General features: G+C 39.7%; 2 protein-coding genes, 1 non-coding gene and 1 pseudogene across 4 annotated transcripts; 2 read left to right on the top strand and 2 right to left on the bottom strand.

Moving 5' to 3' along the window:
- Positions 1–4,205: 4,205 nt before the first annotated feature.
- On the top strand, positions 4,206–4,311 carry LOC140858950 (small nucleolar RNA R71). The gene has a single exon (XR_012142354.1). It is a non-coding gene; the product is annotated as a small nucleolar RNA R71 (small nucleolar RNA).
- A 59,251-nt stretch (positions 4,312–63,562) lies between these two features.
- LOC105035482 (uncharacterized) lies at positions 63,563–65,685 on the bottom strand. Its single transcript, XM_073259513.1, has one exon. It carries the CDS (start codon positions 64,654–64,656, stop codon positions 63,703–63,705), a length of 954 nt encoding a protein of 317 aa, XP_073115614.1. The 5' UTR covers positions 64,657–65,685; the 3' UTR covers positions 63,563–63,702.
- A 130-nt stretch (positions 65,686–65,815) lies between these two features.
- LOC105035480 (protein CHLOROPLAST ENHANCING STRESS TOLERANCE, chloroplastic) lies at positions 65,816–105,368 on the bottom strand. 2 transcript variants are annotated; one of them, XM_073259515.1, is made up of 6 exons: positions 105,001–105,321; positions 104,874–104,918; positions 70,285–70,398; positions 67,817–67,897; positions 66,383–66,550; positions 65,816–66,133 (listed from the first exon to the last, which is right to left on the bottom strand). In XM_073259515.1, exons 1-6 carry the CDS (start codon positions 105,262–105,264, stop codon positions 66,044–66,046), a joined length of 762 nt encoding a protein of 253 aa, XP_073115616.1. In that variant the 5' UTR covers positions 105,265–105,321; the 3' UTR covers positions 65,816–66,043. The 2 variants fall into 2 exon arrangements, with proteins under 2 accessions (XP_073115616.1, XP_073115617.1); XM_073259516.1 differs by lacking the exon at positions 65,816–66,133 and adding an exon at positions 67,597–67,724 and having other exon boundaries at positions 66,417–66,550; positions 105,001–105,368.
- Positions 95,112–97,273, top strand: LOC140858859 (uncharacterized; annotated as a pseudogene).
- Positions 105,369–144,179: the final 38,811 nt, after the last annotated feature.

Here is a 144,179-nt window from a genome sequence, read left to right as displayed (position 1 = left end):
TCATATTTTTTCATTAAACTTTTAAAGTGCCTATTCGTGAAGTATGTACCTCCATCACTAATAATGGCTCTTGGGCAATCGAATCGACTTAAGATATTCTATTGGATGAATTTGATTACCACCTTGTAATCATTCGTTCTGGTTGCCATAGCCTCAACCCATCTAGATACGTAATCTACCGCGATCAAAATATATTCATATCCATAGGATGAAGGAAAGGGGCCCATAAAATCGATTCTCCAAACATCAAAAACTTCCACGACTAAGATGGGAGATAGGGGCATCATGTTTTTTCTAGAAATATTTTTCGTTTGTTGACAGCGCAAGCACTCAAGGCAAAATTTATGTGCATCCTTAAATAATATCGGTCAGTAAAACCCACTTTGTAACACTTTTGTGGTCATTTTCTTCACACTGAAATGTCCCCCGCATGCATAAGAGTGACAAAAGATAAGTATACTTTGATACTCACCCTTAGGGACACAGCATCGAATCACTTGGTTAGGGCAATGTTTGAACAATTCAGATTCCTCCCAATAATAATGTTTGACCGGTGAGAAGAATCGATCCTTCTCCTATTTTATCCAATGGAGAGGAACTTGTCCTATTGCCAAGTAGTTAATGATGTGGGCAAACCATGGGATTTGGTCAGAGGATGTTGCAAAAAGTTATTTGTCAGAAAATTTTTCCTTGACTTCATCTGTACCCATCGTATGATCAACTAAGATTCTAGAAATGTAATCAGTGACCATATTTTTGGAATCCTTTTTGTCTCAGATTTTTAGATCAAATTCTTGAAGCAGAAGGATCCATCTGATCAATCATGATTTAGTATCTTTCTTTGAGAGCAGATGTTTCAAAGCCGTGTGATCAGAATACACTAGAATCTTAGACCCTAACAGATATGAATGAAATTTATCAAGGGCAAATACCACTGCAAGTAGCTCTTTTTCTATCGTAGTGTAGTTCAATTGAGCATCGGATAGTGTTTTGCTAGCATAATAGATCACATGTGGCTCCTTATTGATTCTTTGACCTAAGATGGCTCCTATTGCAAAATCGAAAGCATCACACATGATTTCAAATGGAAAGGACCAATCAGGAGGTTTTATTATGGGTGCTATTGTTAGGACTGTTCGTAATGTGTAGAAGGCTTGTAGACATTCTTCATTAAAGACAAATGGTGTATCCTTAGCCAGCAGATTGCACAAGAGTCTCGATATTTTACTAAAATTTTTAATGAAGCGTCTGTAAAATCCAGCATGACCTAAGAAAGATCATATTTGTTGAACCGAAGTGGAGGGTGGTAGTTTTGAGATGACCTTAATTTTTGCTTTATCTACCTCAATCCTCCTTTCGAAAATAATATGTCCCAATACGATTCCTTCCCGAACCATGAAATGGCTCTTTTCTCAACTTAAAATCAAATTTATCTCCGTGCAGTACTCAAAGACTTTGGAGAGGTTATGAGGACAATCCTCAAAAGTGATTCCAAATATAGAAAAATTATCCATAAATACTTCAAGATATTTATCCACCATATCCGAAAAATGGTCAAAATGCACCGTTGAAATGTAGCGGGTGCATTACAGAGTCCGAACGACATACGTCGAAAAGTGAAAGTGCCGTAGGGGCAAGTGAAGGTGGTCTTCTCTTGGTCATTCAGAAATACATGTATCTGATTGTATCCCGAATAACTATCTAGGAAACAAAAAAAATATTGACCTACTAGCCGTTCTAGGATTTGATCGATGAAGGATAATGAAAAATGATCCTTTCTAGTAACGGCATTGAGTTTCCTATAGTCAATGCACACTCACCAACCAGATGGTGTGTGAGTGGGAAGCAATTCATCTTCTTCATTCTTCACCACAGTAATACCTGCATTTTTAGGTACTACTTGAGTAGAGATGACCCATTTACTATCGGATATGGGGTAGATGATTCCAGCGTCTAACCATTTTACCACCTCTTTCTTCACTACTTCCCGCATATTTAGGTTCAGTCTCCTCTGCATGTTTCGATGGGGTTTGACATCTGCCTCACAATAAATATGGTACATATAGATGGAGGGGTCAATTTTTTTTAAATCGATAATGGACCAGCCGATAGCCTTTTTATTTTCCTTCAGAATACCAACGAATTGTGCTTCTTGATCCGGGGTCAAGTCTGATGCAATGATCACCGAAAGGATATCATTAGGTCCTAGGAATGCATACTTGAGTGTGGCCGGAAGTGGCTTTAATTCTAGTGCAGGTGGTGATTCTAATGATGGGGCTATGGGTGTATTAGCTAATGCAGGCAATGGCTCATACTTGATTGTCCAATGGGGAGTAGTTTCATCATTTGATGTATCAACTAAAATATTTACTTCTTCACTACCTCCCTCCATATCACAGTCGTCCACTCCAAAGTACGTCAAATGGGTGTCTCAAAAGTCATATGAAAAAATCATTGATGTTTCTTCCTCTATAATATCCTCGAATGTATCTATCTCGAAGCAACTATCCATTGATGGTCTCTAGGATGCACTAAACACATTTAATCTCAGTTTCTTATTCCCAAATGATATGTCCATGACTCCTGTCCTACAATTGATGCACGCATTTGCCGTAGCTAGGAAGGATCTACCTAAGATAATGGGAATTTGCCTTGGATTGCCACTCAATTCCATGTCAAGGACTAAAAAATCAACTAAAAAATAGAACTCATCTACCTTGACCAAAACATCCTTGATCATCACACATGGTGTCTTAATTGATCTATCAGCTAACTGTAGAGTGACCGATGTGGGCTTCAATTCTTCAAATCCAAAAAGTTTATAAACCGAGCTAGGTAAAAGGTTCACACTCGCCCCTAGATCTAGGAGAGCTTGTTCGATGTGAAGGTCTCCTATAATGCAAGAAATGGTAGGGGTACCTGGATCTTTAAGCTTTGGAAGGGTAGCGTGCTGGAATACAAAGCTAGCTTGTTCGGTGAGGCATACTTTCTTTGAGAGTTATGATCGAGATTTACGTTTCTGGGTGCACAATTCTTTCAAAAATTTTGCGTAAGCTGGGACCTATTTGAGTGCATCTAGAAGGAGGAGATTAATTTGGACTTGCTTAAATAATTCCAACATCTCATCAAGTCTTCTTCCTTTCTTATCCACAAGAGTGGGGGCTTTTAGGGCACTCGAAAATAGGGCTTTAGGCAAGTAAGGTGATTCTAGTGCAGTTGGTCCCTTTTCTACTTTTGTGTCCTCCTTGCTCTTAGGTGATTTGGGCTTAGTCAGAGGTCTAGGGTCGGTCTTATTGATTTTACTCGTGTGTTCAATGATCTTCCCACTTTTGAGAGTCATGATTGATTTGGCATGTTCAGAAAAGGTATCTGGAGTATTGGAGCTCTCAACCATGAATTGTCCTCTCAGCTTGCTCTCAGATTGGCTAGGTAATTTTTCTCCTTCTCTCCTACTGACTGCGGTTGCTAGTTGACCTATTTGGGTCTCTAGCTTAGCAATGGATTACGTGTGGGAGTTAAGGGTCTGGGTGTTGACTTCTAATCGTTCTAGTACTTTTAGAACCTTATTTTCAAAAGTTGAGCTGTGACCAGTGATAGATGGTTGAGGAGTATTTTGAAACTGGTGGTATGGTCCATGCCTATATGTCGGATTCTGATAATTTGATCTAGGTACAGTAGGGCCAACCACTAGCTATGATCTCTAAGAAAATTTTGAGTGGTTTCTCCAGTCGGGATTATAAGTGTTTGAATATGGATCATTTCTTGATCTACGAGCTTGTTGGGCTTGAGTTTGCTGGACCTGCTCATGCATAAATTCAAAAAATTAAGGTGCGGTTGGACATTCACTAACAAAATGAGTCGGGTTTGCACATAATGCACAAACATCTTGCACTAGATTAGGTAGAATCGAAGAGTGTCCGGTATTCAGAAGATGGTCTAATTTTTGGGATAACTCATCTACCTTACTGTGGATATCCATAACATTTTCAATCTGATAGATTCCACCTCTTTTCTGTTGAGACATAGGTTGTTCTCTAGAGGTGGCAAACATGTGATGTAGGGAGTTCTAACTAAGTGTTTCAAAGAGCTGCCAAGCCTCGTCCTCACTCTTTAGCATGAATGTCCCACCACATGATGCATCGATCATTTATCGGTGTTTCTTCGATAGACCATCATAGAAACACTGAACAAGTTTCCATTTGGGGATAGCATGGTGGGGGCATTTACGAATAAGATTTCTTAACCTTTCATATGTCTCATGAAAAAGTTCACCATCCAATTGGGAAAAACTAGTGATGGCTTTTCTAATTTGATTTATTTTTCTAATTGAAAAGTATTTCTTGAGGAATTCTCTCTGAAGATGGTTCCAAGTTGAAATGATTATGGAATCTAGGGAGTTTAACCAATGCTTGGCTTTGTCTTTAAGTGAAAAAGGGAACAGATTCAACCTGAGGGCATCATTGGAGAAGTTTTGGATTTTTACTATGGAGCATATCTCAAAAAATTTGTCCAAGTGTTTATACGGATCCTCATTCGTCAGTCCATAGAATGATGGAAGTATTTGAATAATGCTGAACTTGATTTCATATTGTCCCACCTCCACAGGAGGAGGCTAGATACATGATGAGTAAGTGTAAGATGAGGGAGTAAAATACTCTCTCAATTGTCGTGGTGGGTCAGTCTCTTATTTTGGTTCCATGGTTTTGATTTGGTTTATTCGAATCATTTTTTCTAGCTCTAGGTCTAATGGGTGTAAATCAGGTTGTAATGATCGGCGTCCTAGCATGCACCCAAAAGATCTCATCGAGTTTTAATTTCAATAATTTTTTTTTTTGAAAGAGAAGAGGAGAGTAGGAGGAGGGAAAAGAATTCTAAAGAAGAGAACCTAAAGAGTTCTAATGCTAAGAAGATAGAGAAGAATTAATTAGATTTGATATTTTTAGTCAATAATCAAGTGGTTCAATCAATCTTATCTATCGGTTATCCTAGATCTAGACAGCTCCTAACTGCCAAGGTCACCTTCAAGCACTTCAAGTAGCAGACTAGCCACTCAACTGGTCAGATAAGTGTAAGGTTGGTGGGGGTCCCCCCGTTGCTTTTCTTAGACATCAACTGTGTTAGCCAAATTAGCGAACGGAATCAATTAATGGACCACCTTCCTTCAAGACGTAATCCCTGAACCACTTTTTTAGACACCAGTTAAACTGACTAACCTGAACCTGATCTAACTTTTAGGGTTTCTTATCCTATTGAGCTCGAGGATCCTTAAGGGTCAACGTCAAATCGATTTTAAATTAGAAGTTTAGGTCAATGTAATTGCAAGGTGGTGATTTATGGGCCAAGAAAGGGTGATGAAATCTCCACCTTATGTTGATTAGGGTTTTGCCCTTAAGATTTTTTTTTTTATGAAAATATGCAATGCAAAAGAAAAAGATGTCCAAACATGTTAAGTGGATTTTAAAATTTAATTGATTTATTTATATTAGTCAAGCGTTATGTATTATCATTGTATTCCTTTTATATTATGTTATCTTTTAGTAAGAAGAAATAAAAGGTAAGTTTTTAAATTAGGTTAATTAGATATTAGAAGATCAAGTGAATCTAACTAAATGAAAAGTAAATCATACTAAGATTAAAAGGCAAGTAGGTATTCTACAAATAAAGTAATAAATCAAATCTACTTTTAGGGTAATAAATTATTTTAAGCTATAGAAAGCAGTAAATCACTAAGAATAATAGGCAATAATAAATAAGGTAACTACTTAACTATGCAAATAAGGTAATCTCACAGTTAAAAATAAAAGGTAACTATGTAATCCAAATAAAAGGCTAAGAATCTAATCTACTTATGAAGTAAGAAATTACTAATTATATAAAATAGTAAATTATTCTAATCTATAGAAAGCAGTAAATTATTAGGTTATAGGAAGTAAAAAATAATTTTATGAATGTAAATAAAGAAATCTAAATATAAAATAGTAAATCTACCATATACGAAGAGTAATATGAGGCAAAAATTTTGAAAAAGAATACATAAAAGGCAATCAAGCAATCTAAAGTAAGAAATAAAAATCTAAAAAGTAATAAAATTTTTTTTTTATTTTATAGAATTTTTTTGTTTGATTTTGAAAAATTTTTTCAAAACAAGCGCACCAAAATCTCTGACAACGGCATTAAAATTTGATGCATAATGTAGCACACCAAAATTAATCCTACTCACTACTATGTAGATAGGGTGAGTCAGAATCATATCCGCAAGGACCTTAGTTGATTATTTTGAAAATATAAAAGAAAAAAATAATAAATTATAAAAAAAATTAAGAAAGAAAAGAAGCATGAAAAATAAAATTACTTTTCATTAATCTAATAAAGAAGCATACATAAAGAAAAAAAATAAAATTATGATACAAGATAACTAAACCAAGTTGATCTTCTTCCTGCGCCCGATGGTGGATGTGTCTCTTTGAATCCTTCGTCTTCCTCCATGCAGACAGCAACAGGATGGCTGAAAGGCTGGGTACAGAAACTCCAAGGAAGAAAGATTGATAGAAGTGGATATGTAACAGAGAAAAGATAGTGGCACTAGGATTAGAACCTCTCCTAGATTTGATGGGATGTGGAAAAGGGATCTATAGAGGAATATGTTATGCTAAGGTTAGTATCTCCCCTAGATTTATGAAGAAGAGGAAGAAGGAGAGAGAAAGAGAGAAGTTTGAAGAGAACTTAGGCATTGGCTTGATTCAAAAAGAGGGAGGCCTTGGACTTCTATTTATAGAGTGAGGAAGCTAGGGTTTCATGAAAAGAGAGATGGGAGTGTGAATAAGGATCCTTGGATCTTCATATTGATTCTCCCCAATTGATCAATAAGTCACGTTCACATTTAGTTCCATTTATCTTTTAATCTGGGCCTTTGATTGGAGAGGTTGCTTCTTGACCCTTGATCTTTAAGTTACATTCACACTGAAATAAGAGCTGATTGCTTGGTTCACTCAAATCTGAACCAATTTGAGTCCAAATTGAATCGTATGAACCCAAACTCCCAATTACCTGCAAAATAGACTAGATAGCATTAAATTCTTAATAAAATAACATTAATGATTACAATATTTAGTACCTCTAGCATCCTAAATTAAGTATTCATCAATATACCTTTAGAAGACCCATCCTTCTTTCTGTTCTTCATAGTCGTCAAGTAGGTCAGACAGTTTCTTCTCCAATAGCCTTCGACATTGCAATGAAAATACTTTCTGTTGTTGTCGATCTTCTTTGAAATCTGTTTCTTGGGCTTGGTCTCATTCTTTTGCTTCTTCATAGGCTTCCTTTTTTTGAAAGAAGACTTTCTCTAAGAGGAAGCCCGCTCCACAGTCAGAATAGTACCTCTTGAACTTTTCAAAGTACCCTCAACTATCACCAACATGTTTAGCAATTCAAACAAAATGCTATCAATTTTATTCATATGGTTGTTTATAATGAACTGCCCATATGAATGAAGAAAAGACTGAAGGATCAAATCCACCTACAATTCTTTATCTATGTTCATCCCGATAATCTGAAGCTCTTCGATGTTCTTGATTATTGTCAAACAATGATCATTGACGGACTGTCCATCACACATTTTTACTCTGAATAGTCTCTAAGAGATCTCCAAACAAGCTGTGTGATTTTGCTACCCATACAACTCTTGCAAGTGAGTCAGCATATTTTTGGCAGTCCTTATATCTTCATGCTGTCGCTGAAGATCATTGGACATGGATGCTAGAATGTAACACTTCGCCTTATTGTCCTCATCCATCCACTTCTCAAATATGGCTCATTGATCAAGGATGGATGAGCTGGTAACATAAGCACATCCTGGTCTAGGACATGAGTTAGCTTTTTGGAACTGAGAATGATTCTCAAATTCTGGAGCCAATCTTTATAGTTTGTCCTAATCTACCTATTTGTGTCAAGAATATGGGCTAAAAGATTTAAACTTGACATAGTTATCTGTAAAGAGAATAGTTTCTAGTTAGATGTTTGTACTTATTAAATATTTATTCTAAAAACTTTTAAAATCAAACAAGGCTCCCACTATTTTCTCGAATCTCTCACACTCCTCGGGTGGAGAAACAAAAATCTATATGCGATCGATTTTTAGTGGGTACTATGGTCTCACTAATCTATACTCACCTCATCTAACAGTTATTGATGAGCAAAGACTATTGGAGCATGATCCCAGCTCCTCCCACAGACCTTGGGTGTAGTGGAACTAGCAACGAACAGATCTGGAGACTCCTGGATTCGATCTAAGGCCCTTGACGAAATCAGCCTGGTTGCTGTCTTCTTCATCAGCCTTTCGTTCCAGATGAAGAATGCCTCTGAAATCACCTCTAAAAAATCCAAGATCTGGTACCCAACTAGATCAGGCCTGGACTGAGGTCTTTCAATTTGTAGATCTTGAATCAGGATATTTTAGATAGGGAAGAAGGTAGATGGAGACAAACCTTACAGATCTGTCCTGCTGTAGCCTTTCTTGTAGATCTGTTGATGGAGATCTCACCCGCACCTCAAACGACCTCAGATCAACTCCAGATCTGAGAGAAACTTGTATCAACCTCTTCTCAAGGGATTCTAGGTCTTGGACCTGATGCTTGGGTGGCTGCAAGAGAGGAAGAAGAGAGAGAGTCGGCGGCTGCAAGGGGGAAGGGGCTAGCGCCTCCTTGCTTTTCTTTCCTTTTTAGGACCTGGCGGCAAGAAACCCTAAGATTTCTTGCTCTTGGGGCATGGAGAATGGCTGGAGAGAGAGGGAGAAGAGAGAGAGAGACTTGGGAGAAAGAGTTGTCTATTACTTGGCTTGATCAAACCTATACAAGTACATGTATATATAAACACCGGATCAAATGACCCAAACCCAAAACTCCCTTGACCAACTCTATGGGAGATTAGGTTAACCCAAGCCCATATACACCTATGACTCGACCTAATCTCACCTATCCTGGGTCCAGACCTGATCCATAAAGAGTTGGTCCCTTGAGGCCCACATAACCTAGACCTCAAGAACCCGAAAGGCCCACAGCCTTTCAACCTAGGGCCCAACTAGCCCTAAAGCCTCCATGAAGCCCTCATGAATGATGGACCTTGGCCTTAGCCTTGGTCCCCTGGGCCTTGGGCACACCATCTGGATCATAACAATCTCCACCTTGGTGTCTCAAGGCCTCAACCAGCTCCACTCTGTCCTTGCGACTGTAGACCCATTTGCAGCCAATGGGCCTCTTCCCCTGTGGCAACTGCACCAATCGCCACGTCTGATTCTGATGGTGAGACTGCATCTCTTCAGACATCTCTTGGACCCACCACTCTCTGTCCTGGCTCTCAGTAGCCTCCTGATACGTATATGGGTCTCCATTCGCTATCACCAGGACATATGACAGCATCTCCTCAAAGCCATATCGGTCCGATTGCCTGATGGTTCTCTTGGGCTTGTGTAGGGCAACACCGATATCAGTCCTCGATCCAGCTCGCTCCTGCTGGACCTCTCCACCTCGATCATCCATCCGAGTCCTCTCCACCTGTGGAAAAACCTTAGGTAGGTTCTCCACCTGAATATCATGTCCTCTCGTAGTACCTGCAAGAGGCAAAATAAAAGAGGTAAGCTGTCCAGCAGCGCCCTGCTGGACCTCCTCCTGCTCCTGCTGCTCCTCCATGCCTGCTCACCTCTGTAGGACTGACTCCTCATCAAAAGTCACATCCCAACTAATGATGACCTTCTTTTCCAAGGGATCCCACAGCTTGTATCCCTTGACTCCTCGCAGATAGCCTAGAAACACCATCTTGCATGATCTGGCATCTAGCTTGCTCCGCTCACCAGCTCCAATGTGCACATAGGCCGTGCACCCAAATATCCGTAGATGGCCCAGCCCAACTGTCCTCCCAGACCACACCTCCTCTGGAAGCCTGCCATCCAACCTGGTGTGAGGTGACCGATTGACCAAGTAACCCGTTGCGTCTACTGTGTCAACCCAGAACTCCTTTGGAAGCCCTGCCTGCAGCCTCATGCATCATACCTTTTCCAGAAGTGTTCTGTTCATCCTCTCGGTCACCCCATTCTGTTGTGGAGTCTCCTTAACTGAGAAGTGTCTCCTGATCCCACACTTCTCATAGTAGTCCTAGAACTCTCTGTTGGTGTACTCTCCGCCATTGTCTGACCTCAGACACTTCACACTCCTCCCCTGCTCCTTCTCCACCTTAGCTCTCCAGATCTTGAACTTGGTGAAGACCTCTGACTTCGCTCTCATGAAGTAAATCCAAAGTTTTCTTGAGAAATCATCAATCAGGGTCATGAAGTATCTGGCCCCATTCCTAGCTAAAACTGGAGCTGGTCCCCACACATCCATGTGTACTAACTCCAGAGGGGCTGCACTGCGGGCTGTACTGATGTTGAACTGAACTCTCCTCTGCTTTCCCATCTGGTAAGGCTCACAGATTTCCCCTGTAGCACCATCCTCCAGATCAGAGATGAGTCCTCTCCTGTTCAACTCCCTCAGCCCCCTGTCATCCATGTGGCCTAGGCGGTAGTGCCACATCCTGTAAGTCCCCTGCTGGTCCTGTGCTACAGCTGCTGCATCAGACTCTCCGGTCACCACAGATCCCTCCATGCGATAGAGGTTATTGTCCAACCTCCTACCTCTCATCACTACCATAGCTCCATTGGAGATGTTCAGTATTCCGCTTCTAGCCCTACTGCTGAAGCTGTATCCACTGCACTCCAAGTAGCCTAGTGACACCAGATTCTTTTCCAGCTCTAGGATGTGCTTTACATTTGTCAATGTCCTCACAATCTCATCAAACATCCTCACCCTGACTGTCCCTATCCCAGCCACCTTGCAAGGATGATTGTCGCCTAGAGTCACTGATCCCTCATCTGTCTTGGTGTATGTCACAAATCAAGACCTGTGTGGTGTGTAGTGATGTGAGCACGCAGAGTCTAGTGTCCACTCCTCTGTGTAATGCCTGTGACCATCTGATACCACAAGTAGATCATCCTCCACCTGCTGCCCAGCAACTGCACTCACTGATTCTGAGCCACTTCTTTCTCCCTTCTTGCTCTTCCATAGTGGACATTCTCGCTTGAAGTACCCGAACTCTTTGCACTTGAAGCATTTCACCTCTTTCTTTCCCTTCCTGGACTTGGACCGCCCCCTGGACTTGCTTCTGCCTCTACCTCTACCTGTCCTCTCCCCTACTGCCAAACCCTCCTGGGGAGCCCGATCCCTGGTCAACTTTTTCCTCTGCTCATTAGACCTCAGCACCGAGACCATGTCCTCATATTCCAGAGTCTCCTTGTTGTAGAGCAGTGTAGTCACTAAAGAGTCATACGATCCTGGTAATGAACACAAAAGCAACAGGGACTTATCCTCCTCATCCAGCTTCACCCTGATATTCATCAACTCCGTGCACAACTGGTCGAACCTCTGAATGTGGTCAATCACATCAGATCCCTCCTGCATTCGAAGACTGTACAACCTCTTCTTCAGCATCAGCTTGTTGCACATATTCTTCCCCATATACATAGTGTGCAACTTCGACCAAAGGCCCTTCGGGGTCTTTTCTTCCAGCATCGAATACAACGCTGCATCCGCCAAACATCCTCTGATCACCGAGCATGCTTTCTTCTCCAACGATGCCCATTGTCTATCCGTCATTCCCTCAGGCTTCTCATCCAAAGCCTGATCCAGATCTGCTTGCACCAGAAGATCCTCTATCTGGATTTTCCACATGAAAAAATTTTTTTTGCCATCAAACTTCTCGACATCAACCTTCATATTACTGCCCATGACTGGATCCAAGCCAAACAAGCAATATAAAATCAAGAAGTGTAGAATATACCTTGATGGTACCTTGCTGAAAATTTTTAGTACTTGGGATTTTCAACTTCTCGCACTTGAAACTGCTTCCTCACCATCGTGGCTCTGATACCAACTATTGGAGTACGATCCTGGCTCCTCCCACGGATCTTGGGTGTAGTAAAACTAGCAACGAACAAATCTGGAGACTTCTGGACTCGATCAAAGGCCCTTGACGAAATCAGCCTGGTTGTTGTCTTCTTCGTCAGCCTTTCATTCCAGATGAAGAATGCCTCTAAAGTCACCTCTAAAAAATCCAAGATCTGGTACCCAACCAGATCAGACCTGGACCAAGGTTTTTCAATCTATAGATCTTGGATCAGAATATTCTAGATAGGGAAGAAGATAGAGGGAGACAAACCTTGCAGATCTATCCTGCTGCAGCCTTTCCTGTAGATCTGTCGATGGAGATCTCACCCGTGCCTCAAACAATCTCAGATCAACTCCAGATCTGAGAGGAACTTGTATCAACCTCTTCTTAAGGGATTTCAGGTCCTAGACCTAATTCTTGGGTGGCTGCAAGAGAGAAAGAAGAGAGAGAGTCGACGGCTGCAAGGGGGAAGGGGCTAGCACCTCCTTGCTTTTCTTTCCTTTTTAGGACCTGGCGGCAAGAAACCCTAGGGTTTCTTGCTCTTAGGGCATGGAGAATGGCTGGAGAGAGAGGGAGAAGTGAGAGAGAGTCTTGGGAGAAAGAGTTATCTATTACTTGGCTTGATGAAACCTATACAAGTACATGTATATATAAACACCGGATCAAGTGACCCAAACCCAAAACTCCCTTGACCAACTCTATGGGAGATTAGGTTAACCCAAGCCCATGTACACCCATGACTCAACCTAATCTCATCTATCCTAAGCCCAGACCTGGTCCATAAAGAGTTGGTCCTTTGAGGCCCACATAACCTAGACCTCAAGAACCCAAAAGGCCCACAGCCTTTCAACCTAGGGCCCAACTAGCCCTAGAGCCTCTATGAAGCCCTCATGAATGATGGACCTTGGCCTTAGCCTTTGTCCCCTGGGCCTTGGGCACACCACCTGGATCATAACACAGACAAATAAGTAGATAACACCTTATCCATTGCTTCACTAAGTAAGATGTAGTGGGTTTGGTCTTTAAGTTCTGTGGCCTCACCTAACAGTTATTGACATATTTCTTAGTTAAGTCAGATCCATTGTTCACTAGTGGGTGTAAAGTCATAATTGGGTTCCTCACCTAATAGTTATTAGGCCCAACCCCATTTTTATCCTAGGGCATCTAATGCCAATAAAGTGATTATACCTTCCCGATACAATCAAACCACTGTAACCAGTCGACAACGATCAACGTTAGAAAGGCACCCGTATCTCTACAATGGTGAAAGATTGCTAGATTTAATATTTAGTCAGAAGATTTAGATTTAGATCTCTTCTAAGTTATCAAATTTAATATCTGACTGATCAAGTTCAGATCAGCAAATTCACATCTGACCAATCTAGCCAGTATGGGTGAACTCGAATCAATAAGTAACCTAATTCAAAACTTAATCTTCCAAAATAGCCAGATAAGTTAGAATGAGTGGGGGTCCCCCTGTTGCTTTTCTTAAATACTAACAAATTGATCAGGTCAGACAACGGAATCAATTAAACAACCACCATCTAGATACTTGCCTTGGATACTAAATTGATCGATTAGAATCAATCAAGTTAACCTATTAACCCGGGCCTGAACAACTAAGCCAAATTAGGTCTTGAGTCAATCAATTCACATCAAAATATAAATCAATGCAATCAACTATAACTAATCTCGACTTTGAGCCCCTTTGACCTAATCCTAACCAATCATTGATTAGGTTCAATCAACTGCTCAGAATCGACAATGGGTTCTAGCCTGATCTAATCAATTGATCTAATTGTAGTTTGATCACTAGATCTAATTTATTCAACCCATACCTTCATGCAATAACATAATTTTTAGATTTCAAAAATTTTAGATTATATTTCATTGCATTCATTAGTGGCTTATGATCTTGAAACAGTTTCAGATCTAAACCTAATGTCATATATCACATATATAAAATTTTAGATCTAAACTATAAATAAATATCATATATATATTAAATTTTAGATCTAAAATTAAAATTACATATATCAAATATATATAAAATTAGATCTAAAATAATGATTAATTATATTTTAAAAATATTTTTCAAAAAATTGATTCGCATCAAAATAGGACAACCTTTTTAATATAGGGGATAAACCCTATATCAGGACAACCTTATACCAGTTCAATGTGAACCTTTAATCATTTTAATTTTAGATCTAACATGGATAAAAATATATCATATACATTATTTTTAGATCTAAAATATTGATTTAAAAATTTTAAAAATAGATCTCAAAATCGATCAATCTTATACTAGGACAATCTTTTCAATATAGGAGATAAATCCTATATCAGGATAATCTTATAACAGCACAAGATCAATATTAAATCATTCAAACTTTTAGATCTTTCATAAAAATCAGATTATACATGTCTTAAAAATTAGTAGCTCTAATACCACTATTAAAAAATCAAATATGGTTGCATGCATAGATTTTAAAATCTTTTTGAAATAGCAGTGGAAACGATCTAAGTTAAATCTTTTAATCTCACATACAATAGATCAAATCTATATCTACCCATACCTTGGATTAAAGATATACATATAATCTAAAAATAAAATAGATAAATTAAGATTGGATCTAAATACCTTGCGTGGGTTGAAATACACTACAATCGATGATCCTAGATCTGAAAGTTCTAGAGCCGCACACGTGTTTGACCTGTTAGATGTATGTCTTAGAAGTCAATATGACTGACACATTGTAATAAATCTAGGATATAATTTTATACTTAATTTATTGATTTGATCAATAAAAGGATAAGTTTGTTTTCATTCAAGTGTGATGTGTCTTTGAATCATCTATGAAATTAATATTTCGATACATATTCTCAAGATATTGAGAATTAAAGATATGTATATAATTCTTAAATACTTTCGATTATAGTATCATCATGAGAATGTTGATCGATCTAGATAGATCGGTGCATAGATCGCTTCCTTTGGGGTAGATGAGTCTCTGACTACAGTGTAAAGATACTAAGGGATGAGTGCGGGTAGTTGTTAGAGAACAACTAGTACTGAGCATGACCATATGAGAGATCATTTAGATTTCTACTCAATCATCAGTGATTATCTCAATGCTGTAGTTGTGTGAATGATCCTTTGACCTATGATAATACGACTGCTCACAGTGAGGCTGGTGGAGTTTGACTGACACATAAATATGATCTCAATGAGTTCTTCTAGTAGATGTTGATGACAGTTGATCTACTATAGGAGTAGGATATACATTTAGATGAAATCTATCGATCTTGATAGAGAGGAGTAGTTCGATGAGATTTGAGAGGCTAACTCGAGAGTCTGTGGTCACAACAGTATGATTGATAGAAAAAAATTTTAATTAGGATCGTAATTGAACTTGAGCAGATCGAATCTATCATATGACTGATGATGAGGTTTGAATCTATCCATGACCTGCTATAAAATCGAGACTCATGATAGAGAGATTGAATCATATGTTAACTACACCTTGAGGTTCTTTTTTGGTTCTATTGGATTGTCACTGCATACTGCTAGATGTTACTGATGGATGGTGAGAGCTCATTAGGGTTGCTCAAGATCAACAATCTTTGATGAGTTAAAGTGAAACTGTTCCGACCCAATGAAAGAAGTTTTAATGATACTATGATAAAAATTATTGTATATATCACTACCAGATGAATTGAACTTATGCGGTCATATAATAAAAGGATTAGATCTGAAATAAGTAATTGAGCTTATAAAGTCTCAATTAGGTTTAAAGAAACACTATTGGGTTCAGCGTAACCTTGCTAGCACATAATTGAACCCAATTTTCTCTTTATATTTAAATTCTTTATTTGATAAGATTAATTTAAATTAATTATCTACTAATAATCTAAATAAATTAGATTTATTGGGCTCCAATTATTGGATGCCTCGAGTTTTGGATCATATGAATTAAGGGTTTAAACCCTTAATCAATTTTCTTGATAGTTTTAATTGGACGCCACTTGATTTGATCAAGTTGAGTGTGCCCACCCATTAGAAGGCATGTTGGACCAGCAGGGGTGTCTCCTAGGCCCTATGTGGCATGTGTATTTGTGGGTGCAAGGGCTCCAATAGTTGGCACCAATAGGATCTCCTAAAAGGGATCAAATAACTAAAGAAATAAGGATTCCTAATATAAGTAGGACTTGTATTAAGTGATTATTTTGAATAGGATTCAAACCTTATACCTATTTAAAGGGACCTTCCCTAAGGCTCCTAAGTATTGAATTCCAGCACCCCATGCCTCCCTAAGGAGCTCCCCATGCCCCCTCTTTCTTCTCCCTCTCTTCTCCCCTTAAGGTCCCAACGCCCAAAGGTGTTGAGCATCCCATATCTCCCCACCCAAGAGGAGCTTGGGTGTTCTCTTGCTTGCTGGTTTCAAGGCCTTGATTGCTTCATAATCAAGAAAAAAAAAGGTAAAAGAAGAAGAGAAAAAAAGATCAAGAAAAGGATCAAAGAGTTGATCGCGATCTAGGCTTCATTCAGATTTGCAGACTAATTTTTCTTAGAAAAAAAAATCAATACCAAAGATGGCTGTTCTAGACTGATCCTGAGTGGATACCTATAAAGATCAGATACTTACATAGCTAAGGGAGAATCTACTCTCTTCTAGATCTAGATTTGAAGAAAAGATTTGAGAAACAGGTGTGTGATCCAATCACATATTCAATTTCAGCATAAAATTCAGCATGTGTTCAATTTCAGCATATAAAGTAGATCTTAGTATTTTATATTTTATGTATGCATGACATAGATTAAAAGATATTTTAATCTTCTACTCCAATGTATTGTTTAGAAAAAAAATTTTAAAACATACATGCATGCCCCGACATAAAATTTCAATAATGGTATCAGAGCCATGGATTTTCATATGCATAAAATTGACATACATATTTTAAAAAGAGTTTTAAAATCTAATTTTTCTTGATACATGAGATGTATAGATGATTACTTTGAATCTAAAATTTATATTAAATTTAATTTTCAGATCATATAGTTGATATGTGAAAGCATGCATAGATCTGAATTTTATTCTAGAATAGTTTCTAGTTCATGTTTATGTGATATGAAGATGCATGCATAAATTTAAAAATTAATTTGATCTGATTTATGATTCATATATGAGATATATGATTGCATACTTAAGTTTGAAAATTATTATCGATATGATTCATGATTTGTATATGAGATATATGACATTATGTTGTGATCTAAATTTTTATTTAGATCTAAATTTTATATACATATATGAGATATATGCTTGTATGTTAAATCTGAAAATTAGTTTCATAATTTAAAACTTATCTTTCATACAAAAAAATTAGATCTAAAATTTAGTTTTAAAATCTGAAATTTATGTTTATGCATGAGGGTTTTGGTTATGAAAAAATTAAAAATTAGGTTATGTAATTAGATTGCATCTAAGACTTTTGATTTGAACACAATAGGTCTAATTCGATTAAGTAATTGATTAAACTAAGTCAAGTATTGATTAAGATTAGGTCAATTAAGTTATAAGATCATACAATTATTGTTGATCAAATCGATTAAATCTCATGTATAGAATCAATTAATCTAAGGACCTAATTTGGCTCAATGGTTTGAGCCTGATTCATCGAAGCTAATCTATTTAGGTCTATTGACCTATTGGTGTCTAAGGTAAGTAATCGGGAGGTGATTATTTAATTGATTCCATTCGCTAATCTGATCAATTTCTTGGTATCTAAGGAAAGCAACAAGGAGACCCCCATCGTTCTCCACTTATCTGATTAATTTGGAAGATTGAGTCTTGGATAAGGTTGCTTGACAGTTTGGTTTAGCCCATGCTAATTAGATTGATCATATGATGATTAATTAGATGAGAGCTAAATCTAAACCTTTCCATAAATATTAAGTCCATAGGTCTCCACCGTTGTAGATGTGTGAGCATGCTACTGGTATTGATTATTCTCGACTGGTCACAGTGGTTCAGTTGCATCGAGAACATGCAACTACTCTATTAGCAAAGAGTTGCTCCAAGGTAAGGATAGGGTTGGGCCCAATAACTATTAGGTGAGGGATCCGATGATGACTTTGCACCTACTTATGAACAATGGATCGGGCTTAACTAAGAAGTGTGGTTAATAACTGTTAGGTGAGCCCATATGACTTAGAGATCAAGTCACTATAACATACTTAGAGAAGTATCTGGATAAAGAATTATTCACACATCGGTGTGCGTATTATCAATAACTGTTAGGTGAGGTGCATGGCATTGGTGGGATGGCAGTACCTACTAGGAATCTAGTTATTGCATTAGGATTTTTATTTTCCTTTTGGAGAGTGGAGGGATCTAAAAAATTAATAGAAGATATTGTTTACATCTTAAAGTTCCTAGAGCAAATATAAATTTAAAGTATAAAAGTCTAACTTGAATCTCTACTCTCACAGTTAACAATATCAGCCTCAAATCCTCTAGCCTGCATCCTTGATCCAATCATTTGATCAAAATAAATTATAAAGACTAGCTAAGAAACCTCAGGATTGTCCTGACTTTTGAAAAACTAAATCATATACTCGATCAGGAACCCCTAGTGCTATCAAATCGTCCAACTGCAAAGCAAAGAACTGCTTATGAAAAATAGATGAATAAAGACAGTCGGATCAAGTGCTGTGTGCTGGCATCCATGACAATTGAGTTACAGAGCCAACATGAGCATATGCCCACTACCAGGGCTACGATCACTCACCTATAAAAGTTATATGGCGAGCAGAGCCATACAGCATGCTTTGAAGTATCCTAGAGATTCTTCAATCTGAAGATGCACAAAGGACGGTCAGTCTATGAGCTGTATCACAGTGATCAAGGATATTAAGGAGCTTGGAAAGCTCGGGCTTGATATGCAAAAAAAATTACAGATGGATTTGATCCTTCAATCCCTTACAAGTTTATATAGTCAATTCATTATAAATTTTCATATGAACAAACTTGATTGCACCATATCCAAACTAGTTAACATGTTGGTCACTACAGAGAAAACCTTAAAGAGTTCAAGGGGTACTGTTCTCATTGTGGAGCGAACTTCTTCAATCAAGAGAAAGTTTGGTTAGAAGAAAAAGAACAAATTCACTAAGAAGCAAGAGAAAGAGAGCAAGCCAAAGGAGGATGTTCCAAAAAAGACTAAAGCAAAGGAAAAGTATTTCCACTGTGATGCTGACGGTCACTGGAGGAGGAACTATCCACTCTACTTGGAGAGCATAAAGATAAAGAAGGGTGATAAACCTTCAGGAGGTATGCTCGTAATTGATTCTAACCTTACGATTTCTTCTACTTCTAGTTGGGTATTGGACTCTGGTTCGAGTACTCATATATGTACCTCAATGCATGATCTAATAAAAAATAAAAGGTTGAAGAAAAGTGACATGATCCTTTAGGTCGACAATGAAGTAAAAGTTACTGCAGAAGCCAATGACACTTATCCTCTTCGATTACCATCAAGATTTAGATTAGATTTAAAAGACTGTTATTTATTTCTGTAGCTAGTCGGATTTGATTTTCATATATGTGCTAGCACAGGATGATTTTGAATTTAATTTTAATAAAAACTTTTATTCTTTTTATTTACAAAATAAATTGATTGCATGTAATCTTTTAATTGACAGTCTATATCACTTGCATGTTGATACGAATGTAAATTTGAACGAGCAAATAGTGAGTACTATAGGTTAAAAAAGTTTTAGAGATTAAATTAACTAGAAGTACTTGTAGCATCACAGACTAGACTATATTGGAGAGGACAGGATAAACAAACTGAAAAAGAATGGGATCCTTGGCTCTCTTGATCTAGAGTCGTACTCGACTTATAAATCTTGCCTTCAAAAAAAAATAGCCAAATTACTCTTCGTAGGACATGGGGAAAGGGCCACCAAGTTACTTGCCCTGATACACACCGATATTTATGGATAATTTGATGTGCAGATCAAAGGTGGTTATAGCTACTTCATCACCTTTATCGATGATCTGTCACAGTACAGATATATATATTTGATGAAACACAAGTCTAAAGCCTTTGAAAGGTTCAAAAAATTTAGAAATAAAATAGAAAAATAAACAGGCAAACTCATTAAGGTTCTTTGATCTGATCGAAGAGGTGAATACCTTAGTCGCAAATTTTTGAGATATCATAAGAACAATGGCATAGTCTCTCAATGAACTCCTTCCGAAACACCTCAGCTCAATGGGATATTCGAAAGGAGGAATAGAATCCTATTAGATATGGTTAGGTCCATGATGAGCTTCACTAATTTACCTTTATATCTTTGGAGACATGCCTTAATAACCATAATTCACCTATTGAATAGGATTCCATCAAAATCCATTTCTACCATACCATATGAGATATGACATGGTAAGAAGCTGAGTCAAGATTATCTAAAAACCTGGGGATGTCAAACCTATGTCAAGAGATGATGGCTAATAAATTAGAGGATAGATCTGTATTAGCTTATTTTATAGGATATCCAAAAAAATCAATAGGATATTACTTCTACTTTTCATAAGATCATAATGTAATTGTGAGTCGAAATGCTATATTTCTATAAAAATAATTTATCTAAGATGATGGTAGTGGGAGGTTAGTTGAGGTTGAAGAGAAGAGCAAAGAGCTATGGATCCTCAAGAACCCATTATTCATAAGTCAATAGTTGATGTTTTTCTACCATCTTGTAGATCTAGCAGGATCTTCCGACCTTCTGAAAGGTACATGGATATGCTTACGGAGGAAGTTAAAAAAATATTTCTTACAAAAGATAAGAATCATGGTGATGATCCTAATACCTTTGATGAGGCAATGTCTAACATCGATTTTGAGAAATGATTAGATGCAATGAAGTCAGAGATTGACTCAATGTACTCAAACCAAGTATGGATCTTAGTAGATCCACCTGAGGGTATAGTACCCATTAGGTGTAAATAGATCTACAAAAGAAAAATAGATACCGATGGTGAGGTAAAAACCTATAAAGCTAGACTCATGGCAAAAGATTATAATCAGTACAAAGGCATTGACTATCAGAAAATCTTCTCGTTCGTAGTCACGCTGAAATCTATCTGCACTCTACTTGTTGTTACAGCTTATTATGATTATGAAATCTAGCAGATGAATGTAAAAACTACTTTTCTAAATGGATATCTTGAGGAAGATATCTATATGGAGCAACCTTTGGATTTCACATCTGGTGATGATGATCACAGAGTCTGCAAGCTGCAAAGGTCTATATATGGATTAAAGCAAGCTTCTCGAAGTTGAAATCTTTATTTTGATGATGCAATCAAATCATTTAGTTTCATCAAAAATAAAAAGAAACCTTGTATATACAAAGGATCAGTGGGAGCATAATAACATTTTTCATATTGTTCTGCTCATTGGGAATGATGTTCCTATGCTGACCATGATCAAAAGATGGTTGTCCAAAAAATTCTCCATAAAAGATCTAAGGAAAGCATCTTATATTTTTGGAATAAAGATCTATAGGGATAGATCTAAAATGATGCTAGACCTGTCATAAAAGCAGTACAAAGAGGAGATGCTGAAAAGGTTCTGTATAAAAACTCTAAAAGAGGACTTTTACCTCTTAGGCATGGTATTTATCTTTCCAAGATGATGTGTCTAACCACATCTAAGAAAGTTTAGCATATGAGTAAGATTCCTTATGCCTCAACTATAGGGAGCTTCATGTATGCCATGCTATGTACTCGATCTGATATAGCCATTACTGTGAGTGTCACGAGTAGATATCAGTCAAATCCAGGCTAGGAGTGCTGGATTGTTGTGAATACATCCTTAAGTACTTGAGAAGCAATAAGGATCTATTCCTAATCTTTGGAGAATAGATAAAGTTAGAAATGAGAGAATACATAGATGCTGATGATAGAATGTCTACATCAGAGTACATTCTTATGCAATGTTGGTTTAGTTGGAAAGATTCCAAACAACTGATCAATAGAAGCTGAGTATGCAATGGATGTGTTGGATGAAATCTAATTTTAATGTTAGTTATAGAACTAAATATCATATCATTAGATACTATAACAATGTACTGCAAAGACAACAGCATCATAGCCTTTGCTAAGGAGCCTAAGTCTCATAAAAAATTCAAACACATAGAGCAGCGATATACGTGACTACCTTAAAAAGAAATATATCAAGGTATGAAGAGTAGACTTCGTGGACAATATGGCAGACCTGCTGACAAAGTAATTGAGCCAGCCAAAGATGAAAGTCCACCTTGAGAAGATGAGACTTAGATTAGTGACTAATTGACTTTAGTCCAAGTGGGAGATTGTTAGATATATATCCTAGAAGCCAATATGGCTGACAAATTATAATAAATTTAGGATATAATTTTATACTTAATTCATTAATTTGATCAATAAAAAGATAAGTTTATTTTTATTCAGGTGTGATGTGTCCTAGAATCATCTATGAAATTAATATTTCGATACATATTCTCAAGATATTAAGAATTAGAGACATGTATATAATTTTTAAATGCTCTCCATCTTAGTATCATCATGAGAATGATGATCGATCTGGATAGATCGATGCATAGATTGCTTCCTTCAAAATAGATGAGTCTCTGATTTATAGTGTAGAGATATTGAGTGATGAGTGCAAATAGTTGTTAGAGAACAACTAGTACTGAGCATGACCATACGAGAAATTACTTGAATTTTTACTCAATCGTCAGTGATTGTCTCAATGCTGTAGTTATGTGAATGATCCTTTGACTTGTGATGGTACGACTACTCATAATGAGACTGTTAGAGTTTGACTGACATATAAACATGATCTCAATGAGTCTATGTAGTAGATGTTAATGACAGTTGGTCCACTATATGAGTAGGGTATGCATCTAGATGGAATCTATCGATCTTGATAGAGAGAAGTAGTCCTATGAGATTTGAGAGGTTAAGTTTAAGAGTCTGTGGCCACAGAAATATGATTGATGGAAAAGAGTTTTCATTAATATCGTAATTGGATTTGAACTGATCGAATCTGTCATATGACTGATGATGAGATTTGACGATTTATCCATGATCTGCCATCTAGTTGGGACTCACGATAGAGAGACTGAATCACATGTTAACTACACTTTGAGATTCTTTTTTGATTCTACTGGGTTGCCACTACATACTGCTAGGTGTCACTAGTGGATGGTGAGAGCTCACTAGGGTTGCTCAGGATCAACAATCCTTAATGAGTTAGAGTGAAACTGTTCTGACCCATTGAAAGGAGTTTCAATGATACTATGATAAAGGTCATTGCATATCTCACTACCAAATAGAATTGAACCTATGAGGTCAGACAATAAAGAGATTAGACATGGAATAAGTAATTGGATTTATAAAGTCTCAATTGGGTTTAGAGAAACCCTATTAGGTTCAGGATATTTTTACTAGCATATGGTTGAATCTAATTTTCTCTTTGCATTTAAATTTTTTATTTAATAAGATTAATTCAAGTTAATTACCTGCTAGTAACCTAAATGAGTAGATTCATTGAGATTCAATTGTTGGGTGCCTAAGGTTTTGGATCATATGAATTAAGGATTCAAACCCTTAATCAATTTTCTTGATAGTTTTAATTGGACACCACTTGATTTGATTAAGTTGGGTGTGTCCACCCATTAGAGGGCGTATTGGACCAGCATGGGGCATCCCCTAAGCCCCATGTGGAGTGTGTATTTGTGGGTGCAAGGGCTCCAATAGTTGGCACCAACAAGATCTCCTAAAGGAGATCAAATAACTAAAGGAATATGGATTCCTAATGCAAGTAGGACTTGTATTAAGTAGTTATTTGATTTTGAATAGGATTCAAACTTTATGCCTATTTAAAGAGAATTTCTCTAAGGCTCCTAAGCATTGAATTCTAGCACCCCATGCCTCCCTTAAAAACTCTCCACACTCCCTCTTTCTTCTCCCTCTCTTCTCCCCTTAAGGTCCCAATGCCCAAGGGTGTTGGGCGTCCCATATCTTCACACCCAAGAGGAGCTTGGGCATCCTTTTGCTTGTTGATTTTCAGGCCTTGATTGTTTCATAATTAAGAGAAGAAAGGCAAGAGAAGAAGAGAAGAAAAGATCAAAAAAAGATCAAAGAGTTGATCGTGATCCAGACTTCGTTCAAATTCGCAGATTAATTTTTCTTAAAGAAAAAAAATCAATACCAAAGAGGACCGTTCCAGACTGATCATAAGTGGATATCCATAAAGATTGGGTACTTGTGTAGCTAAGAAAGGACTTACTCTTTTCTAGATCTAGATTTGAATAAAGAATTTGTGAAATAGATATATGATCCGATCACATATTCAATTTCAGCATAAAATTCAGCATGTGTTTAATTTCAGTATATGAAGTAGATTCTAGTGTTCTATATTTTATACATGCATGATATAGATTAAAAGATATTTTAATCTTCTATTCCACTATGCTGTTTAGAAAAAAAATTTTAAAACATTCATGCATGCCCCGACACGAAATTCCAACACGACCTCTACAGGTATCTATCGGGATCAATCTTGAATCTTTGTTCTCATTATAGATCTATCTTCTTTAAGATGAATCTCAGTCTTTTGGACCTTTGATCAACTCTCGATCTTTAACCACAATCTTAATGCTTGAACTGTAGCCTTTCTTCCTATTCCTTGCTGTAAAACAAAATCACTCTTAACTCAGGCGTGTGGGAATATGGGACGCCCAACTCTTGGGCATTGGAAAGAGAGGGGGAAGAGGGATGGCATGGAGATGAAAAAAAGATGGAAATCTGAATTCACAATTCAATTAATTTTAAAATCCTAGGAGACCATCTCTTATATAGACCTTTTTTTGATTTCAATCAATCTAAAAAAGCTAGTCCTTATCTCATAAAGATTTTTAACTTTTAATCTAATTTTTTTTAAAAAAAATCAAATCCAATTGGAAAGATCCTCACCTCTTTTGGCAAATAAATGAGGTGCCCCACATCAAAATAAAAAAGTAGAGTGGGCGCCCTCATCAAATTAGGTAAATAGTTGGGGTGCCAACTCTTGGTGCCTCTCTAGAATTTTTGCACACAAGAGGAGGGCATATGTTGGGAAATGTGTCCCAAAGCCAATCATTAGATGATTGTGCTCATCTTGTAAACTATATATAAATTTTTATTAATAAAAATTATTTGATATTTTTATTACAAATTGACCATCTTGAAACTCCTGTATCGTAATGAAATCCTTAGGACTATATATATTAATCGACAAAGGAGGATTTGTCGTTAAGTTTTTAAAATTATTTGCAACCAAATGATACGCTATTATTAGGATGATAGCGATATCAAGTGTAGGTCGTTGTGTGCCATATGAGTTGGTTGTCCTCTTAATCAAAGAGTACGAAGATACTATTATGACATGCAGATAGAATACAGGAGTACATTCCATTGAACGTGACCATGTGCTAAGCACTCTGCTGTCAAGAGTAGCTTGTGAAGGATATGGGTATAAGTGTCCCTCCAATCTGAGACCACCACATTGACTTGTAAGCAACTCACTGTACTTCAGTATCAGACTATCTGAGTTTCTAATTTAGTGATGAAAGGATACTAGGTGCAATCAAATACTTATTAAGTCAGTGTGTGAGTCAAGATGGAATTGATCCCTCTGAATTGGTAGGAGATATGCATCAGTGTATTTCAATTTAGCAAAATCTTGACCAGAGTAATCCATGAGATAGATTTGAAAGGTTGAAATGCAATGTGATCAACTTAATTAGGGTTGATAGTTAAACCCTAAGTCACCTTGAGCATTTAAGTCAAAGGGATGAATTATACGGTAACCATACACCAATAGGTTCTAGAAGGTTGCTTTGCAACACTTCGACCCATCCGATCATCAGGTCATCATTGCTAGATAGTTACATTGATTGGTATAGAAAGTTATTCCTATACTAGTGACTTAAGTTCGAACCTATGGGATCGTACGTATTAAAAAATTTGATCAGATCTGATGGCTGAAGAGTCTAATTGGATTGTGACTCTAGTGAAGAGTCCTACTTTGATTAGGACTATGTGGGAGAGTCTCACTGGGACTGGGACTCTACCATTTATGAAGAATTAATTAGCAATTAAATTATTAATTGACTCAATTTGATTGAGTAAAGAGCTTTGGAATAAGTCTAATTGAATTAGATTCAATTCGACTTAGATTGGGATTGATATGATCAAATTCGATTATGAGAAAATTTTGATCCTGATTCGATCAGGGTTTGAACTTGGCTAATTTCTAATTGGATTAGAAATTTGATGAGATATTTAGATTTTAAATTGGATTAGATTCATTTCTATCAGTGGTTTCAATCCGAATTTGATTTGGATTAGAATTGAATTAGAAATAAAGAGTCTAAGTCAGACTAGGACTTTATCCTTATCTTTTGCACCACATCTAGATCCATCCCAATTTCTCCACATCTAATTGGATTTGGGTTGTAATTTTTGGCATCATGAGAGAGGATCCAATAAGGGTGGTCAGCTATAGCTAATGAGTCATAATATTATCTCTTGCCTAATTCGAATGCAATCCGAATTAGAGATAAGATGTAGACTAGGAAAGAGATTTTTCATATATGATATACTGTTGGAGCTATTTTTTTTATTTTTCTTAATAATTTTTTTAGTGTGTGGGACTCTAGATTTCTTCTCCACTTCTTAATAATTTTTCTAAAATTTTTGGAGATGCCAAAAAGAGGTTTTGGCATTGATTCATGGCATCCTTTCTTGGAAAGTCCTAATTCCTAGTCTATAAAAAGGAGACCCCTCTCTTGGACGTCCCATGATCAATTTCCTTATAGATTTTTTATTTCTAGAGCCTCTTCTTCTCCTCTCTTCCTCCTCTAAATTCTCTATTACTTTGGAGTGTCCAAGGTGCTTGAGAAGAAAGAAGAGGTCAGCTGTCGAAGTTGTTCGCAAACTAGCATCTCAGAGCCCCTGATCTGCGCCAGTCTTCATGTGAATTTTTCTATAAAGGCTAGATGACTTTGTGTGGTTATGAGTGACTTGAAGAATATCTTCTCCAATCATTGGATCAGAGGAGATCAAGATCAAAATTTATTTGATAATGATCTCTAACTTATTTTGATTCCTATGGTAGATCTAATAGTTAGATCTAGAATTTTAGCATCGATGAGATCGATGTGATTTTTATTTTTAGATTTAAAGTATATATTTTTTATATCAAAAATTTTGATATGGTAGTCTAAGATTAGTTCTTATACATGTGATTAGGATTAAATTATTTAATTTATTATTTTTATTATATAAAATTTTTTAATTACATGTACTGTGCTACCGTAAATTTTCTTCAACTGGTATCAGAGCCAGGTAGTTTTGATATAAATTAATATGACTTTAGATCTGATTTTTTGTTATTAGGTCTGATTACTTATAATTTAGATTAGATCTAAATTAGTTTATTTTCATATCTAATTATTATTTATTTAGATTAGATACTCTGAGTAGCAAAGTACTCAGACTGGATAATCACCAGGCCGTCCGATCATAGGAGTAAGTAAGGTATCATGACCCTCTCCTCCCATTCAATGGGATGCTTTTCATGACATGTAGAAGTGCCACTATGAGATCCCATGAAGAAAAAAGTGAAAAGAGAAAACTTACTTTCTTACAAAATTCTAGATCTTGAAACCCTATGTGTTGTTGTATGTGATGCAAGTTACGAGGATAGTTAGTTACATTTAATCTTATTTAGTCAAAATTATTTTGATCTAAAATCATAAAAAATTTAGATTTGATCCAAAAGATTTTATGACTTGATGTAAAATATTTACATGAAAAATTATTTTCGAAACCTTAACCATGTTGATGCAAAACTTAATTGAGAATTAAGTATCAAGCTGATTGGATCTAGAATTATAATTTAGATCTAATGACATTGCATAAAATATGGGGCATGAGTTAGCTTAAATCAGGTCCTTCTCTTTAATTGGGTTAGACCTAAGGTTAGAATCAAAAAATTGATTGACTATATAGAGAAATTGATTAAGTCTAACCAAATATTGAATTAGATTAATCAGGATTTTTCTAGTAGAATAGTTGTAGATGGTCAAGTCTATATCTTTGATTAGATCAATTGAACCTTGTGGCTCAGTGGTTGAACCTGAATCATTAGGTTGGTTAAATCAAAACTACTTAACCAATTGGTATCTAAGGTAAGTTTGGCATTTCGATCGGTGATTTTTAATTGGGAGCGGCTTATCTGGCCATTACGATGGTGTCTAAGGCAAGCTTAGTAGACCCTCCCATCGATCTCACTTACCTGACTAATTTGGTGAACTAGATTTTGATTATATTGCTAAGTGATTCAAGTTAGCCCATGCCATTAAGATTGATCAGTGTGACTGATCCGGATGCTCGTTCGATCAGCATGATCTAACCCGATTCAGTGACTTAGTGAAGCCAGTAGAAAGATTATGGTCTACTGCTTGATCTTTTCTTCTCTTCTCTCTTCTCTAAATTATTAGGTCCTTAAAAGGAGCTGGTTATAGTGATAACTAGATCATAGACTCCCATTAAGGTGAGTGATAATGGGTCCATTATTTCTGATTGACATTGCAGGTGCCATCCGTCTGATGTTCTCTCTGAATGATGGAATTATCATTCATCATATGATGACTCTGATGAACTATCTGATGATAGTTGGGTTGATCGAACCATCCTCGAGCCTGATCACTCATTAGGTAGAATCACTGAGTAGGTTCATGTTAATGGTTTGACCTAATCGAAACTTTCAATGGAGGCCCATCGCCTACTGAAATGAAATCTAGGGCTAAACTAAATACTAGAAGTTGTTTGGAGAAATAATTGATTGAGAACCAATCCATAGGTGCATATGGGTTGACCAAGCCATCCTCGGGCCTATATGTAGTTTGTGTGGATTCTAGTACCCACTAAGAAATTAAGATAATTTTTTGAATTGGAGGTAGAGGCTATCAATTCATATAAAATAGTGGGAGAATCTTTAGACTAAAGTCAAATCTTTAGGATTAATAAATCATATACTAATTAGGCTTTGTTCTTTCTTTGTGTATGCAGATATGGCCTCAAACTTGTCATTTCGATCACTGTTAGATAGTGAAAAGCTTACCAGACCAAATTTTAATAATTGGTATTAGAAATTAAAGATTATCCTGGAGCACGAGTGGATTCTTTATGTGATAACGGATCCGACACCTAAGGAGCCTACTCCTAACGCTTGAAGAGTGATCCGAGACACTTATTTGAAGTGGCTCAACGATCTCACCATGATTCATTGCATAATGCGGGCCTCTATGAATGACAAGTTCAGTCAGAAGTTTGAAGAAGCTCAGTCGGAGAAAATACTTCAAGTGTTGAGAGATTCCTTTGGTACTTCTGACGACATTGAGCGGCACAAGACTAGTTGCACTATTTTCAATGCCCGAATGAGAGAGGATACATCTGTTACCGATCATGTATTGTACATTATCGAGTAGATTAAAAAATTGAGCAAACTTGGCTTCCCTTTGCATGAATAGCTGGGGAAAGATACGATCCTGAACTCTCTTCCTAAGTTCTACCGGTCGTTCTTCAGTCATTTCAGAATGACGAAGCCTATAGTCAACTACCATGGTCTGTTGGGGTTGCTACAGACTTTTGAGAAAGATCACCAGCTCCATAAAGAGACAGTGAATCTAGTGGGAGGATCTTCTTCGAGTAGTCATCATCCTTTTAAGAAAGAGAAAAAAAAAGAAGAATATGAAGGTGCCTGATGCTGGGAGTCAGTCCCAGAAATCCAAGTTCAAGGTTGATCAAAATCAAGCAGAGTGCTTCTTTTGCAAGAAGCAGGGTCACAGGAAGAAAAATTATCCTCAGTATATCGCTTCTCTTGACCCGAACAGGCTAATGAAGAAGAAGCAATCAGTTGCTGGATAAGATACTTATGTGATAACACCTTGTAACTTCTCTCTTATAGATACAATGATCTGGGTATTGGATACTAGAAGCCCTATTCATATTTGCAATTCGTTGCAGGATCTTCAAATCACTAGGAGATTTGGAGAAGGCAAGAGATTCCTAAATGTTGGAGATGAAAGATCAGTTTTAGTTCTGTTGCTTTTTGAATTGATTTTGATGATTAAAAAGTATTTGAAGGGATTACTAATGATTTTGGCTTGAAAAAAGATTTATTGTATTTCAGAGATAAAATCATAATTTTATCAGACCTGATTCGGAAGCCTCAAGAGCAAGAACAAAAAATGTGTAATCTATTGGAGGCAATTTCAATATTTTTAGAAGTGTATTTTGTAAGAAAATCAGGTTTATATTTTTGAGTCGACCCCTTGAGTCGACTCATGGCTAAAAGGACTGACCGGCATGCAAAATTTTTGGCTGGCACACTCTGTGAGTCGACCCCATGAGTCAATCCCTTGGTATGAGTCGACCTCTGCTGCTCTACAGGCCAAAATTACAAAACAGTCATTTTCTGCTCTTTTCCATAGAGGTCGACCCCATGAGTCAACCCATGAGCATGAGTCGACCCTATGAGTCGACCCCTGCGATGGAAAAGTTCCGCAACGGCTAGTTTTTAGCTTATTTTGGCTGCATTTAATGTGCTCTAACGGCTCTATTTCAGCCCAGATTACTCTCCACCATTATTTGAAGTTATAAAAAGGCACTTAAAGGAGGGAATCAAAGAGAAGAAAGAGATTTGAAAAAGATTCTTCAAGCATTCATTTCAACCCTAAGCAAGAGCCCACTTAAAAAGGCCAAGAAGCTTTTATTTCAAGTTCACCAACTCCTCAAGAGCTCATTCAAGTCTTCAACCACCTTGAGAAAATCAGAAAGAGCTTCCTTCTAATTGTGTAAAGTATATTTAAAGTATTATTTGCTCATTAAGGAGCTACATCTGTACTTTTATGTGATTAACTCCTATACTCTATTTTTGAGTTGTTTAGTTTATTTTGGAAGGAATCCAAAATGTGAAAAGATTGATCTGAACCTTGAATCGGATTATATTGGGTTAGCTTGTACCCAAAGAATAAGTATTCTAGCTTAGGATAGTTAGAGTCGGAGGTTCCGACGTTGTATTCGGATTGAATACAATCTAGTAGATTTAAATTTTCAAGTAGGAGCTTGGGGAGTGGATGTAGGTGCAAGGTTGGCATCGAACCACTATAAATCTTCTTATTTGTGATGTGCTTTCTTGCTTTCCTTTTAAATTTCTTTATCTTCCTGCACTCTTGCATCCAACTTCTACTCCTTGCATAAATTACACTCTCCATACTTATTTAGCTCATTGCTAAATAATCTTCATAGGTGTAAGTTAAGTTTAAAATTTTTAGAAACCTAATTCACCCTCCTTCTTGGGTTGCATAGCTGGGTAACAAGTGGTATTAGAGCACGGTGCTCTAGCCCTACTTTGATTTAACCATCAAAGAGCTAAAGATCTATGGCAACTCAAGTTGGCACTTCTCTAGCCGAGGGGCAGTCCACAAATCGACCTCCACTTTTCAATGGGTCAAACTATACCTATTGAAAAGCTCGGATGAAAATCTTGATTCAAGCACTTGACTATGATATGTGGAGTATCATAGTAAACAGACCACACACACCCACTAAATTCATTGATGGTATGGAATCAATCAAATCTGAAAAAGAATGGGATGAGGTTAACAAGAAAATGGCTCAACTAAATGCTAAAGCCATGAATGTTTTGTATTGTGCTCTAGATGCTAATGAATTCAATCGTATTTCAACATGCATATCTACTAAGAAAATATAGGATAGATTAGAAGTAACTCATGAAGGAACTAATCAAGTGAAGGAATCTAAAATTAACATGCTCGTGCATAAATACAAACTTTTTAAAATAGAGCATGATGAATCTATAACTGAAATGTTTACTCATTTTACTGATATTATAAATGATCTAAAAAATCTTGGTAAGTCTTATTCTAACAGTGATCTCGTAAGAAAGATTCTTAGGTCCTTACCAAGAACTTGGGAGGCCAAAGTGATCGCTATCCAAGAAGCCAAAGATCTGAACATCCAACCCTTGGAAGAGCTTCTAGGATCACTGATGACACATGAGCTGAGCATAAAACAACATCAAGAAGAAAAAGTCAAAAAGAAGAGAACAATCGCCCTGAAATCCACGGCTCAACTTAATGAAGAAACTGATGATACGAAAAATGAAAAGCAGGATGAAGAAATGACTCTCATTACTAAAAGGTTTAAGAAGTTTTTGAAAAAAAGGAAACAAGGAATGAGGAAGAAGCCACCCACAAAAAGAGAACATAGCAAAAAAAAAGATAAAGACCAACCCCTTATTTGCTACAAATGCAAGAAATCGAGACACTTTAAGTCTGAATGCCCACAACTGAAGAAGGGTCCCAAGAAGTACAAGAAGAAGGTCATGATGGCTACTTGGAGTGGAAGTGATGAGTCAAGCTCCGAAGAAGAAGACTCAAATGAACAAGCCAACTTATGCCTTATGGTACATGAAAATGAGGTAAATTCTGCAACTCCTATTTACTTTACCTTTGAAGAACTTCATGAAGCTTTTTATGATTTAATTGATGAACTAAAGAAGCTAGGGGTAAAGAACAAAGAGTTAAAATCAAAGAATCAATCTTTACTAAAATAAAATGAGAGCATTTCAAATGAAAAATCTATCCTGTTTCAAGAAAATCTAAATTTAAAGAATAAAATTATCAAGCTAAAACCAATAGTTGAAAATTTTATCTTAAGTTCTAATAAACTTAATATGATTCTTAAAAATCAAAAGACCGTTTATGATGAGGCTGGTCTTGGCTACAACCCCTTAAAGAAATAAAAGTTTCTAAAAAATATCTATGTAAACTCTTCAAACAACAAGTTCTCAAACATTACTTGCTTCAAATGTGGTAGAATAGGTCACAAGTGATACACTTGTCTCTCTAACAAATCCATAAATTCTAATGCAAAGAAAATATGGGTTTCAAAAGGAACCATTGTGACTAACCAAAAAGGACCCAAGAAAGCTTGGGTACCTAAAGTAAAAACTTGACTTTTGCCTACAGGTGTGTCTAGCATCCCAAGGAGCAAATCGAAAATGATATCTTGATAGCGGATGCTCAAGACACATGACTGGTGATGAATCCCAATTCATCACACTTGATGCTAAAAATGGAGGGATGGTCACCTTTGGAGACAATGGCAAAGAAAAGATCATCGGTATAGGTAACATTGGTATCACTCCCTCCAAGTATATTGAAAAGATTTTATTAGTAGACGGTTTAAAATATAATTTATTAAGTATCAGTCAATTTTGTGATAAAGGATATAAAGTAATTTTTGAATCTTCTGTTTGCATTATAACTAGTCCTATTAATGAAGGCATTAAATTTGTTGGACATAAACATGATAATATTTATATGGTAGATTTGAATGATCTATCCAAAATAAACATGCAATACCTAGTATCCTTGAATGCCAAGATTAATGAGACTAGCTGGCTTTGGTATCGTAGGCTTGCACATATTAGCATGCATTCACTTTCAAAACTCATTAAGAAGGAATTGATTATTGGTTTACCCAAATTGAACTTTGAAAAGGATAAAATTTGTGATGCATGCCAACTAGGTAAACAAACAAGAGTTTCATTCAAATCTAAAAATATTGCTTCAACTTCTAGGCCATTAGAACTATTGCACATGGATTTATTTGGACTTACTAGAACTACTAGTCTAGGAGGAAAACGATATGGTTTTATAATTATTGATGATTTCTCTCATTTTACATGGATTTTCTTTTTGGCACATAAGGATGAAACCTTTCATGTTTTCTCTAAATTTTATCGAAAAGTCACAAATGAAAAAAGTTTTTCAATTCAAAATATTCGAAGTGATCATGGAACCGAATTTAAAAATCAAGATTTTAAAAAGTTTTGTGATGAAAAAGAAATTGGCCACAACTTTTCGGCACCTAGAACATCCCAACAAAATGGGGTAGTAGAAAGAAAAAATAGAACTCTTGAAGAAATGGCCCATACCATGCTTTGTGAAAGCAACCTTCCAAAATACTTTTGGGCGGAAGCAATTAACACGGTATGTTATATATTAAACGGTGCTTTAATTAGACAAATTCTAAAGAAAACTCCCTATGAGCTTTGGAAAAGAAGAAAATCAAATATTGCATATTTTTATATTTTTGGTTGCCGATGTTTTATGCTAAATAATGGTAAAGAAAGACTAGAAAAATTTGATGCAAAATCTGATGAAGTGATTTTTCTTGGTTACTCCTCTTCTAGTAAAGTCTTTAGAGTTTTCAATAAAAGAACCTTAGTAGTAGAGGAGTCAATACATGTTATTTTTGATAAAACTAACGATCTTCCATCAAGGAAGAATGAAGGTATTGATGATGCAGATCTTCTTATAGAAGGGATAAAAGAGATCACTCTAAAAGACTCAACCATTCAAGATGATGAAGAACATGAAGACAAACAGGATGAGGAAGGTGAAGAACAACAAGGACAACCTCAAGGTACAAATGATCTATCCAAAGAATGGAGGTATGATCACAATCACCTCAAGAAACTAATCATTGATGATCCTACACATGGTGTAAGAACTCATTCCTCACTTAGAGATGCATTCAATCATTTTGCTTTTGTCTCTCATCTTGAACCTAAAATCATAGATGAAGCTGAAAAAGATCATAATTAGATTAATGCAATGCAAGAAGAACTTAATCAATTTGAAAGAAATAATGTATGGACTTTAGTATCAAGACCTAAAAATTATTCAATAATTGGTACAAAATGGGTATATAGGAATAAATTGGATGAACATGAAAATGTAATAAGAAATAAAGCAAGATTGATTGCAAAAGATTATAATCAAGAAGAAAGAATTGATTTTAATGAGACCTTTGCACTTGTTGCTAGATTAGAAGCAATTAGACTTCTACTTGTATATACTTGCTTTATGAATTTTAAGTTATTTCAAATGGATGTTAAAAGTATTTTTCTAAATGAATATATTGCTGAAAAAATTTATGTAGAACAACCCTCAGGTTTTAAAAATCATACTTTTCCTAATCATATTTTTAAATTAAATAAAGCTCTATATGGTTTAAAACAAGTACCCAGGACTTGGTATGAAAGGCTAAGCGAATTTTTACTTAATAATGATTTTTCAAGAGAAAATATAGACACAACCCTTTTCATTAAAAGAAATCAAGATGATATATTAGTTATACAAATATATGTTGATGACATTATTTTTGGGTCTACTAATGAAACTCTTTGTCAAAATTTTGTAAAGCTCATGCAGGGAGAGTTCGAGATGAGCATAATGGGAGAACTTGCATTCTTCCTCGGACTCCAAATCAAACAAACAAAGGAAGGAATCTCCATCATCCAAAGCAAGTATACAAGAGAATTACTCAAAAGATTTGGAATGGAGAACTCCAAAGCAATTGGCACATTCATGAGCCCATCATGTAAGCTTGACAAGGACGAAGAAGGTAAAAGTATAGACTTAAAATTTTATAGAGGCATGATTGGTTCTCTACTATATTTAACTGCTAGTAGACCTAATATTATGTTTAGTGTTTATCTATGTGCTCGCTTTCAATCAAATCCAAAAGAATCACACTTGAATGCAGTTAAAAGAATTCTTAGATATTTAAATGGTATACAAACTCTAGGATTATGGTATTCTAAGGACTCATTAATTGACTTAATAGGATATTCAGATGTCGATTTTGCTGGATGTAGATTAGATAGAAAAAGTACCAGTGAAACTTGTCAATTTCTTGAAGTTAACCTAATCTCTTGGTTTAGCAAGAAACAAAATTTGGTAGCACTATCTACGGCCGAGGTCGAATACATTACAGCCAGAAGTTGTTGTGCTCAAATCTTGTAGATTAAGCAACAACTCGAAGACTTTGGTATCAAACTCAATGAAACTCCCATAAGATGTGATAACACTAGAGCTATAAATCTCACTAAAAATCTAATTCAGCATTCTAGGTCAAAACATATTGAAATCAGGTATCATTTCATAAGAGAACATGTCCACAATAAAGACATAATTTTTGACTATGTTTGTACTGAAAAATAACTAGCTGACATCTTTACCAAGGCCTTAAGTGAACATAGATTTTGTGAAATTAGGAGAAAACTAAGAATCCTTGATCCATCAACTTAAGTATCTCTCTGATTTCAAATTCTTAATGTCAAAAATTCATTGAACCAAATCTATTGAGCTCAATTCTCATTTTTCTTAAGAGCTCAAAAGCTCAAAATTATCATTCACATGATCATTTTTTTTTTGGATAAACATCTTTCTCCTAATGTTTCAAATTTTTTCGAAATTATTTCATCATTTTTCTGAATTTCTCTGTGCTATGAGTCGACCCCTAGGGTCGACCCTAGGGTAAACTTGTAATTATGACAAAATCCTTCGGGCGCTGTCTTTTTGTTGAAAATTCTCCTTGAGCCGACCCAACTCTTCACCTTCTTCCTTCTGCCGAACCAAAGGTCTCCCTCTCTTCTTCCTCAAACCCAAGATTTCTCTCAAAATTCCTCTGCCACCGACTCTCACACTTCAAATCGACCATTTAGGAACTAAGTTTCTCTTCTCTTCCTTGTTTATTTGGAGCGATTCGAGCTTACCCTAGACTCTACCCGTTTTCTCCAAATTGGCATATCACTTCTCCAAAATCCTTATCTTTCTACTAAAAACCCTTCATCTCTCTCTCACATTTGCTCTCCTAAGTTTCGTGCTAGTCCTGCTTGTGCAAATGGCTCCCAAAATGAAGCTTCCACAGAAGAGGAAATCTGTTTGCGGGTTGGAGGAAAGTGTGCGCCGAAAGAGACTAGCAACCGAAACCACTTCTGCTTCAAACCCTACTCCTGGTTCAGCTTCAGCTTTAACCCGATCACCAATCAGCCCTAGAGCAGAGGAGGAAGGACCATCTATTGAGAATAGTGTCCCAAAGCCAATCGTCAGTCTGTTGACAGTTGTGCTCATTTTTATATTTGTACATGAATTATGAATTAATAAAAATTATTTTGGTATTTTTCATCATAAAATGTTTCATCTTCTAATGAACTCCTATGTTGTGGTGAAATTCTTAGGACTATTTAGACTCGATAAAGGAGGATTTGTTGTTTAGTCCTTAAATCTGTTCGTGATCAAATGATACATTGTTACCAAGGACGACAATGTTTATCAAGCATAGGTCGTTGTGTGCCATATAGGTTGATTGTCCTCTTAACCAATGAGTATAGAGATACTAGTATGGCATACAGGTGAGATGTAAGGGTACATCTGCACTGAACGTGACCGACTCTGGAGCTATTTCTGCTGTCAAGATTTGCTCCGATGGAATATGGGTATAAATATCCCTCCGACCTGAGACCACCACGGTGACTTGCAAGCAACACACTGCACTTAGGTACTGGACTACCTAAATTTTTAATTCAGTGACGAAAGGCTACTGGGTGTAGTCAAGTACTTGACTTGTCGGTGCGTGTGTCAAGATGGGATTGACCACTCTAATTTAGGAGCTGTGTACAGTTATGTTTTAATTTAGAAAAACCTTGACCAGGGTAGTCCTTGTGAAGAGTCACAGGACTGTTTGAGTTGAGCACGATTCGGATGATCTGATCAGGGTTGACAGTTTAATCCTGAGTCATCCTAAACACAGGGGTCAAAAGGATGAATAATACAGTAACCATATTCATGTAGGTTCTGAGTGTTGCGATTGTGACTCTTCGACCTATCCAGATATCGGGTACCATTGCTAGATGGTCACTTCGATTAGTACAGGAATTGGTTCTTGTGCTACCGGCTTAGGTTCGAACCTGCGGGGTCACACACATTAGAGGTTCCTATCTGATCTGATGGCTGATGTAGAATCCTACATGTTTGAGACTCAGTGATAGAGAATCAGGATTCTCTGATCATGAGTTTCACACATTATGGGTACCGGGGTGAAGAGTCCCACTGGTGGGGACTTTTCGATCAGGATTACATATCGATGAATTCTGATGCTCGATTGCCCATCAGATTTGGACTCAGTATTTATGAGAGATTTTATTAGTGATTTGATCACTAATTAACTCAATTTGATTGAGTAATTATTTTTGGATCAAGTCCAATTGAATTGGATTCAGTTGGGTTTGACCCGATTAGGTTAAGAGTTGACCTAATCGTCAAGATGGTTTGGTCCCTGATTTGATCAGAGGTTGGGCTTAGTCAATTCCTGATTTGATTAAGATTTTATTAAGCCTAATTAAGTTGGATTTAAATTAGTCTAATTGGACCTAACTTATTTGGTTCAATTAGGTTGGTTTAAATAATTAAACCACCTTGACCCAATCTCCATGCACCACCTCACTTCCATTGCACCCATTTGAATTCATGAGAAGAAACTTCTCATGAATTTTTTTCTCACGCCAAGCCCTCTCTATGCCCCACTTTAATGTGCCATATGAATGGATAAGGATGATTGGTTGGCCATTCAAATTCAAAATAAAGTTTGAATTTGAATCGGCAATCAATCTTTGCGCCTTATCCCTTTTTTTACGCCCCATTTATTACATGAGAAAAAGTTTCTCATGAAATCACTCCATGCACAATTTAAGCCATGCCTCACGCCTTTAGTGGATAAGGGATGAGTTGGTGTCCATTTGAATTCAAAATTTGATTTGAATTCAAATGTGCAATTATTCATCTTTTTCCTTTCTTTTGGATAAGACGTTTGATATTATTATAAAAGGAGGAGAAGAGTGGGGCGTGCAAGAAGAAGATTTTTGGAGAAAAATTTTGGGGCGTGAGAAGTCTTGTGCATGAGAAGAAAGTCCATAACCTTCCAAGAGAAAAAGAAAGAAAAGAAAGAAAAGTGGGTGCAAGGTTTCTGGTGAGTTTCCTAGAGTTTTAGCCTGGGGTTCAGGAAGTGAGAAAGTGAGCTACGAGTGTCGTGAGCCCACAAAATCTTAGAAAGATCTTCAACATTCTCTCAAGCACATCTGTTGACGATCCAGAGCATCCGAAGAATCGACAGATATCGATCGAAGGAGTTCGATCAGCATCGATCGTCAAAAGGGCTCTACAATGAGCTAGTACTCGTGAGGAGTCGATTAGATCGAAAGCTTCGTGTGGATGATCCACAGAGGCTAGACATACTGTGTGACTGCATCGCGACGATCAGACTCTCCTGATGGTGATCAGATTGCGGCGATCTACTACCCGCATAAAGGTATTGTGTTCTGAACACATTACAATAAAGTGTTTATTGTTCAAATTCGAATTTTAAATTTAAATGTATGCATGCTATGTATCATATTTAGATCCTAGTGTAGCATAAATTTATATTAATTAATTAAATTAATTAATATTTTTCTCCTATAAAATCATGATTTTGAAAAAATTTTAAAATTATCATTTTACCCCTGCACTAAATTTTCCTACAAATGGTATCAGAGTGGGTTCTTAGATACGATATATATATATTTGTATGCGTAGATTAAGTTGTAATCTAAAAGTTTAAATTTAAAATTTAAAATTCAAAAATTTAAATTTTGAATTTTGAAAGTTGTTCGAAATTCAAAATTCAAAAATTTAAAATTCAAAATTTGAAATTTATTTGAAATTTAAAATTCAAAATTTAAAATTTGAAATTTAAAATTTGAAATTTAAATTTTGAAATTGGTATATTTAGATATACTTGATCCAAGTAGCAAGTTATCGAATTGGGTTGGTTGCCATGGCCGTTCGGTCATAGGAGAAAAGTAGGGTTTAAAGGCCCTCTCCTCCCATTCGATGGGGTCTCCTATGGCGGTAGGGGTACCACTGTAATTATATCCCATGCAAATGAAGCAGCGAAAGGAATTAATTGTAAAGGTTCAATTACAAAATTTATCATGAATGTGTTAGATTAGATCTAAAGGAATGTTCATGATTTATTTTGATTGAGTTATTTTCTGTTATGTAATTAGCAATAGGATTGCTATTTATGAAATGTGCTGATCTATTTGTGAAATGAGTCAACATATTTGGTGAACAAAAAATAAAACCTTTCAAATTTAAAAATTATTTTTGAAATGCCAAACCCTGACCCATCAGCCCAAATACTTAATTAAAAGAATTAAGTGTTGTCTAGTAGGTTTAAAATTGTGAATTAAGACCTAAGACAATTGCATAAACTTGTGGGTCAATGAGTTAGATGGATTAGGTCCATAATTGGATTAGACCTAAGGTTAGCTTAAAGAAATGGACTAAATTAGAGTAATTGGTCAAATCTAATCAAAAGTTGAATTAGATTAGGTCAAGGATACTCTAGACTCAACTCCAATAGTTGTAGTTGAATGGGTCCATGTCTTTAACTAGACCAAGATGGACTTAATTTATGGCTACGCAGTGGAACCCTATTTACTAAGTTGATCAAATTAAAACTAATGAACCGGTTGGTGTCTAAGGTAAGTTTGACAGTTTGACTAGTGGTTTTTAAGCGGGAGCTACTCGCAGTGATTTGATCTCTGACGAGTTAATGGCTTATCCCCACCACTGATCTCACTTACCTGGCCAACCTGATGAATTAGGTTTTGATTAGATCACTTGGTGATTAGGGCTCACCCATGTCATTAGGTAAATCAGTTTGACTGATTTAGGTGCTCCTAATGCCAGCTTTAATTAAATTCTTTTTAATCTGACTTGGTGAAGTCAATGGGAGGATTGAAATTGGCTGGATATTTTTTTCTCATCTATCCTTTAATAAAATCCTCAAAAAAAAATTATTAAATCCCTAAAATGATTAAGTTATATTGATAACTAAGTCATAGCCTCCCATTAAGTAAGTGATAATGAGTCCATTAGTTTAATAATCATTGGAGGCCCAAAGGCCTGGTGCTCATTGACTAATGAAATTATCATTCATAATATGATAATTTGGTTTGAGTCTTTCTGATGGTGATCAGGTTGGCCGGCCAAAGTCGGGTCTAATCATTTATTGGTCCGATTCACCAAATCAAATCATGTTAATGGTTGGACCTAACCAGATCTTTTCAGTGGAGGCCAAAGCCTACTGATTAGGTTCTGGAACAAAATCAATTACTAGAAGTTGTTTAGAGAAATAACTAGTTATGAACCTACCCATAGATGCACATGGGTTGACCAACCAAAGTTGGGCTCGTGTGTAGTCTGTGTGGATTCTAGTACCCACTAAGGAATTAAAGTAATTTCTCGAATTGGAGGTTGAGGCTACCAGTTCGTAAAAATACTGGGAGAAACTTTAGACTAAAGTTCAAGTCTTTAGTATTTATAATTTATGTACTAATAGAGGTTTGGTTTTTCTTTATGCAGCTATGGCCACTACCCTATCCCTTCGATCATTATTAGATAATGACAAGCTCATGGGACCTAATTTCGATAGCTGGTATCGAAAATTAAAAATCATCCTTGAGCATGAGCGGATCGTTTATGTAGTAACGGATCCGGCACCTGAGGAGCCAGCCCTGAACGTTAGAGGGACGGTCCGAGACACTTATCAGAAGTGGTTCAACGATCGCACCACCGTTCGGTGCATTATGCTGGCGGTAATGAATGATGAGTTCAGCCGCAGGTTCGAGAACACCCAGCCACAGGAGATGCTTCAAATGTTGAACGACTCCTTTGGCATGCCTGACGATGTTGAAAGGCACAAAACTAGTTGTGCCATTTTCAATGCTCGGATGAGGGATGGAGCCTCAGTCACTAATCATGTACTGTACATGATCGAAATGGTTGAGTGCCTAAGTAAACTGGGCTTTCTCCTGCACGAGCAGCTCGGTAAGGATGCGATCCTTAATTCATTGCCCAAGTCTTTCCTCCCCTTCCTTACTCATTTTCGGATGACAAAGCCTGCAGTGAACTACCACGACTTGTTGGGGTTGCTGCAGAACTTTGAGAAGGATCACCAGCTCCATAAGGAGTCGGTGCATGTAGTGGGAGGGTCTTCTTCTGGTCGTCGACCCTTTAAGAAAGGGAAGAAGAAGAACAAGAAGAAGAATAATAAGAAGGTGCAGCTGCATGCTGGGACGTCTGCACAGGGTCAGACCAAGAAACGCAAGCCCGACCAGAGCCAAGCGGAGTGCTTCTTTTGCAAGAAGCAGGGGCACTAGAAGAGGAACTATCCTCTATACATTGCCTCCCTGGACCCGAACAGGCCAAAGAAGAAGCAAGGTACTTATATGATAACACCTTGCAACTTTTCTATTTGTGATACTACTGCCTGGATATTGGATACCGGAAGCCCATATCATATTTGCAATTCGATGCAGGGTCTGCAGGTCAGTAGGAGATTTGATGAAGGCGATAGATTTCTGAACGTTGGAGATAGAAGCAAAGTTTCAGTTCTAGTATTAGGAATCATGAACCTTGTAATCAATTCTCGAAATATAATTCTGAGTGAATGTCACTATTGTCCAAGCTTTTTATTAAATATTATTTCTGTAGGCCTTTTGGCCATGAACGGTTATCAATTTTTAATAAAAGAAAATATTTGCAATATCATTTTGAATGGTGTTACAATGTTTGTTGGACAACTTAATAATGAAATTTACTTTCTATCACAACCTGTTAATGTGATTCAAACCTCCGGTAAATGCCCTAGAATAGATAATGTGTCAGAAGTCTACCTTTGGCACTGTAGGCTAGGTCATATCAATAAGAACAGGATAAATAGGTTGGCTCAAGAAGAAATTCTTGAAGTAGGTGATTGTGAATCACTTCCAACCTGTGAGTCCTGTCTTCTTGGTAAAATGACCAAATCACCTTTTACTGGAAAAGGTGAGCGAGCCAGTGAACTCTTGGGTTTGGTACATTCTGATGTATGTGGACCCATGAGCTCAAGTGCAAGAGATGGATATTTCTACTTCATAACCTTCACAGATGACCTATCGAGGTATGGGTATGTCTATTTAATGAAGCATAAATCAGAGTCATTTGAAATGTTCAAACTATTCCGAAATGAGGTAAAAAAATAAACTAAAAAGTGTATTAAAACTCTTCGATCTGATCGAGGAGGTGAATACCTTTCCAATGATTTTCTGACATATCTTGGGGAGAATGGGATTTTCTCTCAATGGACTCCTCCTGGAACACCACAACATAATGGTGTATCTGAAAGGAGGAATCGGATCTTGTTGGACATAGTTCGATCCATGATGGGGTTTGCTGGTCTGCCGATCTCCCTCTGGGGATATGCACTCGAATCGGCTTGTTACCTTCTAAATAGAGTTCCGAGTAAGTCTGTAACCAAAACGTCATATGAGATATGGATAGAACGTAAGCCAGTACTCTCGCACCTAAGGATTTGGGGGTGTCCGACTTATGTTAAATATTTAATTACGGACAAGCTTGGACCTAGGTCTGACAAGTGTAATTTTATAGGGTACCCAAAAGAGACCAAAGGGTATTACTTCTACCTAGCTGATGAGCAAAAAGTGTTTGTTAGCCTTAAGGCAATCTTTTTGAAAAAGGAGTTCCTTGGTGAAGAGACTGTTGCCTCTAAGATCGAACTTGATGAAGTTCGGCAGGTGGAAAAACTAACACAAGTTGCTGAACCTGAACCGGATTTGGTTAGATCAGATCCGGAGCCCATTGTTCAAGCACCATTAAGGCGATCTGATAGAGTACCACGTCAACCGGACAGATACTATGATTTCTTGATCCGGGACGGCGATCCTATCGAATTTGATGAAAATGATGAGGATCCGATCACCTACATGGATGCAATGCAGAGACCCAACTCTGAGAAATGGCTGGAGGCCATGAAATCCGAAATGGAGTCCATGAAGGTCAACGATGTGTGGACATTGGTTGACCCACCCGAAGGAGTAAAATCTATAGGGTGTAAGTGGGTCTTCAAGAGGAAGAGAGGCATAGACAGAAAGGTGGAAACCTATAAAGCCCGTCTGGTTGCCAAGGGATATCGTCAACATTATGGTATAGACTATGACGAGACGTTTTCTCCTATGGCAATGCTCAAATCCATTCGGATTATGCTTGCGATAGCTGCCCATCTGGACTATGAAATCTGACAGATGGATGTGAAGACAGCTTTCCTAAACAGAGAGCTGGATGAAGAGGTGTATATGATACAACCTGAAGGATTCACATCCACAGATGAGTCTAAGGTGTGCAGGCTACAGAGGTCCATTTATGGACTTAAGCAAGCATCACGAAGTTGGAACATACGTTTTGATAAGACGATCAAGACGTATGGCTTCGTTAAGAACAGAGAAGAGCCATGCATTTATAAGTGGGCTAATGGTCCAGTAGTAGTATTTCTTGTATTGTATGTGGATAACATTCTTTTAATTGGGAATGATGTCCCTGTATTACAGAAAATAAAGATTTGACTGTCGTCATAGTTCTCCATGAAGGATCTGGGAGAAACTTCCTACATCCTAGGGATGAGGATCTATAGGGATAGATCTAAAAGGTTGCTTGGTTTATCTCAGTCCACGTACATTGATACTATACTGAAGAGGTTCAGCATGGAGAATTCTAAGAAAGGCTATCTTTCGATAGGCCATAGAATTTCTCTCTCAAAGAGAGATTGTCCGACAACACCTCAAGAGAGAGAGCGTATGGATAGAATTTCATATGCTTCGGCAGTGGGATCTATCATGTATGCCATGATATGTACACGACCAGATGTGGAATACTCACTAAGGGTAGTGAGTAGATACCAATCTGATCCAGGAGAGAATCACTGAAAGGTTGTTAAAACCATCCTAAAGTATTTAAGAAATACTAAGGACCAGTGGCTTGTTTATGGTGAATCAGACTTGAGACTTATAGGGTTTACAGACTCTACTTTCCAATCTGATCACGATGACAGCAAAAGTGTGTCGGGATTTATTTTTACCCTTAATGGTGGGGCTATCTACTGGAAAAGTTCCAAGCAGCACATAGTGGCTGATTCAGTTTGCGAGGCGGAGTATGTCGCCGCATCAGTTACTGTCAAAGAAGCGGTGTGGCTGAGAAAATTCATCATCGAGCTCGGAGTAGCACCCTCCCTTGTTGGTCCAGTTCTGCTCTACTGTGACAGCTTTGGAGCCATTGCTCAGGCGAAGGAACCAAAGGCACACCAGCGGACGAAGCATATTCTGCATCGCTACCATCTCATCCAAAAAATTATGGATCGAGGTGACGTCGATCTTCAGAAGATCGATGGGAAGGAGAACCTGGCTGACCCATTCACTAAAGCCATTATGGTGAAGGAGTTCGACAACTACAAGTCGAAGATGGGTATTAGATACTGCATCGATTGGCTTTAGACCAAGTGGGAGATTGTTGGGAATAGTATCCCAAAGCCAATCATCAGTCTGTTGACGGTTGTGCTCATTTTTGTATTTGTACATGAATTATGAATTAATAAAAATTATTTTGATATTTTTTATCACAAAATATTTCATCTTCTAATGAACTCCTATGTTGTGGTGAAGTTCTTAGGACTATTTAGACTAGACAAAGGAGGATTTGTCGTTTAGTCCTTAAATCTATTTGCAACCAAATGATACGTTGTTACCAAGGATGACAACATTTATCAAGCATAGGTCATTGTGTGCCATATAGGTTGGTTGTCCTCTTAATCAATGAGTGTGGAGACACTGGTATAGCATACAGGTGAGATGTAAGGGTACATCTGCACTGAACGTGACCGACTTCAGAGCTATTTCTGCTGTCAAGATTTGCTCCGATGGAATATGGGTATAAATATCCCTCCGACCTGAGACCGCCACGGTAACTTGCAAGCAACTCACTGCACTTAGGCACTGGACTACCTGAATTTTTAATTCAGTGACGGAAGGCTGCTGGGTGTAGTCAAGTACTTGACTTGTCGGTGTGTGTGTCAAGATGGGATTGACCACTCCAGTTTAGGAGCTGTGTACAGTCATATTTTAATTTAGCAAAATCTTGGTCAGGGTAGTCCTTGTGAGGAGTCATAGGACTATTTGAGTTGAGCACGATTCGGATGATCTGATCAGGATTGACAGTTTAACCCTGAGTCATCCTAAACACAGGGGTCAAAAGGATAAATTATACAGTAACCATATTCATGTAGGTTCTGAGTATTGCGATTACGACTCTTTGACCTATCCGGACGTCGGGTACCATTGCTAGATGGTCACTTCGATTAGTACAGGAATTGGTTCCTGTGCTACCGGCTTAGGTTCGAACCTGCGGGGTCACATACATTAGAGATTCCTATCTGATCTGATGACTGATATAGAATCCTACATGTTTGAGACTCAATGATCAAGAATCAGGATTCTCTGATCATGAGTTCCACACATTATGGGTACCGGGGTCAAGAGTCCCACTGGTTGGGACTTTTCGATCAGGATTACATATCGATAAATTTTGATGCCCGATTGCCCATCAGATTTGGACTCAGTATTTATGAGAGGTTTTATTAGTGATTTGATCACTAATTAACTCAATTTGATTGAGTAATTATTTTTGGATCAAGTCCAATTGAATTAGATTCAGTTGGGTTTGACCCGATTAGGTTAAGAGTTGACCTAATCGTCAAGATGGTTTGGTCCCTGATTTGATCAAAGGTTGGGCTTAGTCAATTCTTGATTTGATTAGGATTTTATTAAGCCTAATTAAGTTGGATTTAAATTAGTCTAATTGGACCTAACTTATTTGGTTCAATTAGGTTGGTTTAAATAATTAAACCACCTTGACCCAATCTCCATGCGCCACCTCACTTCCATTGCGCCCATTTGAATTCATGAGAAGGAACTTCTCATGAATTTTTTTCTCACGCCAAGCCCTCTCCATGCCCTACTTTAATGTGCCATATGAATGGATAAGGATGATTGGTTGGCCATTCAAATTCAAAATAAAGTTTGAATTTGAATGGGCAATCAATCTTTGCGCCTTATCCCTTTTTTTACGCTCCATTTATTACATGAGAAAAGGTTTCTCATGAAATTACTTCATGCACAATTTAAGCTACGCCTCATGCCTTTAGTGGATAAGGGATGAGTTGGTATCCATTTGAATTTAAAATTTGATTTGAATTCAAATGTGCAATTACTCATCTTTATCCTTTCTTTTGGATAAGACGTTTGACGTTGTTATAAAAGGAGGAGAAGAGTGGGGCATGCAAGAAGAAGATTTTTGGAGAAAAATTTTGGGGCATGAGAAGTCTTGTGTGTGAGAAGGAAGTCCATATCCTTCCAAGAGAAAAAAAAAGAAAAGAAAGAAAAGTGGGTGCAAGGTTTTCGGTGAGTTTCCTAGAGTTTTAGCCTAGGGTTCGGGAAGTGAGAAAGTGAGCTACGAGTGTTGTGAGCCCACAAAATCTCAGAGAGATCTTCAACATCCTCTCAAGTACATCTGTTGATGATTTGAAGCATCTGAAAAATCGACAGACATCGATCGAAGGAGTTCGATCAGTATCGACCGTCAAAAGGGCTCTACAATGAGCTAGCACTCATGAGGAGTCGATCAGACCGGGAGCTTCGTGTGGATGATCCACAGATGTCAGATATACTATGTGGCTATGTCACGATGATCAGACTCTCCTGACGGTGATCAGATTATGGCAATCTACTACCCGCACAAAGGTATTGTGTTCTGAACATATTACAATAATGTGTTTATTGTTCAAATTCAAATTTTAAATTTAAATGCATGTATGCTATATATCATATTTAGATCCTAGTGTAGGATAAATTTATATTAATTAATTAGATTAATTAATATTTTTTTACTATAAAATCATGATTTTGAAAATTTTTAAAATTATCATTTTATCCCTGCACTGAATTTCCCCACACCATCCTCACCCCTTCGTGATCACAGAGCAGCATCACCAGATATTCAGTTTGTTTCTGATCACGAGGTTGGTCTGTCAGAGTCTGCGAGGAGACATACTTCAATTCCACAGCCGGACAGCAGGGCACATCCTTCAAAGCTCAGATTGGCAAATGATCAAATTGAGATCATATCCCAACATGTAGCATCCATTCTATCTCGACAGTTTTGTGCTTCAGTCTTTGCACAGGGATCGACATCTCAGGATGTATCTAATCAGACACTGATCCCTCACATCTCTACTATTTTTCAGATGATTACTGATCAGTCAGTACGCATTGAGCAGCTTGAGGGTTGTATTTTGAGACTGACTGGCAGAATACTTGACTTGCAGGGGCAAGTATTAGCTCTAGCCCATCCACAGCCGCATGAGGACATCACAGAGGTCTCAAACCTATCTGCAGAGGCGGCCAGACTTCGAGGAGTCTTAGCGAGTGGTTTTGACTTCTTAAGGAGAGAGATCAGGGGTTCTAGTGAACATGCTTCTACTTAGTTCAGCGCCCTGATGCAGTCTGTCTCGAGAGCTTTGAATCTTCTGGACACCATCAGACTCTCACTCGTAGCTCAGTCCATAGCTTCTCAGGCTTCAGGATCTTCTCACCCCTCTTCTCGTGCTGGCACCTCTATCCATGGCAGAGGCAAACGCGATCGAAGTCGAGCTCGTGGACATGATCCTTCATCTCCTCACCCTATCTCTGATTCATCAGACTCTGATCCTTCCAACCATGATATCTATTAGATCTAGTGTAGTTTGTCCTTTCTTTTATTTTTGTCTAGGATCTATCTTGTGGGCTATGTAATGTGTTGACTGATTGACTCTTAGATAGTTTCTATCCATAAATTTTGTACTCTAAGTTGACTCATATATATTGAAACACCTATGTATTCAGTCACTTTTTGAATATATATATAGATACTTGGACCTTCAATGAATGTCTATGAATGTGAATCGAATTGCTTTTAATTATGAGATATGAAAAATAACGTATATTTGTGTTGTGAAATACTATGAATTGCAATATCTTCTAAATGAGCAAATTGGTATATCTTTTATGTTTGCTATATTGAGGGGGAGTAAAACAATAAGCAATAGAGAAATAAGCAATCAAAGAAGGGAGCTAAAGAAGTAAAATTGATCCCATCATAAAGGGGAATAGAGGAAATATATCTTTAAAAAGGAGAGTAGAGAATCTTCCTTGATGCTGTCAAAAAGGGGAGTAGAGAATCAAAATCAAGATTGAGCAATAAGCAATAAAGAGTGAGCAATAAGTAAATTGTTAAGCAAATGGGCACATGTGTCAAAGAATCAAAATCATCAGCTTTTTTCTTTCCAAGCAAATGAACTTATAAGCAAATTTTAAATTTTTAGTAAATTTCAAATTTATCTTCAAACTGCTTATGATGTATTTCGTTCAAATACTTGGCAATAATATTTAGGTGATGCATCTTCATAAATTCGAAATTTATGTTTAATACTTTATATATGCTTTTGCTCGAGTGTTTTGTCATCATCAAAAAGAGGGAGATTATTGCTTCTTGAATTGATTTTGATGATTACAAAGTATTTGAGGAGATTACTAATGATTTTGGCTTGAAAAAAGATTTATTATATTTCAGGGGTAAAATCATAATTTTATCAGACCTGATTCGGAAGCCTCAAGAGCAAGAATAAAAAATGTGTAATCTATTGGAGGTAATTTTAACATTTTTAGAAGTGTATTTTGTAAGAAAATTAGATTTATATTTTTGAGTTGACCCCATGAGTCGACTCATGGCTAAAAGGGCTGACCGGCACGTAAAATTTTTGGCTGGCACACTCTATGAGTCGACCCCATGAGTCGACCCCTTGGTATGAGTCAACCCTATGAGTCAACCTCTACTGCTCTACAGGCCAAAATTACAGAACAGTCATTTTCTGCTCTTTTCCACAGAGATCGACCCCATGAGTCAACCCATGAGCATGAGTCGACCCTATGAGTCGACCCCTTCGACGAAAAAATTTTACAATGGTTAGTTTTTAGCTCATTTTGGCTGTATTTAATACCCATTTAATATGCTCTAATGGCTCTATTTCAGCCCAGATTACTCTCCACCATTATTTGAAGTTATAAAAAGGCACTTAAAGGAGGGAATCAAAGAAAAGAAAGAGATTTGAAAAAAGTTCTTCAAGCATTCATTTCAACCCTAAGCAAGAGCCCACTTAAAAAGGCCAAGAAGCTTGTATTTCAAGTTCACCAACTCCTCAAGAGCTCATTCAAGTCTTCAACCACCTTGAAAAAATCAGAAAGAGCTTCCTTGTAATTGTGTAAAGTGTATTAAAAGCATTATTTGCTTATTAAGGAGCTACATCTGTACTTTTATGTGATTAACTCCTATACTCTATTTTTGAGTTATTTAGTTTGTTTTGGAAGGAATCCAAAATGTGAAAAGGTTGATCCGAACCTTGAATCAGATTGTATTAGGTTAGCTTGTACCTAAAAAATAAATATTCTAGCTTGGGATAGCTAGAGTCGGAGGTTCCGATATTGTATTCGGGTTGAATACAGTCTAGTGGATTTAAATTTTCAAGTAGGAGCTTGGAGAGTGGATGTAGGTGCAAGGTTGGTACCGAACCACTATAAATCTTCTTGTTTGTGTTGTACTTTCTTACTCTCCTTTTAAATTTCTTTATCTTCCTGCACTCTTGCATCCAACTTCTACTCCTTGCATAAATTACACTCTCCATACTTATTTAGCTCATTGCTAAATAATCTTCATAGGTGTAAGTTAAGTTTAAAATTTTTAAAAATCCAATTCACCCTTCCTCTTGGGTTGCATAGCTGGGCAACAAGTTCTAGCTTTAGGAATCATCAAGCTTATATTCGACTCTCAGTATATTGTTATTAATGAGTGTCATTACTGTCCTAATTTTTTTTTAAATATTATTTCTGTAGACCTTTTGGCCAATTCAAATTATGAAATATCAATAAAGAAAAACTTCTATGATATCATTTTGAATGGTGTTATGATTTTATATGGATAGTTGAACAATGATATCTATATTGTATCTAGACCTAATGTAATGTATATTTCAAATAAACATCCTAGAATAGATGATGTCACAGATGCCTACCTTTGGTATTGTAGGCTAGGTCATATCAATAAAATTAGGATAAATAGGTTGGCTTAAGAAAGAATTCTTAATAAATATGATTATGAATCGTTACCTACCTGTAAGTCTTGTTTGCTTAAAAAGATGACCAAATCACCTTTTACTGAAAAAGATGAATGAGCCAGTGATGTGCTGCATTTGATACATATCGACATATGTGGACCCATGAGCACATGTGTCAGAGGAGGGTAAAGCTACTTCATCATGTTCACAAATGATCTATCTAGATATGGATATGTCTACTTGATAAAACATAAGTCCGAATCATTTGAAATGTTCAAATGATTTCATAATGAAGTAGAGAAACAAACTGAAAAAAGTATTAAAATTTTTTGATCTGATCGAGGAGGTGAATACCATTTCAGTAAATTTCTGACATATTTAGGAGAAAATGAGATTTTCTCTCAATGGATCCCTTCAGAGACATGACAGCATAATGACATCTCAGAAAGAAGGAATCGAACCTTGTGGAACATGGTTCGGTCCATGATGGGGTTTACAACTCTATCGATCTTTTTTTGTGGATATGCACTTGAAACAGCCTATCTTGTGCTCAATAATATTTCGAGCAAGTCAGTTAGTAAGATACCATATGAGATATGGTCAGGACGTAGGCCGAACCTCTCTTACTTTAGGATCTAGGGGTGTCCGGCTTATGTTAAATGATTACAAACTGACAAGCTCAGTCTAGGTCCGATAAGTATAATTTCATAAGGTATCCAAAAAATGAGGAGATATTACTTTTACCTACCTGCTGAACAAAAAGTGTTTGTCAGTAGTAAGGCACACTTTTTGAAAAAAAAATTTCTTAGTGAAATAATAAGTACCTCTAAAATTGAGCTTGACAAAGTTTGACAGGTAGAAGAACCAACATCAATGATTGAATCTGAATCAGATTTGATGAGATCAAATCTAGAGCCCAATGAACAAACATCCTTAAGGCGATCCGATAGAGTACCGTGTCAATTGGACAAATACTTAAGTTTCTTGGTCTGGGATGGGGATCCTGTTGAACTCGATGAGAACGATAAGGATCCGATTACTTACATGGATGCAGTGTAGAGATCTGACTCTGATAAATAGCTTGAAGTCATGAGATCTAAAATAGAGTCCATGAAGGTCAATGATGTATGGACATTAGTTGACCCACCTGAAGGGATAAAGCCCATAGGGTGTAAGTGGGTCTTCAAGAGGAAGAGGGGCGCAGACGGGAAGGTGGAGATCTATAAAGTCCGTTTGGTCGTCAAGGGTTATCGTCAGTGTTATGGTATTGACTATGATGAGATATTTTTTTCTATGACAATGCTCAAATCCATTTGGATCATGCTTGCGATAGCAGCATATCTGGACTATGAAGTCTGACAAATAGATGTGAAGACAACTTTCCTAAATGAAGAGCTGAACAAAGAGGTGTATATGATATAACCTGAAGGGTTCATATCCACAGATGAGTCCAAGGTGTGTAAGCTTTAGAGATCTATTTATGGATTGAAGCAAGCATCTCAGAGTTGGAACATATATTTTGATAAGGTGATCAGAACGTATGGCTTCGTTAGGAATGGAGAAAAATCTTGCATATATAAGTGGGCAAATGGTTCGATAATTATATTTTTTATGTTATATGTAGATGACATTCTCTTAATCGAAAATGATGTCTCGGTATCACAGAGAATAAAAGTGTGGCTATCATCACAATTCTCCATGAAAGATTTGGAAGAAGCAGCCTACATCTTAGGGATGAAGATTTATAAGGATAGATCTAAGAGGCTGCTTGGGCTCTTCTAATCCACGTACATAAATACTATGCTGAAATGGTTCAACATAGAGAATTTCAAAAAGGACTATCTTCCGACAGGCCAAAGAATTTTTCTTTCAAAAAGAGATTGTCTGATAACTCCTCAAGAAAGAGAGCGTATAAGTAGAGTTTCATATCCTTCGATAGTGGATTCTATTATATACGCCATGACATGTACAAGACCAAACGTGGCATACTCATTAGGGATAGTGAGTAGATACCAGTCTGATCCAGGAGAAAACTACTGGAAGGTTGTAAAGATCATTCTTAAGTATTTAAGAAATGCTAAAGACCAGTGGCTTGTGTATGGTGAAACTGACTTGAAACTTATGGGATTCACCGACTCCAGCATTCAGTCAGACCATGATAATAGTAAGAGTGTGTCAGGTTACATTTTTATCTTAAATAATGGAACAATCTACTAAAAAAATTTCAAGCAGAATACTGTGGTAGACTCTGCTTGCGAAGCAGAGTATATCGTGGCATCCGATGCTGCGAAAGAAGCTATATGGTTGTAGAAGTTTATCGACGAGCTTAGAGTGGCACCTTCTGTTGATGGTCCTGTCTTGTTATACTGCGACAATACTGAAGCCATTGCTCAAGTCAAGAATTTAAGATCCCATCAGCACACCAAATATATTCTGCACTGTTACCATCTTATCTGAGAGATCATGGATCGAGGTGATGTCGATATTCAGAAGGTCGATGGAAGGGAGAATCTGGCCGACCCATTTACTAAAGCTCTCAAAATCAAGAAGTTTGATGATCACAAATCGAAGATGGGTATACGATACTGTACCGATTGACTTTAGTCCAAGTAGGAGTTATTGAAAAATATGTCATAAAGCCAATCATTAGACGATCGTGCTCATCTTATAAACTGTATATAAATTTTTATTAATAAAAGTTATTTGATATTTTCATTACAAATTGACCATCTTTGAACTCCTATGTCATAATGAAGTCTTTAGGACTATATATATTAATCGACAAAGAAGGATTTATCGTTAAGTCCTTAAAATTATTCGTGACCAAATGATACGCTATTAGTAGGACGATAACGATATCAAGTGTAGGTTATTATGTGCCAAGTTGGTTGTCCTTTTAACCAAAGAGTGTGAAAATATTGTTATGGCATGCAGATAGAATGTAGGAGTACATTTGCATCAAATATGACCATGTGCCGAGCACTCTACTGTCAAGAGTAGCTTGTGAAGGGTATGGATATAAGTGTCCCTCCGATCTGAGACCACTACGGTGACTTGTAAGCAACTCATTATACTTTAGTATTGGACTATCTAAGTTTTTAACTTAGTGACGAAAGGATACTAAGTATAGTCAAGTACTTATCAAGTCAGTGTGTGAGTCAAGATGAAATTGATCCCTCTGAATTGGTAGGAGATATGCATCAATGTATTTCAATTTAGCAAAACTTTAGCCAAGATAATCTATGAGATGGATTTGAAAGGTTGAAATACAATATAGTCGACTTAATTAGGTTGACAGTTAAACCCTAAATCACCTTGAGTGTTTGGGTCAAAGGGATGAATTATACAGTAACCATACGCTAGTAGGTTCTAGAAGGTTGCTTTGCAACACTTCGACCCATCCAATCGTTGGGTCATCATTACTAGATGGTTACATCGATTGATGTAAAAAGTTATTTTTATGCTACTGACTTAGGTTCAAACCTATGGAGTCACACGCATTAGAAGATTTGGTTAGATCTGATGGCTGAAAAGTCCAATTGGATTGTGACTCTGGTGAAAAGTCCTACTTGGACTAGGACTCTGTGTGAGAGTCCCACTGAGACTGGGATTCTACCATTTATAAAGAATTAATTAGTAATTAGATTACTAATTGACTCAATTTGATTGAGTAAACAGCTTTGAAACAAGTCTAATTGAATTAGATTCAGTTCGACTCAGATTGGGATTGATATGATCAAACCCAATTACAAAGAAAATTTGATCCTGATTCGATCAGGGTTTGAACTTGGCTAATTCCTAATTGGGTTAGAAATTTGATAAAATAGTCTAATTAGATTAGGTTCATTTCTATTAGTGGTTTCAATTCAAATTTGATTTGAATTAGAATTGAATTAAAAATAAAGAGTCCAAGTCAGACTAGGACTCTATCCTTATCTTTTGCACTATATTTGGATCCATACCAATTTCTCCACACCTAATTGGATTTGGGTTGTGATTTTTGGTGTCATGAGAGAAGATCCAATAAGGGTGGTCCTCGATAGCTGATGAGTCATAATATTATCTCTTGCCTAATTCGAATGCGATCCGAATTAGAGATAAGATGTAGACTAGGAAAGAAATTTTTTGTATATGATATATTATTGGAGTCATATTATTTTTTTTTTTTTGAAGAATTTTTTGGTATGTAAGATTTTAAATTTTTTCTCCATATATTAATAATTTTTTTAAGATTTTTGAGGATGCCAAAAAGGAGTTTTGGCATTGATTCATGGCATCCTTTCTTGGAAAGTCCTAATTCCTAGTCTATAAAAAGGGGATCCCTCTCTTGGATGTCCCATGATCAATTCTCTTGTAGATTTTTGATTTTCAGAGCCTCTTCTCCTCCTCCTCTCTTCCTCCTCTAGATCTCCTATCACTTTGGAGTGTCCAAGGTGCTTGTAAAAGAAGGAAGAGGTCAGCTGTCGAAATTGTTCGCAGACTAGCATCTCCGAGCCCCTGATCTGCACCAGTCTTTGCATGGATTTTTCTATAGAGGCCAGATGACTTCGTGTGGCTGCAAGTGACCTGAGGAACACCCTCTCTAATCATTAAATCAAAGAAGATCAAGATCAAAATTTGTTTGGTAACGATCTCTAACTTATTTTGATTCCTATGGTAGATCTAATAGTTAGATTTAGAATTTCAGCATCAATGAGATCGATGTGATTTTTTTCAGATCTAAAGCAAATATTTTTTACATCAAAAATCTTGATGTGGTGGTCTAAGATTAGATCTTATATATGTAATTAAGATTAAATTATTTAATCTATTATTTTTACTGCATAAAATTTTTTAATTGCATGTACTACACTACAGTAAATTTCTTTCAACATAACCTCTCTCTCTCTCTCCTTTCACACCAAGGAAAAAGAGGAGGTGGGCCTCTCTCTCTCGTGATGCCCACTCCAAGGGTTTTATGCCCCTTGATCTTTTCAAAAAGGGAGGTTTGCACCACCTCTTATCTTTTCAATAATTTCATGCCACATAAAGAAATAATAAGGGAGAAAATAAAGAGATTTATTTGTCAACTAATTGGCTCGATCCAATCTTTTTGGATCCTCAAATAGGTGCCCTTCTAAATCCAAATCAAAATAGATCTAGTTAAGGTTCAAGGCTATAGACTTGATCCAATCCTCATCTAATAAGGAATCTAAGTCTAGAGAAGAATTAGGTTTAATCATGTGTTAGCATAGTTCTCCTAAACTCAATAGGATTTTAATAAATCTTAATCCAATTAGAACTTCATAAGTCTAATTGATTAATTCAAGATTATATCCCTTAATGTGTGATCCCATAGATTTCATTCTATCTGATAGTGAGATATATTATGATCTCCATCACAATATCATCGAAACTCCTTTCGATAAATTGAAATAATTTCAACTCTATCCTTTGAGGGTCATCGATTATCAAGACAATGCTCAATGAGTCCCATAATCCACTAGTGACATCAAGCAGTATGTAGTGACAACCTAGTAGATTAAAAATATAAACTCCTAGGTGTAGTTATCATGTGATTCAGTCTTTTTATCGTGAGTCCTAACTTGATGAAGGTCATGGAGAACTCGTCAGACCCCATCGTTAATCATATGCCAGATTGGCTTGATTCGAGTTCACGTATAAATCTTGTGAAAATTTTTTTTCAGTATTCACACTTACTTTGGTCAAGGACTTTCTAAACTCAATCTCACAAATCATATAAGATTTTTTCTTTTCTATCAAGATCGATAAATTCCATCTAGGTGCATCCTACTTCTAACAGCAAATCTGAATCTACTATAGCCAACATACACAATAAGGACCCGACTAGCTAGGGACCAAGGGAACATGCAATCAAACTCAGTAGTCTCGCTATAAATAGCTGATGACACCGCATGTCAAAAAATCACTCATACCACTGTAGCATCGAGATAACCACGGACGAGTGAGTAGACATCCATGTAGTTTCTTGTATTAGTCATGCTCAATACAAGTTATTCTCTAACAACCACCTGTACTTTCACTCTAGTATTCCTACACTGTAGACTCGAGACTCATCTATCTAGAAGGAAGATGATCCATACATCGATCTTTTAATGAATTGATCACTATCCTCTGTGATGATTCTTTGATCAGGATCATTCAGAGACTAACCACTAATTAATGTATATTTCAAATTCTCAACACCTTGAGAATATACAAAAATCATCTTGATTAATTTCTAGGACAAATCATAGACACATAAACATGATTGAAAATAAAAATATTCTTTATTAATAATAAAAGTGTTACAAGTATAAAGTTAAGTTTTAAAATTATAAAATGTGTTAGCCAACAATTTGCTACGAGGGCACTCATCTAATAAGAACCAAGAAGGAGAAGAGAGAGAGGCATGGGAACTCTTGGAAGACATGGGGACTTCTGAAATTTTGACCATAAGGGCCTTAGAGAAGAGCCTTTTAAATAGGTAAAAAATTTAAATCCTATTCAAAACCAAATAGCCCCTTAATACAAGTCCTACTTGCATTAAGAATCCTTGTAGCTTTAGATTTTTGACCCCCTTAGGAGGTGCATAAGGCGCCAACACTTTGCACTGTTTAGCCCACTTTCTCACATGCCATATATGAATATGGGATGTCCCCTAGCTGGTCCCTCATGCCCTCAACCAAGTGGGCATGCCTACTTGATCAAATCAAGTGACGCCCCATGCAAACAATCAAGAAATTTGATTAAGGGTTTGAACTCTTAATGCATATGATCCAAAATTTTAGGAACCCAACAATTAGAACTTAATGAATCTAATTCATTTAAATTATTAGTAGATAATTAATTCAAATTAATCTTATCATATAAATAATTCAAGTGCAAAGAGAAAATTGAGTTCAATCATGTGCTAGCAAGATTATCCTGAATCCAATAAGATTTCTCTAAATTCAATTGAGACTTCATAAGCCCAATAGCTTATTCCAGATCTAATCTTTTTATTGTGTGATCCCATAAATTCAATTCTATCTAGTAATGAGATATATCATGATCTCTATCATGATATCATTAAAATTCTTTTCAATAGGTCAGAATGATTCCACTTTGACTCATCAAAGATTGTCGATCTTGAGTAATTCTAGTGAGCTCTCACAATCCACCAGTGACACCTAGCAGTATGTAGTGGCAACTCAGTAGAATCGAAATAGAACCTCAAAGTATAGTTTTCATATGATTCAGTCCCTCTATCGTGAGTCTCGATTAGATGGTAGATTATAGATAAATCATCAAATCTCATCATCAGTCATATGATAGATTCAATTAGCTTAAGTCCAATTGTGATTCTTATAGAAACTCTTTTCCATCATTCATACTCCTGTAGCCATAAACTCTCAAACTTAGCCTCTCAAATTTTATAGAACTACTCCTTTCTATCAAAATCGATAAATTTTTTTTAGATGCGTACCCTACTCCTACAGTATACCAACTGTTGTCAATATTCACTACAAGATCTCATCGAGGCTATGTTTATGTCAGCAAACTCCAATAACCTCACGATAAGTAATCGTGCCATCACAAGTCAAAAGATCATTCACACAACTACAGCATTGAAATGATCACTAACGATCATATAGAAATTTATGTGATCTCTCATATGATCGTGCTCAATACTAGTTATTCTCTAACAACTATCTACATTTGTCACTCAGTATCTTTACACTGTAGACCAGAAACTCATCTATCTCAAAAGAAGCAATCTATACGTCGGTCTATCTAGATCGATCATCGTCCTTATGATGATACTATGATCAGAAGTATTTAAAAATTTTATACATACTTCTAATTCTCAACTCTTTGAGAATATGTATCGAAGTATTATTCCATGGATGATTCAAAGACACATCACTCTTGAATGAAAATAGAGCTTGTCTTTTTATTAATCAAATCAATATTTTAAGTATAAAATTATATCCTAGATTTATTATAATATATCAGCCATATTGACTTCTAGGATATACATCTAACACACATGAACCTGGACCTACTGCTGACTAAATGTGGAACCCAATGGGTCACACACAAAAGAAAATTGATCTTGAATTTTTTATTAGGTCTTGTTTGAACCTAATTGAATAAAGATTTGGTTGAAATCCTAATTGGGTTTAAGTCAAGCATGTTAGCATGTGTTTAGACCCTAATCCCCAATATTGACTGAATTCAATTTTTGGCAATGGGCTTTGATTAGTCAAAGATCAGGTTGATTGGACTTCTAATTAAGTTTTGAATGGTTCAAACTCTATTTGAATTGGGTCCATTGCTCCCAGATTAAAGCGTATCCAAGTGTTGGACACAAGGAAGAAGTGAGACGTCCAAATGTTGGACGTAATGAGGAGTCCACGTACTCAGAAAGAACTCACGCACCCTTTTCTTCCTGATTTAATGCATGAAAAATGTTTCACACATTCCTCCTCTTGACCACACATTTTTGGGATTTGGATGATGGTTATTTAACACCATGAGATGGCGTGTGTTTTAAAATTAAGGAGTCCATGTCTCCTTGGATTGCTACATGCCATTTATTCCTATATGATCCCATGCAATTTCATGAAGAGGTAACACCAAGTGTTGTGCGCAGATAAAATAAATCCCTCACATCTCTTGATGGTTTAGAGTCCTTCTAAGAGAAGTCATCCACACCCTCTTGTCTCAATAAAAGGAAGGTTTTAATGCCATAAGATGGTTGATTGAGATGGGAAACCTCACGTCCCTTGGTGATGATTTTTCTTAGGTGTCCAAACATTGGATACCAGATCCATATGGAAGAAAATCATCACGCACATTAGGGAGAACTCCTCTTGAAGAAGGACTCTACCTTGTTCTCTCATCCACGAGTGAAAGGGTTCACACTTAAAAGAAAAATTTGCGCCCCCTTATTTCATGTGAAGAGGGTCTTCATGCATCTGATTTTTTCGCCCAAAATAGAGAAGTCCTTCTGTGAGAAAGACTCCTCCATATCTCATGCTAAATATGGTTGTGAGGTGTTGTTTTTCATGCCCAAGTGTTGGGTGCTTGATGGGTGTTTGACACCTTTTATAAGTCATGATTTAGATCATGATTTTGGGCTGAAAAAGGGCTAGCTTGATGGGGCTATTGTGTGAGTTCCCAGGATCCAAATGTTGAACAACAAAAGGGCCTAGGGATGAATGGATCTGAGAGATTAAAAATCAGATCTAATATGTGGTTTTCTACTATCTAAATGTTGGACAGCAAGAAGGCTAAGTGACATGAGGGATGTCATGTTCAAAAAGGAAGAAATGAGTGTACAATTCACCAAGAGTTGGTGATGAAAGAAAAGAAGCAACAGCTGATTTTCTTACGAAGAAATTCAGTGAATCTAGATCAGAGAGAGTACTAGATCGAGATTCGTATGGATCACCATTAGAGGGCACATATTTGGATGCCTCGAGGATACTGATTGTCGAACAGTTTGGATCTTCCTGTATGATATATTTTCTATCATCTATATGTATATTATATGCTATGTATTTGATTGAATGCATCAAGATGATTTTGGATTTAGATTCATATCATATATTTTCAATTGTTGTTGTATGTCAAAAAAAAAAAATTAAAATCTATTTCCACTGCACATCCAAATCTCAACATGAACATCTTCATCATAATACATACTCTCAGATTATTGGATTTCTCCTATATCTGGCAAATAGGATAAGATCTAATATTGTCTATACTATATGGAGATTTATTAGACCAAAATCCAAATCAATCTCGTTGAATTTCAAGAGAGAATACTCTAATATATATCTTAAAGAAACCCTTAATTTTCTCCTTTATACACTAGATATTCTGAGTTGGTTGAGGGTTACAAAGATATGCAAATTTGATTACTAACTCTCTAAATCTTAAACTAACTACTAGTTATCTATTATTTTTCTTGATCATGATGTCATAGCTTAGGAATCTTCTAAGCAAATAATTATATTTCATAGTGCAATAGAGGTCGAGTTAATTACTCTAGATACTATCCATATAGAGGTAGAATAGATTAAAAAATATTATATCAAAACTACAACTTTTGTACCAAAGTCAGTTCTAGCCACATCAATCTATTGCAGAGTTGATCATTCGAGCCTTTCAATTCATAAATGGAGAACTTGGACCTATGGATGTTGAATCGATGGATCAAAAGAGTACCAATTAAAAAATGAACCAATATATTTGGCTTCATCACAAGTACATAAGATGGCATAAAAATAATATAATTTGCTTGGAATATCTCAAGCTATATAAAAACTTGAAGATCAATTAACCAAAGCTTTGTCTAAGAGTAGAGTCATAGAATCATCAAGGATGGGGCTTAAGACGCCATTTAGTCACCAATAGCAGATACTCAATCTTTGTGACTAAATATACTATGAAAAATGTTCAAAATAGTAGAAATAAAGTTGATTCAGTGATTAGTCATATTAGAGAATAATTTTTAGACAACATCTCTTTCTATCTCTATAGTGAGTGCTTTTATCAATGATAAAGTAAATTGAAATGGTTGAGATGCACCCTTAATAGATCTAAGGTAAAAAGTTTCTTGGGTATTAGGCCACAATACTATGGAAGAATTCGCCTATGGGAGAACAGCCATAAGAGCTGCGGCTAAGGATTTGGGCTAATCAAATTAATTTAAACTTGAAATTTGATTACATGTCTATAATATAGGTGTCACAAAGTGGCTTTTTCTTATCTGACTTTGTAATTGTAATATAAGTACTATGAATTAATTTGATTTGAATTTGAACTTAAAATTTAAAAATCTAGTTTCTTAGTTGATCTGTGTGCACTGAAATATGGAGGCTCTTAATGTGCATGTGCTGTGAGACCGCTATATATGAGGTGTTAATGCTTGCAAGCAGTGGCGGAGCCTGACGTCAAATATTGGATGGACAAAATATTAATTTATTAATAATTTTTTAAATAAAGTACTTTATAATAAATAATAAAATAAAGATATATATATCCAAAAATATTATAAAAATAATAATAAATATATAATTTTATATATAAACAAAGATAAGTAAAAAAAATATTATCTTATGCTATTTGCAAAATGATTCTGATTGCATAAAAATCTCAATAATCTCTTCCACATCAAAGATTGAAGAATAAATAAACAACTATTCTTTTTTTAAAAATTTTATTATTTTTAATAAAAAATTTATATGTAAATTAATTATATAATCTTTTTCTCAAATTGATAGATTTGTAACGTGTGTAAAATATTATGGGGGGCCATCATATATATATATATATATATATATATATATAAAATAAATATTTTAAAATTTTTTAAGAGGCAGTGGTCTCCCTTGATCCCTCTTACGTTCCACCACTGCAAGCAAGCTATTTAGATCTTTAATAGGAGAGGTGTTGAGGCCTTTGTCGGCCTCTCAGGCGGTTGGTTGAACAAAGCCCACAAAAGGCTGTAGGTCCTGAGTCTCGAAAAGCTATAGATCGAGTCTTTATACTACTACACTGAGAGACAGCCCTCCACTAATCTTTTCTTGCTTTTCTTCTTTTCAATATTTCCTAAGTATTTCTTGCTCTCCTTCCTAGGCAATTGAAGTCCATGGGGTCAGACTTGCATGTTATTATGCTCATGATAAGAGGCTTCGGGTTGAGCTGGGTTCATAATATTTTGGAGACTATCTCTTCATGAACCTGCAAGAGAGGACAAAATTCATTAGTGTCTTCACATGCCTCGATCCAAGCACCCCTTTTTTATTTATTTTGTAATTTATCTCATTGTTAAAATTTTAAAATTACTGTTTCATGCAATTATTGTCAATTTCTAGGAACCGCCATCCAACGTCTGTCACTAGAAGACAAGAATGTATAGATCTAATTAATTGGAGAATACTTCTTTCCACATCCAGACATTACTAATCAATACTTCTATTCTCTCAAAGACATCTGAATAACCGAGAACGAAATAGGAATAGGATTCTAGTTAAATCATGACGAGCAATAGACTTCCAAAACTCCAATATTGAACTTACCAATGTGACAATAGCCATTGCTATAATTACCATAGTAATAATGCATAATATGATGCATTATTATTATTTCGGATGGGTCAGACCTGGTTGGTCAGATTCTAAGTTAAGTTTGGTGAAATTAGAGTTAATAGTTTGGAAATTCTATTGTGTATCAATTAGCCCTCAGGTAGACCTAACTAAGTTTGGTGAACAAAAGTCCTGGCATGGTCAATGTTGTATTTTTAATTAGCCTCTTCCTCCGCCCATTAAATTTCCTTGCGTTACACACCAAAGGGCTTTTTCTGGTTTGTCGGGCGAAATGTGAATTGTCTTCAAAAGCACCCAACGCATTTCAGGGATTATATCAACCATTAAAGTAGAATTCAGAAACTGGGATGCAAAATCCCAAGAAGTAAAAGAACAAAAAAACACTCAGGGTTGCTAATGAGATGCGTTCCCTGATAGATTAAATCTGCATGTCATTCTCAGATGCTCAGAGAACAATGTGTGATGCAACATACACCTTAATGTCATGACAAAGACGCATAAAGAAATCATGTGCTCTGTGCTTCTAAAAATGCATTGAATTCCTCTCTTGCCTTCCGCAATCGTGGCGTGATGCAAGCAGAGGTTGGAGATGTTGGATACGAGGTAGGGGTTGACGTAGAAAATCTAACATGACGATTCGATGCTTCATGCGACCTCCTTGGGGCCAAATTGGACGTGCACTTTTTCAGGACCCCCTTCCGATCCCTATCGGAAACAAAAGCTGTCTTCACCGGCGAATCGGCATGGTCAGCGCCGCTCCTTATCAGCTCCAGAGGCAAGTCGAAATAGGACTGATCAGCTCCATCATCCTCATCATCAACATCCAAAATGGCAGCAGAATACCATGACCCGCATTCGAATTTTTCAAGAGAAACTGCTCTTGAGCCGACGCTTCCCTGGTCTCCTCGCTCATCTTGGCTAGCTTGCACTAGTTTCTTCTTGGAGAAACCAGGCAAGAACAAGCACAAGGCCCCACATTTGAAGTTTTTCTCTGCTCCAGGATCAAGCTCTTCAGAATCCTCATAGTCGCCGGCATCGTTGGTGCAGTCATAGAGGACATGAACGCCATTTTCTGGCAGCTTCATGCTGGCTCTTCTGGACAGAATGTCGAACTCATCGGACGGCGTGCAAGATCTCCCCTCACCACAAGACTTGCTCCTACGAAGGGCCATTTCCTGCTGCAGAGTGACGCGAGATAGGGTTGTGGAGTGCTGGTTCTGTGCCGGAATTTTCCATTTCTTGAAGCTTTTCGCCGCAGCTGAACCGGACTGCGGCGACGAGAATGCTGAACTCGGAAGGCTGCAGCTGATGAACTTAGGCTTTCCGAATGGTGGCAGAGTCGGTGGCGACACTGACAGGTGATCTCCCACCTTTGCCAGTTGCTCGACTGACACAGGATCTACAGAAATTTGCTTCTCTTTGTCTGGTGGGAAATGGGAGTTATGAAGCTGGCAGGACATTGAGATTTCCTCAACATTCTTTGTTCACTTCTTCCTCATAGGCTTCGGAGCCTTCCGTCGCATGCTTTTGCTCGTAGGCAGACATGGCATGTCGATAGGCATCAGGCAAGAGAAACCGCAAATAGTTTGATGCATTTGAAGAGATAGATATTGACTCCGGAAGAATGTGGCGAGCACGACCTGCATACATCATGTTGTGCATGTTCTTTTCTGCCTGTCAAGACGTTGACCATACACAAATAAAGGATTACTAATTTCTACACTCTGATAATGGATGCATAGCACCAGGGCTGCATTCTTTAGTACAGAATACAGCATAAAAGCTGAGTGACTTTCAGAGTTAGTTGCTTGAGTTATTAAAGCATTTTTTCTAGCAATAACTATAAAAATCACGCAAGTCACTCAACCAACTTCCACCATTCATTTTGCTTAATAATGTGGAACCATTCGCAAGACAAATTCAAAGGGAGCAACGAGAATACAACACACCGGTTGAGTGATGTTTTGAGTTACAAAAGCTTTTTTGTATAATATAAGGGGCTATCAGTTGTTCGGATGTCATGCAATCGTATAAAAAACCATTGGTTCTTAGCTGGAGTCATTTATGCTAGACCTATAGCGATGAATAGAAGCAATAATGGCATTAATTTTTTTATACCTAAGTTTGACTAATACTTGCAAATCCATTCGTGCTGCCACACCTTTATAGCCATCCGTTTAAACCGCTTTAACTGTGGATGAGCTACCATATTTTCTGCAAGAAGTAATGAGTGATTTTTGTTTGCAGTCCAATAAATTCAGAACTCTTCAGTGAAATCTAAAAAGAAAAAAAAAAAAAAAAGGTAGAGGCCCTTAATCTGTCGTAAAATTTGTTCCTACAATGCAGGCTGGATCCAATCTCAAAATGATTAACTAATAATAGCTATCATGCAACTCAACATGATCTCAGTCACCAACAAAACTAGCCTGGGTTGTTCCAGGGAGAGATTTTAGAAGCGTCAACAATTCCTCATGGACAGACATCCAAATAGAAGAGCTGCCATTTTCTTGTAGCAACTAAGCACCTTCTGTACAACTTGGAGAAAAGCTCTCACATTTCGAACAGATTAACTTGAGAATGAATAGTGAAAATGCAATCTTGTACACATGGGCCAATAAATTTATAATTACAAGGCCACACGACAAATAAAATGATAACAAATGATGGCTACAACAACATACAGGGTTAGCTGTATCCTCAAAAATGAAAAATGAACATCAAAGTCATCATCAATTACTACTTAATTACCAAAATCGTGGCAGGGGCCTGCTGAAGGATCTTGCCTCATTAATTAGAAAAATAATCCACAAAGAAAAATACAGAATGGTATATAAATCTGCTGAGCTGCTACTGGAGAGAATTGTAGAATAGGATCAGTACGACTGACAGCCCAATTAGAAGTGGCAAAGCTGTCACCAGGTAAAGAGCACTATATCCCTGCATGCAGTTAAGCAATGTGATATATCTGAAATTGTGAACCAAGAGTAGGAAAGATCTAGGTCGGACAAAAAAAATTGAGTCAGCCATACCATAGCAGTTGTATGCTCATAACAACAGAGAAAAGCAAACAATCTGATTGTAGAAATCGCTACAACCCATAGTGGGTGGATTCAAAACCGAGACTCTTACCTTTGCATGTAAATCTCTTAATTAAAAGCAGAAAGAACATGGATTACTGGTACTTACTACAGCAGGGGGAACTTCTATCTCGTCATTCTCATCTCCAGGTTCAACATCAGCAGCTGAATCCCAATCAATGTCGAGTCTCTTGGCTGCCACTTCTGGGTCAACCCCGGTGTCTGTGGCTTTTGCATATGGAGATTTACTAGGACTTCTCTTCTTCGGTGCTTCAACCTTTCCAAGAAAACAAAGGAAGAAAGAAATGAGAATTGAAAAGGCTCCAACCAATCCTGTCAGATAGGAAAAAGGCAGCCTGGTAAGCAGCACCCAAGCAGGTTCGAGTTGTTTTGCAAGATATAAGTAAATTAATGGCTCAGATATGGTTGAACTAAAGTGAAAATTGAAGGCAATATAATATTTATATGTAGAAAATTATAAAGACGAAAGAGTAGTGTTTTTTCTTCCAATTTTATGATAAAACACTTTAACCTACTAAGTTCAACCCATAGAAGGCACACGTAGTCTGTTAGCCGCTAACCAAGCAAGATCCATGCAGCAAGCACCTCCACCCAACCCAAACAATGACCCAGGGTGTTGTTTCGGTTTACTTGAGCAATGAACAATTGGGCTTAACACATTAAGTAGTTGGTTCCCTTCAAAGAAAACTTATGCTGAGAGATTTCTTGCAGCAGAAAAGAGTAGAAGTCCATACTAAAATAACATGGACCTGCTATCAATTAATATCTTACAACAAAAAATCATCCATGAATTTGCGCATCACCATGAAGTAGGTTGAATCCAGTAGTTCAAAAACCATGGGAGGTCAAAGGTGTGGTATAGGGGACAAGGTACGCTGATTCATATCAATGGATAAATAGAAGACAAGTAAGACAACTGCTGATCCATCAGACACTACCAAACTGTAGACAGTGTGGAGTGATCCCCCGTTTCTGCTAGGAAAACCAAGCACTGCTAGGTAATGTGGAAGAAAAACAAATGATTCATGCTTTAAACCACAATATCAACATGAATCGTACCAACCCTGTGAACCACTCCAATTCAACAACACCACCCCACCAACCACCCCTCTGCGCCCCCCCACCCCACCCAAACCACCTACCCCATGCCATGTGGCAGGCCAAATATGCAGCCTTTTTTTTTTTTTATTGATACCAGGTTTAGGCCCCATAGCATTACTCTTTGTAAAGTCTATTGCTAATAAACAAAATGAGGATGGTTAGTATAATTCGATGAAATTAGAATCATCTAAAGCTACATACCTTTAAGGGAAGTATACCCATTTCTTTAACTCAATAGACCAGCACAATTGTCTATTACCTTCAAATATACAATCTTTTCCATATTTAGTTAGAAAGGAAGTGTAAGGACCCTTCAGAACTGGTCCATGCTAAAACAAACCTCAATAGTCATTGACGGTTCTGCATATCAATGATTAGCAATTTCAAAAGACTGTTACAAGATAAGAAATACGAGTATTACCTCAAGATCTGGCCACTCCATTATCTCCTTAGCAAGCAAACGGAGAGCAACACGATTCTCTGGAATTCTCCCTTCATTCACCTATAAAAGCATCAGCATTATTAGTGCTGCTAATGCATGATGCATGATGTGAAGTTATCCTTGAAGTGGTTGTTGATATTACACTATGAATTTGATCAAAATGGATTTGCAAACTTCTTTAGTTCATCATCTGTATATTGCAATGCAACATCAAGCATAAGTTAGCTTCCCTCTAGAAGCCTCAAGCTTGTATGAGTATAATGGCCATCTCACCATATCTTCAACTCTGTTAAGGGTTTGCTGGGACCATAACTGAAGTCTAAAGTAAAGAAATCCCAGGTACAGGAGCAATGGCAAGACAACCTCACTCAAGTCTTATGTCACCATATTTCCTGTGAATGGCTGCAAAGGCCCATCATTCAATATAAGATTATATTGTTGGTTTGATACAAATCTAGAGAAAAGTACATTTTCACAGCTAAAAGTCTCCTTCAATGAAGACAGTTTATTACCTTGTTGGGATCTGTAACATGGTAGTATTTTTCTACATCTAAAAAGAAGTCGTGCAATGATTTTTTCTACAACTAAACTTGACCTCATTCTCAATGACCTCTGCCAGAATACTAGTTAGAAAGTCTGTTCCTCAGCAGAAAAGACAAGAAATTTAGCTTTTAAGGCATTGCCTATGCTCTTGAGAGCCCTATATATTTTTCGAGTCCCCTGAGAGCTTATATCCAAATGCACATACCAGATCAGATGGTCTAGGAGACCTAGAATGCCTTGCAAGACCAACAGAGAGGGCTTCTGCTAAGGCACCTTTCTCATTAGAATGGACTCTTAAGGAAAGGGCAACTTTGGCCATGAAGATGGAATCAAATGCAGCACCTACAAGATCCTATGCTTCAACTGTTAGCTACAGAAGCCCATCCTTAATTTGCAGTGGATCATATTTATCAACCAGACTTCTTTCTCCTTCTCGGAAGAAGAAGAAAACTTTAGGAATGTGTGTGAGTGTGTGTATTTTATATGCATACGTGTTGGTGGACTAGGATGTGTGTGTGTGTGTGTGTCTGTGTGTGTGTGTGTTTTATACACATGCGTATAGGTGGACTAGGATTCAGTAGAGTGGCCCTCCACTTGGATCCGATCAGGTCTATATTAAACGATGGAAGTCCCACATCAATGATCTGAATATCGGATGTGATCTACTACCTCCAAACTGCTCACTAAAAATCAGATTATTTAGAGACCCCTAGCTTATACATCACGCATCAAAATATTGGATAGTTTAAATAACACAAGATAGTACATTTCTTTTACTACCTCATACATAGGCTAGAAGATCTTCAAATTATATGATTTTTGGTGTGTAAGCAACTTACAGATAGTACATCATATCCAATAGTTCGTCACATGATTGGTGTGTAAGGGTTTACACATACACACACAAACATGCGGGCGTGCGCGCGCACACTCACACACACATACAAACATACATACATACATACATACCCATATGTACGTACATATGTATGTATGTATGTACATATCTACATATATATATATATATATATATATATATATATATATATATATATATATGTATACATGTATACATGTACATGTATACATGTATATATGTACATATGTACATGTATACATATACACATATGTACACATATATATGTATATATGTACATATCTACATATATATGTATATATGTATATATATATATGTATAGGTATATCTATGTGTGTGCGTGTGTGCGCGCGTGCACTTTTAATGCTTTATTCTATAGCAAATTATAGGTCAGCTAAAAAGTTCTAGTAGTCTCCTTCATTGCAGAGCATACTGGTTCTTCATTCTAGGAAGCGCTGGTATGTACCTTGAGAGCTGCAAGACATACTTGTTACTGACTTGGTTGGTTTGTTATATCCTTGTGCAGTGTAACTTTCTTCTTCTACCCAAAAATGTGGAAAAAAAATAATGGAAAAGAATCTAGTAGTCTATAACTCTGATTCCTCTCCCTGAATCCAGTCAAATCTATTCATTATTATAAACTTAAATCAGTATAAAACTTTTTTCCTTGAGAAAGAATAGACAAAGCCTAATTTTTAAATTATTGCGAAACTTTTCTTTTCTAGCACGGTTTGGTATTCATTGGAAGTGGATATTCCTATAACTGACCAACATTGCTAGAACTCTTCTTGTGAAATCATGTCAAATTATACATGACAATCCATGCAAATGTAACGGTTCAGCACATTAATAGATAACAAAAAGATGAGATAAATAACAATATTGCACATAAAATACTATATATTTAATAATCAATTAGTAGATACAAATCAATGCCCACAGAATAAGGTCATTATCAAAAACATACAAATTTATTAACTAGTTACAGGATCTGAAGTTACACATCTTACAAAACAGAAGCACATACATCATCCAAAGCAGCAACCAGGTCATCTCTCGTGACTCCATCAGGGTCCTCAATGCCAAGCAATCTTTTACGTTCAGTATCTCTAGGATCCTCAATCATGATAGTTAACCTAATCTGACAATGTGAAAGAAGGGATACTAAGCATGTGAATCTATCTGTAAAACACCCAGGCAAAGAGAATTACTTGGCAGCACAATTCATAAAAAGAAAATAGTCAAAGAAATCAAGATGACCAATTCACAAGAGTAGCATGAAGAATCATTTCTGATTTTTGCATAGTAAATAATACAGATTATGTGAATCAATGATTTAACAATCAAGTGTTAAATTTGTTACTATAGCATTTTAAACATGCATAAAGCATCTAGAAATATAACAATCTAGAAATACGAAGAAAAAGAAAAAGTGAACTAACAAGTCTTAATCAGGTTTTCTGATATCCAGATGCTTAACTAAAAAATACCAGTTCCCCTCAACCTATTGACTAGTATGGATTCATAATGTAGCCTCAAGGTTGGAGACCTAAAGCTGGACTCAAAGGCTTTATCCTGGCCTAGTTTAAAACACCAAATCCTGCAAAAAAGGCAATGCAAGGTTTAGGAAATGATCTAGCTTCTTTCCTTAATATTTTTAGGTCATAAAGAAATATTTCATTAACCGTAAAGGCAAGTATACATTTTTTTAATTAAGTGTACTCAAACAGCTTTTCTTATGGGTCATTGTAGAGAGAATGCTAAGATATGACCAGAAGGCATCTGTTCAAATTATTGTGCTAACATGGTAGGTTGACATGTTTCCAGTTTATTTTGTCATGATCTTGTAATATATAGCTAGATATTTTTGCAAGACTCATTAAAGTCTAATTTTGGGAAGCAATGTGAACACACTTGAGATTCGCCAACCTCAACCCCAATGGAGGAGTCAAATGACCCAAAAGGAAAATGACTGGTGATGGATTGTGATCTGCCAGAAGCAAATGATTCAAATTCATTGAACGATGCAGCAACCAACCAGGATGATAGTAGTTTCAGTGGAAATGGATCTGACGCCACATTTCTGAAACAAGGACGGACCTGGGCCTAAGTAACCTAAAGTAGGCATCGATACAGATGGGAGAGTCAAACAGTTTCAAAGGCACAAATTGCACACTTGCAGCAGAGATTCTCGAAGGCTGTGGTATCTTCAGATGAAGAGTATGAAGGTGCATATGGGCGGCGGTGGTCGAGGCCACTGATTGGAAAGTTTCTTGGTACTGGTTTTGTTGGAAATTGTGTCCTAAAACCTATCGTGTGATGATTGAATTCCTCTTTGTATACGAATTATTGATAAATGAATAAAAACTATTTTGATATTTTTATCACAAAGTTACATCTTCCTTATAGAACTCTTGTGTTGTGATGAATTCCTTAGAACTATGTTAGTGAACGATAAAAAGAAAATTTATCGTATAGTTCTTAAATATGTTTGCGATAAAATGATTCGTCATTACAGGACGATAACATTTATCGAATGGAGGTCGTTGTGTGCCATATGAATTGGTTGTCCTCTTAACCAAAAAATGTGATGATACTAGTATGGCACACAGATGAGATGTAGGAGTACATCATCACTGAATAGGTGACTCACCTACTAAGCGTTCTGCTGTCAAGAGCCGCTCGCGAAGTGTATGGGAATAAGTGTCCCTCAGATCTAAGATCACCATAGTGACTTGCAAGCAACTTACTGTGCTTTGGTGCCAGACAATCTAAATTTTTAATACAGTGATGGAAGGCTACTGGATACCATCAAATACTTGTGAAGTCTGTGTGTGGATCAAGATGGGATTGACCTCTCTGAATTATAGGAGCTGATATATTGCTGTATTTCAATTTAGTAAAGCGTTGGTCAGAGTAATCCATGAGATGGATTTGAAAGGTTGAAATACAATGTGGATGAAACACTCTCGATTGATAGTTAACCTGAGATCATCCTAGAGTATTAAGGATCAAAGGGATGAATTATCCGGTAACTATATGCATAGGTTCTGAAATATTTTTTTGCGATAATTCGATCTATCTGGACGTCAGGAACCATTGCTAGATGGTATTTTGATTAGTACAGAAATCGATATCTATGCTACCGGCTTAGTATTTGAACCTATGAAGTCACGCACATAAGTCAGACACCGTAAGAAAGTATTGGTCTATGTTTATATGTCCAATATGAAAATACTTGACTTGATTGAACATATAAGCTAACTTAATTGAGAATTAAGTTATGGGTCAAATGGGATTGAAGAGTTGACTATGCCTAACTAGCACCACACATGAGGTTCAGGTTCAATCTCGGAGATGAACAGTTTCTGATCTATGATCCATAAAGCCTATAAGAGATTGGATTTAAGTGCTAATTAATTTCAGATTAGATCTAATTTAATTAAATTTAATTAGATTCAAAATTTCAAGTTAAACTTGGTTCTAAAGTCCTAAAGAATTTAGGATTGACAGCCTTTCGAAATTGTTTCAAACGGCTTCAAATTGGATTCGAATTGGACCCTTTTTGGATGAGATATTTAGAGTCCTACTTGCACTGGAATTTTTTTCACTCCTTAACCGACTAGCACTTGGTATGGTGCTGGTTCTGGGCATCCCATGTGGGTGTGGGAATAGGTGCATTGTGGGCGTCTTATATGGTTTCAATTCTATCTCATGTATGAGTCCTTTCATGAGTATTGGACTGATTCAAAGCATGTTTAAATTAGAAATCCTATATTTATTGGATTATTAGAATCATCTATAAATAGAGAGGGTCTCTACCTATGGATGCATAAAAGATGGCAAACAAATCAGATTAAGAAAAGAGAGAGAGAGGTGTGAGCTTGAGGCACCCCCTTTCTTCCTTGGCGCCACCTTTTCCTTGCCACCCCTCTTCCCTTGGCGAGGGCCCATCTTTGGGCATCCTCCTTGTTGGTGTGACGCCTCACACCAGCACCTCTCCTCCCTCTTTTGGTTGGATTGCAAAGATGATTTAATCAGAGGTCATTCCGCTTTCCTGCGTTGTCTAGCGTGCATGCAAAGTAGAGGGCCTGCAGTTCCAGATCTCTACTTTGATATAATTTGGTTAGATAAGTCTCTCTTTTGGTTGGATTGCAAAGATGATTTGATCAAAGGTCATTTTGCTTTCCTGCGTTGTCTGGCGTGCATGCAAAGTAGAGGGTCTGTAGTTCCAGGCCTACACAAAGATTGAATCCAGATTTTGGAGATTTGATCCTCAATTCCGCTGCAATACAAATAAGGATTTGATCCTTATTCAGTAAGATTCAAAGAAAATTTTTTAGATGCAACCTTGATAATCTACAAAAAATAGTTTTCCTTCTCTTCAATTGGTATCAGAGCCAAGTTTTGATACATGGATGCATAACTGAATTTTTCTGAATTATTTACATATTATATGTAATTAAAATTTTATGTTAGATATTAAATCTGATTTAAATCTGTTTAAATAAAATTTTCGATCTGATTTTGGTTAGATTAGATGAACCTAATCAATGGTTGATTAAGATTGCTATAAGTTTGTTATCACAGAATTTTTGTTACTGTTGAATTTTTGTTGGAATAACAATGTGAATTAAAATCTATTTTAAATTTATTTTAACAGAATTTTAATGTTGTTATTTCTGTTATAAAGTGGGACTTATTTCAGATTTGAATTGAATCCATTTTGATTGATTTTTAGATCTGAATTCAAATGAAATTCAGTACTACACTAAAATAGATTTAACCAGAAATTTAATCTTTATGTATTCATGTTTGCATGTAATTAATTTTCTATTTGATATCAGATCTGAAATTGATGTTTTAGAAATCAGCATAAGACGTGTTTCAAATATAATATGATATATATGATGCATCAAATCTAATTAGATTAGATGAAGAATATAATTGATAAAATCAAAGACATGTTCATGACATAAACTGTTTTGACAAAAATTACATGATGATGTGATTACATATGAAATTAGATTTCAGATCTTAATAGCCTAGTACTCGGATTGATGAGATCACCAAACCGTCCGGTTATAAGAGATCGAAGAGATTAATCTCTCTTTTGCCTATTCGATGGATTCTCTTATGACGTATAGGGGTGTCATTGTGATCTGATTTTATGAAAAAAAAACGAATAGATTTTTAGAAATTATTTTGATTATAAATATATTTAGATTAGAGCTAAAGTGATTTATAATTCATTACAATAAGATAAATTTAAATATAAAATTATTTTAGAATCTGAATAGCATGTTACATAAAATATAATCGGTATTGGGTATAAAATACCCACAGCCGAAACCCTCGGCGGAATCGGCAACAGAACTGCTCCGCCCGGACTCCTACGGGAGCCGGGCTCCGCCGCAACATCAGAACAGCTCCGCCCGGGCTCCTACGGGAGCCGGGCTCCGCCGCCGACATCAGAACAGCTCCGCCCGGGCTCCTACGGGAGCCGGGCTCCGCCGCCGACATCAGAACAGCTTCGCCCGGACTCCTACGGGAGCCGGGCTCCGCCGCAACATCAGAACAGCTCCGCCCGGGCTCCTACGGGAGCCGGGCTCCGCCGCCGACATCAGAACAGCTCCGCCCGGACTCCTACGGGAGCCGGGCTCCACCGCAACATCAGAACAGCTCCGCCCGGGCTCCTACGGGAGCCGGGCTCTGCCGCCGACATCAGAACAGCTCCGCCCGGGCTCCTACGGGAGCCGGGCTCCGCCGCAACATCAGAACTGCTCCGCCCGGACTCCTACGGGAGCCGGGCTCCGCCGCCGACATCAGAACAGCTCCGCCCGGGCTCCTACGGGAGCCGGGCTCCGCCGCCGACATCAGAACAGCTCCGCCCGGGCTCCTACGGGAGCCGGGCTCCACCGCCGACATCAGAACAGCTCCGCCCGGACTCCTACGGGAGCCGGGCTCCGCCGCCGACATCAGAACAGCTCCGCCCGGGCTCCTACGGGAGCCGGGCTCCGCTGCCGACATCAGAACAGCTCCGCCCGGACTCCTACGGGAGCCGGGCTCCGCCGCAACATCAGAACAGCTCCGCCCGGGCTCCTACGGGAGCCGGGCTCCGCCGCCGACATCAGAACGCTCCGCCCGGACTCCTACGGGAGCCGGGCTCCGCCGCCGACATCAGCTGCAGCACAGCTCCACCCGGACTCCTACAGGAGCTGGGCTCCGACATCAACTGCAGCACAGCTCCGTCCGGACTCCTACAGGAGCCAGGCCCCGCTCTCAGTATCAACCGCTGGAAAGCTCCGTCCGGACTCCTACGGGAGCCGGACTTCACCTCTAACTTTGATTGCTGGTAAGCTCCGTCCGGACTCCTACGGGAGCCGGACTTTACCTCTAACTTTGATTGCCGGTAAGCTCCGTCCGGACTCCTACGGGAGCCGGACTTCACCTTTAACTTTGATTGCAGAGGACTCCGCCCGGACTCTTACGGGAGCCGGGTTCCGCCCGCAACTTCAGCTCCGAGAGGGCTCCGCCCGGACTCCTACGGGAGCCGGGCTCCGCCTCCGACATCAGCCACAGAGCAGCTCCGCCCGGACTTCCACGGAAGTCAGACTCCGCCCACGGCCCCAGCCGCCAGGAGGACCTCTCCCTGACCTCTACAGAGGCCGGGCTCCGACCGTCTCCGAGCTTCAATCAACAGATCCGCGCCCCCTGGCAAGCCACCAAAACGGCCACGACCCTGCTCCACTTCCTGTGACGGGTTCCGCACAGCTCCATCATTCCCTGACAAGCCGCAGTAACCGTCGCCGCCCTGCTCCACTTCCTGCGGCGGATTCCGCACAGCTCCACTACCCCCTGGCAGGCCACGATAACGGCCACGAACCTGCTCCACCTCCTGCAACGGATACCGGGCGATTCTCCCATCCGCTGGCAAGTCACGACAACGGGCGCTGCTCCACTCCCTGCAACTGATTCCATGTGGCGAGCTGCGGTGATGGCCACGGTTCCACTCCACTACCTCTCGCAATAAATTCTCCTGACCACGGACGGCCCACTACCAGACGGTTACAGGTGTCGCCATCAATCCGTTGCCCCCTCCGCCTATAAAAGGGGGACTCAGATACATTATTCTCTAAGCTCATCTCTTATCTCAAAACTCTGCTAAATTCTCCGTTCGAGCACTCCATTCTTGTTGTGGCAGAGAACTGACTTGAGCGTCGGAGGGTCTTGCCGGAGCAACCCCACCTCCGGTTTAGACTTCCCTTGCAGGTCCCGGCGGCGACCGCGACTTCCCCGACTCCAGCTTCTCCGGCGCAAGCAGATTTTTGCACCAACAGGTATTGATATAAAAATTGTCATGATGCATGAGATATATATATATGAAGTTTAGATCATACCTATGCATGTTTAATTATTAAACATATTATGAAAATTTATTTTTATGAGTTGAAATATATGGTATGCTTCACCTGAAACCCTGATAGAATAGTTTTATAGACTGAAACACATATTTCACACACTTAATTTTGAATTAAGTTTGAATGATCTAAAAGGGAGGAGCAACCCGGGGACTGACCTCCCATCGGGACCATCGACCCCATCATCGGAGGGCCTCAAGGAGAAGCGGGAAAACTGTAAATGTATCACTTACTATTTCGCCTTGAATCTACTTTCCTTTCTAGCTAACGTGCCCCTCCCACCTAGCGTGGATGTATTATGACTGGACATGATCCCTCCAAAAACGCAGCCATGCCAGGAACAGGAGGAGAACCTCGTCCTGGCATGAGCAAAGTCAAAGGCCTGGTTCTTTTAGACCGGATGGGGGGAGAGGCCTTACAACGCCCTAATGTGCCCCCACAGCCCTGTTAGGGACAGGAGGAAAACCTCGCCCTAACTTGAGCAAAGTCAAAGGCCCGGTTCTTTTAGACCGGATGGGGGGAGAGGCCTTACAACGCCCTAATGTGCCCCCACAGCCCTGTTAGGGACAGGAGGAAAACCTCGCCCTAACTTGAGCAAAGTCAAAGGCCCGGTTCTTTTAGACCGGATGGGGGGAGAGGCCTTGCAACGCCCTAATGTGCCCCCACAGCCATGTCAGGAACAGGAGGAGAACCTCGTCCTGACATGAGCAAAGTTGAAGGCCCGGTTCTTTTAGACCGGAGGGGGGAGAGGCCTTACAGCGCCCTAACGTGCCCCCACAAGCCAAGCTGGTAACGAGGAGAGAACCTCGCGCCAGCTTGAGCAAAATGGAAGACTTCGCCCGAACTCCTACGGGAGCCGGATTCCACCGCCAAGGAAGACTTCGCCCGGACTCCTACGGGAGACGGGTTCCGCCGCCAAGGAAGACTTCGCCCGGACTCCTACGGGAGCTGGGTTCCGTCGCCAGGAAAGACTTCACCCGGACTCCTACGGAAACCGGGCTCCATCCGCCACTCCTGCAGCAAGGGTTAATAATGGTGGCGAAACTCGGCCGCGTAACAAGGTCGGATGAAAGGAAAGAGCCCCCCCACGACGACATCTACGTCAAACAAGCCAAACGACAAGAAAGGTTCAAAAGACGACAATATCAGTGCTACGCGTGGACAAGGTAACACAAAACGTTCCTTTTTCATTTCCGATATACGAACTACAAGGCCAGGACGGCCAGGGAAAGAAGGACAAAACGACAAAAAGAAAGTAACTACATAAAGACAAAAGAGCTCTAAGGAGGCCCTGCTCCCTCCGACCTAGGGTTATCACCTCCATCCCTCAATCAGGACTGCCTCAGGTTCTCCATTGCTTCTTCTAATTCTTCCTTCTTCCGCAGCGTATCCTGGAGCGCCTGACGAAGTTGCCGGCTCTCAGCCTCCGCTTCTCGACGCCACTTCCGCAAAACTTCGGACTCCGCCTCTGCGTCCGCGACGGCCTTCCGCTCAAGCGCCAGTTGGATTTTCACTTGTTGCAGCTCGGCTGTCTTCTCCCCAAGGGAGACAGAAATCCCTTCGACAGTGCCTCTCAGGGCTTGGAGCTCTTCGGTATCTTGGGCGGAAGTAAGCTGCGCCCTAGTAACCAGCTGCCTCTGGAGACGAACGACCTCGTCCGCCGCCTTCCGGAATCTCCCTTTGTACTCTTCCACTTGCCGGCGCCAGCTGGCCCGCTGCACGTCATGACTCATCTCGGCGTCTTGAAGCTGCTTCTGGAGGTCGGAGACCTTCTGCGACCACTTCTGTTCCTCATCAACCCGGGCCAAGAGCCGGGATGAGCTTCCTTCCAGATGGCCGATCTTCCTCTTCGCAGCTGATAGTTCCACCTTGAGGGCGCTGATCCTGGCTTCTTGAGCCCAAATTCGATCGCTGGTGCTCTTCTTGCATTCCTCGAGCTCCTTTGTGAAGTTCGCCTTCCTCCGGCTGTAATCCATGATTGCCTTCACTTGGAGACTCCTAAAGTGGGCGGCCTCAGCGGCGGCTTCGGAATGGCATTCCCTCGACTTGCGGAGCTCGCCTTCCGACTTCTTCAACTTCTTCGTCAGGTGGAGGACCTCCTTTTTCAGCCGCTGGATAGTTGATTTCAGCGGGACACCCAGGGGCAAGGGGAGTGCTTCAGCAGGGCACTGCCATTGGAAGGTGCAAGCGTCAAAGATCGACTCATTACAAGAAGAAAAGCAAAAAGGAGGAGAGGGAAGGAGAGGCCATCCACCACAAGAAATTCGACTTTATTGACTGAATAATTTTGAAGACAAACAGAAAGAAAATATGACGACAAAACAAGGGCGCGAGATCAGAGGTCTCAGACCTCAGGGGCAGGAGGTGGAGAACTCGGCGCGGGGGGTGCGACCGCGGTGGCGGCAGACGAAGGGCCGGCCTCGTCTTCAGACTCCTCAAGAAAGCCAAGATCGAGGTCGGGGTATCTGCTGGCCACCTTTTCTTGGCAGAGCTCGAACCCCTTAGTGAACGCCTCCTGGCCGAACTGGACGTTCAGTTCTCTCATCTCCGCGGAAGCCTTGAACTCCTCCACCGCAAGGGCCCTGGCCTCCGAGACCAGAACCGGAGTTTGCTCGACCAAATGGGCGACCTCGGCCTCCGCCTTCCTCGCCGACTCCAAGATTCGTCTCTCCTCTTCCCGGGCTTGTCTCTCCTCTTCCCGGGCTTGCCTCGCTCTCTCCAGGGCCTCCTGGAGGGCGGCAACTTCGGCCGTCTTCGCTTGGAGGCGGGCAACCTCGGCCTGGCGGCGTTCCTCCGCCTGAAGGAGGTCCCTTCTCATGCGACTCGTCGCCTCGACATAGGCAAAGAGCTGGTGCCCAATCTGCGAGGACGGATAGAGAATTACAACAAAGGCCGAGTGACTGTGCAGATAAATATCCGCTTACCTCGAGGAAGGACCCCAACGAGTCCCAGGCCCGCTGCTCGGGATCGGCACGGTCGATCCTCTCCACGACATCGGACAGGATGCAGCCATCAAGCAGCCGCCTGATCAGGTCCTTGTCGTTGAAGGGGTTCTCCGATCCCCCCTCGGAGCAGACAGACTCGTCTGCAGCAGCTCGGTGGCTGCCCGCCCTGCGAGCCACCGATTTCCTCCTCCCCGCGGCGGGCGCCTCCGCGGGGCGAACCTCCAGAGCGGGAGCCCCAGTTGGCGGGCTCCTTGAGGAAGCCCGGGGGGCCGCTGGCTCGGCATCTGAAGGAATGTCGATGGCCGGGGCCGCCTGGACGGGCGCAGCCAAGCTCGTCTCCTCCGCCCTGGCCCTCTTCGCCGATCCGGAGGCCGTCGCGCCCTTCCTCTTCTGGGCTCTCATTCCCTTGGCGAGCATCCGCGTTGCTTCGGCGTCCATTGCTAAAAAAAAAAAAAAAAAAGAGAAAGAAAGAAGAAGCGGCACCGATCAGTCCAGAGTCAAAAAAAAAAAAAAAAAAAAAAAAAAGAGAGAAAGAAAGAGAAAGAAAAGAGCGAAGAAGAAGAGGAAGGCAAGAAAAGAAAAGATAAGTACTTGCTGGATCCTGAGGGCTCAAGCCGATGTTGAAAAGGAGCTGCTCCCTCAGAAGATTAGGAAGGGAAGGAGTGGGATAAGTTAGGAGCTTCTGGGCGGCCTGAAGGTCGTCCTCCCCCAGGCTGGGAGCCCGACGGACGGAATCCCTCAGAGACCCCCAAGGAGGCAGGCCCAGTTCCAGGGTCGGACAGTAGACAAAAAGAAATTTCCCCTTCCAATTGTGAATCGAAGAAGGGGCACCCTTCAGCAACCCCTTCTTGCCGAACTGGGGGGAGAAGTACCACCAGTCCTTCGCCGAAGGATGGCGTTTGAAGGTATAAAAATGCCTGAACAAGGAGAGGGACGGCTGGACCTCGGCTATGTGGCAGAGAGAGAGAAACCCTATCAAAAACCTAAAGGAATTCGGGGCCACGGAGGCGAGAGAAATGTCCAAGAAGCGGAAGAAAGCAGCAACAAAGACAGGAAGCGGAAGCCAGAGTCCGGCACGGAACGCTTCCTGATACAAACAGAAGCGACCGGGAGGAGGAGCGCTGGCCCGGTCAGAGGGGCCAAGTAGCTCCAGGTCGTACTCCGGAGGAACCCCATACCGAACCCTTATCAGAAGGAGTTCATCCGAAGTCGACGAGCATGGAATTGCGCCCGGTGCGAAAACCGGGCGAGGCCCAGCCCCGGACGCGGGTTCGTCCGCAGAGACAGAGACCTGGGGGTTTGAAGCAGAAGAACTCTCGGAACTGCCGGGAGCAGAGGAGTCAGAGGACATTTTGAGCAGTTTCGGAGGGAGAACCTAAAGAACCCTAAAAAGGCAGACCGAAAGGGGAACGAGACGCCGAAGGCTAACTCGGAAGGAGGCACAAAAGTAATGAAAAGAGGAGAAGCCCCTAGGCGGTGAGAAGAAGGTTGGCACTAACCTATATTGCCCTGGGGACCTGGGGAGCGAGAAACGGGAGGCGCCTACGGCTCGAGAAGACGTTCACAAGAGCAGGCTCTCGAAGAGAAGACAGACACCAAGCGAAAACTCAAGAATGGAGTAGGACGCCTGAAGGGGGGAGGACGGGTTTAAATAGACCCTGGGATCCGGCGCCATAATGATCGCGAATCCCTCTGGCCAGTCCGCATCCGACACGTGTCCCACTCCCCCTGGCAGACGGCTAAAAGCGGCTGATGGTTGGCAGGATCATAATTGCGCCGTACCTAGACCAATGTACCTGCGGGATTTTCGAAGCGTCCCCTCGTACCGCTCCAATTCGAAAAGACTCCGGCACGCGCTCATTTAATGCCAAAATATCTGGAGGCGGCAGTGCACAGGATTCGAAGGGACAGTTCCGGCTGTACCCATCTCTCTCTCTGTGTACTTCCTTCGCTTGAAATTCAAACTCGGAAGTAGGGGGACTGGTGTTGGGTATAAAATACCCACAGCCGAAACCCTCGGCGGAATCGGCAACAGAACTGCTCCGCCCGGACTCCTACGGGAGCCGGGCTCCGCCGCAACATCAGAACAGCTCCGCCCGGGCTCCTACGGGAGCCGGGCTCCGCCGCCGACATCAGAACAGCTCCGCCCGGGCTCCTACGGGAGCCGGGCTCCGCCGCAACATCAGAACAGCTCCGCCCGGGCTACTACGGGAGCCGGGCTCCGCCGCCGACATCAGAACAGCTCCGCCCGGACTCCTACGGGAGCCGGGCTCCGCCGCCACATCAGAACAGCTCCGCCCGGGCTCCTACGGGAGCCGGGCTCCGCCGCCACATCAGAACAGCTCCGCCCGGGCTCCTACGGGAGCCGGGCTCCGCCGCCATCAGAACAGCTCCGCCCGGGCTCCGCCGCAACATCAGAACAGCTCCGCCCGGGCTCCTACGGGAGCCGGGCTCCGCCGCCGACATCAGAACAGCTCCGCCCGGACTCCTACGGGAGCCGGGCTCCGCCGCAACATCAGAACAGCTCCGCCCGGGCTCCTACGGGAGCCGGGCTCCGCCGCCGACATCAGAACAGCTCCGCCCGGACTCCTACGGGAGCCGGGCTCCGCCGCAACATCAGAACAGCTCCGCCCGGGCTCCTACGGGAGCCGGGCTCCTACGGGAGCCGGGCTCCGCCACCGACATCAGAACAGCTCCGCCCGGACTCCTACGGGAGCCGGGCTCCGCCGCCGACATCAGAACAGCTCCGCCCGGACTCCTACGGGAGCCGGGCTCCGCCGCGACATCAGAACAGCTCCGCCCGAGCTCCTACGGGAGCCGGGCTCCGCCGCCGACATCAGAACAGCTCCGCCCGGACTCCTACGGGAGCCGGGCTCCGCCGCCGACATCAGCTGCAGCACAGCTCCACCCGGACTCCTACGGGAGCCGGGCTCCGACATCAACTGCAGCACAGCTCCGCCCGGACTCCTACGGGAGCCAGGCCCCGCTCTCAGTATCAACCGCTGGAAAGCTCCGTCCGGACTCCTACGGGAGCCGGACTTCACCTCTAACTTTGATTGCTGGTAAGCTCCGTCCGGACTCCTACAGGAGCCGGACTTTACCTCTAACTTTGATTGCTGGTAAGCTCCGTCCGGACTCCTACGAGAGCCGGACTTCACCTTTAACTTTGATTGCAGAGGACTCCGCCCGGACTCCTACGGGAGCCGGGTTCCGCCCGCAACTTCAGCTCCGAGAGGGCTCCGCCCGGACTCCTACGGGAGCCGGGCTCCGCCTCCGACATCAGCCACAGAGCAGCTCCGCCCGGACTTCCACGGAAGTCAGACTCCGCCCACGGCCCCAGCCGCCAGGAGGACCTCTCCCGGACCTCTACAGAGGCCGGGCTCCGACCGTCTCCGAGCTTCAATCAACAGATCCGCGCCCCCTGGCAAGCCACCAAAACGGCCATGACCCTGCTCCACTTCCTGTGACGGGTTCCGCACAGCTCCATCATTCCCTGACAAGCCGCAGTAACCGTCGCCGCCCTGCTCCACTTCCTGCGGCGGATTCCGCACAGCTCCACTACCCCCTGGCAGGCCACGATAACGGTCACGAACCTGCTCCACCTCCTGCAACGGATACCGGGCGATTCTCCCATCCGCTGGCAAGTCACGACAACGGGCGCTGCTCCACTCCCTGCAACTGATTCCACGTGGCGAGCTGCGGTGATGGCCACGATTCCACTCCACTACCTCTCGCAATAAATTCCCCTGACCACGGACGGCCCACTACCAGACGGTTACAGGTGTCGCCATCAATCCGTTGCCCCCTCCGCCTATAAAAGGGGGACTCAGATACGTTATTCTCTAAGCTCATCTCTTATCTCAAAACTCTGCTAAATTCTCCGTTCGAGCACTCCATTCTTGTTGAGGCAGAGAACTGACTTGAGCGTCGGAGGGTCTTGCCGGAGCAACCCCACCTCCGGTTTAGACTTCCCTTGCAGGTCCCGACGGCGACCGCGACTTCCCCGACTCCAGCTTCTCCGGCGCAAGCAGATTTTTGCACCAACAGGTATTGATATAAAAATTGTCATGATGCATGAGATATATATATATGAAGTTTAGATCATACCTATGCATGTTTAATTATTAAACATATTATGAAAATTTATTTTTATGAGTTGAAATATATGGTATGCTTCACCTGAAACCCTGATAGAATAGTTTTATAGACTGAAACACATATTTCACATACTTAATTTTGAATTAAGTTTGAATGATCTAAATTTAAGAATTGAAGATCATTAAGACACCACATAAATCGATGGACAAAGGGTTAGCTTGTATCAAGTCCTTCTAATGGGTTAGACCTAGGGTCAAAAATACATATGAACCAAGTAGAGAAATTAGTTAAATCTAATCAAGTGTTGAATTAGATTAGGTCAGAATTTCTCTGAATCAACCTCAATAGTTGAAGATTGATCAAGTCCATGTGTTTGATCTTAATAAATGGACCATGATCATGGCTCTGTGGTTGAGCCCGAATCTTCTGATAGATCAAATCGAAATTAATTAACCAATTGGTAACGAAGATAAGTTTGGCAGATTCGATCAAGTAACTTTTAATTGGGAGCTACTCACCTAAATACATCTACGGCAAGTTAATGGCACATCCCTCCCACTAATCTCACTTACCTGGCCGACATGGTAGATTATGTTTTGATTAGGTCACTAATTGATTCGAACAGACCCATACCATCAAGATTAATCAGTACGACTGATTTAGATATCTTTAGACCAGCTTATGTCTAATCTTTTATATGACTTGGTGAAGTCAGTGGAAGGTTTTACAGCTTACAGGTCAACTTCTTCTCTTATTTTCAGGTCAATGAAATTAAATTCTCTAAATTATTAGATCTATAAAATGATACAGTTATGGGATAACTTGTTCATAGCCTCCCACTAAGATGCATGATAATGAGTCCAATATTCCAAATAGACATTGAAGACGCCACACGCCTAGTGTCTATTGTGTATTGGAATTATCATCCATCATATGACCATCTTGTTGTATCTTCAGATCAATACTCAGATTGATCGAGCCACACTCGGACCTGGACATCCATTTGTTAGATGCACTTGGTGTTGTCATGTTAATGGTTGGACCTAGTCAGGATTTTCAGTGAAGGCGCTATACGCCTGCTCAACGGATGTCTAGGGCACAACCTAATTGTTAGAAGTTGTTTGGAAAAACAATTGGTTATGAACCTATCCATGGATGCACTAGGGTTGGCTGAGCTACACTACGATTGGCCGAGCCACACTCGAGCCCAAATGTAGTTTGTGTGGATTCTAGTACCCACTAAGGAATTAATGTAATTCTTCGAGTTGGAGGTAAAGACTACCAATTTGTTAAAATAGTGGGAGAATCTTTAGACTAAAGTCCATATCTTTGGAATTAAAAAGTAATTCATATACTAATAGGCTTATATTTTTTCTTTCAGTTATGGCTAACACACTATCCCTCCGTACGTTGTTGGACAGCGACAAGTTCACTGGACCCAACTTCAATAGTTGATATTGAAAGTTAAAAATCGTCTTGGAGCACGAAAGGATTCTGTACGTCCTTACGGATGAGGCACTTGAAGAACCTGCTGCCAACGCTCCTCGTATAGCGAGAGACACATAAAGTGGCTCAATGACCGAACGACTATGCGTTATGTGATGAAGGCAACTATGAACAACGAGCTTAGCCATAAGTTCGAGAATGCGTAGCCAAAGCAAATCATTCAAATGTTGAATGAATCCTTCGACACCTTTGAGGATGCGGAGAGACAAAACCTCTTGTACAGTGTTCAATACCCGTATGCGAAAAGAGGCTTTAGTCACCGATCATGTACTATACACAATTGAGTAGATTGAACGTCTGAGCAAATTTGACTTTCCGTTGCATGAACAGTTAGACAAGGATGCTATCCTCAATTCGCTATCGAAATCCTACCTACCCTTTCTCAATTATTACAGAATGACAAAGTCTGTAGTGAACTACCATGATTTGCTAGGATTACTGCAGACTTTTAAGAAAGACCACCAGCTCCAGAAGGAGCCGATGAATTTAGTGAGAGATTCATCTGCAGGTCGTCGATCCTTTAGGAGAGAAAAAAAGGTGTAGAAATTCCGTACTGCTGATCCTAAGCAAAGCAAATCGTCAAAAATTGACAAGAGTCAGGCAGAATGCTTCTTCTATAAGAAACTGGATCATTGAAAGAGGAATTATCCTGCTTATATAGTGACCCTTGATCCAAACAGGCTTAAGAACAAGAGAGAGAAGCAAGCGGTTGCTTTACAAGGTACTTATATGATAACTCCTTATAATTTCTCTATTCGTGATACTACTACCTGGGTATTGGATACCGAAAGTTCGATTAATATATGCAATTCGTTACAGGGAAAGCAGATAAATAGGAAGTTTAGAGAGGATGAGCGGTTCTTGAACGTTGAAGATGGAAACCTTGTTCCAGTTCTGACCTTGAGAACTTTGCAACTTGTCTTCGAGTCCAGTAGTGTCATGTTAGATGATTGTCATTATTGTCCTTTCTTTTTAATGAATGTCATCTCTGTAGGCCTTTTGGCTAAACTTGGTTTCAAGTTTATAATAAAGGATGATTTTTATGATATCATTATGAATGATATTGCAATAATGCGTGGACAATTAAAACATGGCATATATATATAATATCACGGTCTGTTGGTATAATGTACACATCCAGTAAACGTTCTAAATTAGATAATGTCAGTGAATCCTACCTTTGGCATTATAGGTTTGGTCATATAAACAAGAGTAGGATTAATAGATTGATTAAGGAATATGTCCTTGAAATAGATAATTGTGAATCATTACCAACCTACAAATCCTGTCTACTTAGTAAGATAACTAAGTCACTTTTTAAGGAAAAAAGTGAAAGAGCCAACGATGTCCTAGGTCTAATACATACTGATGTATGCGGACCTATGAACATAAGTGCCGGAGAAGGATACTACAACTTCATTATGTTTACAGACGATCTAACGAGGTATGGGTATGTCTATCTTATGAAGCATAAGTCAAAATCATTTGAAATGTTCAAACGATTCTATATTGAAGTAGAGAAACAAACTGAAAAAAATATTAAAACCCTTCGATCAGATCGAGAAGGTGAATACCTCACCAGTGACTTCCTAACATATCTGGAAGAGAATGGAATTCTCTTACAGTAGATCCCTCCTGAAACACCACAACATAACAGGATATGTGAAAGGAGGAATCGAACCTTGTTAGATATGATTCGATCCATGATGGGCTTTATGAGTCTGCCAATCTCTTTTTGGGGATATGCTCTAGAAACTGCCTACTACATTTTGAATAAGGTGCCGAGCAAGTCTGTCGATAAAACTATGAACTGGACGTAAGCCGATGCTCTCACATCTTAGGGTCTGGGGGTGTCCAGCTTATATCAAGCATTTAAAGACAGATAAGCTTGGACCTAAGTCTGATAGATGCTTGTTCGTAAGATACCCAAAGAAAATTAAAGGATACTACTTCTACCTCACTGTAGAATAAAAGATGTTTGTCAGCAACAGGATAGTCTTTTTGAAAAAAAAATTTCTTAGTGAAGGAGCTAATGCCTGTAAAATTAAACTTGATGAAGTTCATGAAGTAGAAGGACCGACACACAAAATTGAATTTGATTGGAGAATCGAATCCGGAGTCAGTAGAGGTGCCATTAAGAAGATCCGATAGAATACCGCATCAGTCGGACAGATACTACGATTTTCTGATCCAAGACGGTGATCCCATCAAACTTGATAAGAACGATGAGGATCCGATCACCTATATGAAGGCCATGCAAAGGCCCGACTCCCAGAAATAGCTTGAGATCGTGAAGTCCGAGAAGAAGTCCATGAAGATCAATGGTGTATGGATACTAGTTGATCCGCCCAAAGGATAAAACCTATAGAGTGTAAATAGATTTTCAAAAGAAAAAGAATGGACGGAAAGATAAAGACCTATAAAATCTGTCTAGTTACCAAGGGTTACCGTCAGCATTACGGTATTGACTATGATAAGACGTTCTCTCCTGTGGCAATGCTCAAGTCCATTCGCATTATGCTTGCTATCACTGCATACTTAGATTATGAGATCTGACAAATGGATGTCAAAATTACTTTCCTTAACGGAGAGCTGGAAGAAGAGGTGTATATGATACAGCCTGAAAGATTTACATTCACTGATGAGTCAAAAGTGTGCAAGCTGAATAGGTCTATTTATGGACTTAAGCAGGCATCTAGGAATTGGAACATGCATTTTGATAAGGTGATCAAAACATATGATTTCGTTAGGAATGAAAAAGAGCCTTACGTCTACAAATGGGCTACAGATTCTGTAGTCATCTTCCTTGTGCTATATGTGAATGACATACTGTTACTTGAAAATGACATCCCGACTTTGCAGAGTGTGAAGCTGTGGTTATCATCACAGTTCTCCATGAAGAATTTGGGAGAAACATCCTATATCCTAGGGATGAAGATCTATAAGGATAGATCTAGAAGATTACTTGGATTGTCCCTATTCACGTACATCGATATCATATTGAAACAGTTCAACATGGATAATTTCAAGAAAGGATATCTTCCGATAGGCCAAAGAATTACTCTCTTCAAGAAGGATTATCCGACAACTCCTGAGAAGAGAGCATATGAGTAGAATACCATATGCTTCGACAGTGAGATCTATTATGTATGCTATGACGTGTACGAGGTCGGATGTGATCTATTCACTAGGGATAGTGAGTAGGTACCAATCTGATCTGAATGAGAACCATTGAAAGATTGCGAAGATAATCCTTAAGTATTTGAAAAATACTAAAGACCAATGGCTTATCTATGGAGACACTGATCTAAAACTTATGGTATATACTGATTCCAGCTTCCAATCAGATTGTGATGATAGCAAAAGCATGTCGAACTATGTATTTACCTTGAATGAAGGAGTTGTTTGCTGGAAGAGTTTCAAGCAACATACTGTGGCCGATTCTGTATACGAAGCGGAATACAATGCTACATCAGATGCTGCAAAGAAAATAGTGTGATTGTGAAAATTCATCACCGAGCTAGAAGTTACACCTATTGATGGCTCTGTCCTGCTGTACTATGATAGCTCTAGTGCCATAGCTCAGGTGAAAGAACCAAAGTCACACCAATGCCCCAAGCATATTCTGCGCCGCTATCATCTGGTACGAGAGACCATGAACCGAGATGATGTCGAGCTTCAGAAGATCAATGGAAAAGAGAACCTAACCGATCCCTTTACTAAAGCTCTCGAGATCAAAGAGTTCGATGATTTCAAATAGAAAATGAGTATAAAATACTGCCTCGATTGGCTTTAGTCCAAGTGGGAATTATTGAAAATTATCCTAAAACCAATCGTGTGACGATTGAGTTTCTCTTTGCATATGAATTATTGATAAATGAATAAAAATTATTTTGACATTTTTCATCACAAAATTACATCTTCCTTGTAGAACTCTTATGTTGTGATGAAGTCTTTAGAACTATGTTAGTGAAAGATAAAGAGAGGATTTATCGTATAGTTCTTAAACATGTTCGCGATCGAATGATACGTCATTATAGGACGATGACATTTATCGAGTGGAGATTGTTGTATACCATATGGGTTGGTTATCCTCTTAACCAAGTGTGGTGATACTGGTATGGCATACAAATGAGATGTAGGAGTACATCGTCACTGAACAGGTGACTCACCTACTGAGCATTCTGCTGTCAAGAGCTGCTCGCGAAGCGTATGGGCATAAGTGTCCCTCAGACCTGAGATCACCATAGTGACTTGCAAGCAACTCACTGTGCTTTGGTGCCAGACTATCTGGATTTCTAATGTAGTGACGAAAGACTATTAGATACAGTCAAGTACTTACAAAGTTTGTGTATGGATCAAGATGGGATTGACCCCTTTGGATTATAGGAGCTGATATATCACTGTATTTCAATTTAGTAAAGCCTTAGCTCGGATAATCCATAAGATGAATTTGAAAGATTGAAATATAATATAGATGAAACACTCTCGATTGACAGTTAACCTGAGATCATCCTAGAGCATTAAGGATCAAAAGAATGAATTATATAGTAACCATATGTATAGGTTCTGGAATATTCCTTTACGATAATTCGACCTATCTAGACGTCGGAAATCATTGCTAGATGGTATCTCGATTAGTACAGAAATCGATTCCTGTACTATCGGCTTAGTGTTTGAACCTAAGGAGTCACTCACACAAGTCAGACACCGTAGAAAAGTATTGACCTATGTTTATATGTCCAATTTGAAAGTACTTGACTTGATTGAACATATAAGCTAACTTAATTGAGAATTAAGTTATGGGTCAAACATGATTGAAGAGTTGACTATGTCTGGCTAGCATTACATATGAGGTTCCAGTTCAATCCTGAGGATTAACAGTTTCTGATCTATGATTTCTGGAGCCTATGAGAGATTGGATTTAAGTGCTAATTAATTTCAAGTTAGACTTAATTGGGTTCAAAATTTCAAGTTAGATTTGATTCTAAAGTCCTAAAAAGTTTAGGATTGACAGTCTTTCAAAATTATTTCGATCCAACTTCAAATTGAATTCGAATTGGATTATTTTTGGATGAGACATTTGGAGTCCTACTTGCAGTGGGATTCCCTTCACTCCTTGGCCGACCAACACCTGGTATGGTACTGGTTGTGGGCATCCTATGTGGGTGTGGGAATGAGTGCATTGTAGATGCCTTATATGGTTCCAATTCTATCTTATGTAGGAGTCCTTTCGTGAGTATTGGACTGATTCAAAGCATGTTTGAATTAGAAGTCCTATACTTATTGAGTCGTGGGAATCATCTATAAATAGAGAGGATCTCTACCTATAGATGCATAAGAGATAGCAAACAAATCAGATTGAGAGAAAAGAGAAAGAGAGAGAGAGGCACGAGCTTGAGGCACCCCCTTTCTTCCTTGGCGCCACCTCTTCCATGCCGCCCCTCTTCCCTTGACGAGGGCCCATCCTTGGGCATCCCCCTTGCTGGTGTAAGGCATTACACCAGCACCTCTTTTTCCTCTTTTGGTTGGGTTGCAAAGGTGATTTGATCAAAGGTCATCCCACTTTCCTGCATTGTCTGGCGTGCACGCAAAGTAGAGGGCCTGCAGTTCCAGGCCTATGCGAAGGTTGAATCCAGATTCTGAAGATTTGATCCCTAATTCCGCTACAATATAGGTAAGAATTTGATCCTTATTTAGTAAGATTCAAAGAAAATTTTTTAGATGCAACTCTGGTAATCTGCAGAAAACAGTTTTTCTTCCCTTCAGGTTTATCATTAGCCATTGCTCAGCGAGAGTTGAGATGAAATAGAAGATTTCAAATGAATTCCAGCCAAGTCTTGGCACCTGAATGGTGGAGGCTGAACTTCCGATCTACTTCAGATATTAGGCATGCTGCAGGCTAGATGGATCTCCCGATCTCCCATTGTTGCAGTGGGATTGGAAAATGGTTTGAAAAATAGTGACAGCCACAAGAACAGTGCTCTGTATTCATATCTGAATAGGAGAGGTGGTTCGTGGTGGCTATGCAAAAGCCTCGGTATAGACTGATATCTCTAAACCTCTAAATCCTACAGTGGACATCATTGTGAAAGGAAGGAAGTCTAAGCAACAGATCCAATATGAAAATCTCCTATTACTCTATTTCCTTTGCAGTAGGATTGGGCATCTTGAGGATCAGTGCCAACACTGTGGGGGAGGAGGCAGATCTGATTCAACAAGAGGGTAAGAGGTTATATGGACCATGAATGGTGGCCATCTGGGTTTCGGTTGGTCAAGGTACGAGAAAGAAGGAGCCAATTCATCCTAACAAAGTTCAAGCTCATCTATTCCAAAAGAAGCAAACTGAACAAATAGCACTCACAATTGGTAGACAGTTGAGGGAAGGACCAATCAAAATAAGGCAGGCATCCACCCCACTAGCTGCAATGAAGGGATTTCCATTCATGGGGAATCGCAGTTCATGGTGCTTGGGGAGGATTTTAAGTAAACAGAAGAATTTGGTCAAGCAATGGAGCTCACTAACGCTCACCATGTGGCTACAAATGGGAAGAAGGAGAAGAAGAAGAGATCTCCACAAAGAAGTAACAATGTGAGTGCTTCAAGTTCCACTCCACAACTGGATAGCAAAATTCTTATCCTTAAGGAGGGAACTAGGCAAGACCAAGCAGCAGTAAAGACTAAACAACTGGCATTAATCCCCTTAACCAAGCCCACTGTTATGTCCATATCCACTCCTATCAACGAATCAACATCCACCCAGCAATCTTACCCTCAACCCGAAGAATGATCATAGTGCTATGGTTCTTCTATGATGAGGGACGATGGTATTGGGATGTAAGGGAGACTCGTCTTTCTTCTTATCTTCTAAAATATCTGAAGCTGGCACTGCAGGTTGCCATGAATCTAAGTCATGGAAAGAGGAAGAGGAATGCACTGGAAGCCAAGAAGGAAGGGCAATCGAAGTTGTTAAGGTACATACTCAAACCCATCAAATCCATGATTCTGGTATTGTGGAATTATAGGAGCACAAGAAAGCCCACCTTTCAGAAGAATCTGAAGTACCCGATTAGTAAGAATGATCCTGATGTATCCTGTACTTTAGAGACTAGAATTTTGGGTAATGACTCACTTGGTAAACTATAGAGAAGTGTTGGTAAACAATGGAAGTTTTTGTCTATCCCAGCAAGAGGATAGTCAGAAGAAGAAACTGTTCCCTGGAAAAAGGATTGTGGCAATTTTGATTTTTTATAGCATTGATAAACAGGCTGCCTTTGATGTTGTGTCCTCCCCAGGCTTTCCACCTTGGATCCTTAGCATCATATATGCTGGCATTTCTGGAAGACAGCACTGCATGGTGACATGGTGTCGTATGCATTGCCATGGGATTAGCAATGATGATCACAGGGGATTTTGATGTAATTGTTTCCAGCTCAAAGAAAAGAGAAGGCAAGGAATTCAAAGAGAATAGGGATGTCATAGAATTTCGAAACTTTATCAGGGATGTTGGCTTGGTTGATTTTGGCTATGCTAGATGTCCATTCACATGATGTAATAATCATCAGGGGAAAGCAAGAGTTTGGGAGAGATTAGATAGGGCCATGGCCTCCACAAAATGGATCAGACTATTCCCAGAATCAGAGGTCATCCATCTGATTCCAATAGGCTTAGATCACTGTTTATTACCATTAAATACCCAGGTCAGAAGAGCTCGAATGCCTTTTCCATTCAGATTTGAGAAGTTCAGACTTTGTTGTGTGCGGATCACACAGATTTTTCGAACAGCATGGAAATGTGGAGAGAGTATCACCAAGAATCAGAGAGTTATAAAAAATTTAAAGAATGTAAAACATGCTCTATTAAAATGAAATGAGCAGTCAGTTGGGAATTCAACAAGGCCAAAATTTTGGAGCAATACATAAAGCTATTATAAGATGAGGATGTCAATTGCCAAGGCCTTACTGCACATCCCCATGCTTTGTTGCTGAAGAAGCTGAGTATATATGACCAAATTCTTAGAATGCAGGAAATGCCACGGTGCTAAAAAACTCATGTGAAATGGTTGAAGGAAGGTGATTATAATACATCCTTCTTTCATAAATCAACAATATTGAGAAGGTGAAAGAACAGAGTTTTCGTAATAAACAGGGATGATGGATCAGCACTGATTGTGAACCAAAATTTAGAAAGTTTTCTTTCCATACTTTCAAAATTATTGGAATATAGAGCCCCATAGGAACACACCGGAGCTTCCAACCGTTCCTGTCAACATAACTGAATAACAAAATCAAAAGATTGTCAGGGAAGTCAATGAGGAGGAAATTGAAGCAGCCGCAATGAAGTAGGTGCCAATCAGGTGTCAGGACCTGATGGTTTTCAGCCAATGTTCTTTCAAAACTTCTGACCAGGGTTCGCCGTACCGGGCCGAACCGCCCGGTACGAGGTGTACCGAGCCAGACCAGTACTTTACCGGTCCGATTCGGATCTTTTTTTCCAAAAACTCTCCGAACCACTCGGTTTGGTCCGGTTCGTTTCCATACCGCCCAAAATCGGACGATATGGATCGGTTCGGTCCGGTTCGGCGTGAACCGAACCATGCCAACATGCCCATATGCATAAAGTGGGGAGGGGGGAGGGGGGTGGGGTCGGAGACTTTTTAAATCATTGAGCCTGTTTAGAGTTCTCTAAGAAGTCTCAGAAAACTCCCGAGGACCTGAAGCTTATGAAGGTCTCAACGAAACCGTTGAGACCTCCGAAAAATTAGAAAAAAAAAAAAAACTCCGTCAAATTGTAGGAGTGGTTCGAGGAGAGGCTGATCTTTGGCCGGAGGTAAGATAATGTGTTATTTTCTTAATAAATATTTTTTTTTATTTTTGTTGTTAAAAGTAGGATAAGAATGAGAAAGAATGAAAATAAGAAAAAAATCATGCCAAAATCTTGTGATTTTTGGATGATTTAATTATATGTGATAGATTTTTGGAAGATCTACACGATGACACCAAAATTGTTAATTTTTGATTATTATATATTTTTTAAATATTTTTAAATATTTATTTATTTAAAAATTAAAAAAAAAATAAATTTTAGGGAAAAAATTAGAGTTTGGGAATCATGTTTAGAATGATTCAAGCTACTAAAATCTAATTTCAAATTTTTTTTCAAATATTTGAAATTAAAAAATTATTTTTTTAATTATTTAAATTAAAAAATTTAATTATAAAATAAAAAATATATAAAAATAGTATTATATTTTAGTAAATTTAAAAATATTATTTGAAGCATATAACATATTTATTTTAAATTTATAAGTTTTAAAATAATTATTAAAATTATTTTAAAATTATATATAATTATTTTAATTATCGTTAAACTATCGTGTTTTGTTGTACTTGCATATATTTATAAGAAAAAAATTTAGAGCATGACGTTCGTTCACTTTAATTAATCAGCTATTTTATAGTATATATTTATTTATATAAAAATTATTAAAAAAATAAAAAAATAAAAAATCAGTGTTAGTTTTGAAATTGAGAATAATGTTTAGAATGATTCAAAATAATTGAAATATTTAAATCTAACTTGAGATTTTTTTAAAATTTTTTTTGTAAATATTTAAATAGTAAAAAATATTATCAAATAAAAAATATATATAATTAGTGTTATATTATCGATAATTCGAAATAATTAGTATTTTATTATACCTGCAGAAATAAGTAAGAAGAAAGATCCAGAGCGTGACATCGGTTGGGATCATGGTGAAATGCTCTCAGCTCGACATCATTAGAGATGCAAATGGTGCAACACAGAGTTCAAGAAAGGAGGGGTGACTAGGTTGAAGCAGCATCTGACTGGTGATTATCCTAATGTGTCCATGTGTCGAAAATGTCTGCAAGAGGTCCGACAATTGATGAAAAAATACTTTGCTGATTCGAAAGCAGCGAAGGAAAGGGCAAAGCAGAAAAAGACCAAAGTAGACCGTCGAGCTGCAGAGCTACATTCTTATCACTCTAGAGAGTCAGAGAAGGCTTCTGCTCCAGATGATGAGGAGGCACAGATTGAGGCTGCCATTCAGGCGAGCTTGACGGATCAGTACCAGTAGGAGGAGATGGCCCGGTACAGAGAGCGATTCGGACTATCATGCTACGAATCAGGATCTGGATCAGCGACTGGTAGGGGAGAATTCGAGTTAAGGAGGACTATCTCAGTCAGAAAGCCTGGTGGTAGAGGGAGCAGATGCAGCATGTCTTCTTTGTTGAGAGCTTTCTTTTGGCAGTAGGAGGAGGTCCTCCAGAGATATTCCAGCAGGAGCCAACATTCAGGATTTGGATCCACATGCTTTGCCCAGCAAGGATTCAAAGCAGCAGAGAATTGACAGTATGCTGAAAAAAGATAAGAAGAAGGATATGTGGCAAGCTATTGAATCATAGTTTCATTTCAGCCATATTCCAGCAAATGCAGCAGCCAATCCTTACTACCGATCTGCTATTTCAACCATAGAGACTGCCGGCCAGAGTGTAGATCCTCCAGGACCTAAGGACATCTATGATCAGCTTCTTGACAGCAATAAGGAGGATCTGCAGAGATGGATTGCTTCTTACAAAAATAAATAGCCTATATACGGTCTGACAGTGATGTGTGATGGTTGGACAGGTCCTACTAGGCGGAGCATCATTAATTTTTTGACATACTGTGATGAAAAAATATTTTTTCACAAATCAATCGATGCTTCAGATAAGATGCACGATGCCACATATATCCTTGGTCTGATGGAGGAGGTGATTGATTCAGTGGGTGAGCAGCATGTCGTGCAGGTCATCACAGATAATGGACCACAATATAAGGCTGCCGGAGAGTTGCTGATGGAGCAGCGACCGCAGATATACTGGACCCCATGTGCTGCACATTGCATTGATCTTATATTGATGGATATCGGAAAGATTCGCAGGGTGCAGCAGGTAGTGAAGATTGCCCAGACTATTACTAGATTCATCTACAACCACACATGGGTTCTTTCATTGATGCGGATGTATACTGGGAGGGAAATCTTACGACCAAGTATCACACAGTTTGCTACCAACTACATAGCACGTGATAGTCTTCTTCAGAAGGAAACAGCCCTACGTCAGATGTTTGTCAGTGCCGAATGGCAGGAGAGCAGATATGTGAGGGCCGGCACTGATGGAAGTCATGTGGAGAACTTGGTGACGAGTCAGTCATTTTGGCAGCGGGCTGAGAAGATAGTGAAAACTATTAAGCCTTTATATGAGGTGCTTCGCGCCATGGACAGCAAGAGATACCCCCAGATGGGCTTCCTATATTACATGATGGAGAGGGCAAAGAAACAGATTAGTGAGAATGATTCCAAGTATGCTCAAGAATTCATTAACATTATTGAGCGCCGTTGGGACTATCAGATAGGCAGAGATTTGCATCTAGCTGGTAAGTTTGGATTCAAGAATGTTTTAAAATATTTTTTTGAAGCATGAAAATAAAATTATGCTTAATCAGTCTTAAAATTTATCTGCAGTTTATTACTTGAATCCGAGATTTCAATATATTATTCCGGGGATAGATATGGATAGTGAGCTTCTTGCTGCTCTTCGCAATGTCATATATAAGATGGTGCCCGATCCAGAAATCGCGTCGTTGTGTCTGCAAGAGATATGCTAGTTTAAAACAGATATAATTATTCAACTGAATTCGATCTGATATATTTATAAATAATAAATATATTTTATTTCAGACGAAACAGTTTAGAGAGGGATCAGACAGTTTTGGAGTCCCATCAACTGTCGTAAGCAAAAAGCAGATGAATCCAGGTAAATTACATATCAATAATGAGCAATGTAGATTGATATATAATTTTGCTTAATAATATCATCAAATTTGATATGTAATTTTGCTTTTGTAGCTGAATGGTGGATTCATTTTGAAATGTCAGCAGAAAATTTGAGACATATGGCTGTCCGTATTCTTTCTCAAACGGTCTCTGCTAGTGGCTGTGAGCGTAATTGATCCACTTTCGTCCTTATCCACAGCAAACAGAGAAATCATCTGACACAAAAACATCTCGATGATGTTGTATATGTTCACTACAATCTGAAGTTGAGGCTAAAATGTATTCAGAAGGAAGTTCAGTTGAAGTACACTGATCCGATGCTGGATGATTATACCGACGAGGATGACGATCCGATCATCAAATAGCTTGCAGGTCAGCAGCAGGAGCCAGAGCTTGATGAGCCAGGATCCCCTCCACGACCAGCCAGTGTGGTGGCGAGGGAGATCAGGGTGGATCCAGGGCAATGGGCAGAAAAAAATATTCCACATAGGGTTCCAGTTGATCAGCCACAGTCTGAGGGGACACAAGGGACTCCTTCATCACATGACTCGCTATCCGATACATCTTCCCAGAGATTCGAGCGACAGATGTATATACGATCCTCCCGACAGCCAGCAAGAAGGCATCCATCCTCCCAATCATAGAAAACTCAGTCACAGAGGGGCACAAGGGGGGAAAGAAAAAGACAGTTGTACGTGCACCACTCTCGAGAGTACAGGAGCTATCTGGTTCAGATACGAACACCAGGGAGAGTGATGATGATATTAGTAGTAGTAGCCATGGATCTGATGATCAGAGAGGAACTGGAGGTCAGGAGACCACCGTTTATAAGACAGCCACAGGATGATATTCGAGTCACCGGTGAGTCTCAGTTTACGCATGTCACACAGGATAGGGATCTTGGTGGATGAGTCGGTAGAGATCGTGGGGAGCCGATTTCATTTAGATGACAGACTCCTAGAGGTCGTCCAGCACATGATGCAACTGCGGACGATCTTGCACGTGGAGTAGGGTCCATGGATGTATCTGGATCATCCTCACATTATGGATCCTATTATCCACAGCCACCTTATGATTTATATGCATATGGTGCATCCGAGGCATCATCTTCTAGTAGTTACTACCCTTTGTAGCTTGGAGCATCTTACGGATCAGATTTTGCTACTGGTATATTTGGATGGGCTCCTCCACAACCGTACCATCATCTCGAGGATACTTCTCAGAGTCAGAATTTTAGCGAGAGGTCTGAGATGTCTTACAATCCAGAAAGGATGCCTTATGGGATGATAATATTCGAGAGTACGATGCAGCTTGGCTAAAGGGTTGGACTGATGTCCTTTCAGACTATGTTGATGATCCAGACATCTACGAGCGTCACAGACATTCGACAAGAAATTAAATGCAGAGTACATCTTAAGGTTCGTATATTAGTTATTGCACTTTGTACTTAAATATTTAGATACATTTTAATGCATATTTTATATATATATATTTTTAGTTTTAAGATTACATAGTTGAAATATAATGTAAATAAATATATGTTTTAAATTTTAGATCAAGAATCTTTGTACCGCAACCTAACTCCAAATTGAACCCAAATATGTCAATAATATGCAATATAATGCCATATTGAGGTTGTATTTATCAATTATTAACTTCAAAAATTCAAAAAAAAAAATTAAAAATCGAAAAAAATATCATGTACCGATACCGAACCGGTACGCCTAGGCGTACCGTGTGTCGGTATGGTATGGTATCGATACTGTACCGTACCAGTCCGGCACCAGTACGCCGTCCGGTACCGGTACAGCAAACCTTGCTTCTAACCAATCATCAAAAAGGATATAATAGGAGCAGTTAAGGAATTCTTTGCTACACAGCATAGGCCAAGAGATAGAAAAAATACTTACATAACTTTGATTCGAAAGAAAACTAAAGTGAGAGAGGTGAAGGACTTTAACCAATCAGCCTTTGCAACAGAACCTATAAGACAGTGGCAAAAATTCCAATTAACAGAATGAAGAAGCTGATGCCATCTCTCGTTTCAAAGGAACAGGGTGCCTTTATGTTTAATCAAAGTATCTCAGAAAATATTATGATTGTCCAAGAAATCATTCACTCCATGAACAGCAATGCTAGAAGATCTCCATTAACGATTATTAAGGACGATATGGAAAAAGCTTATGACAGAGTCTCATGGGATTACCTTATTGCCACTCTTCATCACTTCAGTTTTCATACAAGGTTTATAGATTAAGGGTTGTGTTCTGCACACCAGCTTTGCAGTGCTTATTAATGGCCACCTGCCTTGGTGGTTCTTTACAGGAATAAGGCAAGGATCCCCTTTGTCTCACTTTTTGTTTATTTTATGCTCTGACATGCTTTCTAGATCATTGTAGGAAGCTGCTAATAGAGGACCACTGAGTTTACAATCCTAGTACGCAAGGGCCCTCCTTGCATTGATATTTTCTGATGACTTGTTTTTGGTCACAAAAGTCAATAAAAGGAATGTTCAAGAATTAAAAAGGATGATGCTGCCTACTATTTGCAATCACGATAGCATGTGAATCTGTCCATAAATCCCAAGTGCATTTCATCCATCATACAGATCCTAATTTAAAAAGCCAGGTCGTAAACATCCTCATTATCCTCGCTAGAAGCGAAGGTTGGACCAACTTGGCATGCCATTATCTGGTAGAAGGCTCAAGGCTCAAGATTTCAATCCCCTGTTTAATAAAATCAATGCAATGCTGGAAGGATGGCAATGGAAACATTTATCAATGCCCAGTAGCATGACACTACTCCACTCAGTATTATCTTCAACCCCCATCTTCCTCATGTCCAACTGTGTCATACCTGTGTTCATGCTGTCAAATCTGGAGAAGATTTTCAAGGACTTCCTGCAGGGTTATGAAGTGCATCAAAGGAAACTTCATTTAATTGCTTGGGATACTGTATTCACCACCAAGAGCAAAGGAGGCTTCAGTTTGCAACAACTGAAACTTAAAAGAGGCACTGATGAGCAGAGGACAGGCCAACTGATCTTAGATAGTAAATCAGTATCAAGCAGAGTTGTTATACCAAAGTATAAATTTGGCAATACTTATAAACCAAAGAAGAGCTCATCACCAATTGGAAAACAATAGGTTTTGCTACAAAATGGTTAATAGGGTAGTTCACATGGCAGGTTATTAATGGAGAAGGTATCAGAGTCTTTCAAGATCCATGGCTGTTTTTTGAATCAATTAATCAACTCCCAATATTCATCAATTTTTTGTTGAGCCATGATACTTGGAATGTTAATCAACTCATGGATGGAAGGGGATCATGGAATCAGAATCTGTTAAAAGATATGTTTCTAGATACCTTGGCTCAAAGGATAGTGTGTATCCTAATCCACATGCACAATTATGATGATAGATTTGTTGAGAAAGTAACAGGCTCACCAACTCTAAAAGCCAAGGATGTGTACAACATTATAAGGAGGACTTTACAGCCTCACCTAACCATAAAATTCAGTTGGATTTGGAATCTTATAGCCTAGAATGAAAATTTTTTGGTGAAAAGTTCTGTGAGGATGACTTCTGTGCAATGAGCTATTAGTCAGTAAGGGTCTTTTGCCATAAGCTTTAATGTGACCTGTGCCCCACCATTGCTGATGACATTGAACATTTCCTTGTTCAGTGCACCTTTGCTGAGATGGTTTGGACAAAACTGAGGACTCAATTCCCCTCAATTCCTAATTTTACCTCTCTACAGAACCGGTGGAATTCTTAGCAGATCACAGAAGGAAGATGGAGTTGAGAACGCTGATAAGTTATGCTGGTTCGAACCTATGGTTAAAAAGGAATGGGCGACAATTCCAAACAGAGTAAGCCAGAAGAAGCAATCATTCTGGCTCAGCGACTTGCTGTTCAGGTATTGAATGCCAATAAACAGTTCACTGAAATGGGTAAATCACAGCACTGGGGTTTCGGCAGCTCATTTCGGCAGCTCAATGAGCTCACCTACTTCCACCCATTTGGTTTCTTGGATTACCCTCATCCTGTGGAATTGTGAAGGAGAACATTGATGCATCATGGAAGGATGGGAAGGCCAGTGCAGGTTTTATTACTTGTGACAGCTGTGGTGATGTTCTTTTGGTTGTTACAAAATCATTTTACGCATCTATGGTGCCTGAAGCTCAGCTTGGAAGGGTTGACATGTGGAAAGGCTACAATGCTCAAGGATCTAGTTGGAAGGTGACTTATACAATCATAGGTTGGATTAATGGATGTCATAGTAATGCTTATCTGACACAAGCTATCCACTTCTTATGGATATAGTGCAGTTCCAGCAATCCTTATGCAAGTCATGTGGTCAAAGAGGGCAATCAACGAGCAAATAAGCATGCGGGGAGAGCAAGCTAATGAAGACTACTCATGAAACTTGATTCCCTTTGTTATTCGCCTACTTATCTTGTATGATGTGCTAGGTGTTTTGCATTTAAGAATTCAGTTTTTGTGGGACTTCCCACTTTGTCTCACTAAAAAAAATAGTCTGGTTATGGTAAACAAAGATTTATGTAAGTAGAGCAAGGGAAGAATCATATCAATGTTCTAGTTAGACTATGGAACATTTTCTAGGTTTAATTACTCGAAAGTTCGAATGGCCACGAAGAGCTTTAAAAAAGTTATACTAAATCAAGTCCAACTACTCAAGATTCACTCTAAAGAGGCCCCTAGAGTCTATATATTTATGGGAGGTTTATCACCTGCTGGTAAGATTTGCCGTACCAGTCAATATGATAATACCATACCAGATGTACCGTACCATACTGATACATAGTCTTGTATTGTACCAACACGCCATATATCTCACAATCTCATACCGTACTACATACCAACACTGTAATAGGATGATACTGATACAAGGTCTGATATCAAGATAGTAAACCTTGCTTGCAACCAAGTGAGCAAATAGTATGTTGAGCATTCCCCAATCAAACCCTTTGTGATCTTGTATGATTAATGAAATATTGAGTTTTGGTGATTTAGAAGGACACCAAACACATGGATTTCCTTGGCCACAGCAAGGATGTGGTAGGTTTGGACAAGATTTTGGAGGAAGATCCATCGCATCCAAGACTTAATCACTTACCACATTTTTTGGAGGTCATACTTTCTTACATAGTGTCCATTTTCAGCATGTCGAGCATTAAAATGGAGCTCTCAATGAGTATATTGAGGGTTCAACACTAATAGATTTGCTGTATCCAACTGAGGTTTGTATTTTATTTGGACCTCTCAATGGGATAGTCAAAATAAAATTTTCTTTTAGATAAGACTTTAACCAGTCATATCTTCTAATTCAAAAGAATTTGAGCAATGCAACTATGATTGTGAATAGTTTGGGTCAAACTAAACTATGCTTGACTCCAACCCAACCCTTTTTCACATCAAGTCTTGATTTTGGACCAGGACCCAACCCATTAGCTGGTCAAGTCAGGTCTAGCTGGATCATATCTGGAGTCTTAAGTCAAGCATTCAACCATTCTTTATAGCTAAAAACATAATAACTAATAATTAAATATAAAATTACTAAAATTTTTAAATAAATCTGAAAAACCAATTTAAATATATGTTTTATTCAAGAAGTATTTTTCAACTTAATCAAAAAAGCTGATCATGCTTAAGGTATGAACTTATGAATATTATTTTTAAAAATATATATGGTGTACTTAAGGATAATATAAATAAGAATCCACCAAAAGAAATAGTGAAATTTTAAATATAATTAAGTAAAAATAGATAAAAAGAGATGTTATATTGAGATAAATGGAGAGAAATTTTTAAATGAATGCTCATTTGATAAATTAGAAAGATGTTTAGGGTGCAGAAGGGGTTTTATATGATTTGAAATTCCAAATTGATCTGGATCAGGTCCAGGTCACGTTGGACCAATTTCTTGTTGTCCCAAGTTAGACCTAGATGATATACAGGCTGAGTCGATCAAGTTAAAAAATACAAAATAATAAAGACTCAGCCTTATTTTCAAATCAAGTTCATTTTTTACTCTTATCTATTTACAAGTCTTCAAATACAAACAGGGTCAAATTTAATTGAGCTGAGATTAGGGTCAAGTCATACATGGATCCCATTCATTTGTAGATATAGATGCAATAGAAGGCAAAATTGATCTTGTTTTACATAAATTCTAGCTTTTCATGATTACTCATACTAATTACAGCTATTTATGAAAAGATGTGACCTCTTCTAGGTAGAAGAGGAATTCAACTCAAATTCTGTAAGGAGAAACCTTAGTATAAAAAGAGGATCTATGCAACAATTTTCATCATCTTTAATGTGTTAAGTTTGATATTTATTGACCCTTTTTCTATTACGTAAATTTTTTGGTATTTATTGGTAGTTAAGATGGTGTCAGAACTCAAGTTTGCTAGAGGTCATAAGTTTGAATCCCCTATAGTTTAATTATTTATTTAATTATCCAATTGTTTGTTATCTTTACCTTAACTTAGTTATCCCTCCATATGCATTGTCTTTGTCGGCATAAGAGGGAATTGTTATGCCAGATATATATTGTTGAGCATTTCTCTAGGATCAATTGGTTAATTAACATAATAAAAGTAATGGTCTTAAGCCCAATTTTGAAAAATTCTTAATGTTATTCTTGTTATTTTATTCTTTCTTCTCTCTAATTGGATGAGTTTGTATCATGGAACGCCGAACCGCTCCCAATCAGGTGGTTCGAAGCGTGCCAAACTTACTGGCAGCCAATCAATGTAGTTCGGATATTCAATTCAGAACACTAGCAAGAACGAAGCAAGAGAGAAGGAACGAGAGGAAGAGAGAAAGGAGGGAAGGGAAGGAGATGGAAAGACTGGCAATGGCCCGTCAAGTCCGTCGAAGGGCTGCCAAGGCCTCCAGGACTCCACGAGAGAGATTAAACTGAGAGATAGAGAGAAAGGGAGAGAGAGGAATGGAGGGAAGGGAAGGTGGTGGGGAGGCCACGGATGGCCGCTGGATGGCGGAAATCCATTTGTTTATGCCACAAGCTCGAAAGAGGGGCTGGTCGTCCCTCTTTCATCAGATTTTTTTAACCCTATTTAAACTCATTGCCGATTTCACTGTGAACCACGTTAAAAAAATATATATGATGAAATAGGGGTGACCTGCCCCTATTTCGAACCCGTAGATGCCATGGATGGATTTCCACCGTCCGACGGCCTTCTTGCCACCTTCCTCTCCCTTCCTCCCTCTCTCTCTATCTCTCTCCAATCTCTCTCGCGGAGGACCGTGGAGCTCTGGAGGCCTCTGCGTCCCTTCGATTGCCACCACCAGCATCTCCACCAGCCTTATTTTTCTTCTCTCCCTCACCCTCCCTCTCTCTCTCTCTCTCTCTCTCTCTCTCTCTCTTCCTCCCTGATTCTCCCTTGTTTCCATGTCGGTTCAAGCCCGATATGGTCCGGTATGGGGGTGTATAGACTTGTACCACCGGCCGGCCGATATGGGATCAGGTTCCTAGTCTGCAAACCTTGGTTTGTATCTCTAATTTGTTTCTTTCTATCTATTTTGGTCATGGTGATACGTTCCTAGGCATGTAGTCCAGAGTGCCAGCTTCACTTTTGGAAGTGCCCATCCTCTCCATATCATCATCATCATCATCATTCATGGAATATCAATAGGCAGACTATAGCGAAAAGGCAAAAGAATCCCAATTTCTTACTCACAATGACTTCATGTCAGAGATTCTGAATAGTAAAATCAAAAAATCATCAAAGCAAAATGGAAGATAGAAATAATCTTACCTCACCGAAGAGCATGTCTCTATTCTTCGTAAGAAGCTCCAACACCTGCGAGAGAAAAAAGAAGAAAGAAATTGAGACCAAAATTTACAAGTGGCCCACTGAGTGAAGACGAGTGAGACCACAAGACCCTTTGGATCTGCTGAACGCATTCCAAATCCTCGGGACTCGCGTCCTGCTGCTCCGCACCACTGGAGACGCGCAGCTCAGTCTCTTCCTTGCCGACCGAGACGACCAGACGGGGACTGAGGTGGCGGCGGAGACGGAGGACTTGGGAGGAAGGTCGGGCGGTGTCGGCGGGGGGAAGTTGCGGTCTGGTTGGAGGTTTTGGGGAGCTCCGCAAGTGGAGGAGGGCTGGCGTCTCAGCGGACGGGAACGGCAGATGCAGAGCCATGAGTAAAGAATGGTAGTGGCGGTAAGAGACCCACAGGGCTGAGAAGTTGTCAGTTTATCTTCCCTCGTCTCTTGGACGGGTTGAGTTGGATCGGTAATTGGGTTGGGTGGCCGTCCAACGAGCTCTGACCTTTCTCAGAAAGCATGAGACCAGTTGGGCTTTAGGCCGTAGCTATTTCGGGTTGAGTAATTCTTCATGCACCACGTGCACTACAGCAAAATTAACATGAAGCGTATCATTTAATCACATAAAATCATATAACAAATTAACATGAAGTACAGCATCTAATCACATAGAATCATATAATATAACTAATAACTAGATTGATGTTAAATATCACTTAATTTTTTTTTTCTATCAAATTTTTCATGATGAAAATATCTTTTTCTCTATAGAACAAAGAAAGAACAGTCTGATATCTTATATAAATTCTTGTAAATATATATAATATTCTGAATAATATATATAATTTTTTATATTTTTATGATGTCTTTAACAATATATATGATTTTTTAATATCTTGTATGACTTCTGTAAATATATATATCATCCTAAATAATATATATGTCTTCCTTTGAATACATATATAATATTTTGAATAATATATATGGCTTCCTAAAATCTTATATGGCTTTCTGTAAATATATACAATATTTTGAATAATATATATAGCTTCTTAATATCTTATATGATTTTTCGTGAATATATATGCCATTCTGAATAATATATATGACTTTCTGTGTACAACATCATGAATAATATATATGACTTCCTGATACCTTATGTTGGTGCAAAAATCTGCTTGCGCCGGAGAAGCTGGAGTCGGGGAAGTCGCGGTCGCCGCCGGGACCGACAAAGGAAGTCTAAATCGGAGGTGGGGTTGCTCCGGCAAGACCCTCCGACGCTCAAGTCAGTTTTCTGCCTCAACAAGAATGGAGTGCTCGAACGGAGAATTTAGCAGAGTTTTGAGATAAGAAAATGAGCTTATAGAATAACGTATCTGAGTCCCCCTTTTATAGGTGGAGGAGGTAACGGATTGATGGCGACGTTGGTAACCGTCTGGTAGTGGGCCGCTCGTAGTCAGGGGGACTTTATTGCGAAGGGTAGTGGAGCGGAATCGTGGCTATCGCCGTAGCTCGCCACGTGGAATCAGTTGCGAGGAGTGGAGCAGGATCGTGGCCGTTATTGCGGCCTGCCATGAAGTAATGGAGTCACGCAGCACCTGCCGCAGGGAGCGGAGCAGAATCATGGCCGTTGATACAGCCTGTCAGAGAGTAATGGGGTCGCGTAGGGTCCGCCGCAGAGAGTGGAGCAGGGCTGCGACCGTTACTGTGGCCTGTCAGGGAGTGGTGGAGCTGCACAGAATCTGCCGCAGAAAATGTAGCAGAATCGTGGCCGTGATTGTGGCCTGGGAGTGCAGATCTGTCGGCTGAAGTTCAGTAGTGGTCGGAGTCCGGCCACCGTAGAGGTCCGGACGAAGACTGTCTGCAGCCGTTGGAATCGAGGACGGAGCCTGGCTCCCACAGGAGTCCGGGCGAAGTCTTCCTGCAATCAAGGTTAAAGGCGAAGTCCGGCTCCCGTAGGAGTCCGGACGGGGCTTACCAGTAGTTGACGCTGAGGATGGAGCCCGGCTCCCGTAGGAGTTCGGGCGGAGCTGTCCTGTAATCGATGTCGGCGGTGGAGTCCGGCTCCCGTAGGAGTCCGGGCGGAGTCTGCTTGCGGCTGAAGTTATCGACGGAGTCCGGCTCCCGTAGGAGTCCGGACGCAGTCTGTCTTGCGGCCGTTGGAGTCGAGGACGAAGCTCGGCTCCCGTAGGAGTTCGGGCGAAGTTTTCCTGCAATCAAGGTTAAAGGTGAAGCCCGGCTCCCATAGGAGTCCGAACGGAGTTTACCAGCAGTTGACGTTGAGGACCGAGCCCAGCTCCCGTAGGAGTCCGGGCGGAGTCCCCTTGCTGTTGAAGTCGTCGGCAGAGTCCGGCTCCCGTAGGAGTCTGGACGCAGTCTGTTTTGCAGCCGTTGGAGTCGAGGGCGAAGTTCGGCTCCCGTAGGAGTCCGGACGAAGCTTGCCAGTAGTTGACGTTGAGGACCGAGCCCGGCTCCCGTAGGAGTCCGAGCGGAGTCCCCTTGCTGTTGAAGTCGTCGGCGGAGTCCGGCTCCCGTAGGAGTCCGGACGCAGTCTGTTTTGCAGCCGTTGGAGTCGAGGGCGAAGTCCGGCTCCCGTAGGAGTCCGGACGAAGCTTGCCAGCAGTTGACGTTGAGGACCGAGCCCGGCTCCCGTAGGAGTCCGGGCGGAGTCCCCTTGCTGTTGAAGTCGTCGGCGGAGTCCGACTCCCGTAGGAGTCCGGACGCAGTCTGTTTTGCAGCCGTTGGAGTCGAGGGCGAAGTCCGGCTCCCGTAGGAGTCCAGACGAAGCTTGCCAGCAGTTGACGTTGAGGACCAAGCCCGGCTCCCGTAGGAGTCTGGGCGGAGCTGTCCTGTAGTCGATGTCGGCGGCGGAGCCCGGCTCTCGTAGGAGTCCGGGCGGAGTCTGCTTGCGGCTGAAGTTATCGGCGGAGTCCGGCTCCCGTAGGAGTCCGGACGCAGTCTGTCTTGCAGTCGTTGGAGTCGAGGACGAAGCTCGGCTCCCGTAGGAGTCCGGGCGAAGTTTTCCTGCAATTAAAGTCAGAGGGGAGGTCCGGCTCCCGTAGGAGTCCGGACGAGGCCTACCAGCGGTTGATGCTGAGGATGGAGCCCGGCTCCCATAGGAGTCCGGACGGAGCTGTCCCGTAGTCGATGTCGGCGGTGGAGTCCGGCTCCCGTAGGAGTCTGGGCGAAGTCTGTTCGTAGCTGTTGGAGTTGTCGGTGACGGAGCCCGGCTCCCGTAGGAGTCCGGGCGGAGTTGTCATGTAGTCGATTCCACTGAGGACTTCGGCTGTGGGTATTTTATACCCAACACCAGTCCCCCTACTTTCGAGTTTGAATCTCGAATGTAGGAAGTACAGAGAGATGGGCACAGCCGAAGCCGTCCCCTCGCATCCTGTGCACTGCCGCCCCCAGATATTTTGGCATTTAATGTGTGCACGTCAGAGCCCATTTTTCGGTGAAGGCGACCTGAAGAGTCTTTTCAGAATCCCTGTCGGAATGCGATCCCAAGCATCGTGCTACGAAAATTCGTGAACGGTCAACCCTCGATAGCGGTGAAGGGGACATGCGGGACGCGTGGCACGCATCAGTTGGCCCAGGAACACCTGCCGCCATAACTGCGCTAGGATCCGTCGGCTATTTAAACCCCCTAATCTCCCTTCATGGCTTCATCCTGTTGATAGGACGGTACCTTTCTTTTACCTGAGAGCCTAGCTACTCAGTTACTTCCCTTGCACTAGTCCCCGCCTTCTTCAGCCCCCCACTTCTTCTCTGAGGGTTCCCACACCATGTCTCCTACCCCGGAGGCCCTCCTTGAAGGGATATCTAGGGCTTGGAGGAAGGCGAGGAGGAGAACAGCGGCCGGTGAGGATCCCCGTCGTTTTAAAGGAGGCTCAAGGAAGAATTCCTTCAACAACAGGGGTTTAATAATGGGGGCCGCCGGTAAAGTTATTCTGTCCGAGAATTTTGGAGTAGCAAGGCGGGGTGATACCGGTCAAGAGGGCAGAGCCGCCGTCACAAGCTGTGGCGGGATCCTTGATGCCCGTCGGGGCCGAGGGACCAGAAGCGGTCGGCATCGATGGTGGGGCAGTGAAACTTGTTGCGGGGATGGTGGAAGTAGCGCATGCCGACCTTGCCGGAACATGTTGGGTGGCGGCCATCGCGGAGCATTCGGAGGCGGAGCATATCCTTGACATCGCCGCTGCCTCCAAAGTGACTCCGGCTCTTCTTGAAACAGGTCTTCGTCACTGCCGCCATTGCCTTTACAGCCCTCGGGAATCTATCCCACCCTTTTCCCCCTAGGGTTGGGACTTCGGAGATGGAGTGAAGTGAGACGGGACGAGAGCCGATAGGTCTGCTACACGCACTGGAGAACGCGGCTGAGGAGGATAGAGACGGGAAGAGGAGTTCGTAGCTTGGAGCGGCCTCCGGTATATCCTTTCCAAGCCGTACTCGTGAGGCTCGCAATGATGTATATCTTTTTTTTTTTTTTTCCGACCCATCGGGTCCTGTAACGTATATCTTATTAAATGAAGAGAAAATTTGGTTACCTTGTCTGTACCTTGCATCGAATAGTTGTCTGTCGAACTTCTTCATTTTCCTTTTGTCTTTTTCACGTCGTCTTAAGGTCATCAACGACCTCTTTTATTCGTGCAAGGTTGTTATTTGCCGAGCTCTTTTTCGACTTTTACGCCGTTCGAAGATACCCGGTTGTCATTCTGTCAATGGCTGCAGGTCCGCTTGGGGTCATTCGGGTCCGAGGTCCCTCCCAAGGTTTGAATTCGAGGATCCGAGCCTCTGTCACCCTCGGGCGCTGTTTGTTTTCCAATCGTCACTGTTGCAATCCATTGCCTTCTTTTTTCGCTTGGAGTCTTTCTCCGCTAAGGCCGAGGCGAAGTTCGGCTCCCGTGGGAGTCCGAACGGAGAATCCCTCTCGGAGTTGGAGTTGTGGGCCGAGCCCGGCTCCTGTAGGAGTCCAGGCGGAGCCTTTCTCGGCGTCGTGGACAGAGCCCGGCTCCCGTAGGAGTCGGGGCGAAGTCTTCCTGCAATCAAAGTCATAGGCGAAGTTCGACTCCCGTAGGAGTCCGGTCAAGGCTTACCGGCAGTCGCTGTTGTCGGTGGAGTCCAGCTCCCGTAGGAGTCCGGGCGGAGCTGTCCTGTAGTCGATGTTGGTGATGGAACCCGGCTCCCGTAGGAGTCCGGTCAAGGCTTACCGACAGTCGCTGTTGTCGGCGGAGTCCAGCTCCCGTAGGAGTCCGGACGGAGCTGTCCTGTAGTCGATGTTGGTGATGGAACCCGGCTCCCGTAGGAGTCCGGTCAAGGCTTACCGGCAGTCGCTGTTGTCGGCGGAGTCCAGCTCCCGTAGGAGTCCGGGCGGAGCTGTCCTGTAGTCGATGTTGGTGATGGAACCCGGCTCCCGTAGGAGTCCGGGCGGAGCCGTCATGTAGTCAAAGTCGGTGACAAAGCCCGGCTCCCGTAGGAGTCCGGGCTGGGCTTACCACCGGTCGAAGTTGCTTAAGCTAGGGCAAGGCTTTCCTCTTGGGGGGGTGGTACATATGGGCGTTGCAGGGCCTCTCCCCCCCCCATCCGGTCTAAAAGAGCCGGGCCTTTAACTTTGTTCATATCAGGACGAGGTCCTCCTCCCGTTCCTGACATGGCTGCGGGGGCACATATGGGCGTTGTAGGGCCTCTCCCCCCATCCGGTCTGAATGGAACCAGACCTTCGACTTTGCTCAAGTTAGGGCGAGGTTCTCCTCCTGTCCCTAACAGGGCTGTGGGGGCACATATGGGCATTGTAAGGCCTCTCCCCCCATCCGGTCTAAATAGAACCGGGCCTTCAACTTTGCTCAAGTTAGGGCGAGGTTCTCCTCCTGTCCCTAACAGGGCTGTGGGAGCACATATGGGCGTTGTAAGGCCTCTCCCCCCATCCGGTCTAAATGGAACCGGGCCTTCGACTTTGCTCAAGTTAGGGCGAGGTTTTCCTCCTGTCCCTAACAGGGCTGTGGGGGCACATATGGGTGTTGTAAGGCCTCTCCCCCCATCCGGTCTAAATGGAACCGGGCCTTCGACTTTGCTCAAGTTAGGGCGAGGTTCTCCTCCTGTCCCTAACAGGGCTGTGGGGGCACATATGGGCGTTGTAGGGCCTCTCCCCCCATCCGGTCTAAATGGAATCGGGCCTTCAACTTTATGAGGTTGCCCTTTTGTTTTTTGATACAGTTTGTTTGAATTGTCCAAAGACGTATGGGTATACGATCATTGATTAAAATAAAGTTACTGGTAGTACATCCGCAAGTTTTCTGAGCTCCATGGTCGCGGGAGGTCGGCCCCTCCGAGCTCCTTAAGATAATAAGTTCCGGGCCGGACTACTTCTTTGACCTCATAAGGTCCCTCCCAGTTTGGGGCGAGCTTCCCCCGATCCTGAGGTTGCGAGACAGCAGATCGTCGAAGCACTAGATCTCCCACTTTAAAGGCTTTGTTCTTAACCCGGGCGTTGTAATATCGAGCAACTTTCTGTCTGTAGGCTGCCATTCGAACCTGAGCGATCTTCCGTCTTTCTTCCAGCAGGTCGAGGTTGGCTCTAAGACTTTGTGAATTTTGATGTTCGTCGAATGCCACGACTCATGCCGACGGGAGTTTAAGCTCGATCGGGATGACGGCTTCCGTTCCGAAGGCTAAAGCAAAGGGGGTCTCCCCCGTAGGTAACCTCTGGGTAGTTCGATACGCCCATAGTACATGATAAAGCTCGTCCGTCCAAGTTTCTTTTGCTTTTTCAAGCCTTGTCTTAATCCCCTGCAAAAGGGTTCTGTTAGTCACCTCAGCTTCGCCATTCGCCGGAGGATGGGCTACTGAAGTGAAGTGGTGGGAGATGTTTAGATCTTCACAGAATTCGGTGAATCTTGCTCCCGCAAATTACCGTCCATTATCAGTGATTAGGGTTCTAGGCAAACCGAACCTGCACACAATTGACTTCCAGACGAAATCTTGCACTTTCGCTTCTGTGATTTTTGCTAGTGGTTCGGCTTCAACCCATTTGGTGAAGTAGTCGATCGCTACAAGGAGGAACTTTCTTTGTCCGGACGCCATGGGAAAGGGGCCAAGGATGTCCATCCCCCACTGTGCAAAAGGCCATGGGGCACTCAAAGGTGTGAGCTCGGTGGCGGGCTGTCTCTGGACGTTGGCGTATCTCTGGCATCGATCACACTTTTTGACATACTCAATCGAATCATGATGCATCGTTGGCCAGTAGTATCCTTGGCGGAGTAACTTGTGGGATAAAGATCTGGCTCCCAAATGGCTTCTGCAAGCTCCCTCGTGCACTTCCCACAAAGCGTAGTCAGCTTCCGAGGGCCGGAGGCATCTTAAGAGGGGCAAGGAGTATGATCTTTTGTACAATTTGCCCTCATAAAGGATGTACCGAGAGGCTTGATTTCAGAATTTTCGAGCTTCTTTCGCATCCTGGGGGAGAACTCCATCTCTGAGATAGGTTATCAGCGGGTCGACCCAGCTGGGCTCGTAGTCGACCTCCATTACGGGCCGCGATTCTTCCGTACTCGGATGTTTCAGAACTTCAAAAAGGATGCCTTTGGGTAATTCGGCCGGAGCTGATGTCGCCAACTTGGAGAGAAGATCAGCTCTGGTATTCTCCAGCCTTGAAATCTGTCTAATGTCGAAACTGCTAAAGGCGGGGGTAAGCTCTTTTACTTTTTCAAGATATTTGGTCATACTGTCCTCCCGCGCTTCATAACTCCCGCTGACTTGTCCCACCACTAGTTGGGAGTCGCTGTGTACCCGGAGTTGACCTATTTCCAGCTCTTTGGCGATCCTTAATCCTGCGATCAGAGCTTCATATTCCGCTCCATTGTTTGTTGCGGGAAACTCGAAACGCAGAGCGTACTCTGCGATGACTCCCTCCGGGCTGACCAAAATCAGGCCTGCACCCACACCCGCCATGTTAGAAGATCCATCCACATAGAGGGTCCAAAAGCAATCGGAGGGATTGGCTTCTTCGTTGGGGGAATTCGGTTGAGACTTTAGGTCGTCACCCTTGCTTTGCTCAGGTTCGGTCTCCTCTGGGATGGTGCACTCTACTATGAAATCTGCCAATATTTGGACCTTTACTGCTGGTCTAGGTCTGTAGTTGATGTCGAACTCCGTGAGCTCGATCGCCCATTTTGCCATTCTTCCGGAGGCGTCAGCCCAGTGCAAAACCGCCTTGATCGGTTGATCGGTGAGTAGCGTCACGGTGTGCCCTTGAAAGTAGGGTCGGAGCCTCCGAGCTGCAACCAACAAGGCGTAGGTCAGTTTTTTTAATTTGGTGTACCTGCTCTCGGCGTCCCTTAGTGCGCGGCTAATGTAGTAGACTGGTCGCTGGACTTTTGTTTCTTCTTTGACAAGGACGGCCGCAAGGGCCATGGGAGAGACCGCCAGGTATAAAAATAATTCCTCCCCAGGTTCAGGCTTTGCCAGCAGTGGGGGTAAGCTGAGGTGGTTTTTTAATTCTTCGAACGCCTGTTGGCATTCAGAGGTCCAACAGAAGTTCTTCGACTGCTTGAGGGTTTGAAAGAAGGGCAAACATCGTTCAGCCGACCTCGCGACGAAGCGATTAAGAGCCGCTATCCTCCCTGTGAAGCGCTGAACCTCCTTGATCGACTTTGGGGCGGTCATCTCTTGGATAGCGCGAATTTTCTCTGGATTGGCCTCAATCCCGCGCCCTGATACCATGAAGCCCAGGAATTTTTTTGAGGTTACCCCAAAAGCGCATTTAGTTGGGTTCAGCTTCATTCTGTACTTTCGAAGAGCGCCAAAGGTTTCCTCGAGGTCGGCGACATGATCTCTGGAGGACTTGCTTTTTACAAGCATATCGTCCACGTAGACCTCCATGTTTCGGCCGATCTGCTCTTTGAAAATTTTGTTCACCATCCGTTGGTAGGTTGCGCCCGCATTCTTGAGGCCGAATGGCATGACCCTGTAGCAGTAAAGACCGCGATTAGTGATGAAAGCTGTCTTTTCTTCATCTTCTGACGCCATTCTAATTTGATTATAGCCGGAGAATGCATCCATAAAAGTGAGGAGCTCATGGCCTGAGGTAGCGTCAACCAGTTGGTCGATTCTGGGCAGGGGGTAGCTGTCCTTTGGACAAACCTTATTCAGCTTTTTGAAGTCTATACACATCCTCCACTTGCCGTTTGCTTTCTTGACCAAAACAACATTGGAAATCCAATCAGGATAATTGACTTCCTTAATGAATCCGGCCTTGAGAAGCTTATCCACTTCCTCAGCTATCGCCCTCTGCCTCTCCGGGGCATGATTCTGGATTTTTTCTTTTGTCGGTCGATACTTAGGATCGATCGCCAGACGATGTTCCATGACTTCCGTGTCAATCCCTGGCATGTCCGCCGGAACCCAAGCGAAAACGTCCGCGTTCCTTCGGAGGAAATCAATAAGATGCGTCCGCACCTCCTCCCCCAGGCTGGAGCCAATTAACACCACATGCTCCGCGTTCCCATCATTCAGGGGGACTGGTACCAGATCTTCGATTGGGCCGCCCCTTTCTTCGGTGAGGTCATCGCGAGCATCCAAACCATCGACGGGATAGAAGTCAGCCCGGTCGCTTCTTTGCAAGGCGATGTTGTAGCAATGTCTGGCCAAGGCTTGGTCTCCCCGGACCTCTCCGATCCCCTGGTTGGTGGGGAACTTCAATTTCAAATGGTAGGTTGAAACGACAGCTGTTGCCCAGCTATGCAACCCAAGAGGGGGGGTGAATTGGGTTTCTAAAAATTTTAAGCCCAACAGATAACTTATGAAGAACAAAACAATGGCTTTAAATCAATATTAATTAACTAAAGCAGTATTGCAAGGATATAATAAAGAAATAAGATAAAGCGATAAAGCACACCACAAACACAAGGATTTATAGTGGTTCGGTGCTAACCTTGCACCTACGTCCACTCCCCAAGATCCCACTTGGGAATTTTAATCCACTATCCTTTGTATTCAACCCGAATACAAAACGTCGGAAACTCCGACACTAGCTATCCCAAGCTAGAATACAAGACGTCGGAAACTCCGACCCTAGCTATCCCAAGCTAGAACACTTGTTTCTCGGGTACAAGCAAACCCAAAACACTCCGATTTCAGGTTCGGATCAACCTTTTCTTGTTTTGAAAATCCTCCAAAAACAAGAGCAAAAACTCACAAAGAGTAAGAATATTTAGAGCACAGATGAATACAATAACAGCTCCTTAAATGAGCAAATATAACAATAAAAGCTTTACTCAAATGAAGAACCCCTTTTTCAGATTTTCTCAAGATGAATGAACGGTTGAACGCTTGAGAAGAGGTTGATTGTTGATTGAAGATCTCTTGAAAGCTTTGAACGATCTCTAGATCAAGGTTGAAAACAATCGACTTGAAAGATTCTCTCTTTGAATGCTCTTGCTTTTCTTTTTCACAAACTCTCTTGAATATTGTGGATCCTCTCTCTTCTTCTTGAATATTTCGTTGATCTCAGATTTAGGATCCTCTCTTCTCTTTTGATCTCACGTTTGATCTCCCGATTGCCACACTTTTTCTTTGCAATTTGATCTGCTATTTAATCTGCAATTTCCTTTCACCATTTTAAGCATTTTATGGCATTAGTAGCAAGAGAAAATAATTTAGGCAGATAAAGAGCCGTTAGAGGACTTTTAGGAAGCATAAAAGGCAATTAAAATGGGCAAAAAAATAGCCGTTGCTGACATTTCCCGTCGCAGGGGTCGACTCATGAGTCGACTCATGCATCAGGAGTCGACTCATGAGTCGACTTCTGTTGCAAAGACCAGAAACTTGGATTTCTGGATTTTTTGGCCCAAATCAGCAGAGGTCGACTCATGAGTTGACTCATGCCTTGTGGGTCGACTCATGAGTCGACTCACAGGTCGTGCCAAGCCAAAAATCCAGCGTGCCATGGGAATTTTTTGCGTGCCATTCAGCTCATAGTGCCATGAGTTGACTCATGAGTCGACTCATGCACTTCAAACCTTCATAACTTCAAAAATATAAGTCCAAACACAATGAAATTTTCACCAATAGATTTCAAATCATTTGTTCTACCAAATGGTACTATCAAATCAGGATTTTAGTGAAATTATGATTTTGCCCTTGAAGAGCACAAGGACTTTTTCAATTGTTTGTATCCCTTCAATCTGTTTTGTAATCATCAAAATCAATCTAGGAGCAACAATCTCCCCCTTTTTGATGATGACAAAACATATGAACAAAAATATTTATGTTAATGCATTAATTTCAAAAGAATCCATTATGGGTGTATATGCTTGAAAAGAGTATGATTCTTTTGGCATGTAATATAAATGCAAAAATAGTTTGTCCATTTTCTTAAAGATTTGAAAAGGGTATTAGATCATTTTGAGTTCAAGATATTTCAGAGCAAGAGAAGATAAATAACTTTTTCTATGTATCAGAGCAAAAATAATTTTTACAATGATATCAGAAAAGATTTTATAATGTATCAGAGCAAGAAAAATTTTTAATGTATCAGAGAAAATTTCATACAGTATCAGAGCAAATGTTATAATATTTTAGAGAAAACTTCACACTGTATCGGATCAAATGTTATCATGTATCAGATCAAGTTGAAAGAAATTGTAGGATGTATCAGAGTAAAACAAATTTCTTATTGATGTCTCAAGGTGAGTAAAATTTCAAAAGCAAGTTTGAATATCAGAGCATATATATAAAAAAAATACTTATTTGCATTGTACTCATATAAAAAAATACTTATTTGCATTGTACTCATGATTTTGCTTTTGATGGATTAAAGTTCTGTCTGATACCAAATTTCTCTGTCTGATACCAAATTTCGATACCAAAAATTCTCAAAGTTTTGTTTAATCTTTCAATCCTTGTTTTTGTCTAATTTCTCCAATATTTATTTTAATTTAATTTCTCCCCCTTTTTCTCATATTTAGGGTTTTGCTTTTTGTCTAATTTTAATTTTTGTTTAATTTTAATTTCTCCCCCTTTTTGACATCATCAAACATAGTTAACTCTTTCTTTAATTTCTCCCCCTTTTTAAATATTCTTTAATTTCTTCCTCTTTAGAGTTTTTCACAGATGTTTGCTCCCCCTTAATATAGCAATTATCAATAGCAAACAAAGATATAGGTAAAAGATGATTTCATTAATATCATAATTGTTTCAATACATAAAATTCAACCAGCTAAATGTCAATACATGGCCCCAAGGTATAGATCCTAGAACAAGATACTAACTCCTAAGATCTAGATAAGTCAATGATCAGAGTCATCAGATATAGGGTGAGGAGATGATGGATCAGAAGTGCATCCTCTACCCCGTCTGCCTCTGCCACGAGTGGAGGTGATGGCACGAGCAGGAGAACGAGATGAACTAGGTGGCTGAGAATGCTGAGATGCTAGGGCTGATACCATGAGTCTGATAGAATCAAGGACGTTCAGTGCTCTGGAAACAGATTGAAGTAGAGCAGTGAACTGGGTGGTAGCATGCTCACTCGATCCTCTGATCTCTTTCCTCAGTAGCTCATATCCACCTTCTAATGCTCCTCTGAGCCTTCCAACCTCTGCAGTGAGGTCTGTGACCTCAATAGTAGACTCCTGTGGCTGGGGATGGGCCAATGCAAGAACTTGCCCCTGCAAGTCAAGAACTCTGCCAGTAAGTCTCCAGATTGTATCCTCAAGCTGCTGTATCCTGACGGACTGATCTGAAATCATCTGAAATATAGTGAAGATGTGGGGAGTAATGGTCTGATCAGAAGAAGTAGCTCCAGGTGCAAAAGAAGTACTACTCCACTGGCTAGACAACAAAGAAGCCACACGCTGAGATATATGCTCGATCTGATCATCAGCCAGTCTGAACTCTGATGGAGGTGCTCTGCTCTCTGGCTGATACACTGGTGTGGGCATCCTAGTAAACTCAGAAGGGCCAGCCTCAGTATTAGGAATGAACTGGGTATCTGGTGAAGCTGCCCTGAAATCTTGTACAGGAGAAGATGGACCTTCTTCTTCTACTCTGCCTTCAGTTCTATCTTCAGCTCTTTCCTCAGCTCTCTCCTCAGCTCTTTCTTCAGAGCCCTTGATCTAACCACCAACAGTCTTTGTAATTCCCATTCGATGCAGGCTGTGTTGGTTGAAAGTGTCCACATGTGAGAGCTTGGTAGGTGTCTCCCCCTCACAGCTAACTCCAAACCTCCTAAATACTCTAGTAAGGGCCATACCATAAGGCAAGTGTGCCTTGGATCTGTTCAAAGTTTCTCTCATGGCCTCTATCATAAGTGTAGGGAGGTTTAGGGGGGTCTGAGTGATGATATGAAACATGACACATACATCTCTGCCAGATAGTAAGTCATGTCTACCACTCCTAGGAAAGAATAGTTTTGTCACAATCTGATGCAGGACCCTCATCTCAATGGACAGTAGCTTTGCTTCCAATTTGTTTAAACTTCCTGAAAAATCTTCTCCTAAGATAATTCTGATCCCTTCTTCTTTAATTGGGAGTTCCATATATGAGTATCCTTCACTAGGCAACTGAAGTATCTCTCCCAATATCCTAGAATCCAAACAGATGTCAATCCCCTTTACAGTTGAAGTCACAGATCCGTTTCCATAATTTAGGTTCTGGTAGAACTCTCTGACTAGATCAACAAAGGTGACTTTCTTAAGAGAGCAATAAAGTTCCCATCCTTGATTTTTGATCTTGGTAGCAAAAGTAAAGCCTTCTTTCTCAAAGAACCGAAAATCTATATTTTTTCCGGTTTCTACTTTTCTATCAGAAAGAAGATTTACACTGGGGCTTATGGAGGGTTGAGAGGGACCTTGAGCAGGTATTGAAACTGGATTGGGAACAGTGGAAGACTGAGCATGCCTTTTCTTTCGGATAATTTCCTCAGGCTCTCGGATTGATTTCCTTCTTTGGGGAAGTTTTATCTTTGGAGCCATATCCAATAAGGTAGCAGACAAGAAGACTTGAATTCAGTGGAGGAGGGATCACAAAAGAGTAAAGAAGAATTTTGGTGGAGAAAAGAAGTGGATTTTGAATGAACGGTGAAGTTCTAGGGCACGTTCCACCCGCGCCTATCACTGCGAGAAAGCACAGAAAAATCCTTTTCAAGGAGGCAATTTTTGGTGGAGAGAAGGAGGGAGAATTGCCTCAGAATTGATCCTTGAATTTGGAGCAAAAAGAGTTGGAGAGGACGGCTTTCGGAAGGAAGACGACGAGAAGATGAGTCATCTCACAAACAGGGTTTCCCGTTTAAAAAAAAATGAACTCGATGGAAGTTGGTGGGATTTACAAGTTTGCCATTGAGTCGACTCATGGGGGTCGACTCATGAAGTTCAGAAATTCAGAAAAAATGCAAATAACTTCCAGAAAAATTTAAAATTTTGGGAGAAGGAATTTTGCTCAATGATAAGTTTTTAGAGAGATAGACCTGAGCTTTTGGGACCAGGATAGATGTTGAAAATTGAGCTCTAAGAGTTTTTGACATCTATTCTTTGGAAATTGAGAAATTTCAGATAAATGGATCTAGAATTCCTAGATTTCTCCTAATTTCACAGAATCTTTCCTCACTAAGGGCCTTTGTAAAGATATCAGCTAATTGATTTTCAGTGCAAACATATTCAAGAATTATATTTTTGTTTTGAACATATTCTCTTATAAAATGATGTCTTATTTCAATATGTTTAGATCTTGAGTGTTGTATTGGATTTTTAGATAGATTTATAGCACTTGTATTATCACATTTTATTGGTGTTTCATTAAGTTTGATTCCAAAATCTTCGAGTTGTTGCTTAATCCATAAGATTTGAGCACAACAACTTCCGGCTGCAATGTATTCGGCCTCAGCCGTAGACAGTGCCACCGAATTTTGTTTCTTGCTAAACCATGAGATTAGGTTAACTCCAAGAAATTGGCAAGTTTCACTTGTGCTTTTTCTATCTAATTTACATCCAGCAAAATCAGCATCAGAATATCCTAACAAATTAATTTGTGAGTCCTTAGAGTACCATAACCCTATAGTTTGTGTATCATTTAAGTATCTAAGGATTCTTTTAACAGCATTCAAATGAGATTCCTTAGGATTAGATTGATATCTTGCACATAAGCAAACACTAAACATGATATCAGGCCTACTTGCAGTTAAATATAATAATGAGCCAATCATACCTCTATAGTATTTTAAGTCTACGCTTTTACCTTCATCATCCTTGTCAAGCTTACATGAGGGACTCATTGGTGTGCCAATTGGTTTGCAGTTCTCCATTCCAAATCTTTTGAGTAGTTCCTTGGTGTACTTGCTTTGGGTGATGGAGATTCCCTCTTTTGATTGTTTGATTTGGAGTCCGAGGAAGAAGGTGAGTTCTCCCATCATGCTCATCTCGAACTCTCCCTGCATAAGCTTAGCAAAGTCTTGACAAAGGGATTCATTAGTAGACCCAAAAATTATGTCATCAACATAAATTTGTATAATTAGCATATCATTTTGGTTTCTTCTAATAAATAGGGTTGTGTCTACATTGCCTCTTGAGAAACCATTATTTAGTAGAAATTTGCTTAGCCTTTCATACCATGCTCTAGGTGCTTGTTTTAGACCATATAAAGCTTTATTTAATCTAAAGACATGATTGGGAAAAGCATGATTTTCAAATCCAGGGGGTTGTTCTACATATACTTCTTCAGAAATATATCCATTTAAAAATGCACTTTTAACATCCATTTAAAATAGTTTGAATTTCATAAAGCAAGCATAAGCAAGTAGAAGTCTAATGGCTTCTAATCTAGCAACAGGTGCAAAGGTTTCATCAAAATCAATTCCTTCTTCTTGATTATATCCCTTAGCAACCAGTCTTGCTTTATTTCTAATTACATTTCCATGCTCATCTAATTTGTTTCTAAAGACCCATTTTGTGCCAATTATTGAATAATCTTTAGGTCTTTTCACTAAGGTCCAAACATTATTTCTTTCAAATTGACTGAGTTCTTCCTGCATAGCATTAATCCAGTTATGATCATTTTCAGCTTCTTCAAAAGTTTTAGGTTCAAGTTGAGATACAAAAGCACAATGATTAAGTACATCTCTAAGTGAAGAACGTGTTTTTACCCCATGCATAGGATCATCGATAATTAATTCCTTAGGGTGGTTGTGAACATACCTCCATTCCTTGGGTAAGTCATTTGTACCTTGAGGTTGTTCTTGAATTTCTTCACCTTTCTCATTTTGTTCATCTTCTTGATCTTTGTCTTCTGGAGTTGCTGAATCTTTCAGAGTGATCTCCTTCATACCTTCTATTAGTGGATCTGCATCATCAACACCCTCATTCTTCCTTGAAGGAAGATCGTTAGATTCATCAAAGACAACATGTATGGACTCCTCAACTACTAAGGTTCTTTTGTTGAACACTCTAAATGCTTTACTAGTGGAGGAGTAACCTAGAAGGATTGCTTCATCTGATTTTGCATCAAATTTACCAAGTTTTTCTTTGCCATTATTTAATACAAAACATCGGCAACCAAAAATATAAAAATAGGCAATATTTGGTTTTCTTCCTTTCCAAAGTTCATAGGGGGTTTTCTTTAAAAATTGTCTTATTAAAGCACGATTTAAAATGTAACATGCTGTGTTAATAGCTTCCGCCCAAAAATATTTTGGAAGGTTGCTTTCACAGAGCATGGTACGGGCCATTTCTTCTAAGGTTCTATTTTTCCTTTCAACTACCCCATTCTGTTGGGGTGTCCTAGGAGCAGAGAAGTTGTGGCCAATTCCATTTTCATCACAAAAATTTTCAAAGTCATGATTTTCAAATTCTGTTCCATGATCACTTCTAATATTTTGAATTGAAAACCCTTTTTCATTAGTGACTTTTCGATGAAATTTCGTGAAAATTTGAAAAGTTTCATTTTTGTGAGCTAAAAAGAAAATCCAAGTAAAACGAGAGTAATCATCAATTAATACAAATCCATATCGTTTTCCTCCTAGACTAGTGGTTTTAGTTGGTCCAAATAAATTCATATGTAAGAGCTCTAAAGGTCTAGAAGTTGAAATAGTGTTTTTGGATTTAAATGATACTCTAGTTTGTTTACCTAATTGGCATGCATCACAAATTTTATCCTTTTCAAAATTCAATTTTGGCAAACCGAGAACTAAATCCTTTTTGATTAATTTTGAAAGAGAATGCATGCTAATATGTGCAAGTCTACGATGCCACAGCCAACTAGTCTCATTTATTTTAGTATTTAAGGAAACTAGGCATTGCATGTCTAATTTAGTTAAATCATTCAAGTCTACCATATAAACATTGTCATGCCTATGTCCTATAAATTTAATGCCATCGTTAATAGGACTCGTCACAATGCAAACAGATGATTCAAAAACTACTTTATACCCTTTATCACAGAATTGACTAATGCTAAGTAAGTTATGCTTTAAACCTTTAACTAGTAAAACATTTTCAATGTATTTGGAGGGAGTGATACCAATGTTACCTATCCCGATGATCTTTTCTTTGCCATTATCTCCAAAGGTGACCATCACTCCATCCTTAGCATCAAGCATGATGAATTGTGATTCATCACCAGTCATGTGTCTCGAGCATCCGCTGTCAAGATACCATTTCCTGTTTTCTTCTTGGGATGCTAGACACACCTGCAAGCACAGATCAAGTTTCTGTCTTAGGTACCCAAGCTTTCTTGGGTCCTTTCAGGTTAGTCAGAATGGTTCCTTTTGGAACCCATATTTTCTTTGTGTTTGCATATTTGTTAATAAGACATGTGTATGATTTATGTCCTATTCTTCCACATTTAAAATAAGTAATATTTGTAGGCTTTTTGCTTGAATAATTTGCATAAATATCCTTCAAAAATTTTTGTTTCTTCAGGGGTTTATAACCAAGTCCAGCCTTATCATATATAGCTTTCTGATTATCAAGGATCATATTTAGCTTGTTTGAACTTAAGGTGAACTTATCTACTATAGATTTCAGCCTGTTAATTTCATCCTTAAAGTTTTGATTTTCTTGAATCAATGTGAATTTTTCAATTGAAAGAATTTCAGCTTGTTTCACTAAGGACTGATTTTCTAATTTCAGCACTTTGTTTTTCTTCCCTAGTTTCTTTAATTCATCAATTGAATCATAGAATGCTTCATGCAATTCTTCAAAAGTAAATTCACTAGTGGATTCGGAAGTTACCTCATTTTCATGTGCCATCAGGCACAGATTGGCTTGTTCGGTTGAGGTTTTTTCGTCGGAGCTTGAGTCATCACTTGCACTCCAGGTCGCCATCATTGCCTTCTTTTTGAATTTCTTTGGACCTTTCTTCAATTGAGGACATTCGGATCTGAAATGTCCTGGCTTCTTGCACTCGTAGCATATAGGGGTTTGATCTTTCTCCTTTTCTATGCTTTGATCCTCTTTTGTAAATTTCTTTCTCATCCCCTGTTTCCTTTTTCTTAGAAACTTCTTGAATTTTCGGGTGATGAGAGCCATCTCCTCATCCTGATCTTCATCTTCAGAGTCATCTGTTTCATAATCAGGTGAAGTTGTGGATTTGAGGGCAATGGTTCTTTTCTTTTTGATTTCATCCTCTTGATGTTGCATCATGCTAAGTTCATGAGTCATCAAGGATCCAAGAAGCTCTTCTAGAGGTAGAGTGTTCAAGTCCTTTGCTTCTTGGATGGCAGTCACCTTGGCTTCCCAAGTTCTTGGCAGTGACCTGAGAATCTTCCTTACAAGTTCACTGTTAGTATAAGATTTGTCAAGACTCTTTAAACCATTGATTATATCAGTAAAACGAGTAAACATAGCAGTTATGGACTCATCATGCTCTATTTTGAACAATTCATATTTATGTACAAGCATATTTATTTTAGACTCTTTTACTTGATTTGTTCCCTCATGGGTGACTTCTAACCTATTCCATATTTCTTTAGCAGATACACAAGTAGAAATGCGATTAAATTCACTAGCATCTAGTGCACAATAAAGAACATTCATAGCTTTGGTATTTAATTGTGCCAATTTCTTGTCAACCTCATCCCATTCTTTCTCGGGTTTGGTTGACTCCTCACCATCTATAATCTTGGTGGGTGTGTGAGGACTATTCACTATGATACTCCACATATCACAGTCGAGTGCTTGTATGAAAATCTTTATCCGAGCTTTCCAATAGGTGTAATTAGACCCATTGAAAAGTGGAGGTCGGTTTGTTGATTGCCCCTCGGCTAGAGAAGTTCCAACATGGGTTGCCATAGATCTTTTGGCTCTTTGATTGTTAGATCAAAGAAGGGCTAGAGCACTGGCTCTGATACCACTTGTTGCCCAGCTATGCAACCCAAGAGGGGGGGTGAATTGGGTTTCTAAAAATTTTAAGCCCAACAGATAACTTATGAAGAACAAAACAATGACTTTAAATCAATATTAATTAACTAAAGCAGTATTGCAAGGATATAATAAAGAAATAAGATAAAGCGATAAAGCACACCACAAACACAAGGATTTATAGTGGTTCGGTGCTAACCTTGCACCTACGTCCACTCCCCAAGATCCCACTTGGGAATTTTAATCCACTATCCTTTGTATTCAACCCGAATACAAAACGTCGGAAACTCCGACACTAGCTATCCCAAGCTAGAATACAAGACGTCGGAAACTCCGACCCTAGCTATCCCAAGCTAGAACACTTGTTTCCCGGGTACAAGCAAACCCAAAACACTCCGATTTCAGGTTCGGATCAACCTTTCCTTGTTTTGGAAATCCTCCAAAAACAAGAGCAAAAACTCACAAAGAGTAAGAATATTTAGAGCACAGATGAATACAATAACAGCTCCTTAAATGAGCAAATATAACAATAAAAGCTTTACTCAAATGAAGAACCCCTTTTTCAGATTTTCTCAAGATGAATGAACGGTTGAACGCTTGAGAAGAGGTTGATTATTGATTGAAGATCTCTTGAAAGCTTTGAACGATCTCTAGATCAAGGTTGAAAACAATCGACTTGAAAGATTCTCTCTTTGAATGCTCTTGCTTTTCATTTTCACAAACTCTCTTGAATATTGTGGATCCTCTCTCTTCTTCTTGAATATTTCGTTGATCTCAGATTTAGGATCCTCTCTTCTCTTTTGATCTCACGTTTGATCTCCCGATTGCCACACTTTTTCTTTGCAATTTGATCTGCTATTTAATCTGCAATTTCCTTTCACCATTTTAAGCATTTTATGGCATTAGTAGCAAGAGAAAATAATTTAGGCAGATAAAGAGCCGTTAGAGGACTTTTAGGAAGCATAAAAGGCAATTAAAACGGGCAAAAAAATAGCCGTTGCTGACATTTCCCGTCGCAGGGGTCGACTCATGAGTCGACTCATGCATCAGGAGTCGACTCATGAGTCGACTTCTGTTACAAAGACCAGAAACTTGGATTTCTGGATTTTTTGGCCCAAATCAGCAGAGGTCGACTCATGAGTCGACTCATGCCTTGTGGGTCGACTCATGAGTCGACTCACAGGTCGTGCCAAGCCAAAAATCCAGCGTGCCATGAGAATTTTTTGCGTGCCATTCAGCTCATAGTGCCATGAGTTGACTCATGAGTCGACTCATGCACTTCAAACCTTCATAACTTCAAAAATATAAGTCCAAACACAATGAAATTTTCACCAATAGATTTCAAATCATTTGTTCTACCAAATGGTACTATCAAATCAGGATTTTAGTGAAATTACGATTTTGCCCTTGAAGAGCACAAGGACTTTTTCAATTGTTTGTATCCCTTCAATCTGTTTTGTAATCATCAAAATCAATCTAGGAGCAACAATAGCTCTGAGAGCATTGAGGCTGGGTCGGCCAAGGATTGCATTGTAAGCGGATGGCGCCTTTACCACCAAGAAATTCACCAGAGCCCTGGACTACTTTGGATGCTGACCCGCGGCCACAGTCAGAGCTATCATTCCCTCCGTCGGAACGGCGTCACCGGTAAACCCTATCAAGGGGGAGCAAATCGGTCTCAGATGACCGCCAAGAGCGGACATCCTTGAAAAGGCATCGTAGAACAAGATGTCGGCCGAACTTCCGTTGTCGATGAGAATGCGACGGACGTCGTAAGTTGCTATATTCAGAGAAACTACGATCGCATCATTATGAGGGAATTGGACTCCCTGGGTGTCTTCTTCGGTGAAAGTTATGGGCTCTTCAACTTTTTACCGCTTGGGGGATGCAGCTGGTATGTTGGTTGCCTTTTGCCGGGATTCCCCCGAGATGGCATTGACGGAATCCGGCAGGGGCCGATCATCCGGCCACTCCTTATCGGTGACCATAGCCGGAGGCAGTTGTGCAAAGGCGATGAGGGAAGGAGGAGTGGATGCCGAAAAAGATGGCCGGAAGTGGATCCGTTGAGCGCTCCTTTAAGAACAAGGGTACTGCGGAGGTTCGACCCTTCCTCTAGCGCCAATCCTGTTAGTGCAAAAATCTGCTTGCGCCGGAGAAGCTGGAGTCGGGGAAGTTACGGTCACCGCCAGGACCTGCAAAAGAAGTCTAAACCGGAGGTGGGGTTGCTCCGGCAAGACCCTCCGACGCTCAAGTTAGTTCTCTGCCTTAACAAGAATGGAGTGCTTGAACGGAGAATTTAGCAGAGTTTTGAGATAAGAAAATGAGCTTATAGAATAACGTATCTGAGTCCCCCTTTTATAGGCGGAGGAGGTAACGGATTGATGGCGACGTTGGTAACCATCTGGTAGTGGGCCGCTCGTAGTCAGGGGGACTTTATTGCGAAGGGTAGTGGAGCGGAATCGTGGCTATCGCCGTAGCTCGCCACGTGGAATCAGTTGTGAGGAGTGGAGCAGGATCGTGGCCGTTATTGCGGCCTGCCATGAAGTAGTGGAGTCACGCAGCACCTACCGCAGGGAGCGGAGCAGAATCATGGCCGTTGATACAGCCTATCAGAGAGTAATGGGGTCGCGCAGGGTCCGCCGCAGAGAGTGGAGCAGGGCTGCGACCGTTACTGTGGCCTGTCAGGGAGTGGTGGAGCTGCGTGGAATCCACCGCAGGAAATGTAGCAGAATCATGGCCGTGATTGTGGCCTGGGAGTGCAGATCTGTCGGCTGAAGTTCGGCAGTGGTCGGAGTCCGGCCACCGTAGAGGTCCGGACGAAGACTGTCTGCAGCCGTTGGAATCGAGGACGGAGCCTGGCTCCCACAGGAGTCCGGGCGAAGTCTTCCTGCAATCAAGGTTAAAGGCGAAGTCTGGCTCCCGTAGGAGTCCGGACGGGGCTTACCAGCAGTTGACGCTGAGGACAGAGCCCGGCTCCCATAGGAGTCCGGGCGGAGCTGTCCTGTAATCGATGTCAGCCGTGGAGCCCGACTCCCGTAGGAGTCCGGGCGGAGTCTGCTTGCGGCTGAAGTTATCGACGGAGTCCGGCTCCCATAGGAGTCCGGACGCAGTCTGTCTTGCGGCCGTTGGAGTCGAGGATGAAGCTCGGCTCCCGTAGGAGTCCGGGCGAAGTTTTCCTGCAATCAAGGTTAAAGGTGAAGCCCGGCTCCCATAGGAGTCTGGACGGGGTTTACCAGCAGTTGACGTTGAGGACCGAGTCCGGCTCCCGTAGGAGTCCGGGCGGAGTCCCCTTGCTGTTGAAGTCGTCGGCGGAGTCCGGCTCCCGTAGGAGTCCGGACGCAGTCTGTTTTGCAGCCGTTGGAGTCGAGGGCGAAGTCCGACTCCCGTAGGAGTCCGGACGAAGCTTGCCAGCAGTTGACGTTGAGGACCGAGCCCGACTCCCGTAGGAGTCCGGGCGGAGTCCCCTTGCTGTTGAAGTCATTGGCGGAGTCCGGCTCCCGTAGGAGTCCGGATGCAGTCTGTTTTGCAGCCGTTGGAGTCGAGGGCGAAGTCCGGCTCTCGTAGGAGTTCGGACGAAGCTTGCCAGCAGTTGACGTTGAGGACCGAGCCCGGCTCCCGTAGGAGTCCGGGCGGAGTCCCCTTGCTGTTGAAGTCGTCGGCGGAGTCCGACTCCCGTAGGAGTCCGGACGCAGTCTGTTTTGCAGCCGTTGGAGTCGAGGGCGAAGTCCGGCTCCCGTAGGAGTCCGAATGAAGCTTGCCAGCAGTTGACGTTGAGGATCGAGCTCGGCTCCCGTAGGAGTCCGGGCGAAGTTTTCCTGCAATTAAAGTCAGAGGGGAGGTCCGGCTCCCGTAGGAGTCCGGACGAGGCCTAGGAGTCCGGGCGGAGCTGTCCCGTAGTCGATGTCGGCGGCGGAGCCCGGCTCCCGTAGGAGTCCGGGCGAAGTCTGCTCGTAGCTGTTGGAGTTGTCGGTGACGGAGCCCGACTCCCGTAGGAGTTCGGGCGGAGTTGTCATGTAGTCGATTCCACTGAGGACTTCGACTGTGGGTATTTTATACCCAACACCTTATATGACTTCTTATTAATATATATGACATCAAGAAGTTATATATCCCTTATATAATTTTTTGATGTCATATATATCTTATATAACTTTTTAATATTATATATATTGATAGAAAATTATATAAAATATCAGGAAGTCATATATATTGTTCGGGATGTCATATATATTCATAAGAAATAATATAAGACATTAAAAGGCTATATATATTATTTAAAATATCACATATATTAATAGAAAATCATATATATTGTTCAAGATATTATATACATTCACAGAAAGTCATATAAGGTATCAGGAGGTCATATATATTAATTAGAATATGATATATATTTATGCGAAGTCATATATCTTGTTTAGGATGTCATATATATTCACAAGAAGTCATACAAGACATTATGGCGTCATATATATTATTCAGGATGTCATAAAGATACAGAAAATCATATGTATTATTCAGAATGTCATATATATTCACAGAAAGTCATACAAGGTATCAGAAGGTAATAGTACTATTTTTTTTTTGTTCTACGGAGGGAAAAATATTTTCGCCACTAAAAATTGGAGAAAGAAAAAGCTAAACGACAGAAAGAAAAACTAAGTTGTATTAAATATCTATCCTATCATTAAGTATGCTACGTGCTCTAATGTGATTCGTGGTGTGCTCCACATCAATTTTATTATACTATATGTAGTGTACAAAGACTTTCTCTTTCAGGTTGAAGCTGCTTTTTTTTTTTTTTTTTTTTTTTTTTTTTTTGTAGGCCTTGGGCTGCATTGGATTCCATCTTTTTTTATCCTTTTCATCTCAAGCTAGCATGCGGATGCACCATAAAATATTGTGCTGCTTTTAATGACCATCAACAAAAAATAGATAGCCATCAAACAATATGCAGTGTGTATGATACGGTACATGCTTGCGGACCGTATCGTTCAATAGCCGTCCTTCTTCTTCTTGTTCTGTTGGCAGCCGTGAGGGCGTACACAATATTCTATAGGGCGGCCAATGCACTGCAGAGAATTTGTGCTTGCAAACTATTCTATTCTATCTTGGAACTGTTTAATCTAAAGCAAAAAAGTGTAGGAATATTCTCACCTTTATCTTTTTGTGTGTATTTTTCGCATGTTAGCCCACTCTGAAACTAAACAGAACGATGAGTTGTCGGAGCCCTCCAATCCTTTGTTCTCTCGCAAGGAGTAGGGAGAAATCTGACAGGTACTCACCAAATAGGACTTGGTTGGCTTGGAGAGGCGGATTTGCTCAATGGGCTTAGAATTGGACTTGTTGTTGGACTCGTTGGACACCTCAGGCGCAAGTGGACCTGTTATAGCCCAAAAAAAAAAAAAAAAAAAAAACAAGGGATCAAAAAAAAATCGGGAAGAAGACTCCCGGTAGGATCGGGAGTCTTCTTCTCCGGCGAAACCCAAGCGAATCAGGAATCCTAGGACCCCTCGGAGTCCTAGGACTCTCTATAAGAAAACCCTCTCTCTTTAGAATCGATCCATCGACTCTTTTCCCCTCTTTTCCTCTCCGATTTTCCCGAAGAAGAGCCGCGATCCCTTGCCTTGTTCTCGCCGTGATTTGCCGCCGACGAGGTCTCCGGAGGCTGAGGTGAGTCTCCTTCTTCTCTCCCTCCTTCTTCTCCTTCCTCCCATGCTTCTGTGCGCGGCTGCCGGCTACGAGAGTCGCCGATTTCCGAACGGGAAAGAGACCCTGTTTTTGAGTTTTTTTCTTTGGATTTTCCGGCGCCGACGATCGGAATTGATCGCCGGCCACGCTCCTCCTTGACCAGGGGGTGGCCCCCGTCGGCCGCCGGCCTCCGCCGCGACGGCCGTGGCCTGAACGGCCCGGCAAAACATGGGCCACATCGGTCCCCTGTTCCGGCATGGGAAGAACAAAGAAAAGAAGAAAAAAAAGAAGAAAAAGAAGAAAAAGAAGAAAAAGAAAAAAAAAAGAAGAAAAAAAAAAGAAGAAAAAAAAGGAAAAAGAGAAAAAGAAAAGGAAAGAAAAAGAAGAAAAAGAAAAGAAAAGAAAATAATAATAATAATAATAAATATATATATATATTTATATATATATATATGTATGAACAAATAAATAAATAAATAAATAAATAAAAAGAAATTGATGAGAGAGAGAGTTTCTCTCTCTTCTTTCTGTCTGAACTCTGACTTTCTCTCTCTGGAATTGAACTTTCTCTCTCTATTTTCTTTCTCTAGGATTTTCTCTCTCTAGCTTGTTTCTCTCTCTCTCTTAATGGATTTCTCTCTCTAAAGTTATCCTTCTAGGATTAGCGTAGTGGGAGGTCTCATCTGATGATTTTGATCGAGTTTAGGAAAGAGTCGATTTTAAGTGAGGTTTTGAATTAAAATTTATTTAGATTTAATTTTAAATTAAAATTAATGTAAAAATATAATTTTGGATAATAGGCACGGAAGAATCCCCTAGAAGTTAGTCGATCTGTTCATTTCAGTGCTCCGTGAAAGGTAAGTAATGAATCATCTTCTCGAGATATTCCATATTTATTCTGAAAATAAATAATTATTCTCTGAAATTATGCATGATTTATGAAATTATGTATTTAAAGAAAAATGCTTTTGAAATGTTATGGTATATCGATTTATGCACATGTTTAGTAAAAGATTATGATATATATTATGGTACAAAGTGTTTTGTTATAGATCGGATTTATGCTCTCAACCTAACTATGTTTCAGTGGGCCCCGCCAACGGGGATTATACGTTGGTGTTTGTGGACCCTGCCAGTGGAGGTTGTGCGCTGGTATTTGTGGACCCTGCCAGTGGGGGTTGTGCGCTGGTATTCTGTGGACCCCGCCAATGGAGGTTAAGGTTGGTCATAGTCAAGGCTGTTGAGTTACGAGTGTTTTGAATCGAATCGGATTTATGATTATATTATATGTGAATATTTAAAAATATTTGATTTGTATTAAATCAGCATGAAATATACTCTTATGTTTATTTGCAGCATTATTCTTGAAAATTATATAATATCTGAAATATCTAGTTGAGATATTTGTTACTTACTGGGCTGTCTAGCTCATTACCTTTCTTTCTATTTTTCAGATTCAGATAATTAATTTCGAGCGTGGGACGAAATATTGGGACAGAGCTTTTAGAAGCGAGATTAGCATTGTCAACTTCAATTGAACTTAGATCTATTGTTTTTATTTTTTTTTTTAGAAAAAAAATTTATTGGATGTAAGACATTTGATTTAATTACTTGAATTAAAGTTGAATAATAATTATTTAAATTTATTTCGCTGTGATGCATTGATATCGTGATGAGATGCCTTGCATGCTTATGGAGAGAGTTCTTCATGAGTATGCGGCGGTTGCCGCGACCCTCGATTCATAATCTCGGGTCGGAGGCGTGACAATTAATATGGTATCAGAGCATAAGTGGATAAATTATGACACATAGAATTTAACATAGTATGAGTGTAGGTGGGTAGACATTAGGAATATTGGGACGTTAGAGTATGAGCATCATAATAAACCCATCCTAACAAATAGATAAATGAATCTAATAAGGTTTTACTACTACAAGGTTATCATGCCTCCCCGTAGAATGACAAGAACTACTCAAGAAATTGCAAGAGAGACATCACAACCACGGGATGGTAGCACTCCCCATCTGACCAGTGGCACCCCTCAGGAGGAAGGAGTCGTAGATCCTAATGGGAGTACTTCGAGAGCACGTCAAGAACCAGATATGGCTCAGTTAATGCAGACCCTAATCAGGATGGTACAAGCGCAACAACAAATACAGCAGCAAATGTTTGAACAACAGCAGATACAACGAGATATACAACAACAACAGCATCCACCACCACGACATGGAGAGCAACCAGTACAACGGAACAATATTTCAGAATTTAAAAAGCTTGCTCCTCCAGCTTTCAAGGGGACTACTGAACCTTTGGAGGCTAATAACTGGATAATGGAGATGGAGAAGGCTTTCGCTGTCCAAGAGTGTCTTGATGAAGAAAAGATTCGATATGCAGCTTATTTACTACAAGGAGAAGCATACAACTGGTGTCAGCGCCTACAGCGCAAGTATGAACAAGATGGTGAAATACTTACCTGGGAAAGATTTCGAATTGCATTCTATGATCAGTATTTTCCTCGGAGTATAAGGATCCAGAAAGAGCAAGAGTTTATTTATTCGAAGCAAAAAGGTATGAGTGTGACTGAATATGAAGCAAAATTTACAGAGTTAGCCAAATTTGTTCCGAGATTAGTGGATGGTGAGCAAGAATGTGTTCATAAGTTTGAGATGGGACTGAGAACTGAGATTCGAAAACAAGTGGTTCCATATGAATTGACAACTTATGCAGATGTGGTAAACAAAGCACTGATAATTGAAAGGGAAGTCAATGCAGAACGCATGGAAAGAGAAAGAAGGTAAAGAAAGAGAGCAAGATCAAATGATACACAAGGGCAGAATAATAAAAACATCAAAAGATCAGCTAAGGGAACAGTAAACAATAAGACTCAACAGATTGATGGTAAGCCGTGCTCCAGATGTGGCAAAAATCATGCAGATAAAGATTGCTATTGGAATACCAGTGCTTATTTCAAATGTGGTCAGAAAGATCATAAAATTGCTAGCTGCCCGCTAAATACTGAAAATCAAGCTAGCAAAAAAACTCATGAAGGACAACATAAGGATGGCGGACAGATTTCTAAAACCCAGGGAAGAGTTTATGCGCTTACTCAACAGAATCCACAGGCTTCCAATACAATGGTGACAGGTATGAAAAATTTCGAGGACGAAATTTCTTTTTAGGGGTGAAGAATGTTATAGCCCAAAAAAAAAAAAAAAAAAAACAGGGGTTCAAAAAAAAACCGAGAAGAAGACTCCCGGTAGGAGTCTTCTTTTCCGGTGAAACCCAAGCGAATCAGGAATCCTAGGACCCCTCGGAGTCCTAGGACTCTCTATAAGAAGACCCCCTCTCTTTAGAATCGATCCATCGACTCTTGTCCCCTCTTTTCCTCTCCGATTTTCCCGAAGAAGAGCTGCGATCCCTTGCCTTGTTCTCGCCGTGATTTGCCGCCGACGAGGTCTCCGGAGGCTGAGGTGAGTCTCCTTCTTCTCTCCCTCCTTCTTCTCCTTCCTCCCATGCTTCTGTGCGCGGCTGCCGGCGACGAGAGTCACCGATTTCCGAACGGGAAAGAGACCCTGTTTTTGAGCTTTTTTCTTTGAATTTTCCGGCGCCGGCGATCGGAATTGATCGCCGGCCACGCTCCTCCGTGACCGGGGGGGGTGGCCCCCGTCGGCCGTCGGCCTTCGCCGCGGCGGCCGTGGCCTGAACGGCCCAGCAAAACATGGGCCACATCGGTCCCCTGTTCCGGCACGGGAAGAACCAAGAAAAGAAGAAAAAAAAGAAGAAAAAGAAAAAGAAGAAAAAGAAAAAAAAAAGAAGAAAAAGAAAAAAAAAAGAAGAAAAAAAAGGAAAAAGAGAAAAAGAAAAGGAAAGAAAAAGAAGAAAAAGGAGAAAAAGAAAAGAAAAGAAAAGAATAATAATAAATAAATATATATATATATATTTATATATATATATATATATGTATGAACAAATAAATAAATAAATAAATAAAAAGAAATTGATGAGAGAGAGAGTTTCTCTCTCTTCTTTCTGTCTGAACCCTGACTTTCTCTCTTTGGAATTGGACTTTCTCTCTCTAGGATTTTCTCTCTCTAGCTTGTTTCTCTCTCTCTTAATGGATTTCTCTCTCTAAAGTTATCCTTTTAGGATTAGCGTAGTGGGAGGTCTCATCTGATGATTTTGATCGAGTTTAGAAAAGAGTCGATTTTAAATGAAGTTTTGAATTGGGATTTGTTTAGATTTAATTTTAAATTAAAATTAATGTAAAAATATAATTTTGGATAATAGGCACGGAAGAATCCCCTAGAAGTTAGTTGATCTGTTCATTTCAGTGCTCCGTGAAAGGTAAGTAATGAATCATCTTCTCGAGATATTCCATATTTGTTCTGAAAATAAATAATTATTCTTTGAAATTATGCATGATTTATGAAATTATGTTTTTAAAGAAAAATACTTTTGAAATGTTATGGTATATCGATTTATGCACATATTTAGTGAAAGATTATGATATATATTATGGTACAAAGTGTTTTGTTATAGATCGGATTTATGCTCTCAGCCTAACTATGTTTCAGTGGGCCCCGCCAACGGGGATTATACGTTGGTGTTTGTGGACCCTGCCAGTGGGGGTTGTGCGCTGGTATTTGTGGACCCTGCCAGTGGGGGTTGTGCGCTGGTATTCTGTGGACCCCGCCAATGGGGGTTAAACGTTGGTCATAGTCAAGGCTGTTGAGTTACGAGTGTTTTGAATCGAATCGGATTTATGATTATATTATATGTGAATATTTGAAAATATTTGGTTTGTATTAAATTAGCATGAAATATACTCTTATGTTTATTTGCAGCATTATTCTTGAAAATTATATAATATTTGAAATATCTAGTTGAGATATTTGTTACTTACTGGGCTGTCTAGCTCATTACCTTTCTTTCTATTTTTCAGATTCAGATAATTAATTTCGAGCGTGGGACGAAATATTGGGACAGAGCTTTTAGAAGCGAGATTAGCATTGTCAACTTCAATTGAACTTAGATCTATTGTTTTTATTTTTTTTTTTAGAAAAAAAATTTATTGGATGTAAGACATTTGATTTAATTATTTGAATTAAAGTTGAATAATAATTATTTGAATTTATTCCACTGTGATGCATTGATATCGTGATGAGATGCCTTACATGCTTATGGAGAGAGTTCTTCATGAGTATGCTGCGGTTGCCGTGACCCTTGATTCATAATCTCGGGTCGAGGGCGTGATAGGACCTCTCCCATTTCTTCCTCTGGTTTGGAATTGCCTGAGAGAGCTTATCACTTGGACCACCAAATAACATTTGCTAGCCAAGCAAACCTGGACTCTGCAGACTACACTAGATGCCATTTTGGATAGCCAACGGTGATAGCTCAGCGAACAAGTTCCATTCTTCCCAGACTACTTAGAACTGGATAAGATTCCAACACACCACCATTGCCACAAGACAAAGGTGACATTGTTTTCTTACAGCTTTGTTGTCTTTAGTCATTATTTTTGAGAATTGTTACAAGGGAGAACCATGGGTGCAGGGAAGCTTGATTACGCATTCTCATACCATAACATTGTCATGTCATTTTTGTTTGGATGTTGAGGAGAGCAGTTTCATCTAAATTACTTGGATTCCCTCATTATTTTCCCAAGACCTGTAAAGAGGACTAGGAGGTGCTTATCGAAAGGGTGGAGAAGAAGAAGGCAAGGTTCCTAGCTTTAGGAGATGGGCTTACCCTGGTGAACTCGGTCCTTATTGCACTGCCTACTTTTTGTTAGCCTTCTTGTTGCTGTTTTGAGTCAGAAAGAGAATAGACGATATCGGGAGGAGATTTTTATGAAGGGGAAGAGGCATTGTTGAAGGGGGGACACTGTCTGGGTAACTAGAGAGCTCGGGGCGCATGCCAAAGGAGGAAGAGGTTTGCCAGTAAAGGACTAAAATGTTTTTAGTGTGGCACTAGTTTGCAAAATGGTGGTGGAGGCTTCTAAAATAGGGTAGGCTTCCCTGGAAATGCATCATTTGACTAAAAGATATTAGGAAGATGTTAGGAAGTGCTCCCTTTCCTTCTTAGCCAAGCTATAAATAAGATTCATATGACAACCAACAACTCAATAAAAATAGCAAAATAAAGCAACTGAAAGAATAGAAATACTAACAACATATATGGAAAAACCACAGAAAACCAACCATGGCCCACAAAGGACAGAATTTGCGCTAGATAATTTCAGCCCAAGAAGAACCATGGTCCCGTCAACAAAGTGGACGTCTGCTTAGCCTACTTGTAACAAACTAAACAAGCCTTTAGTCTAAACAACATCCTTCCTTATCCACGGAAGATCTTATTAATCTCCCAGGAAAAATGTAAGGAAGGCACTTTAGAGTTTCCTAGGATTATTTTAATAACATAGGTTCTATTTATACCTCATCTAGGCAGCTCAAAAGACAGCGGTAATTAAGTACCATATGGATCAATTTTGACGAAGTCAAAACATATGTGTAATACCCAAAATTATAAAAAAAAAAAAAAAAACAGAGTGCTTTGGGCCAGCACATGATTGCACGTGCTGAAATTACCATGGAAAGGAAAATCACATGGAAGAACTCCCAAAAAAGTTCTTCTCGGATTAAAAATCTTAAAAATATTAAAAAAAAAAAAAACTCAATCGAACTCTATATTCTTGCCATTAGAGATCTATTTAGAGGTCTCAATTCTTTTAATTTTTCCTCACCAAAAATTCATATTACTGGCTACCCTTTTTCTTGATTTCTTCTCAAAATACTAGTAGTTTGATCTTATTTGGCCATCGAAAATCAGATCAAATCCATCTAAAGATTAGGTAATTATGTTCCATTATCATCCCTCAATATTTATGGATTTTAATCTTGAATTTTTGCTAAATTTTTGTAATACCCAAAATTAAAAAAAAAAAAGAGAGATTTGGGCCAGCACATGCGATGCACATAATTCCATGGAAAGGGGAATCGCATGGAAGAACTCCCGAATAAGTCCTTTTCTGATTTAAAATTCTAAAAATATTAGGATCAAAAAAAGAATCAATCAAACTCTACATTATTGCCATTAAAGGTCTATTTAAAGGCCTCAATTCTTTCAATTTTTCCTTACCAAAATTTCACGTCACTGGCTGCCCCTTTTCCCTAATTTCTTTTCAAAATACTGGTAGTTTGATCTTATTTGGCCACCAAAAATCAGATTAAATTCATCCAAAAATTAGGTAAATATGTTTCATTATCTTTCCTCAATCTTTATGAGTTTTAATCTTGAATTTTTGCTAAATTTTCTATCGAAAATCCTTTGAAAATTGTTGTTTTTCTGAATTCGTTATTTTCGTATTCGTTTTTTATTTTCCATCACCTGAACTGCCATTGAACACTGGACCCTGGTCGTGGTCACTGTCAGAGCCTGCTCTTCCGGCCATGGGTGCTGCTAGCTGGGGGGGGGGGGGCTGAGAAGCTCCCTTGATCCGAAACAAGGAAGGGGAGTTTCTTGTTTCGTGAAAAAAGAGAGGAAGAAGAAGACGATGTGGGTCCTCTATTCTGTGAAAGAAAAAAAAATCTTTCTTCTCCCTATCTTCTCTCTCTTTTTTCTCTAGTCTTTTTCTCTCTCCACTCTCTTTATTTTCTCTCTCTATCTTCTCTCTTTAGATTATTTCTCTCTCTTCAATATTTTTCTCTCTTTTAGATTTATGAAACTAGAGACCCATTTTTCATGATTTGTTTGATCTTACCTTAAAAATCTAATTTGAAAAAAACACCTAATTTTTTGGTCCAACCTTAAGTGGAATTTTGATTTGAGATTTTATTTTAATTTAGTTATGAATTAGAATTAATATAAAAATATAATTTTTTTGATGAAAAAGAGAGGATGATCCACCTAGCAACTTATTATAAAATAGATTTAGTATTTACAAATGGGCTTATTTTTGGTCCCAACATTGACGATGAGATTTCATCAGCGTTCGGCAAAACCATTGGCTCAAAATGTTGCATAGATACAAAGGCAAGAGAGTTCCCATTCAAAAGGACCAAAACCAACATTGAGGATGTGGTCACATCAAAGTTCTCAAGCAAGAAATGTGCCTACCGTAGAGACCAAAGAAATGAAATGAGATTGCACCCTTTAGCGAGTTATTTTCCTTTTTTTTGTCAAAATTATAACAGTCGATAGGAGGCCCGGAATCTTCTAAGTCCTTCCAGCATCACCAGGATTGCGGCTTGACTCTTCTTTGTGTTGTTGATGTCCAGCTTTGTAGTAGAAAAATAGTATGGTGGATGATAGAAATGGGAGACGTCGCTTCTCCTTTAAAAACTCTATTGTTCCTTTTTAACCACAAGCATCAGTTGACAGTAGCTAATAGACAATCTTTTGTGTGTCTATTTATCTTACTTGATATAGTGTTTCTCGGAGTAGATCAAAGATCTTCACTGAAATCAGAGATTGGAGGGAGATGTAATGCTTCTAAAAGCTGAGCCCAGACTAAGCGAGTGAAGGAATATCTTGCAAAGAGATGGTTTGCTGTTTCCTCAGCTTCTGCACATATGATGCATATAACTGGCCCTTGCGACTTCTTCTTTTTTAAAACCTCTTCTGTTAAAATTCTATTGTGGAATACTAACCAGTTGAAAATTTTTATTTTTTTTGGTAGCGGAAGTTTCTATACAATTTCTGCAAAGAAGGATGTAACCCCGTATGACTAAGAAAATTATGACTATTTTTAGCTGAAAACTTTTTTGAAGGACATCATCTCCACTCACTCCTGTCATCTTCAGTTGAAAGGGTTAAAGAGTTTAACATCTTCTTTAAGACTAGGAACCATAAAAATAATAGGTTTTGAAGAATTCTCTCAAGGTTGGTAGATTTGTTCGTTCAGTCTTCTATGAAAAATAAGTAATGAACCATCTTTTCAAAATATTTTATAATTTATTTTGAAAGCAAATAATCAGTATTTGAATTATATATGATTTATGAAACTATATTTTGAACAAAAAGTGATTTATAAAATATCATGGTTTGTTGATTTATGTTAAATGAAATTATAATATTTATATGTTATGTTGTAAAAGTGCTTTGATATGGGTCGGATTTTAAACTCTTAACTTGACTATGTTCTAAACCTACTAATAGGGATTAATGTTGGTTTTTAACTCATCAATGAGGGTTATATGTTATTTTTTGACCCTGCTAATAGGGGTTATACATTGATTTTTAACCCTACTAATGAGGATGGTAAGTTGATTTCTAACCATATCAATAGAGATTATATATTGACACTCTGATTGAGTTCACTATTTCTGATCCTACTATAGAGATAAGTGTGGTCATAATTAAAACTATTGAGTTATATATATTTTGAGTCGAATTGGATTTATGATTATGTATACGTACGAATAATTTAAAATATTTATTTTATTTAAGTAAGCTTGAAATATATTTTATGTTCATTCATGATATTATTTTTGAATATTATATTTTATAATAATATTTAAAATATCTAGTTGAGATATTTATTATTTACTGAATTATCGAGTTCATTATTTTTTTTTTTAAATTCAAATTCTTAATTATGGATATGGATACTATTTGGGAGCTAGTTAGAAGTGAGAGTTGACAACATAGATTTATATTTCTATAAGATTATTATTTGAGATGTAATTGATAAAAAATCTTTAAAATATTACACTACAACAGAAAAGAGTATTTGTGACATAAAAAAAGTATCGAAAATACTAAATTTCTATCGTAAATACTTATTTGCAATGTAAATTTTATTTTTTAATATTTCATCACTAAAAATGAGGTCACAGATAATATTTTGTAATAAAAATAAAATTTTTATCGTTAATAATATATTTTTTATGACATAAAATTTTTATCGATAAAATTTTATTTTATTTTTAAATTATTTATGATGAAAAAATTTCATCATAAGTCGATAATTTTATGATAAAAATTATTTTCATCATACATAAAATTATTTATGATAAAAATTTTCATCATAAATGATTTAATAAATAAATTTAATATTTTTTAAAAATAAAATAAATTAATTTTTTTATAATAAAAAATTTGCATCATAAATATTTCTATCATAAATAAATATTATTTACGATAAAAATTTTTCATCACAAATAACTTTAAAATATATTTTTAGATTTAAATAAATAAATTATTTATGATGAAAATCATACATCGCAAGTGATGTTATTTGCGATGGATATTCCATCATAAATAATTCCATCACTAATTATAATATAATATTTTTTAAAAAATAATTTATAAATATATATTTTTAATTTATATTTTTAATATTTTATATTTATAATCTATAAAATAAAAATAAAAAAATTTACATAATAAATCCATAAATAAATTTGATCATTTCATTATATTAGAATATAATTATAAAAAAATAAATTTAATAATTATAAGAGGTACAAAATAAAAATAAAAAATATAGAAATAAGTCGCTGGCCATCAAGCATCAGCATCTAGAGAAGAAAAATGGATGAAGCACGACGAACTGACCTGCTACTGTCTCATCAGCTCCATCATCTGCTCCATCTGCACTATCCGCTCCATCATCTGCATCTGAAATGACTGATAGGAGTCGACGCATGCAGCCAATTCATTAGCTTGCTGTTGATCTTCAGCAGTCCGTTATCGATCCTCAACAATCTGTCTCTATATCTCTGCTAGTCGGGCATTGCAAGCAGCATGGATGTCAGTCCTAAACGAACGTGAGGATGGAAGAGCTCTGATCCCATACCCTAGCCTCCTAACATAATAGGGTCTCATACCAAGCACCTGATCATAGATCTCCTCATTTGTGGGTACGATTGAGCCCTCATAGATAGGCTGGGATCTTATCTCTATCATACTATCCTGAAAATTAAAGTTATAGCATTCTAAGTTTGTACTGAAAATCAAAATATCAATAAAAAGATAATTAAAAAAACTTACATAAAGCTCCTGGCTCCCCACCATTCACTCCTCTGACCGTTACTGGTGGGTCCACTAATAGATCTCGATCCTACCAGAAAGCTCGCCACTCTCTATATCTCTCTACAGTTTAAGAATAATTAATAAATTTTTTTTAAATAATTAAAGAGTTAAAATATGCTAAATAAAAATTACATACCATCTACTTTATATGACGAGCGAATGGCCTCAAACCCCCATAGTGTGAGACGATCTGTCTCACCCGATTGACGGTATTTCAGACACATCCATGCTATACAGTTAATAGTCAAATTAGTAATTAACTAACTAAATTTAAGAATAAATGATTCAATTATTAAACTCTAAAAAAAATTGGATACTTAACCTGATATGTCGGGTCCTCATAACTACGACATATGACACCCCGGTCTTCGATACTGATGCTGTCATATGGCCACTGTTGTGTTGCCTTCACTCCCTGATCCTGCACTACAACGTACCAGTGGTGATGAATATGATGGCGGTAATCTTTGAAACACGAGCATAGATGATCATCCACAACTCACCACATGTAATCGTATTTAAAATCAATAATATCAAATACAATATGCCAATAACAAATATTATAAGAATACAGTGCTAATTAAATATTTTATTAAATATTATTTTATCTGTAAGTGGCTATAGAAGATTTTCCCCTAAGCTAGTGTAACATGATGCCAATAGAAGAGCATCATAAGGGCATAGCTGTAGTATATGATGCCCAACTCAGTCCACCATGGCCCGCACCATTCCCTAATGGGCGTGGTGAAGTCAGGTGGAATCTTAATATGGAGATGCTATCTCTCATGCTCGCATCTCCAATGCTCCAGGATAAGATTCTTCAATGGGCCTCGTCCTCACCTCACCACCTACACTGAATGGCCCGAAATAATAATGAATAAATTATTAGTATAATAGCTATCTATAAACCTAGCAGATACAATTAAAATAAAATTTTATTATGTAAAAAATATTAAAATACCACTCAGATCCGCTTCTATAGTACTCTCTAGCAGCTCCAATGGTGTGACAATGAAAATGAGGGAAGGCTCATCCTCAGAGAGAGGCTGAGAACTTGAACGTGATCGTCTCCCTCCTTGCACCACACCTACAGTGCTTAAACCATACATATAACTAACTTGACATAAAAATAAATATAATAATGAATAATAATAGTGAAAAATACATAAATACTAATGAATAGAATTATATTGCATACCATTATTGTAAGAAAAGATTCAACAAAGAATATAGATCTACTTATCAATATCGTATCTTCTTCAATTTGTAGGTCCTCATCCGAATCATAATAATCGACTAATGTATCATTTTCTATCTCACCATCATTTATGAACCGAATTCCGACCTGGATTCAGATCGGATTCTGATCGAATTTGACCCAGATCTCGATCAGATCCAGATCGTGACTCGGATCTCAGATCGGATCCCAACCCAGATCTCGGATCGAATTTCGATCAGATCTCAGATCGGATCCCAACCTGGATCCTGGATTGGATCCAAGTCAAACAGGATCGGATCCAGATCAGATCCTAGATTTGGCTAATCCTAGTTAAAACATTAAATCATAATCATAATAAAATATAGAGACTAAACAAGCAAAAGTATTAAATTATAACAAGCAAAAGTATTAAATTATTTTTTAAAAATAATATTTTATCATTATTTTAAAAACATAACTATTTTCATTATAAAAAATAATTTATTTTTAAATATTTTATTTTATTTTATTTATCATTATTATTTTTAATACATATTATTATTATTAAATTATTATTTTTTAAAAAATAATTCTTTTATTTTTTTCCTCATTCTTCTCCCACATGCCACAACCCCCCTATCACCACCGTCACTTCCCGGCCCATCACCACCACCCCCACCCCCGCAGCTTCCACCCCCCATCCTCCACCCCACCCCACTCCGCATCATCCCCACCCCCTGGCCGGCTTCGCTCTCGGCCCCCACCCATATTAGAAAATGTGTCCCAAAATCAATTGTTAGATGATTGTGCTCATCTTGTAAATTATATATAAATTTTTATTAATAAAAGTTATTTAGTATTTTTATTACAATGTATCCATCTTTGAACTTCTGTATTGTAATGAAGTCCTTAGGACTATAATTAATCGACAAAGAAAGATTTGTCGTTAAGTTCTTAAAAATATTCGCAACAAAATGATATGCTATTAATAGGACGATAGCATTATCGAGTATAGATCATTGCATGCCATATGAGTTGGTTATCCTCTTAACTAAGAAGTATGGAGACATTATTTTTGTTAGATGTGTGCCCTAGATGCCAAATTGGCTGACACATTCCTGTACAAATCTAAGAGCAAATTTATAATTTTGACTATAAATCAATAAATGGGTTATTCTTCTATCACATTGTGTATATTGTGTCTGTGATACATCCTTTGAGTTAGTAGGAATGTCAATTCATATTTTCAAGAGTTGAAAAATTAAGGCATGAATTTACATAACTAACTCATAAACAGCTCCTGACCATAGGATCATCATGAGGATGATAATCGATTCAGAAGGTTGGTGTACGATCGCTTCCTTAGGATAGATGTGTCTTGAGTCTACGATGTGTAGACACCGAAGCAAGAGTACAGGAATTCATTGAGAATGAGAGTACTGAGCATGACCATATCGAGCAGTCATAAGGAAGTCTACCTTCTCATCGATGACTAGCTCGATGCTGTAGTTGTGTGTCTAGTTCTTTGACCTGAAATGCATCGACGGTTCACCTTGAGTGTGTTATAGTTTGACTACACTATAACTTGATCTCCTAGCCATTCGAAACTCTGAGGTGTATGTTGGCTGTAGCACATTCATTGTAGGAACTAGGTCGCACCAAGATGGGATCTATCAACCTCGGTAGATGAGAGGAGTAGTCCTATGATGATCGAAAGATCGAGTCCTTAAGCCCATGGCCATGGCAGAGTGAAATAATAGAAAAGAGTTTTTTATTAGGGTTTCACATCAGACTCGAATTGATCGATTGATTCATATGACTGATGTTGGATTTGACGAGTTCACCTTAACCCTAATTCAGTCGGGACTCATGATAGAGGAACTCAATCACACAGGTAGCTGCACCTAGAGATTTATCTTCAGTTCTGATGGGTTGCTACCATATACTGCTAGGTGTCACTGATAAATTTTGAGAGCAATTAGAATGATCTTGATGATCGATCATTCTAATTATCTGAATCA

This window comes from Elaeis guineensis, chromosome 6 (genome assembly GCF_000442705.2).
Source record: "Elaeis guineensis isolate ETL-2024a chromosome 6, EG11, whole genome shotgun sequence".
In the NCBI taxonomy this organism is placed as follows: Eukaryota; Viridiplantae; Streptophyta; class Magnoliopsida; order Arecales; family Arecaceae; genus Elaeis; species Elaeis guineensis.
This window is presented reverse-complemented; position numbering and strand designations above follow the sequence as displayed.

What these genes read in the sequence shown, in the direction of transcription:
- LOC105035480 (XM_073259515.1), bottom strand. Translation starts at nt 105,264, where the DNA reads ATGGCTCTGCATCTGCCGTTCCCGTCCGCTGAGACGCCAGCCCTCCTC. An exon ending in GCGTTCAGCAGATCCAAAGG is followed by an intron (nt 104,919 to 105,000) that starts GTCTTGTGGTCT and finishes TTTCTCTCGCAG; the next exon opens with GTGTTGGAGCTTCTTACGAA. An exon ending in GAGACATGCTCTTCGGTGAG is followed by an intron (nt 70,399 to 104,873) that starts GTAAGATTATTT and finishes TCACATTGTCAG; the next exon opens with ATTAGGTTAACTATCATGAT.
- LOC105035482 (XM_073259513.1), bottom strand. Translation starts at nt 64,656, where the DNA reads ATGTCCTGCCAGCTTCATAACTCCCATTTCCCACCAGACAAAGAGAAG.